Source organism: Molothrus ater, chromosome 10 (assembly GCF_012460135.2).
Source record: "Molothrus ater isolate BHLD 08-10-18 breed brown headed cowbird chromosome 10, BPBGC_Mater_1.1, whole genome shotgun sequence".
NCBI classification, from domain to species: Eukaryota; Metazoa; Chordata; class Aves; order Passeriformes; family Icteridae; genus Molothrus; species Molothrus ater.
In genome coordinates, this window is record NC_050487.2 from 25,278,156 (window position 1) to 25,390,192 (window position 112,037).

The 112,037-nt window shown below is 51.9% G+C and overlaps 3 protein-coding genes across 9 annotated transcripts; all 3 read right to left on the minus strand.

Annotated features, from left to right (window-relative positions):
• Positions 1-905: 905 nt before the first annotated feature.
• MBNL1 (muscleblind like splicing regulator 1) lies at positions 906-61,693 on the minus strand. 7 transcript variants are annotated; one of them, XM_036388463.2, is made up of 11 exons: positions 61,557-61,686; positions 46,283-47,189; positions 23,989-24,159; positions 21,758-21,958; positions 15,978-16,235; positions 15,046-15,099; positions 14,010-14,163; positions 8,739-8,774; positions 7,956-8,050; positions 4,956-5,030; positions 906-4,189 (listed from the first exon to the last, which is right to left on the minus strand). In XM_036388463.2, the coding sequence occupies exons 2-10, from the start codon at positions 46,454-46,456 to the stop codon at positions 4,974-4,976; spliced, it is 1,200 nt and encodes a 399-aa protein (XP_036244356.1). In that variant the 5' UTR covers positions 46,457-47,189; positions 61,557-61,686; the 3' UTR covers positions 906-4,189; positions 4,956-4,973. The 7 variants fall into 7 exon arrangements, with proteins under 7 accessions (XP_036244356.1, XP_036244357.1, XP_036244358.1 ...); XM_036388464.1 differs by lacking the exon at positions 61,557-61,686 and adding an exon at positions 61,324-61,406; XM_036388465.2 differs by lacking the exon at positions 8,739-8,774 and having other exon boundaries at positions 61,557-61,684.
• A 16,050-nt stretch (positions 61,694-77,743) lies between these two features.
• On the minus strand, positions 77,744-81,458 carry SUCNR1 (succinate receptor 1). Its single transcript, XM_036388867.1, has 3 exons — positions 81,371-81,458; positions 80,034-80,104; positions 77,744-78,694 (listed from the first exon to the last, which is right to left on the minus strand). The coding sequence occupies exons 1-3, from the start codon at positions 81,456-81,458 to the stop codon at positions 77,744-77,746; spliced, it is 1,110 nt and encodes a 369-aa protein (XP_036244760.1).
• A 2,497-nt stretch (positions 81,459-83,955) lies between these two features.
• AADAC (arylacetamide deacetylase) lies at positions 83,956-91,672 on the minus strand. The gene is made up of 5 exons (XM_036389064.1): positions 91,535-91,672; positions 86,366-86,588; positions 86,169-86,238; positions 85,666-85,837; positions 83,956-84,564 (listed from the first exon to the last, which is right to left on the minus strand). The coding sequence occupies exons 1-5, from the start codon at positions 91,670-91,672 to the stop codon at positions 83,956-83,958; spliced, it is 1,212 nt and encodes a 403-aa protein (XP_036244957.1).
• Positions 91,673-112,037: the final 20,365 nt, after the last annotated feature.

Here is a 112,037-nt window from a genome sequence, read left to right on the forward strand (position 1 = left end):
CACCGCTTGACACGCTGTGTGCCCTTGGCAGCTAAACGTGGGGATAAATGAAATGCTGGGGCCATCCTGAGCATGGCACAAAGGGATCGCAGGGGACTGGGTGCTCGGCCAGCAGGAATGGGGCGTCCAGGTGTGCTGAGCTGGGAAATGGGGCCAATAACCTGTCTGGGAAAGGCCAGTTCGTGCTGGGGGCTCACAGGAGACACCCGCAATCCCCCTGGAAAACAACTGTCCCGAGATGTTTCCTTCAATCAATTAAAGTTGTGGCGTTGTCATCAAAAATCTTGACTATCAGTGATTTGTGGGAAACCGACGGAGGAACTGCAACGGAGGAACTGCAACCCACGGCAGCAGAGCTCCCTCTAATGTCAGCCGCTGCCCGGCTGCACCGCACTCCCTGCTGCTCCACTCCCCCACCTCCCTTCCCAGCTCCCTTTATTCCCTGCTCCCCCTTTCCCTGCACCTCCAGGTTTCTGCTCCCCACTCCTCGCCCCCCCCAGCTCCCCTGGCTCCCTTCACCCTGAATTCCTGCACCCCCAGCTCCCTGTTCCGCAGCTCCCTGAGGCTCCAGCTCCCTGTGCCCCCTCATTCCCTGTGTCCCGTTCCCTGCAGGGAGGGCCTGGGGGCCCCAGTGTGTCCCTGAATCTCAGAGGTGTCGTCACAGGAGGGTAACGACAGCGGGGGCTGATCCAGAGATCCTGGTGCTTTGCATTTACCCCCAGGATCTAACAGGAATATCCTCAACAGGTGGCATTTTAATACACATCCTGTGGATGGAACATGCTGGTGCGGAGAAGCCCCAGTACCAAATAAAATAAATTGTGGGCAGTCCCACAAGTGCTCAGACATGTTAGAGCCTACATAACACAGTGGAGCCGCTTTAAACCTGGTAGAGGAAAAGATAATTAAGAAAGAGAACTTTTATTAGGGCAATTTCACTTTATTTTTTCCATACAGCAAGGTCAACTATAGCAGTAATAATAAAATAAGCATAAACCCAAATTGCAGCCCAGGACAGAGTACGTAACTGGAGCAACTACAAGCAAAGTAAGTCTGTGGTTATTAAGAGCAAACCCAAGCACGCCCGTCCTTCCAGCAGATGGCCCGGGGGCTGCAGAGCGCAGCTCGTTAATTCATTAATTACTGATTGCTGTCAGCTCCCAGCCTTGGCACGCACAGGATGAGCGGGCTCCTGCAAGGCTTCCGTGCAAAGGGCAGATCGCCCAGGTTGTTCCTCACCTGCTGAAAGAACAGGACCACTACGAGAGAAAACAATCCCCTACCCTACAGCTACGGGCGCTGTTCCGTTTGCCTGTCCATGGCTGAACTCTGTGAATGTCAGTACTTGTTTTGAAGAATCTTTTTTTGTGAACAAGAAACCACTGAAATTGTCAGAAACTGGTTTGAATAGCATATATCTTTAATATATTTTGATACTTTAAACATGCAGTAGATTTTGAATAATGTACGGAATATCTGAGCCATGATTCCCTGGATGGGCTGAAGTACCTGCTTTTTTTTTTCTTTTTTTCCTTTTTTTTTTTTTCCTTTTTTTTTTGTTTCTTAATGATTTTCAGGCAGATTTGACCCAGTGGAGCTTCTGTCAGTCATGAGATCTCGGAAGGATGGCAGATCTTTCCAGCTGAAAAAATCCTGGCAAACTACAAGCTGTCCACATAAAGCAAAGCAACTTTTTGGAAGGGGGATGGAGTGCTAACTCTGTGCCACTTTTGCAAGCAATTTTGTTCAGCCTGTCATTTTATTTAGCCTTAACAAAACTCCTTGTAATTATAGACATTTTTATTCAAAATAAGATCTTACTATTATACAGGTTTCTCTCTTTTTTGACTATATACAGAAGTGCAAAAAGTCAACCTTCGCTCTCGACGTCCCAACTGCAGCATAATCAACCCTCAAGAGTTTGCACACACACACTAGAATTCTTGTTACGTAAACTTTGAGTATTTGGATTATCAACAAAAAGTCCCTTGATCTATTGATTATGCAGCTTATTTATAACAAGGCCTGATATTCAGGGATTTCAAAAAATATTTAAACAATATTTTAACATTTGAAATGGATACAGTAGAAAATAAATTTTTTCTAATATCTAGGAACTAGATTTTTTTTTCTCATAATAACTAATTACAAACAAAATAAATCATCAAAATATTACTCAATTGTCTGCCAGGATTGTTGCCATAGCAACAACTTAACTTCTTACTTAGCAATGATTATATAATTATAAGATATCCATATAAAAGATCTTTGTTCTTTGAATGAAAACTAGACAAGAACTAACAATGACTGACATTCTTACATTGTCGTATTAGATCAGTAAAATAGAAATCATTTAGTTAACAATAATACGAATACTCATAAGACACTACATATAGATTCCAAACTGAGTATGTTATGAAGAAAACTACTTTTTTTTTTTGTATTTTGAAAAAGTCATCAGTAAACTCTAATAAAACAAAATTCTATGAACTGAAATGGTATCAACTGGTAATAGAAAATGAAAACGAGCTAATAAATGTAAGAAATAAAAACTACACTTTTAACAAGAAAAAAATAAGTAAATTCTCTATGGTAAGTCACTACAATAACATGTGAAGTCACCTATACTTTCTTAACACGATTGAAATTACATTGGTATGGGTTTTAACCCGTAATGTAATAATCTAAGGCTTTAATAGATGTACAGTACAATCAGGAAAATCAACACATCATTCTTATCTATAAAGCATCTCTCTCAAGCATAAAAACTCGCAGTAAACTCGGAGTATGGCGAGTTCTAGAACCAAACCCGCGCCTCTCCCTCCCTGCCCACCCGGGGCCTGGCCCCAGGCAGCCCCTGGCTGAACAGAGCAAAAATATCCTTTACTGGCTGCAACATCCAAACCACAAAAAGGAATTCCTTTGGATGAATCCATTCTTAGAACTTGAATGCACATCTATTTGTTTGTTTTTATTTTGTAAAGGCTTTCTAAGGCTATAAGCAGTTAATCTGAACAAAAAAAAATCACATATAAAACTCACCCGAGTATTAACCCACCCAATTTCTACACTAATTAACGTCTCATTTGTCCTATTTTGGTTTGTCATGCATCTGCTGTCAGTGCTTCTGCGTCTTTGTTTAGAGTCGCCGCGGACGCGGGACTTGATGAATTAAAGTGAAACCCATCTCTGCAAAACATTTATAGTCCTTGTGACTCGAGACAGAGGCTATAAATAGAGCAAAAGAAGTTCCTCAAACATTTGTTACTGTGTCTCAGAAATGGCTTTTCCCTTTGCAGATCACCTTATACAGTAACTATGCATAAATATGACATACAACGCCTTGGGAGAGTTTATAGATAATATTGTCCATAAGGGTTATGCACAGCTGGAGCATCTCTCTGGTGCTGCCCACTGGCTGTGAGGAGCAATTGGCCATTTCTGAGACAGCTTTGGTTTGAAACAGAATGGTGCCCTTTGACTGATCAGTACTCATCAAGTCAGTGAAAACGTGGTTCTGAAAATAACACTGCGGAAATAATACTCTGATGGATGTACAGTCTATGGCACTTCATGAGAATCCTTAACAACGTGGTACTTAAAGCCATTGATGTGCTTTAAAATATACACAGTTGTGGTTTTGCTTGGCACATTCATCTCTGTCAGATTCCTCTCTTCTCATTTCTTACAATCTATTACATTAAAAATATTACTCTTAAACAAAAAATTACTGTGCATGCACGCTCTCATCTATAATGGCAATTTTAAATACAAGGTGCACCTTTGTTATTTGTAAACCTTGAAAGAAATAAACTTACTTTAAAAAATTATATCTTGGTCTACAGACGTACCAATACATAATAGATGTCTGCTTAGAGCATCGTCGGCCTTTCCGGGCGGCGTCGGTGGGGAGCAGCCCCAGCAGCGCCCGGGCAGCGCGCGGGAAAGGCGGACGATGCTGCGGGCCTGGACAAGAAATCACCTCAGCACAAATACCAATTCAATGTACAAAGTAGATAGGCAACAGTGTGCAGTGGAGTCCCACGGTCTCGCTTCGTCTCGTTAACATGCAATGTGTGATGTCACTGCTGAGGGGTTCCCAGTGCTGCTGGACAGTATTTACATACACTATGGCTAATGAGCTCGGCCTCTTCCCACCCAAATCCGGCCTCTTCGCCGCCGATACCATCTGGGAAGGGAAGAGCACAAAGTGTTCTCGGCACAGCCGGGACTCAGTCACACACCCCAGCCCCAGCTCCACGCACGGCGCTGTGTCCTTGCAGGGCAGCAGAAGCGCCCCATCCCACTCGAGGCATTCCACCCGCCCCAGCCCGTGCCAGTCACCCTCCCTGCAGCACTCCAGCACTTGAACAATGTTTATGCTCAGCTGAAAGGAGCAGCCGTGATTACAAACCCACTGTGGCCAGTCCTCACCCTCAGAAATAATTCCATTATGGCCAAGGAATTGAATAAAAACACGGCAGAAATGGAGGAGAGAGGAAGGTAACACAAAACAGGAGCCATCCTGGGACAGGATGGCTGCAGGGGGGGAATCTCGCAACAGGAGAATTCAGTGTTTCCAAACCCAGGAAATGCTAGGGTTCCAAATTTTGAGATTTAAAAGCCATTCTTTCTGAAGAGAACCTGATGGAATCATCTTCCCCCCAAGTCTGCCCGCAGCTCAGGTCAGTGCTGAGGCCACCACAGACAGAGCATAAATCCCTTGGAACCCAGATTCTGCTGAGTGGGTATGTACAAACTAACACACAGTGTGGCCACTGGTACCCGTGGGATCTCCCCTCAGAGAGGAATGGCCCCTCAGGGGGGTCAGAGCCCCCACCCCCAAAGCTTACTGGTTTTATGAGAAAGAAGTTAAAAACATTCTGTCCCTTACAGCAACAAATTGCACACATAAGAGTAAGAAAAAATACAGCAACAACACATTGGGAACTTACTGTTTGATGACCAAATGTCTACATCTGTGTAACATACTTGTGGCTAGTCAGATGTTCGGCAGATATTATGGGTATCTACAGGTAAGAAATGTAAACAGTGAGTGACAGGTGCAATGAGCCCACCCAGAGGCACAGCATTTGCTACAGAACATCAGTTTGGGAAAGGGAGGATCAGCTGTGAGTCGGTGGATTTTATATCGTAACTATAAGTTAAAGTCAACTGAAGTGCTACAATAGCAACTTAGAACTGGAAAACACTGGGTTAAGTACTACTGGACAAATATAAATAAGTATTACTGGTTGTTCAGGAAATAGGAGAAGTTAACATCTACAAGTCATGCAGTGCAGTAATTGAAAATAGCCCTTTTTGTTGGCCTACACAAAATCCTGTGCTTTCAGTGTCTCAGATGATGAATTCTACAGTGGCCTCGTTTCAGTGTGATTTTGTGAAGTGTTCACTGCTGTCAGTGTCCTGGGGTTTGAACGCCAAGCCTACGATGCCCTGAGTCTGATGTTCATGGCTGGTGAAGATGCCTGGCTGAGAAGGGCTCTGCCCTTCCTGCAGCAGCCGCGGCACCGCGCGGAGCAGCGGGCAAGCCAAGCCTCCCCAGGCAGGGAAACAACCCCAAAGGGCTCGGCTGCACGAACGGGACCGAGCACGTGGCTCCCCTCACGGGCCCACCTGCTCAGTGTGCTGTGAGCAAGCCAGGATTACACGGAGCCCAGTGCCAGCAGTGCCACTGACAGGTGACACCGCGCCCTGGCCGTGGGTCACGGCGGCACCGCAGCGCCCGGGGGAGCAGACGTGCCCAGGCACAGGGAGCTGTGCTGGGGCCTGGGACACAACGTGGATTTGCACAATCCCAAATGGCTGTGGCACTTGGAAAGACACTTCTTCCTGAGGGGCACCAAGGCTGGCCTGTGGATCTGCCCAGTAAAGAGAACAGGGATTTCTTCTCAGCTAACTCATTGGCAGGTCCTGCTGCTGTTTTTCCACCCGTGTGCCCTCTCCTCCCCTGGCAGCTCACACATCACAGCATTGCCAACTCCACAGAAATGGGCTTGGAGCAGAATGAAGCTTCTCATACCATGTTTTCCTGCTGCTGCAGGACAGGCTGCGGCACCCGACTGGAGCAGCATCAGGGGCAGTGCTGTCGAACAGACCAAGGACCTTCCACACCAGCCCGGGCAGATGAAGGGCCACATCTTTATAAGCCTTTGGCATGCAGGCACACGGCATTGGGTGGCATTAAATACCTTCAGCATTGCTCACAGGGTATATACATATATGGGCATATATGTATATATGGAGGTTTGGCTGCAGAACTGCACTAAGGGGGTTATGAGGCTCTGGGGAGGAAAGGCATGAAATGACCAGATTCTCCAGCAGAAGGTTTTCCCTGTGGTCTCCCTGGGAAGTGCATGGTTACTAACAGAGAGAGGATTTTAAAATAATGACTTTTTCTGTGGCTTGTCTTGTTCTCACAACCCTCAGGACATGCACAGGATACAGAGACACACTGCAAGTAACTGTCTGGTGCAATAACTACAATATTAAGACACTTTGGGCATACAGGTGACACATATGCAGAGGTAGCCCCACCTATGAACTAGCTTTTCAAAACACAAATTCTTAGGCCAAGTTTAAAGCCCTGAGTGAGCTGTTCATTCAGCAAACATTTCTCAAGAACGTGCTAGCTGCTGAGCAGACTAACCTGGGCTGGTTTTGGCATTCTACAATATCCAGGTCCCTTTGGAGGCTCAGGATGTGCATGCCTAGGTGTCACTGCAATGATGCCATTTGGGAATTGTATATTTGAGAGATGAGGAAGCAGACAGGTTAACGAGGGCTGTACAGCTGGGGCAGCACAAAATGGTAGTGCTCAACAGGTAAAGGTGCAAAGGCTCGAAGCCAAAGGCCCTGGGGCTCACTCTGCAGCTCTGGCTGTCCTGAGGAGCCACCTGTCCTGAGCCAGGAGCCGAGTGCATCAGGTGAGCCTGCCTTAACATTGACATTTACCTGCACGGGAGCACACCTGTAAAGTGCTGAGGAGAACCTGGAGCTCCCTTTTCTAAGGGCACACATGTCATCCCACTGAGCTGGAACCAAGACCTGTATTTCAGACCAGGACTGACAGCTTCCTGGCACGGACAACTAACTGCCCAGCAAATCTCAAAAAATAATTAGCTCTTAGAAGAGGAACAGGAGGCTCTTTAAAACGTTTTTATTGTTTCAGCCAGGTGTTGCACAGAAATCTGCTTTTCTGACAGCGTCCTGTGCTCAGGTGCAGCTCCAGCCGCTCCTCTGGCCCAGGGACTCATCTTTAGAGCACTGGTTCTGGCTTTCCTGGCAGGACTTCTAATCACTTACGTGGTAAAGCTTTACTCTCATGTTCCTGAAATACATCCAAACACGGCAATGACTGGGGTGCCTACTGAGAAATAAACTCAGACTCTAATGGGCATTTTCTTATTTGAGCTCTGGTCAAAGCAATGGGCCATTCCAAGGAGAATCATAAGGCTTCAAGGAAGCCTTTTTGTGTGTGGCCCATGCTCACAGGGTTTTGTTTTACGCTTGGAAGAGGAGAGTCAGAACATGTTTGGACTGCTAAACTCAGACTGTGAGAACCTGCAACCCCTCTGCACAAAGACTCCCCTGGCTGTCCCTGAGTTCTGCACTGAAAGGAGCTGTTGGCTCCACAGAAATGGAAATAAATCATGGGTTTGTGTATTATCCCTTGCTCTTTGCATCCCTGAGAACAGAAATAAGCAGCGTGGCCTATAAATGTCAAGACTGACTCAGAAACTCTATTGTCAATTATTTTTAGCATCAGAAATGGAACTGCAGCACCTTTGGAGCACAGCTAAGGGCTGATTAAGCTGTGCTGCAGCTCTCTGAGAGAATGTGTAGGCCAACAAGAGGTCAGATCCAAACCCCCATGCTCATTAAAGCACCGATTTCGAGTTGTCTGTAAGGAACAAAGCTGTAAATTAGCAAACCTGGTTGGCTGTGGCTGTTGCAGCGAAGGGAACACTTGTGGCAGATGTTGTTGCTGCAGACACAGTGGCTGGCGTAGCACCGTGCACCATGGGAACTTTCGGAAGGAAAATCAAATAAGCAAACGTACAGAAGAGTGTAGCAGTATGGGACCAGAGCGACACGTGGGAGGGTCATTGAGCATGGTTTACCACAGCAGAAAGCCCGAGACACCATTGCCAGCGCGTGACATGCAACCACAGTGCAAAGCAGGACAGCATTCCAGGAGGGAGGGGAGGGAGATGGAAGAGAAAAAAAAGGGGAAAATGCTTGTTACCATCAAATCAAGAAAATCGACACAAACAAGCTTAACCATTTCAATATGAAAAACAACAGGAGAGCTTTTTCAATGCCCTTACATTTACAAATTTTTGTCCTTTAGAAATTCAACCCAAATATTAACTGCTAACAGAAATTAATCTTGTAGAAGGACAGAATACAGCTACGTGGTTATGGTAAGATACAGTCTTTAGTTAACATAAGATAGGTTCTAAACACTGGAACTCATAGTCCAGTCAAAATCCACCAAGGAACAATGTGCAATTAAAAACTGCTGTACAAAATTAACATCTACGTGTCCATGTCAATTAAATAAAACAATCACATTTAATTGACAGGTGTTAGTGCAGGAGGCTCGGGGAGATGGACTGGCACGAGGGCTGTACATTAAATCTAGCAGTGGATTTTGAGGGTCTGTGAGCTGCACCACAGGTTTAAGATAATCAAGAAACAAAGCTGGCACCTACCAACACTTGTAGCGGGTGTCATGCACAATATTGAGCCTGCTCATCATGCATTGCAACAGGAAGGTGGATTTGGAAAGGGAAAAGAATTAAAACAACCCATCACACGTGTAATTAGAAATTTCATTGAACAAAGAAGAAAAATTGTTATTACGGGCACAGTGGCATGTAACTGTCAGCACAATCAAACCACACAATAGCACAGTGATCCGTTAGAACGAGGCCTCAGGGACGGGTGGAGCTGTGCTGGGACCCTGCCGGGCCCTGCACGGCCAGGAAAGCCTTCCTCAGCTCTAACTCACAGCTCCTGAAACCTTCCTCCTGCCTTTTGACAAACGCCTTGTCATGGTCCTTTCCCTGCTCTCCTCAGATCACAAGAGATGCTCCAAACTCACCCTGCCTGGTGCCTGCGGTCCCCAGTGCAGGGACCAGGGACCAGGCCCTGCTGTCCTTGTTGGAGCCATCCAGGCAGATGGACAGTGGGACAGAGAGCCTCTCCTCTCCTCTCCTCTCCTCTCCTCTCCTCTCCTCTCCTCTCCTCTCCTCTCCTCTCCTCTCCTCTCCTCTCCTCTCCTCTCCTCTCCTCTCCTCTCCTCTCCTCTCCGAGCAGTGGCTGAATGGTCCCTGTGCCCTGAGCAGCTCCCAGTGACACCTCACAAGCCCTGCTCAGCCTTCTGTTCTACATTGTAGGATGTATTTTAAGCTGCTGGTGCCTAGGGTCACAGCCCCAACTCCCTTCAGGCCACACACCTGCAGAGTTCTGCCCTGCAACCAGAGCCAGAGCAGGAAGGTGTTTTTAGGATCATTCTGGCATCATTTTTAAGTATCACCAAGCTGGCAATTCTCTAAGTTACACAGCAAAATGCCTTCCACCAGACTGATCTCACAATCTTCTATTTCTGCTTCCAAGATTATAAACATATACTGATCTTCCAGAATATCCATTTTAATAAACTATTTACTTTTTAATTTAACAAATAACATTTATTAACACTGTTAATGATGAGTGACACAGCAGAAACAGAAAACACTGAACTCTGGTAATGAGATTGCAGTGGGAATGGAAACATATCCTAGCAGACATCCCAGGGCTGTACTGGGGACAGGAAACGGCTCCAGCCGTGCCCAGCGCTGGAGGGGATGCACAGCCTCAGGAGCATTTAACTGTGCAGGGAAGAATCAGGCCAGTTTAATTACTGCTGGGGCCAAGGTTATCCTCTGTCACTGCTGCATCTGTAAGGCAACAAAGGCAAGGGCATCATCCTGTTCCCTAATTACTCCTGTGTCAAGGAAGAGACTGAGCACATTGGCAAAGAAAGGGTAAAGGAAGGGCGCCTCTCCTGACCTCCCCCGGCACAAATCACAGCTGAAGCCAAGGGAATCACCTGCAAGATTAAAAAATGGAGTAGAATTTGGCTAAAAAGTACAAACAGTGAGCAGAACTGCTTTCTTGGTCCCTCTTGTGGGCATTAATGGGGTTTCAGAGCAGAAGCTCTGAGCTGTGGCTCTGCAGAGGTGCCCCATGCACACGGCTGTGCACCCTGCAATGGTCCCCCTGCACAAGGGTATGTTACACCTGCTACACATTGCTGGGTGTTACAACCACTCGGAAACATCCCTGTAACACTGTTCACTGAAAAGCTCCAAATTTCAGTCTGAATGATCATCATTAACACTATGACCAGTGCACACAGTTTTGAAAGGAATTAAAGCAAATGAACATGAGGCAGAAAGTGGAATGCTTGCTGGGGTGGCATAATTCCCAAATACAGATATTATGCTTTATGACCCTCTTACCAGTAATAAAAATAATTTTTGCTATGATCCTAATATTCAGCTTGACTTCAGAAGCTTTGACTTACTAATGAGAACACATGAATAATGAATGTTCACTTTCAATGTTCCCTGGCTGTTCGGCACAAGGCAGATTTTTAATTTGAGGATGTTCCGACCTAAATGACCACAACTTCATAACCAGATTATTTCTGCAACACAATAAAGCTATTTCTATAAATATTCTAGGTTTACTGTTGTTTTAATTATTTTTTTCTCTTTTCTCCTTTGTATTATCCCCTCAGTCTATTTTTCCTGCCCAATTTACTAACACCTAATTAAAAACAACACTCCAGACAGCACAAGCACTCCTGTGGAGGTGAGCAGTGGGGTGTGACCTTTCCCTCCCCAATATTTTGGGGGAGAGCAGTGGTTTTGCACAGGCCCAGCAGCCCCAGGGAGAAAAGTCCCCTTAGGAAAGCCTCTGGGCACTGAGTCCCAGGCAGGAGCAAGGGAGTCTCTGGTGCTGAAGCTGCAGCAATTGAACAAACACACAATGGGTTAACACAAGGCACAGGGAGCTGCAGCCTTTCCTCACGGGCTCTGGGGTTCAGCTGCCACCCTGCCCCTTGCAGCTGCACCACCCAACTCCTGGGAGCATCCTGCCAACCTGACCCCTTGCTCTGGAGGCCAGTCTGGTCACCTGGGGGCACACCTGGGGCCGAGCAGCTGCACTCACACTCCTGAGGAGAAGGGAGCTGAGGCACAGCATGGTCCCAGGCACTGGGCAGGATGTCACTCAGCTGCCCCAGGAGCACTGCAGCAGCCCCAGGAGCACTGCAGGACATGGAGCAGCTGAAGGTCTGAGGACCTGGAGCTCTGCACATTCACAGAGGAAGGGTCACCCACGTCTGCCAAGGTGTCCCCAGCTGGCAGCCAGGAGCCAGGGACCAAACCCAGGCATGCAGAGCCTCCTGACTCGGCACACTAACTGCCCTTATCTCAACAGCACAAACGTTCCTGGCTCTTTCTTGCCACACCCCTGAACTCCCCTCTCAGCCTGGGGACAGCTTCCAGCAGCCATGGTTTCGGGGACCCCTCAAGAGGGGAGCTGTGCACAGAGGGAGCTTTAGTTGAGAGAGGTGATGTGCATGTCTGAAGAACATTTAATCACTTAAGGGGTGCTGGAGTGCAGTGTCCACTCCCAGGCATGGATGCTCCCTGGATGTGATCACATCCCTGGCACACAGGCAGCCAGAACAATGCCTTACAATTCAGAAGAGGTATCTGAGGTTTCCTGCAGTATCAGTGGGAAAACATGAGGAGTGAAGTGCCCTGCAGAGGGGAGGGTCCTGCCCAGGGCACACCCACCCTGTGTAGGTTCTGCAGGTGTCCCCCCCTCCAGCCCTCCTGCACACTCTGCCTGGAGCAACTAGGAACACTCACACCTTGGGTGTGTGAACCTGAAAAATGTCACTTTAATTCAGATCCCACTGAGCTGCCCTGGCCCTGCTCCGTGGCCGTGGAGCTGGGGGCACCCACGCTCTGTGCTCTCCATGGCTTTGCAGGGACAGATGGAGAAACTCTGTGTCCATGTGACTGAGCCCAAACAGGAACTGATCCCAGCTCATTTGAAGCAGAAAACTAAAAAGGGCAAGGTGCCAAAGTCATTTTTCAAACTTTTTGGAAAGTACTGGACTACTGGAAAGCTCAAATTGCAGCTATCTGAAAAATATAAAGAGAGAATTTATAATAGCTCAGGCTAAAAACTCCCTTACTTTTATTGTGTAACATATACTAAACTCCAGTGGTCAGGAAAGGTCTAATGAAGCTCAAGAACCACTGCCAAGCTCCTGGAGGTTTCAGTGTGGATCTGCTGGAGGAAGAGCTGAGGTAAGGTGTGTCAAGAGCCAGTGGGAAAGACCCCAGTCTATGATGAGGTGCAAATGGGGTCTGGCACACACAAACCACAACCCCAGTTCCTGAGTTCCAGGGGGAAGCACAAAGGCAGCTCCAGCATTTCCAGGAACCATCCAGCCCCTTGCTGCTTTCATGGAAGCTGGAAAATTGCAGTTTACAGACCCCACTAGTCATGCTGTGCCAAAAGAGATCTGTAAATTGTTTAACATTCATAGGAAGGATTCTGAGTCTATCTGGATGGGGCTCTGAGCTCTGAGCAGCCTGGTCTATTGGAAGGTGTCTCCCCATGGCAGGGGTTTGCAATGAGGCGGTCTTTAAGGCCCTTCCCAACCCCAGCCATCCAGTGGTTCCATGAGTCTATGACTGCATATGCATTTTTATATGAATTTTAATATGTGGGCTAGGGATCTGACCTGCAGCTTACCCAACCCATCTTGCTATTGATTCCAGCAAGCTTTGCAACATTTACCAATACATTTCAGTGGCTGCAATGCATTTTTGCATTATTAAAATGCACTAGATCAAGAAACTGATTTTTGTGCCATTTAAAGTACACAAGTGGTTGCATGCCAGATCATGACAGAATAGTAAAGGGCACTGTACTGATCTCCTGGGAACATACTTGCTGAAGATGCTCTGGATAAAATCCTTTAAATTTCTGGGTAGAGACTGATTACCTGTATTTCTTCCCCTTCCCAGTCTGAATTAAGAGGGGCTGTCCTCACAGACTCTATCTCATTTCTGAGTACAGCTCTATCAGCTCTGCACACTCCTGGAATGATGGTGCTGCTTTAGTGTGGGTTCAGGTGTAACAAACTACCTCAGCTGTGTAACCAAGGGCAGAAGCTCCCAGGACATACTGGAGATCATTTCTCATGCAGTGCCATCAGCAGAACCAAAGCACGTATTCCAGCTTTATGTCCCATCACTAGTCCTCCAAAAGTATTTCTGCTTAATCCATAGTAGAGCCATCAACTCTTCACCAATTACACCAGGACTCTTGGCTGAGAACAAGCACTTGGCTTTACTCAGTCCAAGACCAGCCCTGAGACATCAGCGGTGGATGCCCAAGCTGTGACTGCTTGTGTAGGTTTGTGTTTCTCCACCTGTGAGACTGCCTGTGCTGCCTGGGATCACTGCACCCCATTAAAACCTCATTAAAAAACCCCTGCGTGTGTGTGACTCAGAGCCACCGCTGCCAAGGCCAAGGGGTCTTACAGGGAAACAAGCACAACAGCGGATATGGAAGGAAGAGCAGTTAATCCAGGGAAAGAGGAAGGAGAGAGGAGATTTCAAATTCTGATTTGGGTGAGAGAGCATGATGCTGATTTTGTGTTAGACTGGAGAAGTCCCGCCCAGTTTCTGCGAGGAGCAGAGAGAAGGCAGCGTGCCCACAGGCAGCCCCTCCTGTGCCCAGGGGCAGGGGCACTGCCGTGCCCTGCCTGGAGGAGCTGCCCGAGCCTGGCACAGCAGCCTCAGCGCACACCGCGTTTGCACCAGCGACCTACAGCTGCCTCCTAGAGTGCTGCTCCCAGAAATCCCCCTGCCCCGCCCCTGGAAAGGCACCAGTGATGCACTTACCTGGTGGGAGAAAGGCTGTATGCTGCTGTAACTGCATGTTGGCAAGAGCTTGCTGGTATTGGAAGATACCAGTGTTAAAGACTGCGGTGGCACCATTGGTTTTTTCAAGCGCAGGCCTCTTTGGTAAGGGGGGAAGTACAGCTTGAGGAATTCCCTGAATGGTGGATGGGTATAAAAATAAAGTCCAGTAACAAAAAGAAAGAAAAAAGGGGAGAGGGTGGGTGGGGTGTGGAGGAGGATGGGAAAGAAGGAGGGAGGGAGGGAGGGAGGGAGGGAGGGAGGGAGGGAGGGAGGGAGGGAGGGAGGGAGGGAGGGAGGGAGGGAGGGAGGGAGGGAGGGAGGGAGGGAGGGAGGGAGGGAGGAGAAAAGGAGAGAGAAAAAGGAAAAAAGAAAAATCAGTAGAAGGCAAAATAACCAGGCAGCACCATGTTTCTCCATGAGCAAGCAAGCGGCATAGCAGACTGAACTACCAAATAAAAGGCGAGGGAACAGCTTTCCAGGGAGCACTGTTTGCCTACCACGACAGCGGCACAGGGAGCGGCGGGACAGCCGCCGCGGGCACCGGCATCAGTGCCATGCCAGGGAAAGCTTCGGGTGGGCCAGGAGCGAGGCTCTCGGGGAAGCAGCACTGCTAGCTCCATGAGGATCACACATAGAAGCCATGTTAATAGTCACCGTCTGGAGTGGATGGCAGGGCCGTGGTGACACCCCAGTCCCCGGGCCCCAGCGCTGCCCGGGCATGCAGAGCGCGCCGCATGCCGGCCCCGGCCGCCTCCGCGCCACCAAGCCATGCCAACGCCCCTGCGCCGGCACCCGGGAGGGACAGGGACAGGGACAGGGACAGGGGAGGGGACGGGAAGGGGCCGGCGGAACGCGGGGGCGGCAGGGAGGGCACCCAGCCTGGCCCGGCCGCCCGCACGCCCTTTGCCGGGGACGCGGGGAGGGAAACCGGGAGGTTCCATTGCTACACATTAACCCCAAACTCGACTCTACGATACAGCTACATGCCAAGCTAAAAGGTGAAAGGTCATAGTACCAGGTCAAAGGTTGCCTCGAGGGGTCGCTTCAGTGATTTGACAGCCGACTGAGTCTTAATTAGCAGGCAGCGAGCACATGATGGCAATGGCCAGTGGGGTCAAGCGCATTAACATAAACAGCAAGCAGAGGTGCGTCATGGGGGCAGCAGTGCATTTGGGGAGGTGAGAAAAAACAAATAAAAACAAATCACCGGATGCCGTGTACAACGGTAACAAGACTAGGCATGCACGGGCCGACGGGCAGGGCAGCGGGGCGGCAGGGGGGGCCCGCACAGCCGGGCTCACGGCCACGCACAGCCACCGCCTCGCCCCGCCGGCCCTGCCGCCCCCTCTGTGCTCCGCTTCCCACACCCACGGCTCAGCACAGGCGGGACCCCCTGCCACCACAGCCCCCCGGTGCTGCCCTTGCCTCGCCAGCACACCAGCTCCTCACGGGGCCCAGGCCCGGCTGCTACAGCTACGGGCCTGCACTGCGCCCGGGACAGCCACCGCCAGCCCTAGGGGACACGGGACGGGGACAGCAGCAACACGGTCAATCCGCTCCAAACTACGCCTCTACAAACACGGACTTACAGAAACTAAACACGGATTTATCTGGCTGTGCAGCTGGGCAGATCCACATCTGCCCACACACACAGATGTACAGCCAACCAGAGACACAAGGAGCCCACACGTACAGACACGCACACACGTATGCACGCACAGAGGTACACACAGCTACTCCGGACATCAGCAGGCAAAATTAGTCAAACACCTCAATGGTCTGGAACTACTTCACAGCAGATCTGGCACCACATGCTGAGAAAGCTCATTGCACCGGGTAGTGACCGGGGTCCCCAAGCACACGCACCCTCCTCAGCAAGGACAAACACACATCCACCATTGCCTCTCCTCAATGTACGTCTACGTCCACGAGCGCTCCCACACTCACCATGGCAGCTGCAGTCGCTGCTGCTTGGGCAGCTGCAGCTTGGTTAACCTGGTACTGGGCAGCCTTGATCTTGGCTTGCAGGTGTGCAGGAGGGTGAAAATATTTGCACTTTTCCCGGGAGCACCTCCCTTTGATGTAATCCATGCAGACGGTGACGGTGTTGTCGTTGGTGTCGATCATGGCGCTGTCGGCGGGGTGAGCGAACCGGCAGTCGTTCTCTCCCCTGTTGCAGTTCCCACGCTGGTACTCTCGACACACCTGTGACACCAGGAAAAGAAAGACACTTACTTTGGGTGATGGGTGTCACAGGCACGGCTTGGAGCAGAGACAAGCTTTCTGAAAATCTGCCAGAGCACCATGAGGAAGGGGCCTGGCCCAGGCGGTGCACTGCCGTGGGATGGGGGGCTCAGGAACCTGGCAGCAGAGACTGGCTTCCCCAGAGCCACTTCTGCTGTCAAGGAGCATGAAACCCCACCGTGACCAGAGCCAAGCACACAGCAGGTGTCACTCTGGCTCCCACTGAGCTGCCCAGGGGGCTGTTTCTGTCTCCTGAAATGTGCCGTGGCTGCTCTTGGGCACCACCCAAGCACCCCAAGGTGCTCGGCCATGCCCTGCTGTGACCTGGCTGTGCTCCATGTGCTCATTAGGGTGAGTGGATGGTGTGTGGCCACCCCCAGGGAGCCCCACCGGGTGGGCACTCTGTGTCCATGTGCCCCCAGGATCCAGGCACCTGCCAGGAGACAGCAAGCCGAGCCCACGGTGGTGGCACAGCCCCTGTGCTGCCCAGCCATCACCCTGGGGAGGTGAGGAACAGCAGCAGCACAGCCGGAGCAGCCACTGCCAGCAGCCAGATGGAGCTGAGGGCTCAGACACTGCAGCTGCGTGGGTGACAGCCCCTGCAGTGTCCCCGGGGGCTCCAGCCAGCCCCGAGCCCACACAGACACGGACTGTGCCACCAGTGTGACCAACACCAGCCCCCTCTGCACACGTGCCAGCCCTGTGTCTGACACACTGACTGACAGACTGACGCGGGCTCCTGTCACGGTCAGCTCTCCCCAAACTGCCAACAAAACACACTCTGCATCCCAGATTTCCAAAGGCCGCAGGAAACAAAGGGACAAAAGCAACCAGGTCTGCATAAAAATAAAACCCTTTAGCAGATGGAATTTCCTGTTCAAGGTGGGTGCCTGTGAGCTTGGATCATAAGTATTTCCTCAAGGACCTCAGCTCTGATCCCTGCAACAACCCAGATTTGGTGGTGGTTCGGTTTCCCTTCACACCAGTCCTCTGGCTGCTGTTTAACCCTCGTGCCACTGCCTGTGCCACCTGCAAATCCTCCATGGGTATGAACTGACCCCTGCAGGACCAGGACCAGGTCAAAACATTTGTCCTGTGTGAAAACATTTGTCCAGGGCCATTCCTGCAGGACCCTGCTCATAGGCTTTTTTTACATGGTGACAGACTCCAGGTATGCATTGGCACCTGAGCCACCTGAGTCAAGCCCAGCCCCGCCATGGCCCCTGCTCATCCTGTGCCCTCTTGCTCAGGGCCCACAGAACAGATTCTGCAGCACGCCAGAAACAGCTCAGGCAAATTCCTGGGCTGGAAAAGAACCACTGGCCTGCCAGGTAATCCTGCAGCCAGATCCCTTCCCTGGTCCCGTCCCCTGCAGTGACACATGCCAGCCAGCACAACAGCCCTGATCTGATCACCCACAGCTGACCAGCTCCAAGAACTTCTAAGCTGCTTCTTTCTGGCAAAGCATGGCATGTAAGAACCAAGCAAGAAACAGCAGCTTGGCTGTGGTCATTCCTGACTTGGGAACACTTCTAATAGAAAATGATGGCATTCCAACAGAAACAGCTGGTTTTGATAAAGTGTTAGGCAATTCCTTTTTCTCTCTCTCTGTCCTTCTTGCTTCTTTTCTAGTTCACTGAAGAACTGAAGAACCACACTTTGTTTGAGATATTTCCTGCAGGGGAGGAGTGTGAGGAAAGCTATGGAAAAGCCTGAAGCCATGACATTTCCATCCTGAGATGCAGATTCCTTACAGGAGTGGCTGAAAGCACTGGACACCCAACAGCTGCACGCTGTCAGTGTGAAATCCAGATGAAAGCCATCCCACTGCTAGTATCAGTCACTGACCTCACTTCACCAAGACTCACATTAATTCAGGAGACACAGTGCTGCCCGACAGAGCTGTGGTGTCTGCCTGCATCCCTGAGAACCCCAGGTGTGCTTACTGAGAGCTTTCAGCCTGGGAACAGCCTGGGTCTGTGTGCCAGAACGTGTGCTGACTTAATTCCTGCCAGAGTATATCACTCTTGAAAACAAATATTTAAAATTCTAAGCAGAACCAATCATAGTCCAAGATTAGATGCTAACATCATTGTGGTTATTTTTCTCCAGGACAGTTCATTCCAAGGGAGAGTGAGTGAGTGGAGCCTTATAAAGCTCTGATCATGCCATAACAAATGGCAATGCCGCAGCTGCAGCTCCCTGGAAGGGCAGGTAGACACTGCTGGCTCCTCTGGGAGGTAACAGCCAGGTCATGCAGAATCTCCAAAATCCATTCTGTGTTTCTGTAGCCTATAAAGTACATTCAAATATTTTGCTGCTCATAAAATTTACATGCTTGTTTAGTGTTTGGATACTAAATTTGGATACTCCAGATCAGATGACCACTGTACTGGAAAGCATTTGCAAGTTATGTTCTCACCTACATGTTTCACTGCTTAAACTGAATTTGCAGAAGGGAAAAACAGTATTGTGACCCTGAGAGTGCCACTCTAGCATCTCCCTCTCATGCAGAGGAGTTTGGCTCAGCAGTGCACCACTTCTCTGAACAGCAGCATCAAGAGAATGCAGCATCCAGAGGGACAAATCCTGCCTGCTGAGGTCCCAGATGACATCAGCTCCCTGTGCACAGCGGTCACAGCCCGTGGCCAGCACCAGGGCTGCCCTGGAGGGGCACATAAAGGGTGCTCCTGCTTCCCTGGCTGCTTGGGGACAATGGGTACATCCTGCTTATGACCAGGCTGCTTTTGAGGCCTCATGTCCCACACTGACCATCCATGGGCACTGCAGGGCTGGAAGCACAATCAAACACAGCAGCTGATCTTGGCAGCACAACCCAAAGGGTTCCCACCATAGGCATCCTCCTCTCCATACTCATTTCCAAATCCATTATGATTTATTTATGAATTTACCTAATTGCATTTTGGTTTTAATCCACCTCTGGCAGGTGTCCATCTTTAAACAGAGTCCTCAAGGGAAAATCATCCCTGGGTGATTACAACCAGCCACCTCTGTGCCAGCTCAGAGCTCGGCACGGCTGCCTCCCTGCAACCTGAGCATGCTTTGGGGAACGCTTCCCTTGGGGAAAACATCTCTAAAAAGGGAAATGATGTGATCCCACAGGAGGGTGACCTGTGGTGATGTGAGCTCTGAGAATAGTGACAGCAGCAGCGGGAAATGCTGGCTGCCAGATGACCTCCACACTGCTCCCAGCTCGCCCCTTCCGAGCAGCAGCCTGTCAGTCAGGGATGCAGCTAAGGAAAAGGAATTCATTTCCCTTGGAAGGAGAGTTAATCCCTGTTAGTGCAGATGCACAGGCAGAAGGAACAGAGTTACAAATACAGCAGGCTGCATAAAACAGAGATCCTTCTTGCTCCTCCCAGCGTGCTCCCTGAGCTCAGTGAGCAGACCCACTGCCAGAAGGGAGACCAGCAGCCTTGAGCCCTCACCCTGCCGTGTCCAGCACACACCAGGTGACAGCAGAGCAGCCCGGCTGCTCAGCCTCCCCTCTCGCTGCCTTTTAACCCAGCCAGGGCTGCCAAGCACCTGCTCTCAGGCTGTGCCCAGGGGCTGAGCTCTGTGTTCTCAGGCTGTGCTTTCAGGATGTGATCCACACTCTCAGGCTGAGCCCCATGCTCTCAGGCTGAGCTCCACACTCTCAGGCTGTGCTCCACACTCTCAGGCTGAGCTCCACGCTCTCAGGCTGAGCTCCACGCTCTCAGGCTGAGCTCTCAGGCTGTGCTCTCAGGCTGAGCTCCATGCCCTCAGGCGGTGCTCCACACTCTCAGGCTGAGCTCCACGCTCTCAGGCTGAGCCCCATGCTCTCAGGCTGTGCTCCACACTCTCAGGCTGAGCTCCACGCTCTCAGGCTGAGCTCCACGCTCTCAGGCTGAGCTCCACGCTCTCAGGCTGAGCCCCATGCTCTCAGGCTGAGCTCCACGCTCTCAGGCTGAGCTCTATGTTCTCAGGCTGAGCTCCACGCTCTCAGGCTATGCTCCATGCTCTCAGGCTATGCTCCACGCTCTCAGGCTGAGCTCTATGTTCTCAGGCTGAGCTCCACGCTCTCAGGCTATGCTCCACGCTCTCAGGCTGAGCTCCACGCTCTCAGGCTATGCTCCATGCTCTCAGGCTGAGCTCCATGCTCTCAGGCTGAGCTCTATGTTCTCAGGCTGAGCTCCACGCTCTCAGGCTATGCTCCATGCTCTCAGGCTATGCTCCACGCTCTCAGGCTGAGCTCTATGTTCTCAGGCTGAGCTCCACGCTCTCAGGCTATGCTCCACGCTCTCAGGCTGAGCTCCACGCTCTCAGGCTATGCTCCATGCTCTCAGGCTGAGCTCCATGCTCTCAGGCTGAGCTCTATGTTCTCAGGCTATGCTCCATGCTCTCAGGCTATGCTCCACGCTCTCAGGCTATGCTCCACGCTCTCAGGCTATGCTCCATGCTCTCAGGCTGAGCTCCATGCTCTCAGGCTGAGCTCCATGCTCTCAGGCTATGCTCCACGCTCTCAGGCTGAGCTCCACGCTCTCAGGCTGAGCTCTATGTTCTCAGGCTGTGCTCTCAGGCTGAGCTCCACGCTCTCAGGCTGAGCTCCACGCTCTCAGGCTGAGCTCCACGCTCTCAGGCTGTGCTCCACACTCTCAGGCTGAGCTCTATGTTCTCAGGCTGTGCTCCACGCTCTCAGGCTGAGCTCCACGCTCTCAGGCTATGCTCCACGCTCTCAGGCTGTGCTCCATGCTCTCAGGCTATACTCCATGCTCTCAGGTTGTGCTCCACACTCTCAGGCTGAGCTCTATGTTCTCAGGCTGTGCTCTCAGGCTGAGCTCCATGCTCTCAGGCTATGCTCCATGCTCTCAGGCTATGCTCCATGCTCTCAGGCTGAGCTCTCAGGCTGTGCCCCAAGCTCACGGCAGCCTGCAGCCCGTCCCTGGCTCCCCGCCCACGCTGCCAAAGCACCGATAAGGTGCTAAAAACACTGTCAGGCCTTTCAGATAAGAGAGATTCGGAGCGAGGGAGAGCAGCAGCTCAAGAGCACGGACACTTGTCAGGGTTGTAGCAGGGATGATAAGCCAGGTGCGGGAGGCCAGCAGGGGAGCGGGGGCACCGTCTGCCCCAGCCAGAGAGGCCGAGTCATCTGCACCCAGCAGCTGCAGCTCTGCACCTCTCCCTAGTGCTCAGGGGCTGTGCCCCCACCATGCCAACGCCTTCTGGGCACACACTAACGGCTTCGTGGCACCCTTGCTGCTGCCATGATCATTCCTAAATATTCCCATTTCTTTCTGCAAGGGAGGGTCAGAAGCAGAGTGGCAGCCTGAACTTAGGGTACAATCACTCTGTCACTCCTCGTTCTTACCATCACACAGATACCACATTACCAGCCCAAGTGAAACCTGCATTATTTGCTTTCACAAGGAAAGTATTTCCCACCTAGAAGACATAATAAAGGACAGCATTTGTGAGAGGAAGTTCCAGCAGCCAGCTCCTACCTCCAGCCTGTCTGTCCTCATCAGCTTCTGGGCGGCGGCGGCGGCGGCAGCAGGAACCGGCACGCCGGGGTTCCCTGTCACCAGCATCGGGGCCGTGGGCAGGATCTCAGCAGGGACCAGGCCTGGGGACACGGGCCCCAGGTAGGGGTTGAAGGCGGCTGACGCGTTGGTGGCTAAGCTCGGTGCGACAGAAAACATTGGCTGCAAGTGGAGACAGGGAAACAGACACTTAACATTTGGTGCGCAGCAGCTTGCCACGCTGTCACCAAAACAACTCTTCAGCATGCCCTGGCGCTGAACGAGGTGAGTTTCTGCTGCTAACTGGAAAGGAGCATTTGCTGTGTTTGTGGCTCACGGGGAACACCCGTGCAGTCGTTGCAATGAGCAGGAGCACGGGACAGGGATCCCCCCCAGCCTCTGCTGGTCCTGCTGCTCCAGCTTCCCTGCACACTCACAGCACGTGGCAGCTCCTGAGCAAACTCACAGAGGATCCACCCTCCAGCAATGCCACAATGAATGACAGATACTCTGTGGGGTCACAGAGAGTCTGGGGCTACCAGGGGGACATGGCCACACCAATACAATGCTGGCTCTTGGGGAAAAGGCATCTGAGAGCCCTGACAAAGCATCAGCCACACTCGACTTCAGGGACACGCAAAGCTTTTCTGACCCTGGCACAGCTAGAGCTGGCCCAGGAACTCCTGAGGTTTCACAGCCACAATCCTCCCGTTTTACAAACAGGCTGGCCACGCAGATAATCAGACACTCACTGCATCAGGGAGATGCTTTAGTTAGGCTAAAACATTAAACCAGTGGAAGAAACAGCACATGCAAACATGATTTTATTTTGTTTGTTTGCAAGTTTTCAAAAGAGAGTCAAGTGCCCTTGTGGGTATGAAGATAATTGGGTGTAGAGCCCAAATAATGCTGTGAAAACCCAACATAGAACTGCTACACTGCGGCAAGGATTAAATAACTCTCCTACCCCCAAATGCAGTGTAACTGCCAAATAAAATTCAGCCAGGAGTGTTTGTCTTTCACTATGTAAATAAGGCAGTTACTCAAGGCATTTAGGTTCTTTTCCCCAACTAATTTTTAGAGGGAAAAACAACTACAGACTTAACACAACTCTTTCTCTGTTTCATATCAATTTAAGGCAGACAGCAGCGAAGAGCACATGTTCCTGTATATCTGAGGAAATGACTGAATTGTTTGGAAGCAAGAGACATTGGAAATAATGAACAAAACCATGCAGGGATTACTGGAGAAAACAGAATGAGAGTTCTGTAAATGGGTATAATTTCTGTAATGCTTATGATTCTTCATCCATGTGAATGAAAAACAACCTGGCAAATATTACAGGAAATTAAATATTACCCTTAAATACACTATTAATTAACTGCACTTTTCATTACTGGGTTATCAGCTATGTAATAATGAACTTCAAAATACAACCAGTCTGTTAGCGTGTAACTTAAGAGATGTTGGTGTTTGATTTCAGCCCAACACACTCAAACAGACACCTGTGTGCCTGCTGTACAGCAAATAAGACCACCCCATTTATTTTCTACTGAGCTTATTTTCTAGCAATATAAATACCCTGCAGCCTTTTGACCACTGCAGAATAACAGCATGTTACCAGAGCCAGCTGGCATTGCTCTGAGGCTCACAGGGACATTGTGATGTGCTGCACAGTCTAAGTGGGGACACGCCCCTGTCCTACAGCCCCACCAGCACACGGCCAGGGCACAGAGCCACCCCAGCTCTCTGCTGCTGGATGGGCTCACACTGACTGATGCACTAGCCGTGGTCAAGCTGAGCCTAACTCCCCCTAAACTAAAGCTCAATTCCAGCAAGCAATTCTTGGGGACAGTTCCCTTGAGTGAAGGGAAAACACCCAGTGGGCATCCTCTCAAAGCCAGGACTTTCCTAGAGCACATAATATTGCAAAGGAAACAAAAATCTCATGCAGATCACTCGCTTACCAAACTCTGAGAATAAAGATGCAAAAGATAAATTAACCCAAGATTACTGAAATAATTAAAAACATTACTTCAGGCAAGGCAGAATTAATCAACACAAAGACATACAGAGGGGCATTCCAGTGATTTCAGAGGGGCCTTTCAGTGGGTTCCTCCCCCATTCCCGAGCTCTGTGGGATTTCCCTGGCGGGGAAGCCTGTGCTGCCTGCTCTCAGCCCAGCTCCTGAGGAGCCCCTGGGGTGCACGTACCACGGGCTGCAGCGGGGCTCCGGGCATCATGGCATTGGCCAGCTGCATCTGCTGGGCCAGCATGGCCATGTTCTTCTGCTGGATCAGGTTATTGCGGCCATTGATCTCCAGCTGCGTTTTTAAGTGTGGCGGTGGGTGAAGATATTTGCAGTTTTCCCTTGAGCATCGACCCTGAAGAAGAGAATGGACACAGTAGGATTAGAAGCTGCATCTTTGCTCCTTATGCCATGGGCTAAAGCAAACACAAGCAGACACACTTACCAGATACCTGGAAAATGAGACCTTACATGAGCACAATGTAGAAGTCAGAGCAAATTACTGCTAAACGGGTAGCATGGAACTACAACATGTGTCGCTGGAATCAGAGGAGCAGTTAACCAACCTGAAATCCAGATTAAACTCAACGTCCTCATTTCAGTGCTGGGATTTAGGCTGTGCCACAAGTCTCTGGATGAGATCCAAAGCCCGGCAGTACGTGTTGTACACCCCAACCTCTTAATGTACTTCATACACTCAAATGCTTTACGGCCATAAAAAATCATTCCTGTGATCTAATGCAATGTCCTCTGGCTCCCAGGAAACAAGGAGCCTCACTGCTTCCCCACTGAGACCAGCATTTCTATCTACCTGTCTAGGAGATGGTCTTTAAGGAAAGCTATTTACTCAGTTATACCAGAATATACCACAGCCCCAGGTAAATTGTGCTTATGCTTCACTATCACCAGCTACTATCACTTACATCCTCCTTGTTTGCATGTAGCTCTGGAGCTCAGGGCACCTTTAACCTTCAATCTCTTCTAATTTACAGATCTTAGCGAATTTCCCAGAAGAAATGCAGACTTGTCTGTCTGGGAGCAGGGCTTCTTGTCTCACTTTTATTCCATGGACCTTTACAAATGGCCCACAGAGCATCCAGGAGCTGGAAGTCACAGGCTGGAAACCAGTGGCACAGATCTCCCCAGAACATGGGCAGCATTCATCCCCTGCCCCTGCAGCGAGCAGCTCCCAATTATCTGTCACTGGATCCTGCTAACTGCATCAGCAGAGGGCAAGGCAGATCTTCATCTCTCTGAACCTTCTCTGAACTCTCTTCCAACCATTACAGAAGCAGTATCATAAGTGAGTAAATTCAGAGGTGGCAGGGGATGCTGCAGTGTCCTGACGGGCCACACCAGCACAGCGGAGGATTAACCCAAGCAGTCCTGCTGGACTAAAGCTCAGCACAAATGCTCCTCAGCAGAGGCCCTCAAGGCCAGTGGGGTGAGGGGCAGAGGGCCAGCGGGGTCCCTGGGTGTCCCAGCCACGCTCAGGTGCCGGGGGTGCTCTGCCCCAGGCCTGGGCTCAGCAGTGCCAGGCAGTGCCCGCTGAGCCAGCTCAGCCCCTCTGACTGCACCGAGCCTGCAGCAGCTGCCACACAAACTGCTCACTCTTATTGCAAGGTGGCTGCAAGCACACCTTTGCTTTGCTCTCCTTGCAGCACTAAGTCTCTTAATTTCATGCTGCCTCTCCATTTCTTTTTTTGGTGTTTAATAGATAGATTTATTTCCTACTCTGTATAGTTCACTTTCATAGTCAGAAATGAAGGAATGCTACCCACTCCGGATGGGAGCAGGATGTGCCTGACCTTGCTGTGTTCAGCCTCCTGTGACACCCCATCAGGTGCAGCACCGGGCTCAGCACGGTCTGGTGATCAGGACTTGCATTGGGAGCATTTTTCACCTTGCCTTCAGGGGAGCAGGAACTTGTACCCGTCCCCAGGCACCTTCCCACAGGGCAGAAGCATCCCCAGCTACTCACCATGGCTTTACTCCCCACAAAGGACAAGGCACTTTGTGTGAACACTTACAGAATTGTGGAAAACGTGGCAAACTCAGACAAAAGAAAATGACCAATCACGCCTTGGAAAAATCACTCCCAAATTCTACATTCAGAAATTCCAGGGTATTCCTAGAAGACTTGGATCCTCTGACAGTACACCTAGGTTTTTCAGACCTGCACACGGGTGAACAGGAGTGTGCCCATTTCTGTGCAGTCACCAGCAGGCTCTTCCCCACAACACCAGTTTTCTGGGAAGCACAGCACAGCCTGTTTTTAACATCCCACTCTGTATGTTAGGAATACAACTGCAGCTTTTGCTCTGTGACAATAATCTCCTTCCAGAAAACATCCTGGTTGTATATTTAGTAATAGAAAAGCTTTCTTGGGATCCCCTTCTGACACTGCAAGCTCCACTACTAGCTGAGTCTGTGATTCTGCAATTTGAAGTGGCTATTCATGGTCAGACCTACAACCCTCTATCATTTAACAGGCCACCTCCTAGACACAAAATAAAAATCTTGTGGCCAGCAGCGACTCCAGTGAGCGCTGCACATCCCACCTGCCCTGCATGAACACACACCACCCCCTCACCATGGAACAGTTATTAATGCCTGACAGAATTTTCAGTCGCTGAAACACGTGTGGATGTTCTGAGAGTGCTGTAGCACCCACTGCTGCTGCTGGAGCTCCCTCAGCCAGGGGCTGTGCCTGGGGCTGCCTCCCCCAGGCTGGGGATGCCAAAGCTGCAGAACCAGCAGCCACAGCTCAGCAGTGCAGCTGGAGCACAGGGAATGCTTCTGACCCAAAACAAACACACAAACACCTCCCTCTGACAGGGAGCACAAATCCCTGCGACCCGGCGCGTTTGAACCCGAGCAGGAGGATGGCTGCTACATACCATCAACTATTGCCTGAAAATGGTAAAACTATTTATCCTGATGCCCATGGGTTTTACAGGAAAACAATTAACTCCATCTAAGCTATGGTTTCCTTTTTAAAAATAAACTGCTTGCAGGAGCTTTGTGTGGAGGCTGCCCGCCACATTCAGAGAAACCTTTTTAATATCTGTATTTTAATATTCAGGACCTGCGTGGCTGCCCTGGAGCAGCCTGCAGCCCCGTGAGTCGGTGACTGACCCCTCTGAGGCCAGTCAGAGGCAGGGCTGCAATCACTGAGCCTCCACACAAGGCTGATGCACAGCCTGTTTGCAGACTAGCCCAACACCTGCTGGCGGGGTCACTGCCCCCAGGGGAACCAGGGGTGCCTCTGCCCAGAGCTGATCCCACACGGTACCCAGAGCTGGGGCACTGCCCGCCCTCTGGAGCCTGCAGCTCCCCCGGCCCACAGCCCAACAGCCTGCCATGGGGGGCTGTGGGTCTGGACACTCCCGAGCAACTCTCGGAGCGAGCAGAACGCCAGCTGGGGCAAACACACATCTGGGGCAAGGAGGGGAGGGCATCACCCCTGCGAAGCCCCCTCAGCTCCCCCAGGGCTGCTGCTGGGGCACAGGAATACTGATGGCAGCAGACACTTTTTAAAGTGAATCCTTTCATGTGAAAACACACCAAAGTGACCACTTAATGACGTCTTTGTGTGTGATTCTTGTACGTAAAAGCCTCAACCCCTCTAATGGATCATTTGGCTAGCACAGCTAATAGCACTCCTACGGGAGCTGTCCTACTGCCATGAAATACAACAGGATTTAAAAAAAGAAAGGAAAAAGCAAACAGAGCAAGCAGGCTGCCAGCACACCAAACAGAAGGAGAGACACCAGCTCAGCAGCAAAACCCTCCCTGCTGCTCCTGCTGTCTGTGGGTCCCTCCTCCTTGAACCTCCAGCGCTGCCAAATCCTTTTAGAGCAATCTCTGCTAATCCATATGATGCTCACTCGGGCGCACAGTGACCCACAGTTTAGGAGGAGAAAGAACACGGCTTTATGTCCGGATCAAGTACAACACACGGCAGATTTAATCTGTTTACCAGTGCAGATTCCCGTGGTGCCCAGCTGCAGGTGGCCACAACAGTGGGATGCTGAGCAGGTACTGGGATTGCTGTGATCCAAGTCCTGCTCACAGCTGCAATCCCCTGACAGTCACTCGACAGGCACAGAGCACTAACAGAACCTTCACCAGAAATGTGCCCTGAACACACAAAGCAAATAAGCAGCAGCAGAGGGGTGAGGCCCCATCACTGTGCCAACCCCCCTGCACAGAGCTCGGGACTGAGCCCGTCACGGGCACCCGCGGCACAGGGACCCCAGCTGGGCACCCTGACAGCTGGAAATCACTGCTGCACTCACTGCTGGATTTTCTGACACTGGAAATCACCGTTGGAATCGAATCCTGAAATGCCAGCACATCCACATGTTTGGGGTTTTTATTGACAGAGTTTATATAAGAATTATACCTTTCCTGATTTTCTTGTTATCCTTTTAGTTGTATTTTTCCCTTATTTTTAGCAAGGACAGTACATTGACATGCTGTTTTCAATACAATTTAAACATTATTAGAATACATTTGTCAGACAAATATATTATTGACTGAAAAATAATTAATTCCCCAACATTAGTGGGGAAAGTAATTATTAAAGTATTATTTTATTCAAGTGAAGTTAAACAATAAATTCTGACTAAAATTTGGGAAGTTTATTAAACTTCATTTCAAAATAGGATTTGAGTTTACAACTGAGCACAGGTGAAACAAAGCACTCTGAGAGGAAAAGCTCTAAAAGTGAAATTTCACAGCATCATAGAGTCACAGACTTGTTAGGGTTGAAAGTGACCCTAAAGATCACCCAGTTCCAATCCTCCTGCCATGGCAGGGACACCTCCCACTGTCCCAGGTGCTCCCAGCCCTGTCCAGCCTGGCCTTGGGCACTGCCAGGGATCCAGGGGCAGCCCCAGCTGCTCTGGGCACCTGTGCCAGGGTCACACCACTCACCACCCTCACAGGGAAGAATTTCTGCTGAAAGAAGAAATTTGCCTGGACCTATCCTTATAGATAAATAAAACATTTTTCTGAAACCAAGGTCAGCCTCAAATGGGAACTGTTCTGGGGATCAATGTCAAAGCCTGGAGATAAGATTTCAGTTTAATCCCCTGAGCTCTGCTCCGAGATGCCACTTTTCTGAGAATGTGGAAAGCAGAGAGCGAGCCCTGCCCAGGTGGGCAGCAGTGGCACAGGTACCTGTGCACAGGCACAGAGCGGGTCCGTGGCACGGGGGAGCAGTGGCTGCTGGCACCTGGAACAGCCAACAGCTGCTGTCCCAGCATGAGGAACTTCCCCCCAGAGCGTACAAAGGATCCAAGTTTGAATGAGCAGCATGAGAAATGATCTTGACTCCCTTTCAGCAGTGCCACACCAAAACCTCCGCGGAGCCGCGCGCTCTGCTGGCTCTGTGAGGGCTGCTGGCACCTGAGAAAACACACCCAGCATGTTCCACTGCTGGGAAACCCAGGGGCTGCAGGGCATCCCGTGAAATCCCTGAACGCAGCATGGATTCCTGATTTTCAGGAACACAATCAGCTCCAGGTCCCTGACTGACACATGCAAGAGACATTTTACAACACAATAAACTGCCTAAGATGGAATCATACTGCTTGATGACATCCAAACCTTTCTACTCAATTACCACGCACCTCCAGGACCGCCAAAAGAACCCAGAGTGGCTCTGGAGGCGGTGGGGAGAGCTGTCAGGACTGGGACAGAGCTCCTTGGGCATTACAGAGCCCTCAGCCTGTCAGAGCAGCAGGGACCCTTGTGTGGGTGCCATACCCACTGACAGGCTGCCTTTGGCAGCTGACACCAAATTCTGCCTCTGGCCACCAAAAATTTGACACTCTGGCTTTTCTGTATAGTTTGCTTACATGATAAACAATTTAAGGCCATTCAGCCTACTCAGCAATAAAACCAAAGAGAGGCCAATATAGCACACTTGGCACCCAGGACAGGCTGCTGGAGGAGGCAGGGTGCACGTCACCCTCGCGGCTCTGGAGTTCCAGAGCAGTTTAGTCTGATGGCACTGCACCACTAAACACCAAGCGTGGAGATCAATTTCCACAGGGGGCTGAGGGACCACTAAAGTCCATCAGAGCAGGTAAAAGGTGGATATTGAACCCCTTAGAGCAGCATGGGGGGGCCCGCAGGTTTGACAGTGAAGGTTCGTGGCTGTCACCAGCACAGTGCCACTGACTGGAGGTGTGTGGGGAACTGGCCAGTGCTGCCCTGCCTTGCAAACCCAAAGAACAAGAGAAGTTCACACAGGAATGGAAGGAAAACCACTCAGAGCTTCCAGTAACAGGACACATCAGGCCAGTGGACGCCTCTTCCAGCCAGAATCCCACTGTGACTGAAAGGACAAACCCACAAATGCACTTGAGTAAGGCAGAAAGGAGTGCCACTGTCCAACAAGAATTGTAGGAACTAAACAAAGTTGAAGAATTTCTCTTTTGGAAAAAAAAAAAACCCAACCAAAACAAAACCAGGGAATCTTTAACAACTTCTAAGAAAAAATTCCACCTGTTTTCCACAAGAGGGAACTTTTGACAAGACATTGATTTCCTACAAAAACACCCTTTAAAATCAGTCAGTGCAGCTTGCCAGGACCAGCGGCAGAAAGGAGACCCTTAATCAGCAATTCAGGAGGAATTAATGAACCCAGCCACATTCACCTATGAGGGCAACACACGAGCCTCATGCCCAAAGGCACCCACAGAGCAGCAAGAGCCCCAGCACCGTGGTGCCCACCCCAGGGCACTGCCACATCCCCCTGAGACAATTCCCCCCTCAAAGGGCACTGCTGTGTGCCCCTGCCAGGGACCACCCCCTCCCACCCCAAGGCACCCTCCTATCCCACACCTTTCCTCCTCCCTTCTGTTGGCTAGCAATTAAGTACCCCTGGTCACTTTGAATTTTATTTTTTTTAATAGCTCATACTGTCTGGTTTGAAGTAAAAATCAAAGAACAATCATTAAAAGATAAAGATTAGGCTGACAGAAAACTAGCCTTGCATCTTTCCCTAAATGTGCAAGACAGACTGAACACAGCTCTTCTCCCTTTACTCTCCACCATATCATATTTATCACATAAGTAGACTTGTTAGCCTTGGCCTTTGTTTCTGCACGTGTCACCACCATAAAACCCATGGAGCCTAATGGGCACATTGCCCTGGAATTTGGCAATTGACAGAACTCAGCACGTGCAAAGCAAAACAATCAAAATTAGTACTTGTTGTGGTTTAATTCTACGTATGAGAAGCTATTTGACATGCTGTGACATTTATGTGACATCAGTTTTCACACCCAATCTCTGCCAGGCACTATTCATTTCCTATGAGCTCTGTCCCTATTTGCTTCCAGATGAAGTTTCCCTCCCCACCTGTTGCAATTCCTTGTAATTAATTGCACCTGGGCACAAGCACCACCCAAGCCAGCAGCAGCTCCAGCAGGACCCGGCCACGTTGCTGGGGGCTGCACTGGGCTGTCCCCTGCTCTGTGGCACAGCAGCAGTGCCTGGCAGCCAGCAGCCCCTCTCAGGACATGGACACCTCCCAGGTCCCATGGCACCATCCCACCCTCCCAGCACCAAGGGAAGCACCTCAAGCTGCTCTAAACGCTCAGCAAGTCTGAATAAGCCCTCGGTGGCAGCGCAAGGCCAAGCCCTGAGTCAGCTCTGCATGGCCACCCCTAACACACAAAAATAGCTTGTTTATTGCTCCTGAGGTATTATTTTTACACCAGGAGTACTGGGTGGCCACGGCTGCTGGCTGCTGCTGGTCCCAGCGGAGGCACGTGGTGGGGCCAGGTGCACGAGCCCTGCAGGGTGCTGGACTGGGGACATCCCCAGCCCGCCGGACCCCCTGCCTCGGGGCAGAGGGGCTGGGACAGGCCCATGAGAGACACCTCCAGCCACTGCCCCCCTGCCAGCCATGCCCAGCACGCAGGGAGAGTCACCCTCCGCCTCCCCACGGCATCGGCCAATGCCTCCAGGAGCTCCAGAGGGAAAACCCTCTCCTGAGCTGCTCCTGGGATTTCCCAAGTCCGAAGGAAAGCCCTGCTAAATCAAAGTGTGCCTGTGGTTTCCAACAGGCAGGAACAATTCCTCTGTACACAGGAACACGCCCATCAGGCAGGGATAGCTCAGCACTGCAATGCCGCCCTGGCTGCACCCGTGCCAGGTGGGCTCACCCTGTGAACCAAAGGGCAGCTCTCCCTCCACAGATCCAACAGTCCACAGTGCATTCCTGCAGCATCCAGGTGATGTTCTCCTGGGGTTCACAGCTCCCTATAAATCCTGGCTTTAGTGGAAATAAGTCCAACAGAGTGAAAGTGAACATCCCTGAGGGCCACAAATAACAAATTAAGAGGCAAGTGGGAACAGGACAGAGCAGAGTGGGACAGCGGCAGAGGAAGCTGCTGGCAAGTAAATATTGCCCAACACGACAGCAGGATTGGGGAAAAACTGACAGAGTGGAATAACAGGAAGCTTAGTCACTTCTGGACAAAAAAAGCAAGCATGTGAGTAGGGTGGAGGGGAGCGGAACACCGGGATGGATGGGAGGGCCCAGAGGGGAGCGGCGCGCCAGGGGCAGGGCAGGCACGGGATACCCTGCCCTGGGCACTGCCCTGGCCAGAGGAGGCTGTCCTGGGTGCCCCACTGCACCAAACCCTGCACACACACAGCAGGGTCCTGCAGGGCAGCCATGGACACACTGCCCTGGCCAGAGGAGGCTGTCCTGGGTGCCCCACTGCACCAAACCCTGCACACACACAGCAGGGTCCTGCAGGGCAGCCATGGACACACTGCCCTGGCCAGGGGAGGCTGTCCTGGGTGCCCCACTGCACCAAACCCTGCACACACACAGCAGGGTCCTGCAGGGCAGCCATGGACACACTGCCCTGGCCAGGGGAGGCTGTCCTGGGTGCCCCACTGCACCAAACCCTGCACACACACAGCAGGGTCCTGCAGGGCAGCCATGGACACACTGCCCTGGCCAGGAGAGGCTGTCCTGGGTGCCCCACTGCACCAAACCCTGCACACACACAGCAGGGTCCTGCAGGGCAGCCATGGACACACTGCCCTGGCCAGGGGAGGCTGTCCTGGGTGCCCCACTGCACCAAACCCTGCACACACACAGCAGGGTCCTGCACAGGCTCTCCCAGGGGAACTGTGACCCCTTAACCCACATACCCAGCTCCTCCTCAGCACGGAGAGCACCCCAACTCAGCATGGAGAACACTGGCTTGGGGTGGACAAGAAAACACCAGCAACAGCCCCCGGAGAACACTGTGCTGGTGATGGAATTACCATGGGTCTGGTGGCTCTCAGGCCAGCTGGTATTCAATCATAGAGGCACTTTGCAGAAGCCTCAGGAGTGGGGAGGAAAGCTGAAAGGAAGATCAGATTTCCCTGATGGCAACGAAAGTACCCATTACTGTTGAAATATGGTCTGCCCATCACTGATGAGGGGGTAACAGCACTGGGTAAAGGGACTAGAAAAATACAAACCCAAGATTTTACTACATCATCCAGAGAGGCAAGAGAAAAGACAAATTTGAAGTAATTAGAAGCTAGATAAAGAAAGCCACCAAACCATGGCCAACTGATGAGAAGCTTGAGTAACAGTTTTTTACTGCTTAGGCAAATGAGGAAAGAAAAAGATATAAATAACAAAGGGTACAGCAGAAGAGAAATAAAAAAAAAAACTTAAACTAAGTTTATAGTTCAAAAATTCATACAGGGAAAACTCAATCTAAGTAATTCAGACTTTAGGGGCAAAAAAAAATGATACCAAAAATGTTGATGTATTCAACATCAGAAGGCAAACAGAGAGTTACAAGTCTTTAAGAAAGAACAAAATTGAAGCAAGCAAGTGTAGGAAAGGGAAAGTGTCGTGGGTAAACAAAGGCTGACACATCAGGTTTGTTTTACCTTGCAAGTGTGCATGAGGCCCAGTAAAAGCTTCCTAACCAAATAAACACCCCTGCAGTCCCTGCAGGAACCACCGGGAGCGAGGGTAGGGCTGGAGGCCCCGCTGCAGCAGCACTGGGACCTCACATGCAGCACCACCTCCACTGTGCCTCTGGGACACACTTACCACATTTCTTTCAAAAAAACAAACCAAGCCTGGCCCTGAAGCACTTAACAGCTCCATGGAAAAGCAAGAAGGAGCCGAGGACATTGGCCCGGCCGGGGCAGGAAGCTCCGTGTCCCGTGGAAGGCAGCAGAGCAGTGGCACAGAGCAGCGGTTGCTGAATCTCTCCCTGGGCTCAGCCATCCCCACGATAACCAGGCAGCGCCGGGTCCAGCCTCCCTGCCCTCGGGTCAGTGTCCAGCCCCGCCCCCGACATGCCCACAGCATGATCCAATAATCATTAACGCTGCACATGGAAGCACCGACCAAAACTGGAAGTTTCAGCCCACACCAAGGCTGAATCCCCTGCTCAGCTCTGTGCTGCGCTGCTCAGGAGGGGAAGGCAGGACAGAGGGCTCAACAGGCCCTGTATCAGTCACAGGTTTTTTTCTCATACAGCTCAGGAATAATTTTCTGCACTAAGTGCTTTCCAGGCCTCTTAACATTGATATTGCAGATCAATGTTTCACAAAGACAAAGCTGTCTGATGGATGTGTGCACTCATTTAAGCATCTCTAACAGGCAGTGCTGCTGTAACTACACACTCTGCACCCCTGCTACCTTCTACCCCAGAGGTTTGGTCTTGCTCACTTTCCACATGAAACAAAATGACAGCAAAATGACAGAACAAAGACCTACTGTAAGGCAGTGTGCAAATAAAGATAGTATCTATCTGCTGTGTCCGCACCAGTGCAGTGCAAATACAATTACAGCTACCAGGAAACATTGCTTGCTCTCAGGAGCTCTCCAGCCTCTCTCTGTTAAAGCCTCTGCACAGGCTTTACTTCTAAAAATGCAACTCCTTGCTAGAACAAATACTCACACAAAGCAGGAGCAGGTGAAAGCCTCTGTGTGCTCAGAAATGCAGGGTGAATATTTGATGCAAAAGTCTTGAAAAGCTCAACTCTGTCAGGCACACAGCGAGGAGAAAAACGCTCAGGAAAGCTTATGAAATAGGTGACAATGACACCAGAGGAGCAGAAAGCTGTTTTTCAGTGTCTGTAAGGCCTCGCAGAGCTCGTGGGCATGGAGGAACACGGAGGTGCAGATCCACCTGCCCTTGCCGCGCTGTGAACAGAGCAGGTCAGTGCACACGGACTCGTGGCAAACACAGGTGGCAGGATTTATTTTTCTGAAGTTAAATAACCACAAAACACGCCGAGCACTGCTCTGCAGTCAGAATTCCCTTGGATAGTTTATTTTCACCTGCCATGTCCTGTCCCAAAGCAGAGCTGTGCAGTGCTCTGCTCCTCCCGAGGGCAGCTCAGCTCCCAGGCCCATCCCAGGAGGAAGACACAAAACCCCAGCCCAATGGCACACAGGAAAGAGGAGTAGTATTGTTTTACAGATGCAGACTTTCTGTAGGAAGCAGCATTCTCAGGAAGAATTTCTTTACAGAAAGGGTGGTCAGGCCTTGGCAGGGGCTGCCAGGGAGGAGATGGAGCCCCCAGCCCTGGAGGTGTCCAAGCAATGACTGCATGTGGCACTCAGTGCTCTGGGCTGGGTGACAAGGTGGGGATCGGGCACAGCTTGGACTCAATGATCTTGGAGGTGGTTTCCCCCTAAATGATTCTGTGGTTTCTGCTCCTGGCAGAGTGATGCTGTTGTAGGACATTTCAGCGGTGTCACTACCTTGGTGCACACGCTGAGCTGCAGGAAATGCCACCTCTGCAGATACTGTGAGTGTGTGTGACCTGAAGACTCAAACACTCTCACTTCAAGTGTTCAGCCACATAGCTGGTGGGAAATGAAAAACTTTCCATGTGTGGGAGCCAACTGAGCTGATGAAACAAACAGGAACATTCAGAGGGAGGACTGGCGTATCATGATCTCATTGCAGAAGCACTTTTTCCCCAAGTTCAGCATGTGTGAGGCAGAATCAAAGCTCCAGAGATGAGAGCATCAGCCTCGGGGCTGGGTTGCAGGGCTGCCTTACAGGTGCTCGCTCTTCAAAAACCTAAATTCTCTTTTAATATATTTCACTTAGATCTATGAGAGGAAACAACTTGTTTGTGAGTATTAAAAGGAAATAAAACATATATTGATTTCCTCTCTTTTCCATGACTTCTTTTTATTCTGAGACCTGACTCACTCTAAAAGTAGTAAAACAGCAAAGTAGTGAAATAGAAAATGAGAACTTTCTACCCCACAACCTCCCTACAAAGACACAAGCTGACGGTGACAGCTTTGCTCACCATTGTGCCCAAGAGCTCAGAGCCCAGCGCTCCAGGGAGCTGGAGATGTGCTGCTCCCAACAGCTGATCCTGCTCTTCCCTGGCACCACTGCCTCTGGGAATCCCTGCCTCTGCAGCACCCCCAGCACCACTGGGAATCCCTGCCTCTGCAGCTGCCAGGGCTCAGACAGCTTCTACACAACATTAAGGAGCAGAAGCTGAACCAAGTAATTTGTCAGGTGATCAAAACAGAACTTGAGCAGTCACTCAGAAACACTTAATTATTTGTCATTTAAACAGAACAGAGAAGAAAGAATGGAACAACTACAGATGGTGCCGGACAACTGACCCATGGCTGTACTCCAGACAACGATAAAATCCAGCAATGCTTTCCAAATTTTAAATATTAAATACGAGTGTATTTTTAGCAACTACGATTTTAAGTTTTTTTAAGCATAAAATAGCTTCTTAATTCACAAAAGGTCTTTGCAGTTTCTGAATGCTCCTTTTTGCGTAAAGTCAACACACAAAACACACAGCCTGAAAAAACCTGGAGGAGTCATATACACACAGACATAGCTTATATATAACATACAATGAGCTCACACACATACACAAACAGTCTACAGTGTGTGTGTGTAGCCCAAAGCAGAACAGCTGACAAGTATAACAAATAACTTCAACCTTCCGTTGTTGCTACTATGTCAATGTCTAACTCCTTAGGTATCTAAAATTACCGGAAACATCTAAACCATAAATATGAGACAAATGCTGTGTAGAAATATTTTACATTGTTACAAACATTAGCAGTGTCTTCAGCCAATGGACTAAACATGGACAGGAGATCTCACTTCCCTTCTGATTTTCAGTGCTGGACTTAATGAAGCCCAATGCTAAAGGATTCCAACAAGGCAAAACAGAGGTGTGCTTTCCTCCACAGTTAAAAATAAAATCCATCGGCAAGTGTTGTTTTTCTCTTCAGATATATTTAATCACACCAGTAACCACATTTGGAACTAGGTGCAAAAGACCTGTTGCAAAAAGCTGGCAGAACCTGGGAACAAACACATTTTGTCAAGGAATCTTGGAGCCTGCCTGCACGCTACATCCTCCGATATCTCCTGATCTCCCTGGCCTGCGCTTTGCTCTTGCCTCCCCATCCCCTCCCATCTGCTCACTCAGCTCAGAGCTCTCTCTCCTGTGTTATCTGCCAGGTGCTATAACAGCATCTGACCTCTTCAGCCTTTTGTCTCTCTTCTGTCCCTCCCTTTAATTTCTTTCTCTCTTCTGCCTGTCTTCTCTTCTACTTAGAGACTTAATCACCTTTACCACTGTCATAAAAAAATCCCATTTCCTCCTGTTCAGTGCAGCCACGGAGAAAAACCCAAGCCCTGTCCTGACTGCAGTGAGCTCACTCTGTGCTGCATGCCTGTTTTGCCAGCTGCAGCTGCACACACCATCACTTCTGCAGCAAATGCCAGCCTAGGGAGGTGCTCCCTGGACTCATCCACCCCACCACACCCCTCCAGTATCACCTGGAAATTTAAATCAGAAATGATTTTTTTTTTTACTATGCAACAATTCCTTGTGTTCCACTGTCAACAAGAGCTTTGCATTTTAAAGTACTTTACTTGGAATTAAAGCTGCCATATCCGTCCATCGGTCCATCCCTTGCATGCCTAGCCCAAGGGAAGGACCTCACTCTGCTCCACAGACAGGAGGTGCAGCCAGCAATCAGCCAACAACAGGAGTAAATAACAACCAGCAGATACAAAGTACTAACTCCTCTGTTTCCTCTAAGGAGGGCTTAGTGAGTGGGAACTCTTTAACCCTTCAGTTTGCCCAGGCAGGGGCTCTCCCAGCTCACCTGCATTTTTATTTAGTTACAGCCACTGCAGACATCCAGGCTGTCTCCTGACTCAGCTCGCTGCAGGGAAAATTTTACCAGGGCACCAGACAAGCAACGGTATGTCAATGCAGATGATTTTCTGAAAAAATCATCCACCCTACAGCCAGAAAGCAACCAGGGTTGCAGGCACAATTTCCCATCTAGAGCAGGCTGTACACACTGACTGCACTGCACGAAAGGGGCAGGGACAGCAGCCCCAGCAGCCCGTGCAGCTGCACCCAGCCTGTCTCTGATGTGCTCCGAGCTGCTGCCTGCTGGATTCTGCACAAACACACTGCCAAGTGCACTCTTCCTTTCCACTCAGTATTTGCTCCACCAATGTCAGTTTACAGCGAGCCCCAAAGACCCAGAAAACATTTCATTCTGCCTATTCTTTTCAAAAGACTTCTGTTAAATGTGCACTCTTGTTCCTGTATAACAGAACCGAGTAAGAAAAACTGTGCTGTTCCTGGCATTCCTGTGGTGGCTACTGCACACCTAAAAACCTGCCAGGCTCCTGGGGGGAGTGAGAACCTCTCCCTGAGACAGACAAAGCTGGAAAGATGCTCTCAAATTAACAAAACACAACCTCCTCCTCACCCAGTATCAAATACCAGCAATGAACCTGTACAGGATTTTAGACTGAATCCCAGTCTAAAGAGAAAGATAAAGAGCAAGCAGAAAACAGTGAGTTTTACTCCTGCAAAGTGGTAGTTAGCTACTACACCTGCAGCTACCCTGGCTTTGCTGCCTGCTCCCAGACTGCAGGGCTTTCCAGCATGTCCACACACAAATGACCCTGTCCCAGGGACACCACAGACCCCTCGGGCCTGAGCCAACTCCTGCCCATGACCTGCCCCAACCAAAAACTGCCCTGTTCCATCCCAGATTCAATGGAATGTTTGTTCCTCCTGGTCCCACAGGTATGTGCCCTCAACAGAGGCGGCCTCGCAGCCACCCACCCTCCACATCCTCACAGCTCCCTGTCTATGTCAGCTGTCTCCTGGTCCAGTAGGCACACGTGGGACAATTTCCATACTTTGCAATTCCTCTCTTTCAAATTTAAATCTCAATCTCACAACCATTTATGTCTCTATGTAAGCCTGGACTTAACCCATGCAAATTCAGTGAAATGGCACCAACATAAAGTAAGCAGCTTTTCTCCCTCCCAGAACTGCTCCTCTTTTCAAACAGCACTCTCTCTTTTTGCTAACTCTCTGTACTATTTTGCCAAGTTAGGAATGGTCCAGAGAAATCTGGAGCTGAAGAGAGTCTTTCCAGGAACTTGACGGGACTTGAAGTGCTCTGAGATGAAGCTGGATCCAGACCTGCTCCCCCAGCCGGCCCCTTCCCCCTCCCGCTGCTGTCAGCAAACTTGGGAGGCATCATCAGCATTCTCCCATCAGAGCCCACCATCCCCTTCTGAAAACACACAGACCTTCTTGGGATCTCCAGGGCTGAGAGCTGAGAAGTCTATCCAGTGAGCGGAGCATAACGAAAAGGCAATCTGAGGAAGCAGCTTGCTAGTGCCAGGGAGAAGCCCTCCAGAAGCACTACAGTGGATTTCTTCTTCTTCTTTAAAAATCCACTTCATCAGATCTATTTTCCTTTATTTGATCAAATATTGCAGTTGCTTTCAACTACCTCAATGTGTGTTCTGCATCAGTTAAATCCTGAGATGTTTCCTAATGAAGAGGATAAGTCATAAGTATTTCAATAAATTCACCCATGAACCCGAAGGTTTTCTTACTAGCATAATCCTGTGTTTCAGGACTTGACAATTCAGTGTTGACTTAAATCTTATTTCAACAGCAGTAATCCTCCTAGTGGCCCTGTGAAACGGGGGACAAGACAGCCCTCTGGATGAGGATAAAAGCAGCTCTTGTGATTTCCTGGGGGCTGTCAGGAGTGCTGCTGAGCAGCCCTGGTGCAGGAGCAGCTGAGCGCAGCCGCCCAGCACAGAGCACTGGGACAGCCCCATTCCGGCCAAGCCCAAACCCCAAACGCTGCTGCTCCCTCTGTGGCATGTCTGGAGGCAGGGCTGCGGCCTCGCCCTGGCTGTGGCTGCTCACCTGCAGAAGAGGCTCCTTCCCAGGCATGGACACACGGACACGGGAGCAGCTCCTGGCAGGAAGCGCAGACTCCTAAGCAGCACCCGGGGCAGTAGTTCCTAAATAACATCCAGCTGGGCTAACAAGGCTCTGCAGTCCCAACAAAGAAACACCAGCATTTCTCCAAAGTCAAAAAACAGATGTGATCATTCAGTATTGAATGTAATTTGTTGCTTCCAACAAATTTCAGTGAGCCTTGGCAACAAGGCATCTGTATTTGGAAAAACAGACACTTGGGGTCATCCTGGGAAGGAGACAGGCCTCACAGGCTGCTCCTGATCGCTCAGTTAAGACTTGGGACAAATGTCTGAATGGTCGTGACATGAGGTTTTCTTATTTTTTGCCTCTTTACATCTTCCCTGCAAACCAGTTCAGAATTTTACTGATTTTGACTATGCCCAGCAGAGTTCCTGACTGTAACAGGAGCCCACGCTGGTTTCTATTATGCACAGCCTTTAAGAAATGACAGTGCAAATGCTGCAGTGCAATGTTTTAATTTCTACTTAATTTCTTTCTGCCGAGGCAGAGCTGAAACTGTAAAATGAGCTGCGAAGGCTGTAGTTAGTTGTAACTCCTCTGTCCAAAGGCCTGATAAGATTTCAAAACACCATCTATCTTCCCACAGAGGAACACACGTGCTTTCAATTGTTTGGTTTGCTAATGGACTATTTGCCACTCCACCTAACAATTGCCCCATTTTCTCCATGTGTTTGCCACTTTTCCCTTTGCTTCCTCTTCTGGAGCTCAGCCTGCTGGCAGACGCACAGGCTGGAGAGGAGAAAAATGGCAAATCAGACCTTAGGAATTTGAACATTGTTTATGTTTTCATTTTTTGCCAAGGGTTACTGCTTTACGAGCTTCCTTGAAATCAGCCATGAGTCCATCTGCCTCCCAGACCTGAGCCTCACCTCCTCCCTGCACCCCAGGTCCTGCCACCGCCCGTGCCCCAGGGATGCCAGACACCACACAGGTAAAACTACCCGAGAATCACCTGCTCAAGTGTTCTGGGTTTCTTCTTTTGCCTTCATCGAAGAAGAATCAGACCCATGATCTGCCATTCTCAACATGATTAGTGCAATAGGCTTATGGGATTTTCTTCTCTTTGTATTAAATGAAATAGAGTTCTTACTGTACACCCTTAGGTAAGTGACACAAGGGAGAACAACAAGTCAAAAAAATCAGTATTTTTAAGCACTGACAAAGTAGAAAGACTTTAGTAGAGAGACTTGAACAACTAACAATTACATCTCTGAGGTAGAAGAAATAAGATGCTTGTGATTTTCAGCAATAATAATAATAATAATAATAATTATGATAATGCTACATTTATGTGTTTTTAAGCCTTCTTGGAAAAAGTGGCAGCCACTTTTACAGAATTCAGGTGTTCTATTTTAAAAAAATAAACACTTCTACATCAGAAGATAAAATACTATCATAGCAAGTGCTGGTGGGTCTCAGACACAAGGCACCAGAACTTCAACCTCAGACATTGTCACTAAGTGACTTACACTTCTGGTTTCCAGCTTTTTCTTAGAATTAAAAAAAAAAACCCAAAAAAACAGAGAAATGTGGAAGTTTAAGACTTTCCAGCTGTTGAAGAAAGAGTAGAAAAAGCTTTTACACTTCATTGGGACACCCAGCTTGAACATGAAGGAGCCGCCTTAGCGGGAGCATAGCTTAGGAGACCAAAAGCCAATTTGGAAGCACAGCACCAGTGGTGCACGTTATCTTCAAAGCCATGGGCTGGGACCTGTGCTCACCACAGCCCCCGAAGCCACGTGAGGTTCAGATCACTCTGAAGCAGCAGGTTTGGGAACACAGCAGCCCCCACCCCGAGAGACCTGGTATGGGGCTGGGCCAAGCTCAGCGGGGCAGTGCCAGAGGCAGCACCGGGAGCAGCTCTGGGACACCACTGGGATAGCACCAGGTCAGCACGGGGACAGCACTGGGACAGCACGAGGACATTGCTGGGACAGCACTGGGATAGCACTGGGACAGCACTGGGACAGCACTGGGACAGCACGAGGACATTGCTGGGATAGCACGGGGGCAGCACCAGGATAGGACTGGGATAGGACTGGGATAGCACGGGGACAGCACCACAGGTAGCACTGGGGACAGCACTGGGGACAGCACTGGGGACAGCACTGGGGACAGCACTGGGGACAGCACCAGAGGCAGCACGGGGACACCCGAGCCCCCTGCCCCTCCTGCTGTCTGACACTTTCCCCAGCACAGGGCTGGCAGTGGCCACGTGGTGGCCTGGCCACAGTGACGGTGGCCTCGGCGCATCTGCAGCTCCCACAGAATTTGCATTTGACATCCATCCCCCCATTGTTCAGACATCTTTATCTCAGCTTTCAGGAAACGCGGATGACTCATCTATCGGAACATCTGACGAAGCTAACGTAATTTCAAAAACGAGTTCTACTTCGGCTTATTTTTCCAAGAAAAAGAAAGAAGAAAATATGTTTCAAAATTATGGTAAAAATCAAATTTCTGTTGCAAACCAGTTTCCTGATTTAGGAACTCGAGCTTATTTTTGCTGTAGACAGTCTAACAGGCTTTTAGGCATCCAAATTTAGGAAAAAAATCCTACGGCATTTAAACAAGGCAGAGCCAGAGCTGGAGCTGACTCAGCCGCTCCAGCGCATAATTTGAATACACTACATAATCATTCTTGGTTTAAAATTATCCTCCTAATATCTGAGAGCCAGATTATCCCACACACGTTCATCTTGATTCACGCGCTCCCCTAGGCCAGCCCCGCAGGTTCCATTAGCGCTAATTAGGCAGCAGGATGATAACATCTCGCCGGGGCTGTCCCAGCCCTGACCTCCTGCAGCACCTCAGAGGTCACAGCCACGGGCCTGGCTGCCTTTGGCTCCCCACGCTCCCAATCACCACGGGCCAGCGGCTGCTGGTTCTGCTCAGGTAAGGAGGAGCTGCCAGGTGCACCCACGGGACGTGTTTGCAACCAGAGACGGTGCCCAGAGCCCAGTGCCACTGCTCCCACACAGCACAGCAGGGCACCTCGCGAGGCAACACTGCTCTCCTTGCGCTAGCCCTGCACAGAGTTTGTGCCTTCATTTCACAGGAGGGGGAAATAGTAATTTGAAAAAAAAGCGCTTTACCCAAGCTGCAAGTTTCACTTCTGGCATCTATTTTTGCCTCCTCCCGGCAGGGCAGGGCCACGGAGCCTGGCTGCGGCGGCTGCGCTGTCCCTGCGCCCACAGAGGACACCTGGGCCAGGGCCAGAGCCGAAGGGCACTGCACTGCACAGGGTCCCTCCGAGGATCTGCTCCGCCTGCTTCTGTTCCAGGAATAGCCCAGCACACAGGCCAGCTCCAGCTCGGAGCAGTCCTGCCCAGGGCTGCAGCTCTGCAGCACTCACACCTGCCTGACGTCAGCTCACACAGCAGTCACTCCTAAGGCACACCAAGCCTCGGAGCGACACAGCACAGCCTCGCACAGCGGGCTGGGCTGGCAGGGACCTCAAAGGTCACCTCACTTCAACTCTGCCAACATGCAGGAGTTTGTAGAGAAAAATTCACTGACTAAGTATCTGTCTTATGTTCAAGAGATAATGCAAGAATAGCTGTATAATTAATACTAATACTATATACATTAATAAGAAATCAAATATTTTAACATTAAGGTCAATTTTTCAGCGTGCTGCTATTTTAGTAAAGAACAAGGACATTACATCCATATTGAATTACTGAAAAATTAAAAATTACTTCTGAATGTCCTAACCAAAAATCTTTTTTAATCTGCACTAAAGTATTGACTGACCTTATAAGGTCCAGACAGAGCTGGTGCAGCATCTCCCTAAATTGCTTCTGCAGAACATCTAAAGTTTGGGATATTGCAGACAAGGTAACTCAATGACTAGAGCTGGTTGAAATTGGCGCACACCAAAACTGACACAGAGCTGAAACAAAACCAAAACTGAGCAATGGCTTCAGCAATGGGGATTGGACTGGGAATTCCCCAAAGGGGGATATTCCATTTGCAGTTTCCCCAAGGTATTCCCGTGCATGGTCCAGCTGCTTAACCCACCACCCTGCCCAGGGCTGGGAGCCGCTGGCAGCCGCAGGCGCCGGGCCCACGCCGGGCCACCACGGGATCCTGCCCTGCATCCCCGGGAGCCTCTCCAGCACACAGCAGCTCAGCCACTGGCAAACCTTTCAGCATGAGCACAAGTAAACAGCTCTGGTCAGCAGTGTATTTTTAAACAGCAGATTCTTTCCCAGCTCCCGGCTCGGCCCCTGCGCTGACTCCACAGGGCAGCAGCACACTCCTTTCCGAGGAGCCGCAGCAACGCTGTAACGTTACCCACGGTTATCACCCACGGACCTTGCAGTGCTTGGCAAAGGTCAGCCTCAGCTCCTGCATTAAAAAGGGAAGCGAAGAGCCCTGCTGACGGCAGCAGAAGGGCCAGCCATGCTGCCGGGGCTGGGGAAAGCAGGCCAGGCCAGGCTCCATCCCCTTACACAGACACCAGCTCACGCTGCTGCCTGGCTCCAGCACCAGCAGCACCGCCGTCCAGCGCTGAGATTTTAAGGCACTTCCAGCGACCGCTGACATCATGTCCGGGTCACTCTAGTGGCTGCTTTCCAGCCTTTTGGCAGATCCTCGCCATGAGCAGCAAGGCCAGCGGGGTCAGGCCGCGGTGGCCAGACACACGTTGCTGGGAAACCAAGCCGGGGACACTGCGGGTGCTGCTGCACCAGCAAACCCACGGTGGCAGTCACAGCCCCTCGCTCAGGAACGGCTGAGAGGCTCCGGGGCCAGGCCTGTGCTCCGGCAGCACCGCCATGCCCACGGTGACACCACGCAGCCACTGACGGCCGCGCCGACACGCGCTGGCACCGCGGGGCTGGGACTCCCCACTGGCAGCCCTGGCTCTGCTCCTACCTCCAGCACGTGCTTAATGCATAAAAACATCTTATTTCCACATTTTAAAATTAATACCCTGCACTCATTGTAATTGCTGTATTTAAAAATAAATTGAACAACAGAGGAACAAACCCTTTCAGTATCTGCAAGTTAAGCCATGGCTGGTAGTGATGGAGCATTTATTTCAGGCCGGAGAGCACTGTAGAGCTCTACCCTGTCCCCTGAGCAGAGACAAGACACACGGGGAAGCTCGGCACGCTGAGGATCTACAGAGACCTGCTGCAAGCCACTTCCTGCCCCGCTCGCTGCGCCGGGCCTGGCTGAGCCACGAGCTGCTCGAGCTGCCCAGCCCAGCTCCCTCCCAGCACAGCCCTGCCAGCAGCCAGCCCCTCCTGGGGTCGGGCCCAGGGAGAGAAAATCACACCGGAGAAAAAACTGACAGACAAATTTCTGCTTCCCGAGTTTTGATTCTTTCATGACTCCGCTAGATTAATTCTGTACTGTTTGTGGTATTTTATATGTTAGGTTACTCAAATCATGAAAAACCAAGGGAAGGAGCTGGGACCTGCACATTTAACACCTATCACTGACACAGCAGCTACAGTGAAACAACAGCCCTGTATTTACAGCACCTAGATGGGATGTGCCTCCTGGAAACCCTCTCTGCTCCTGCCATGCTTACACGTCTAGAGGCACCTTGCCTTATGCTAAGTGCTGTCCTTCCCTTAAGCAAGTGCACTCGGGAAAAAGATGGGATAACCACACCAGTGCCAACCACAGAAAGGCAAGCAGGGTGCTCACAGACACCCAAATAACCCAGGGAGGAAAACACTCTTCTAAGGTTCACCATCAGCTGTCCAGGGACACCAACAACCCGCTGGTAGTTACGAGATGGAAACAAATCCTCATATTGCTTACGTGGTTTGTGCTATTAAAAACAAAGAATCCTCACAGTGACTTTGCTGTTTCTACGTGAAGTGCCCTTTATTCCAGCTACAGGCAGGGAATAATTTGGAGGCGAAGAATGAGCCCCTGTAGCCATACTGAGGATTTGAGCCCGCCAGATGTATTTTCCCTTCGTTCCCTATATCCTTCCCCTTCCCCTGAGAAAAGCAGCAACACAAATCGACAAGCATCAATAAAATAAAAGCAGCAAAACACCCCACTGCTGGCAGCCAGCACTTGCTCCTGTTCGGCTGCAGGATTTCTCTGGCTACAACTGCTTCTTTCATTAACCATTTATCCTTGAAAATAATATAATATTTACTCACTTTCAATGAGTCAAAGCAGGCGATTACGCGTCCGTTTTCAACTTGGCAGCTTTTCGATGGGTGTGCAAATTTACATTCCGTGTCTGGTCGCGAGCAAGTCCCCCTTTGGAACTCCCTACACACTTCCAGCGTTAGCCATTTTGTGTCCCGGATCGGTGTGACGCTAACAGCCATCTTTAGATTTTACAGGTAGTTAAAATTTCCAATAAAAATGGGCAAAGGGGTAGCTGAACTGATAAACTGGAAATTACGAAAGTGCCACCTCCAGAGCACTTTTTTCCCCCGCTCCCTATTTTAAAACAAGTGCGTGTAAAACCGGGTGGCTGCAATCCCGAGGAAGAGCTGTGTCACCAGAGTTGGGAGCGTGGCACCGTTAGCGGGGCTGGGGAGGCCGGGCCGGCAGCGGGAGCGGCTGCGGGAGGGAGCGTGGCCGGGACTAGCCCCGCGCAGCGCTCAGCATCCCGTCCTGAGTGCGGCCGCCGCAAGCATGGGCACGTGGCGGGCTCTGGCAGCGGCTCCCGAGCTGCTCCCGGGGACGGCGGCGGGCAGGTGCCTCCAGGCAGCGGGCTCGCAGCGGGCTCTGCGGTGCAATCGGGATCGATTAGTTTGGCATAGACAGATGCAGCAGTTTAGAGCAACGACCGACACCGGGTTTAGGCTGGGCTTTTTCTCCTCCTCTCCTTGGCTTTCGGGCAGCAGAGATCTGACCTTCGCGGCACACTTTAGTGCACAGTGCAGCGGCGGCGGGGGAGCGGCGCCGGACCCTCCTCCCGGCGGGCGCGGGGCTGGCAGCGGCGGAGCGCTGTCGTCGCAGTCTAGCTGGCAGCAAGCAAGGCAAAAGCAGCGGCTGCTCTAGAAGCGGTCCCAAGCAGCAGCGACGTCAGGAAAGGCACTTCTTAGTACCAACCTGTGGAGAGAAGAGACACGTTACGAGCGGGCGGCGCGGGCGCCCCGCGAGCCGCCGCCCCGCGCAGGGCACTCACGGCTGCGGGCGGCGGGGCCGCGTCCCCGCGCGGGGCCGGGCGGCAGCACCGCCGCGGGCCAATCGCGGCGAGCGTTGCAGCGACACTCCGGGCAGGGAGCCAATGGCGGGGGCCGTCTTATGAAAGGTCGCGCCTGTCAGACGCCGGCCGCGCCGCGCTGCCCCGAGCGCGCCCGCCGGGGGCCGCGCGTGCGGCCCGGCGGTACCGGCGAGCGGAGCCGGCCGGGAACGGCACCGGGAACGGCACCGGCAGCGCCCGCCGGCCCTCCGAGCGCCTCGGGCCCGGCGCCGCCTGACCGCCCGCCGCGGCTCCCCGGAGCGCGGAACGCTGCGGCCGAACGGGACCGGCACCGCCCCGTCGGCCCGCCCGGCGTGAGCGCGGACCGAGACACGCTGACCCCGGAGCGGCTCGGCCCCGGCGGCGCCCGCCCGCCCGCTCGGACACGGCCCGCGGCCCCGGGGGACAGCGGCCCTGGCCGCCGGGAGCAGCGCTGTAGCCGCACCGCGCCGCGGGAGCGCCTCCGGCCGCCGCCGCAAAGCCGCCCGGTAGCAGGGCAAACATCACCGGGATGCCCCGCGGGCTGCAAGGGTTTCCCTGCACGCCGCCGCTCACATGCCCAGCTCTGCCACAGAAGCCTGGTGCCACCTGCAAATGCCAATCCACTGTAATGAACTACAGCTCCTGTCCCACCTGAGGATCGCAGTGCTCAGAGGACGGAGCAGAGCGGGGACCCTGGTGGCACTGCCTGGGACACACTAACAGCACCAGCCACGGGGATTCTGCCAGCACTGCAGCCCCAGCAGCATCCTCCGCCTGTGCTGAGGGGAAGGCTAGCCCCATCCCCGTCTTCCTAAAGATGCTGCTTCATCATTTTCCCATTTCCCACTGCCCTCCACTGCAGGTCACACACAGCCCCCAGAATCACACCCTGGGAAGCGATGCTGTCAGCGTGCATGCAAACCAACAGATGAGAAAAAGCTACAGTCTTCTTCTAGGGACATAGTGATCAGAACAACCAACTCCAGGGGAAGGAAAACACACCTAACAGAGCTAATGAGATTACAACAGGCACCATGTGTTCTTTGCCAGGACACTTGAAATCATGCCACGTTTTTAATCCCTGCTAGCAAGAGACAAACAACGACATAATTACTTGCAAGCACAGGTTAACAACTAAGTGTCTTTGTGGTAAACACAGATATTCATTTGCTTCAACTGCCTGAAACTGTGAAGTTTGGGGTCGTCCTGCACCACCAGTCACTACTCCTCAGTGCTCAGGATATTGAATTCATAGGTCTTGAAAACTTGTTCTGTAACAAATGTCCAGGCAAACCAGTTTGGTTCTTGCACTTGTGCCACACTTCCCAGCCATGACAGATTAGCACCAAGAGATCTGCAAGCAGAGAATGTGCTGCTGGGGCGGTGTGCCAGCAGATCCAGCAGATCCACCTGGCCTCCCTGCAGCCTCGTGCAGGAATACCAGCACATCAGAGTGCTTCTGGAAGCCTAAACACAACCCCCAGCCTTCAGTCAAGGTGCCCTGCAACCTGTCCTCCACAGCCAAGAGCTGGATCTGTGTCCTCCCACCATCACTCCTGCACTGCACAAAATGACTTGTGTTATTTTGTTAGGAACATCTGTTCCCTGTGAGACCCTCAGGACAGGGTGCTGCCAATGCCAGCAAGAAGGGCTGTACCACAAAGCTGTGGAACAGCTCTAAGCAGGGTTTTCTCCTGTTCATCAGCTTGGTAACCAATCCATACCAAGCATTGATTTTTCCAAACACCAAGAAGAGTTAGAGCAGCAAATTGATGCATTTTATATGCTAAAGCCAATGCAAGTTAAAGGCCACGTTTTCCAAACAAGATATTTCACTCTCATTACAGAAGTAGTCATCCCTAACAAGAAAGGAAAGTGAGCATGAAGGCAGCACCCAAAATGAAAACAGATGAAAATTAGCTTTTGTGCTCTCATGTACTGACAGGAGAAATATCCCTGGTAAGGCTCCCCAAACTGTGTTTAACTCCCAGGTTTGTAATAAGTTTTCTGTTAGGATTTGGACAATCACCCACCACTCAGAGAGAATTCCTGCTCCTGCTGAGGTCAGTGACACACTTGTGACTGCACTAATTCCACCCTTCCTTCTTCAGGCTGCCACCCACAAAAAGAAAAGCATTACTCCAAGGAGCTGGTGCCTCGAAGGTAAATCTTCAGAACACAAAGAAATACTAGATTTATATATTGTATGAACAGTTGCTTGAAGAAAAAGTGTTTTGTCATAGTTTGTTGTCTACCTGAAAACAGCCAGAAATGTCAGCTTTAAAAATAGCTTTGAGCAGAAATAAAGCATGACGTCAGACCAGAGGTTTATCTTCCATATCCACTAAATAAAGGAAGATGTTAGCATAGAATTAGCTTTTTTTATCTGCATAAACTATTTTCCCATCACTTGGAAATTCTCTTGTGATACTCACTCAGTCACTAAGGAGTCCCCAGCAAGCTCCACATGCTAGGAGATACACTGTCTGCAAAACCCAGCTGATACATGTGCTGTCTCCTTGGGGCTGTCCCTGATAAGATGGGAATGACTGTAACAAATCCAGAGGGACAACCATAGGGACAGGACTGGAAAAGGATTGAACTTCTTATTTTTCATTCAATTAAAACTGATTTAGGGGTCGATGGTTTCTGGACCCCACCTAGCAGAGCAGTCACTACTAAAGACTCTTGTGATCCACAGGTGGGTTTTAAATTTCACCTTTTGAAATCTGGAAGCATTTGCCACTTGTCTTGGGAATATTGCAACATTGGTTTGGCCAAGGCAGAACCTTGCCTTGACTGAATATCGAGCTACAAGGATTGAAAGCAAATTAAAAAGTGATTCTCAGAAGAGACAGAAGAGAGAATAACACTGAGGAGTCATTCCTTAGGAGGGTAACAGAGATGACTTAGTTGTCTCCTGAGCTGGGTCAATGAAAATGATTAAGAAACAGCCTCACAAATCAATGGAAAGGTTACCTGGAAATGTCCAAGAAAGTGAATCTGACACAGAAGAGACTCCTGTTACTTCCCCTTATTGCTATTAAGACATGTGCAGACAGATTAACAATGCATTTTCCCCTCTCATTACAGCCTTTGACACAAAAATAAGGTAACTCCCTGCACTGAGAATCGCTCCCAAAGAGGCGTTGTTTTCACTGCTCCTGTAACTGGGGTTGCTGGACATCCCTGTTTATCTCAATTCACACGTGTCTCTCAAAGAAAGATGTAAAAAGCTGGGGAGGCAAGAAGCCCAGCACTAAAGGAGAAGATGGCAGGGAAGAATGCTATTTTTATGCTTAGAGAAAGTGGAAGCTGAAAACACCAGTCTCAATGACATGAGAACTGTCAGCAAGAACAGATAATTACACAACGTGAATTCATCCTCATGACAATGACTCTAATGAGATAGGAAATGGAAAAAAATCAATATTCTATTTACACTGACAGGGCAGTCTCAAAGCTTGAAATTGCCAAATGGCTGTATTTTAAATCAAGGAACACAAAATTACTGACTCCTTACAGTATTTTCAAAACACCTCTGCCAAACTCCAAGTTTACCAATAACATATCTCAATATAAAATTTGGAAGAGATACAGCAATTACTCCATGGCACAATTGAGGGATATAATTATAGCACTGTCACAAAATTAAGCTGAAACAATGAGCTAATTAACATCTTGTCACATAACAGTATAGGACTGGATAAAGGAAAATATTCTTTAGTAGACTGCAGCTGAAGATTGTCTCACACTCTGGGCTGCACCCGCTGCTCCCATAGGACAGCACAGAAGTGGAAGCTGCTTCCCGTTACAAATGTGTACTTTTGTGTATTTCAGGAAAACACGGGAGTGCAGAGGCAGGAGCAGAGAGCAGCCAGCCCTAGAGCAGGACTGCCAGGGCACTGTAGCCTGGGCTGGGTTTCCCAGCTCCCCAGCCCAGCAGCCTGGGACTGGGCGCCTGGTAAAACTGCAAGCACATGTTGGCTTTGAGCTACTAAGTGCCACACCAGATTAGTAAAAAAACTGCCAACACTGCTTCTGTGACGCAGATATTTTGCATGACATACATAGTTTTAGTACTACTACTACTGCTAGTAGTAGTGTTTTAAAGGTTTTTTTCTGTACTGTTTTAGCTCTGACAGACTTTCCTGGTGCAACCTCCCACTGACTTCAGTGGCTCCTCCAGCACATCCCCATCAGACATGGTTTTATCTTGAGTCTATTTCACAGTTTCTGAAACTGTTTTAGCAGTACCACCTAACTGTGACATTCCATCTGAATTTAACACACCCAAGTGTACTCGGTTCATGAAAACTTGATAAATAATGAACAAAGAGGCAACATGTTGTACACTACGTGGCCCAGCCACATGCAGAAGTCAGGTATTGCCCCAAGATTTCCATCCCTAATCAAAATGTGAGCCAATTGCCACCAGCAGGGCACGGGCACTGACATACAAATCCCACAGCCCAATCCTCTCTTACTTCAGATTACAGTAATGCTATTTTCAAGTCAGAAAGCTACACTGCAAATTCCATAAACCCTCTTACCTTTAAGGAGCAGACAGTTACGGATTAACTGCTCTTGCTGTAATTTTAAAAATATTAAAGTCAAGAAACCTGTCTGCTGATTTTTTTAAATAACCTGGGCTATATATCAACCCCTGTTACAAAATCTGAGACTTCAGGGACACACGGGATTCGCAGTTTGACAGCGTTAGCTGGATGTGTATTTATTTATGAGCAAGAACAGGCACAGGCCAGGCCCTGTCTCTGCACGAGGATGGGGCACACAAGCTGTTATTCTGTTCTTGCAACTTTAAGTCAGGGACACAAAATGGGCAAGGACTACTCTGCCTTTAATCCACTTTTCATCAATTTATGTATTACAAAGCATTTACATATCCATCCCCACCCACCACTGAAGTCACAAATACCGCTTCTGGTAATAAAAACATATTTGCACTGTAATTCCCTTGCCATAACATTCACATAATGTATTTTAGAAATGGGAAGTTCTGTATTATCCTGGCACAGGGGGATTCCTACCATAAAAGAAGTGACATTGCCCAAGCAAGCCTAAAAAGAAGTTGTTTATCTTTAAAAATAACAGTAATCTAGTGATTTAAGTTAAAATTCCAAGAAGTAACAAACTGAATTGAAAAAAACAAACCCTGCTTTATTAAAGTCAGATTCATTTTCTTGTTCTAATACTAATTTTAAACATGTTTCTGTACAAAGGCTTTTGAGAGGCCATAATAAATCAACTACGCACCCTTCCCAAAAATACAAGCTATTTATTAATCCGACTCTTGCACATTTTGTTTGATTAACTGCAAGTGTACACAGGCCAAGCAAGGCAGGAGAGCAGCAGGATGACCACGGCAGCGGGGTCAGCGCAGGAGCAGCCCCCCAGCCCTGGCGCCTCCCCAGGCAGCCCAGCGTGGATGAACAGAGCACAGCTCCTGTAAAACCCTCGCTGCTCTGCACCCTGCAGGTGTGACTCAGGCTCACTAGGAACACAAAATTACCGACTGGAATTTTGCTCACGCCTGTCTCGGTGGCAGCGGCTGTGGGGTGTTGTCCTCAAGAACAGCCACATGGCAAACCCCAGGATGAGTCCCACAGCCCGGATTCAGAGCCAGGAGGCACCTGCAGCAGCAGCAGCAAAGAGGCAGAAACCGTCCCATAGGGACAGGTGACTTCCAGCTGCACGTGCATGTATGAATTTATATAAACCATATATATTTATATATGGATGATTAGCATCATCCACAAGAAGAATCCCTACAGGAAAAAAAGAAAGCCACATCCATGACTCAGCAAGGGAAGGAGCCGCTTCCCTCTGACACCAAATTCAGCCGATGCTGATGGTTTCAGCAGAAGTGACCCGGAGAAGCTCTCACTGGTGAGAGGTGCAGCAGACACCAACCCCGGCTTCCCACGGGTCTGATGCCTGAACATCTCCAGCACAGCAAGGGGAAACAGCAGCACCTCAGTGCTGCTCAGGTCCCACTTCCCTTGCTCGTGCAGCTGCCATGTGGCCCTGCTGCAAAGGGTGGCTTTTCCTTCCCCAGAGACAGCTGGGTAAAGCAGTGGGCAAAAGGATTCCTGAGGGACCACTGCAGACAGCACCTGACGGATCAGGACATACACATGGTCACTACTAACATTAATAATTTATTAATAGTACCACTTCCTCCAGACAATAAGCTCCTCCCCTTGGCCTCACTAACTCATCCCTGGCTGGGCCACTCCTCCTACCTTTGCCCACATCAAAAACTCCAGATTTCAAAGTTCTTGCCCGCTCACATGACAACCACTTTGTTAGGACAATAATTTTGAGTCAGGTGTCTGGATGCAGCTACCACATCCCTGCACACATCAAATTAACCAGCGAGATTAAATCTGAACCTAATTACCAGGAATAGAACAGGCCATTCGTGTCACATGGTCCATGCTGACGCGTGGTCCTGCTCCTGGTGACAATGCCAGCAGCTCTCCTGGCCCTGAGGACACATGGAGCACAGTGGGGCACGATTCCATGGGGGATGCCTTGTTGCTCTCTGCTCTCTGCCTAACAGGCACGCTCCCAGGCAGGCCCATCATGAGATTGCTTCATCTTGCATCTGCCTTGAGGGCAACCGAAAAGGGATGTGAGTCCAGCTCATGAGGAACTCATTACACTGAGCTCTGCTTGCAGCAGCCCTTAGAACTGGTCACTTCAGCTCAGCCATGGCGAGCTATGGCAATGCAGGGACAATCACAAACCAAAATTACCTGGGAATGAGGGACAGCAGAGCAGTTCAGGTTGGACTGAAGGACTGCTGCCCGAGTGGCAAACCAGCGCCCTGGCTCTGCAGCATGGCCAAGCAGTGCCAGGCACGGCACCCCTGAGGAAGGACCAGGAGTCCCACACCTCTGAAACCACGCCAGCATCACCGAGGGGCAGCACTGCCACACTGGGAACACCTGGAGCAGGGAGGCACTGCCAGCTCAGTGCGACACTGCCCGACTCGGCCACCAACAGGAACCACGGCAAGGACAGTCCTGAAAACACTCCAGCATCTGCTGTGAGACAGGAGACACAGCCGACTGCATTTGCATTCACAGCTGTCTGTTTCTCAGGGAATCTCAGATCCAAAATAGAGCACTTTGCTTTGATTCATTCTGGCCTTACATTTAATTTATGTTTATATTCACATCCTTCCAGGATGAGACAAACTTGTACAACTTCTCAGAAAATACAATGAATCTATGTAATTTATTTAATTAGTTACATAAGAATCTAAACCACAGAGAATGGGATTTTTAATTCTCTCTGCCCTGTCACCACCTGAGGTATCAGAGATGACTGTTATACACTAAATATAAAATGATTTTTCCATACACAGCAAAACTAAACAAGTTTAGGAGACGCTTTCCTTGACTTAATAGAGATCCTTACATATACAATGCTCAGCAGCACAGACACACTTACTGATGTGACCAGTTTTGGATCATGACCAATCTCACGCAAACTAAACAAATACATACGTCTTTGGATATCAAGCAAAAGCTCTAAATTAGTCACTGGTATTAAAAAGAAGTAATAAAAACTGCATGACTTTTATTTTAGGAAATAAGTGGAAAATATCTGTGAGACAAGTTTTTAATCAGTATTTGCTTTAGTATATTGTTACGCTGGTTCATTTTGAATTATGACATGTACCCAGCTAACAACAACCATGAGAAACAGGCCTCTAAGAGCCCCTGTTCAGAACAGCCTCTCTGCACACAAGCCCAGCCAGCAGAGCTCCCACCACACAGGGGACAAGTCACAAAGGGGCTCCTGAGCCCAGGGCTGGTCCCTGCGCAGCACAGCAGGGCCATTGACACTGTCCCTTAGGGCTTCTCACACCCTGGAATACTCTGGAATGCTCTATCCTCTGCTTACCTTCTCCCCAATGTGTCCCTTTTCCATTGACACAGCAAGCTATCCAAGTTAAACCCAATGAAGGCGTTTTGGAAAAACCTCAAAAGATCACTGTTTTCCTTGTATTGTCCTTCCTACCTCTAAAAGCCATTTTAAAACACCAAGAATGAAAGTTTAAATTTCTACTCTTACACAAAAAACAAAAACGGGGATATTGGAAAACAGAAACAAGGATATTTGGAAAACAGCTTCTGAAATAACTTAAGAAAACCTAGCTTTTATAAAAATGGTGATTAAAGGCAGAAGTTGTAGAATGCTTAGAAGTTGTAGAAAACAAACCAAATCCAAAGCAATAATTTTGTCAGTCATGCAGAAAAATTAGTGAAAGAAGTTCAAATGCTTATATTTCTGTTCCACCATTAGCTGTACTTAATTATAAGAATTGAACAGAGCTGTGTCTACTTTTCACAACAAAAATCCCATTATTAAAGATTTATTTATTGAATATATTTGCGCATAAATACAGGAGCTCAATAAAACGCTGATAAGCAGCAAACAAGGTATCTGCCCAGGGACTTCCTTCCCAAGCAGCCTGCAAAGCTCCAGCAGCACAGCAAGTGCCCACACTCCCAAAACAACATTTTAAACTGCTACACATCAAAAAGCTGAAAAATACATAATTACATTATCAGGATCACGGACTCACCACCTTTGATTTTTCACTGCTTGAAAGAAGGCTCAAAGTCCACAGAAGTTGTGCCTACGTTTGGAGCATGGAAGGATTCATGACCCAGGTAAAGAGTACCAGGCTTCACTGAAAACCAGAGGCGGGCACATGAAGTCAAGAACGCTGCCCAGGCACTAATAAACTCTTCCACACACTAAAATCAACATTTTTGTTCGGATTTTATTCCAAGCTTTGGAGAGCCACAGAAGAAAAAAGGGAGAGTTTATTTCTGCCCAGCAAGCCCTGCCGTGTTTATCGGGAGCTTCCTTCCGCGGGAGCCAGAGGCACAGGCAGCGCTGAAACACCGGCGAGCGCGGCCCTGGGGAGCAGCGAGGAAGAGGAAGGGCGGGTGGCCCTGGCAGCACCCGACAACTCCTTTATATGGCCAATCCAGGCCCGCTGCTGTGCCTTCAGCTTGGCACCCTGCTCGGAAAGCCTGACCCAGCCCGGCCGCTCCTCCAAGGCTCCGCAGCTCGGCTAAGAGCAGAGCCAAGGGACACGGCAAACGCGGCGCGCTCCCACGGCAGCGCACTCACATCGAAAGGCAAAGCTCACCTCCTCGAGCGCCGGGCACCGTCACTGCAGTGCAGACAGCGCCGCTGCAGCGCCACGGCTCCAGCGGCCTCGGCAGCACATCCCGGGGGCTCCGGCCGCCCGTCCCGGCCGGCCCGGGCAGCGCGGCTCTCGCAGCGCGCTCACGGCGGCGCCCAGGGCCCCGCGGGGCTGAGCCGGGCACCTCCGACTGCTCTCCCTTTTTTAGAAGGCAAAAATTCCAATTAACTCCTCTGGAAGCAGGATTGGGCCGGGAGCCCAAAAATGCTCTGGGTTCCCAAGTCCTTACTCACTGCTCGCAGTTGCCTGGCTGGCCCGGGACACAGCCACGCAGCAGGAATGCGCGGAGCTGCTGCGGGAGGGTTTGGGAGCCCGGGCCCAGCCTGCTCTGCAGCCTGTGCCCAGCCCCGCCAGGGCTGTACGTGCTGCAGCAAATACCAGCCATGTACGGTACAAACGCTGCCCTCGGCCTGCCGGGCCACCCGGAGCGGGAATGCAGATGCCATCAGCCGCCTCCTGTGCAGGCTCTGCAGGCAGACCCGAACCCACAGCCGCCCCAGGCGGGACACGCTATTTATAATGCTTTCAACATTTCACTTTTCTCTGCAAATAATACCTGCTCCAAGTTCAAGTCCAAGGCATATTTTGCCTTGCCAGATGATCTGAGGCCGTCTCATGACTTATTACATTGTTATCGCTGCTAAGCTGAGCAAACAGGGCTGCTAAGTCTATTAATCTTCTGAAACACGAAGTCTGAAACTGCAGAAACAAAACATCTCACTACAAGATACATAAAATGTGCTATAGAGAGATAAGGGGGGAATTCAGTGCACGCTCTGTTAAGTTTTTTCAGTGCCACTGCAAGCAAGACTGACGCACTTTTGCAAGAGCCGACTCTGGATGTAACACCAACAAGTTACATAAGGGAAAAGAAATTCCTTTTACAAGAGCAGCCTGCCCCAGGGCGGACAGCGAGGTACACTTCCCACAGGAAAACCTGGGCACTCAGCAGGCGCTGGGACTGCCACCTGTACATTCTCAAGAAGGACTGATAAAAGGAGCCCAGCCCAGCCAGGCTAGCCACGGCGGGCTGTGCAGGAGCTCTGAAACACGCCCAGTCCTTTGGCGTTTACAGCAACCTATCTAGTACTTACTGCTTTTTATTCTGCAGAAATCCACTCCATTCAGCTATTCATATACACCTTGCATATTTATGTACCAAAATATTTTTCTGAGAAAACAAGTATTTGGCCTATTTGCCCAAAGCAAAGGGAGCACACAGGAGTCATACATTTTATCACAGTGCTCAGATCAGAGCAGCTCCAGGAGGTAGTGAGGCTTTGGAAGGACAGACAGACCCAAGCCGAGCTGGCCCATTCCCCAGGCTGGGCTAATGCTGGTCGTGCACTTGCCTTATGGGAATTATAATCTGGCTACACAAAACTCAGGCCCAGCTGCATTTTCCTCGGGCCTGGCTGCTTCAGTTTCCCTGTACAACCTGTACATTCAAACCAAAATGAACTTAAGCTGCAGGATTTTGCACCCTCTTGACAGAAGTGCTGTCAGCTTACACACCGCTGCTGCTCTTACTAATTTGTACCAACAGCAATTTTACCTCCAAAATTTCAAGCTTAATCAAGATGAATTGTGAGAACTTGAATCAGATTTTACTAAAGACAGATTATACCTATTGCAAGCTTTTTTTTTTCTTCCCAGCTACTTGGAACAAAGATATTTTGGATAAAAATATTCTTCTATAACAATTACATGCACATAATCTGAAACATGGACTGTTTCACAGGGTAGAAGTTGACAAAGTGGACATTAAAAAAATTAATTGACCCCTTAGGAAAAGCAATTCTTCTGATAGATAGTGGGACTTCACCCTGAGGTCAGCACACATCAAACCCAGCCCCCAAACTGCCAGTGGACATAGGAAACCTCGTATCTGTCAGCCTGCCCAGCTCAGGGTGCTGCTGTCGCTCTCCTGCTGCTGCCTCTGAAACTACTGAACAGACTTCAGAGCATCTTCAGAACAGCAGAACCTACTGCTGGTCTTGAATGCACAGAGCAGGGCAAACCAACATTTGTCTCTGGCCTTTTACTCCGAGCAAGGTACTGACTAAGGACACTGCCCCTGCACAGACTGCTGAAGGGAGAGTGGGCTCCAGCATCCCCACAGGAGCCACACAAAGCCTCCACCTCACAACTCGGTACGTTACCTGTACTTGCTCATCTTAGGATGTACTGAAGTTTCACCACAACTACAACACGGTTTTAATAGTCCCTTCTCTTTCCTTGTTAATTGCTGGGAACTCTCTTTGACACTAATGGAATTGCAATTGCACATATTCACAGCAGAGCAGGCTCCAAATGTCACTGAGGACAGCACTCGAACATATTTACATGTTTATTCTTTTGGCAAATAGCTATGGGGTAGGAGGAAAGAAACATTGTTTACTTTGCTGCATAACTTGAGAAACTAAGTTTACAGTATATAATTGTTAAAAAAAATTAAATTTAAAAATAATAATCATAGGCAACTGCTCTAATCCTTAAAGCACACAAACAGTGGAGACCACAAGTCATGCAAGGGAAGGGAGAGCCCCTGTGTAGGGCTGAGCACAGCAGGACACAGTGAAGTGAAGGAATTCCCAGGGAAGCAATTGAACTCTGCCAGATCCTCCCTCTCCCTTCCCTCCGGACAGGAGTAGTAGCAGGAATTTGCTGATAAACTCATAGTTGCAAAAATCACCCTTGGCATGAACATAAATCATAAGGAATGGGAACAGAACTGTTCCTGCAGTTTTACCTTAAGGAGCTGGCCTTAGCTAACATGCTGTTTACAGCATTCCCATCGAAAATATGCCTTAGGAAAACACACATTGAGCCTTTGAAAGTAACGGAGTTACCACAAGGCCTTTTACAGCCCAACACGCATGACTTCCTCAGTGTCAGAAAATGATGTCTGCAGATTATCCACCAGCTCCTGAGCAGGAATCATCCACTATTTAGGAATCAAGAGGTGCTGAGGCTCATGCCCCTAATTACAGGCATCCCTTTGTCACTACCACCTCCCCACTGACACTGAAGCAGCAGAATAAAACAAGTACTCAAAGGACATAAAAACAGGGAGGGAAGCCTATGATTTAATCTGCACTGACCATCAGATCTTCACCTACACCACATGTGTAAGAACCTTCCTGTGGCCACGGAAACCCCTCTGGACAGTGAGGTGAAACCATGTGGCTTTTACAGCCTGTCTGCTCTGGGCAGCCAAAGCGTGGCCCAGCAGGGCAGCAGCCTCCCACGGCCAGGGCGGGCTCCAGTGTTTGCTGGCACCCATCTCCACCTCCTGGACATCACCCTTAGACTGCAGGATTCCAGCAGCGGCAGCTCGAGGACAGGGAAGTCAGAGCAGCACCTGCTGCAGGGATGGAGCAGGACACGGCTGGCACATCGCACCAAGGCCACGGAATGGGGCATTCACCTGCCCTGCACAGAGCCCTCAGAGGACAGACTGCAGGAGTGCATTTCAGACCCTCCTACCCGGGGGAACCAGGCTGGAGGCAGCTGTGGGATACACCCCAGCTGGCTACTGCCCATGCCTGCTTTCAGCCCAGAGCAGAGAGACACCCAACACCTCTGGTTCCTGCAGTGGCACATCCCAGCCTTCCACATGCAGCAGTCCTGTCACCATTGCAGGGAGCACGGGGTTACCAAGCCTTTCATTTCTTCCTCTTTTATCTACTTTAAATTATCATAATACTGCTGTATGCCAGTGGGCCTGCCCGGGGTCAGTGTCACATGCAGCCAGCCCGAGGGAAGCCTGCAACCTCTCCTCAGCTCTCACCCCAAATTTCCCCTGCAGCAACAAGTGCCATCGGTTAATTATTCATTATGCAAATCATTTCCTTGTCACTTTGGAATATGTCGTCGTTTCATTAGAACCCCTTCTCCACCCCTTCTCCGTAGTGCCAAAAAAAAATACAACCCAGTTAAGTTATTCACCATTACTATTCATTACTTCCATCCCTCTTTCCCGTTACATCCCTTCCCTGAACCTACTCTCTTGCACTTCATTATCTCTGTCACCCCTGTCCTGATTCTCCCGTTCTCTGGGGCATATATTCCCCACCTCAAAAAAATCACCAAAAGAAATTATTTCTTTCTAAAACAAACAACCACATCTTTTTCCAAGACAACCATTTTACACAAACATCCCTGCATTTACCTCTTCCACTATGCCAGCGTCTTAACAAACTGACTTGCTTGCACCTGCAAACCAAAGTTCGGAAATCAAGAACTTTCTCCAAAAATGAAACAAAAAGCTCTCTTTCCCTCACGCTACCGCGGCGGCTGCCGGGGCCAGGCCGTGCGGGGAGTGCGCACGGGGCGCTGCCGCCCGCCCCGCCGTGTGCTGCTCCCGCCCCGCCGGGCTCCCCGCCGGCCTCGGACACCGCACCGCGGTACCGGCGCCGCCGGCACCCACCGCCCGCCGGGCAGCCCCGACGCACGGCCGAGGCCCGGCCCGGCGCTGCGGAGCCGCCGCTCGCCCCGCGGCCGGGCGGCTCCGGGCTCCGAGCTCCGGGCGGGGACCCGCGTGGGGAGCCCCGCGCCGGGCGCTGCCGCAGGGACGCGCGGGCAGCGGGGCCGCGCCCCGGCCCCTGGCGGAGGACGGTCGCTGTCCCCGGCCCGCCGAGCGCAGCGACGCTGCCCCGCTCCCCGCGGAGCCCGGCGAGCCCCCCTTCCCGCGGAGCCGCCCCGCAGGGCCGCCGCCCGCCTCCCCCCGCCGCGGGGCCCGGCCTCGCCGCCGCACTCACCCGGGCCTGCCGGCGGGGCCCTGCCGGCGCGGCCCGCCCGGCTCAGCGGCTCATGCTGACGGTGCCGCCGGCGCGGCGGGCGGAGGCAGCGGCGGCCCGGGCTCCCCGCGCCAGCCCCGGGCCCGCTTCCGCCGCCGCCCCCGCCCCGCCCGGAAGCGCCACCCGGCCCCGGCCCCGCCGGCAGCCCCAGGCCCGCGGGGCGCCCGGCCCGGCCCCGGCCCGGCCGCGCTCACCTAATCCCGGTGCGGCCTCCGCGCTCCGGGCGCCGCGGGAGCGAGGGGAAGGCGCGGAGCGGGGCGGCGGCGCGGCGGGCTGCCCTCCCCCGGGGCCGCCCTCCCTCATCCTCCCCGCGGCGGAGCGGCCGGCGCCTCATGAGTCACCGAGCCCGGGCCCGCACACGTGCCCGGCCCCGCCGCCTCCGGCCGGGGGAGGCACGGCAGGGGCGGCCTGGGGGCGGGCGGCGCTGCCCGGGCCCGGCCGTGTCCGCAGAGCGCCCGGCGCGATGGCTCCGCACCCCCCCAAGGCCGTTCCTGAGGACACGATCCTCTAAGGATCTGCTTCCCAAGGCAGGCAGAAGCACCCTGCTCTCCTCCCGGCTCCCGCTCTTCCTTCATCTCGGCGAGAGCAGCCGTTGCAGAGCGGCGGTTCCGCCGGCTGCTGCGGGGGCTGGCAGGGCTCGCCCGGCACCCACCATCAGCAGCTCAGCGCTCCCGGCCCTCCGCAGCAGCGGCAGCAGCCCACCGCCGAGCCAACAGGTCCGCTCTGCCCCGGCACAGGGCACGTGTCGGTGCTGCCGTGTGGGTGACACCGACTGCAGAGTGCAGAAAAGGACACGCAGTCGTCTAGATTAGCCAGAGGGGTATCGGTGTGCCCCCTGCCAGGACACGCACACAGGGCCATGTGCGAAGGGCTCGTCAAACCCCGGAGGTGCTAACCACAGTTTAGGAAAGACAAACAAACTGAAAGGAGACCCGGAAAGAGACAGAGACAAGGAAAGAGACAAGGAAAGAGACAAAGAGTTTCTCTCCAGTGTCATATAGTGTTAAACATCTTTTAACACAGACACATGAGCAGAGGGTTATGTTTTGTGAGATGAAGTAATGACAAATAATTCCTTTCTTTACTTTGAGAGACAGATTTGGTTACCTGGTCTCAAGATCTAACTCCAGCTGCTTCCTTCATCAGGCTTTTTGTTCTATTTGACAGCCTGGAGGAGATAGAATTAACTTTGCTTTTCTTGTGCTCTAATCACCCCTGCAAGGAGCAGGCAGCACTTTGGAAACAGAATGGGTTCAGTGAGCATCCCTCCTCAGAGCTGCCCAGCCTGGGGAGCATCCAGGTGTGCCACATGCCCGAGGGCACTGGCTGGGAGAGCTTTCTGATACCTGCTGGTTAGCTCTGATGGCTTTTTGCTAGAAACAGGAGACTGAAAGGACAAAGAAGCATTCCATTTTCTCTCAGAAAAATGTCGTGTTCTTACACTTGTGTTTCAATGAAGTTTAATCCAGAGCAGAACAAAATCCATGACAACTGGTATGCCACGGTATTTGATATTTACCCGCCTCACTGTGGGGCAGTGCAGGTGTCCCTGGCTGCACAGCCCGATGGGCCCTGGGAGTGAACATTGTACTGGGCCATTTGTGCTCTTCCTGTTCCTGTTCAAGCACAAAGAGCTCCCTGGGCCGTTTCCTCCCTGAGAACCGACATCACCGCGCTGGGCGTTTTCAAAGCACTCGTTCTGGTCACAAAGTTTCTGTACAAACTCCTCCCTGCCCAAATTCTTCTTAAATAATGGCTTGGGACAGTGTCTTGGTGCTGGGAGACTGGAGCAGTGTGCTGGGCACAGTGAAGGCATTTCTCACTGTATCCTGAAAAGTGAATGCATTCCATTCACATCGGTCTGTGCAGGTTACAGGGGATCAAACCCTAGAGCATGGATGTCAGGCACAAGCTCTGTCATAACAAAATGTACAGGCAGGGCAGGGTAAAGAGAAAACCGAGAGGAAATTTCAGATCCAGGGGTCTCCCAGGTCATCATCCAATACCAACAAAAATCACCACCTGTGATTACAACAGACTAATTGTCTTACAGCAAAGATAAAGAAATATGTCATTGCACACTCAGCATTGTGTGCCTCTCAGCCCAGAAGACAAATCAGTACTCGAGGATGAAGAGAAACACTGTGTGCTAAGAAAGTTTTTTGAGGGATACTTTGTGGTTTAGAGTCCCTTTTTGCTAACACAAGGGGAGCAAGAAAGAGGAGCTCTCCCGGCTGAGTCAGTGCAGCCCTGGTGCTGTTGAGGTGCGAGGCTGGCCTGTGAAATTGGTGCCAAGGTGCCTGCCCTTCCCTCTGAGCCTGGCAGGCAGCAGGGCCAGTGGTCACTCGGACGTGCACTGGGACCAGTGTGTCCCAGAGCCTGACACGAGGGTGCCTGTGGCATCCTCCTCACAGCTGCACCTCGAGCAGAATAGAAACACTTCCTCACTGCAGGGTTCCCACCTGTCAGGAGCACGGGGGGCTCCGTACCTGGCCTCACACACAGACAGAAACCACCTGAGCTCCAAGTGTGTCCTGTGTCTTCATTTTATCTCACCAAATAGCTGCCATACAGCAGTCACTAAATCAACCTACACTCTGATCTTCCTTCCCTCCTTGAGCCTTTATTAAAGGCAGACACAGAGTTGCTTCAAACCTGGACTGAACACGACTGCAACCCTGGAGAAGCCGTTTGCTTCCTGATGCCCTTATTTGTGCAACACTGGTGAAGCTCAAGTTCCCCAAAAAGGTCTGACACAAGCTCCAGTGCTGCTGCCACAGAAGGCCCTGCTGCCTCCCTGCTCTTCCGGAGCCCGCTCCCGCCGCTGTGCACAGAGCACGCTTCCCGCCAGGCCAGAGCACATTTGTTTCTGTTTTAATGAGCTCATCTGCATTTCTGTAAAGATAACACACAAATTTCTGACTTGGCCCTTAACACTGTTTTGTCCTTTTGTTTTAAAGCCTCCTGCAACTACTGTGTGATAGTATTTTTGTTGAGAGCAGTAAGATACTAATAATCTCTCCTAGTCTACAAGCATACAAATGAGAAAAATCCACAGTGCAATTCCTAGCAAATAATTGTGATACACATTATAGCTTTTGCACTAATTGTGATACACATTATAGCTTTTGCACTTTCTGCAGAGGCAATTTCTTTCCTTCCATGCAGCTCATGCTGGAGCCCCTCCAGCAGCACCTGTTTGCCTCCCCAGCCCATGGGAGCAGTGTGGGTGCTCAGCCCCGTGGCTGCTGTGTGCAGTCCAACATGGTGTTTGGTCACAGAAAACTGGCGGGAGGTTCAGCAGCAGCAGCGGATTTCACAGTAGGAAGCTGAGGGTCGCTCTCAGAGGATTAATGTCATTTCAGTCTCCCATGTGCTTAACCAACAGCCCCCCAGAGTGCCAGAGCAGGGCTGAGGAGCTCCAGGGATGGACACCCACACCCATGTGGAGGGCCAGCACTCGGCCCCGCTGGGAAATGCACCCAAAGTGCATGGAGCACAGCCATGGCGGGGTGCCTCACCAGCCCTGTGTCCGCTCTACTGCCAGAACACAACAGATCTTAAACCAGCTGGGAAATGCACCCAAAGTGCATGGAGCACAGCCATGGCGGGGTGCCTCACCAGCCCTGTGTCCACTCTATCCCCAGAACACAACAGATCTTAAACCAGCTGGGAAATGCACCCAAAGTGGAGCACAGCCATGGCGGGGTGCCTCACCAGCCCTGTGTCCCCTCTACTGCCAGAACACAACAGATCTTAAACCAGCTGGGAAATGCACCCAAAGTGCTTGGAGCACAGCCATGGCGGGGTGCCTCACCAGCCCTGTGGCCGCTCTATCCCCAGAACACAACAGATCTTAAACCAGCTGGGAAATGCACCCAAAGTGCATGGAGCACAGCCATGGCAGGGTGCCTCACCAGCCCTGTGGCCGCTCTATCCCCAGAACACAACAGATCTTAAACCAGCTCACAGGGCTCCTGTAAGCATGTGAGAACCTCTCTCAACTTTTCCAGCACAGTAAGCACCACAGGTGTTGAATGGATAAAACCGTAGTAAAAGCAGGAGAAAGAGAGGACGCACATGCTAGCGCCATGGCAGTGGCTCCCGCGCCGTGCTTGCTCCACGTGTCCCTGGGAGCAGGCTGGTGCTCACTCAGGGTGCAGCTCCTCCACTCCTCCACACACAGGGGTCCCAGTGGACCCCCAGCACACACCACGGAGGGCCTATGGTGGGTCTGACTGCAACTTTTAATGCTCTTCAGAACCACAGAGTTTTGTTACTCATGCCTTGCATAAAAACATCTTGCATTTAGTGTTCATTTCTCTAATAAATTATTCAAAGCTTCACTAACTCAAGATAGTGAGGCGCGTATGCGAAAGCAGCACAGTGAAAGCCGACAACGGACCCGTCCGGCTTTGTGAACAACTCACCGTCCGTCCCCGCTGGCCGCAGTGTCTGCTGCGCTGGGCGGGCTGGCGAGCCCCGCGCCGGGGCAGCGGCTCGGTGCCACCGGGGCTGCTGCTGGGTGCTGCTCCGGGCACAGCAGCGCTGCTGGCACAGCCACCGCCCCCGGGCTGCGGGGCCAATGACAGCCAGCAGCTCTCTGCGGTGAGAGCCTGGCCTGGGGAAGCGGTGACAGGCCGGAGAATGACACTTACCAAACCTAGGGGGCCGAGGAGTGAAGTGAGCCCTTCCTGCAGCGCTAACCACGGCCACGGGCTGGGCTTTGCACATGTATTTTCTTAAGGAAGCAAAAGTCACTTTCTGCTAGCAGAAAAGGCCACGGCAGAGGAAGTGCTTTGCATGGCGCTGCAGCCCAGCTCGCTGACGGGAGCTCACGCCCGTCGGGGACACGGACACGCGGTCGCAGTCTCCCTGTGCCCCATTAATCTGCCCGCTGGCAGCTGCTGGGGGAAGCGGGCTCGGGCCGCTGACACGGGCCATGGCCCGCGCTCCCTGGAAATGGGGCAATGCCTGGGGCGGTGCCCAGGGCTCCTTCCTGCTGCAAGCCGCAGATAACGGCTGCCCGGCCTCGCCAGCCAGGGGTTTGCAGAGCCATTTTTGCTCTTTCTGCGGGGGTTACCACCAGCTCCAGGCTTCCGAAGGCAGCTGCCTTCCACCCAAAGCTCTGCTGCACTCAGGGCCAGCTAGAAATGTCCCTTGCTCAGAGCAGGGGGAAAATGCCATGGTGCCCCACCTTCACTGGCCATGCCAGCTTTGGGACACCGTGCAGTGGCTCCTGCCCAGCAGTGTCCATGGTGGGCAAGGGGCGTGTGGCAGTGCTGCAGGGGAAGGGCCGTGTGGCTCCGCTCGGCTGTGCCAGCTGTGCCAGCTGTACCGTGCACCCAGAGCTGGGGGCTTGTACCCACAGCCCCCGTGCCAGCAGCGGAGCCGCCTCTCCGGACCCGGGCCCTGCAGCGCCCGAGCTCGGGGCGAGCTGCAGGTGCAGCTGGAGGTGCAGCACGTGGCTGAGCAGCCTGGAAGCGCTGCTGAGGGACCCTGCAGCCAGCACGGCCATGCGCAGGATTTCCTGTCATTTCTTTCTGCTCCTCCACCGGTGTCCCCCTCTGCTCCTGCCCTGCAGAGTGCTGCTGGGTTCACCATCCCACCCTATAGATATTGCAGGAGTTGAGGGAACAGCTCTCCATGAGTCCCTGAGCCTGGCTCATGGCATGTACCAGCCAGCCACAGCCTGGCACAGCCCCAGCTTGGCCACAGCACTGGCAGCAGAGTGGGGGGAGCAGGTCTCTGTGTCTGCACAGCTTCCCCACTGAGGCTGCCCCAAGAACTGCCTTGTGACAAAGACAGGTCCTGAGTCCTGATTTCAATCACTAATAAATAATAAAATCAATTACAATGACAAATACAATAGTCACCCGAGAAACATCCATTCCCATTACAGAATTTTCTGTGTTTTGTCAGGGATAGGGATGCTCTGCATTAGGGGTCTCTTCCCATCCTGAAGCCTTTTCCAAGCAGAGCGCAGGCACCTTGGTCCCTTCTCTGGGATTCCCAGAGATTCCGTAGCTTGGTCAGAGTAAACCCCCCAATAAGGGTGAAAGGTACCCAGAAATTTCACCCAGAGAGAGGCAACAGATAAAATTTCCCATGGGTGTTAGCTGTCTGTGCAGAAACCCAACATCCTCAAGGCCTCCATCAGAAAAGAGGCCTCCATGGAGAGGGGCCCATGTCTAATCTGAAATTCTTGGCTGAAATGACAGATTTTCTCCTTTCTCCTGATACAGCTGTGGCACTGCCAGGCACGGTGAGCTAGCAAACAGCCCCATTTAATCTGACGTGATTCCCCGGGCTACAAACAGAGAGCAGAGCCCACCCGCCTTCCCTGTGGTGTCAGACATGCAGCAGGGGGAGTCTTCATGCTCTGCTGAGTGAGTAAAACTGCTCACTGAATACTCACCACAGACACACTTGTTGGCATTGGTTCTGAATTGAGCTAAAATGTGTCATCAGCCCCAGACTGTGCAGGGTGAGCAGTGCTGGTGGCACAGATGACAGAACTGCCCAGCTTTTTTCTTTTTTTTTTTGTTATTATTCTTGAGGAGTCCAAAGCCTGAAGTTTTTCTTAGGCTGCAATTATTAAAATAATGAATTCCTTCAGAAAGGCAGCAAGGCCAGCCCATGTCATGGTGCTGCTGAAGGGGTTTATGTTCCCAGCATTTCAGGAGCTTTAATTCTTTCTCATTAAAGCTGATGGTGTCTGACCAATCACCCCACTCTGTCCTTCTTATTATTTTTCCAAATTTTGGTCACATCTTTGTTTTGAAAAATAATGACTGTTAAAGTTTTCAGGGCAGGAGCATTTTGTTTTGTTAGCAAAGAATAAGTCTCTGGTTAATCTGTAAAAGATTATCTGAATCAGAGGAAGTGTGGGAAACATATGGACAATCTCATCTCTCCCTCATTAGGAGATAAAGTGTCCATGCTCCTCATTTCCATCCTAGCATTGGAGATAACAGCTTTGCCTTCCTGCTGGATATCGTGTCAAACAGATCCAGATTGGAAACAAAGGTCTCTCCCCTGATACGGGAACGAGGAGCAGGATCCGCATGTTTTTATATTAAACCCCAGTGTGAAATAATAATAAACTGACCCTTTTGTACCTTCTTGTGTTGTTTAGGCACCTTTTGTATTTTCTGTGAGGAATTGTGTCACCAAGGCAGACCTGCCATGGGGACACCGGCCTGGCTGGCACTGAGCAGGAGTGGGAGCATCTCAACATCCCTGAGCTCCATCCCAGGAAGGATTGCTTGAGTCCAACCATAAAGGAGGAGGAGGTTGGCTCAAAAAATAAAACATGTAAGTCCCAAAAGTGAAATTCATATGGAAATGCAAAATGCACCAGGTGAAACAACAGACTCTTATTTACTTTGGCATTTTTTCCCTTTCAAAAGGTAGATCCCAAACAAGTGATGCTACTAAAGACATTCTATTCTTTACCTTTTTTTTGTCTTTTCGTTTTTTACTAAATGCATCCAGGTATAAAATAAAAGATAGATTTAAGAAGTTTTCAGATTGTCAGGCCTAGGACTTTATTTAATTTTCTTTTTCAATCCTACTTGTTATCATCCCAGTGCCTGGCATAGATCCATGGAACTTCCCCCCTTCCCTGCCTTTCACAGCCTCCCTGGCTTCCAGAGCAATGGCACATTCCTGCCCGCAGCGGTGCAGCCAAATCAAATATTAGCTCCTGGGAACGTTCCTGATTTCTCTCATGTCCCCTGGGCGAGGCTCTGGGCTGGCCGCAGTGCGGTGCCCGCGATGCTGTGGCACATTCAGGGCGCTGCCCGCAGCACTGCCAGCCCAGAGCGGGGTGCAGTGGGGGCTGCACCTCCTGCACGCCTCCTGCCACCTCAGCACACAGGTGGCATCTCCAAACGCCCTGTACAACCAGCATTCGGGCACTTGGATCCCATCTCCAAACCCACCATCGCAGATCGGAGCTGCCCAGCTCTGGGGGGCACTGCCTGTCCCCTAAATGACAGAGCTCACAGCCACATTTAGAAACAAAGAAATTCTTCAGGGAAAAACCACAGCCAGCTACCTACTAGCTGCTCTCAATATTTAACCCAAAGCACAGCTACTGCTGGGCAGGAAACGCTGCTCTGGTGAAAGCTGTGGAGTTTTACCAAAGCATCCCTTTTGCCTCCAGAGGATTTGTGCATCTGTGACCCAAAACAGCTACGTTTAAAAGTTTTCTGCTGTCAAACTGCCAAGGGGCACAAGTAGAAGAACAAGGTGAGTCTGCCTTCACACAAAACACAGTAATTCCAGACATGGAGATGTTTCCAAAGGACAGCAATAATGCACAGCCTTTCAAACAGCCCCACACTGTATAACCCAGCCATGCTCCAGCATGGGCACAGACCAGCAGGCAGTGGCAGGGAGCAACAGTCCCCTCCTGCCAAGGAAGGACATGAAAATTACATTTCAAAGTCTGGCTTCAATTCTACGTGGCCATGGAGGGTTATTGCTACTTGGCCTATGCCCACACTGAAATATTACAGTATAAGGAGCGAGACAGATGTGACTACGTGACCCCCACGTTTTTAGCCAGATGACAAGGATGCTGTATTCTCCCACGTTTTAGCGAGCCCTGGCCCCAGCAGCGGCCAGCTCCAGCCTGGCACCGCTTGCCAGCACCCTGTGGGTACTTGCACGGCGGTGTCAGGGTCACAGCCCTTCACCGGCTCCGGCAAAGCCGAATCCGCGCCGCTGCCCTCCAAGAACGCCGGGCTCGGGCGCCAGGAGGGAGGCGCCGTTCCTGCCCTGCCCGGGGCCCGGCCAGGGGCGGTGCGGGGCCGAGCCCCGCCGGAGGGGCACGGTGGGCAGCGGGAGCACGGCACGGAGGCAAAGCAAAGCGCGGCCGGCGGCTCTGCGGCACCTGGCAGGAGGGCGCGGTGTCGCCAGGCTGCCCGCAGACGGCCGGGGCCGGGAACGCCCTGCCCAGGAGCGCCGCGGGGCCGGGGCCGGGCACCCAGCGTGTGCCCGCCGCGGCTTCCCACAGCGAGGGGCGCTCCCGCGGTGCCGGGGCACCGGAGCTCCGCTCCGAGGCTCAGCGCGAACGCTCGGACCCAGCCGGTCCCGGCGAGCGGGCTCCGGGCTGGGAGCGGCCGCAGGACCCGCCCTGCCCCGTTCGGGGCGCAGCCTGGCCGGAGCCGGGCCGCGCATCGCTGCCCTGGCCCCGGGCACCCGGGGATGTGCTCAGAGCCCGGAGCTGCCCGCCGGGACAGGACGGACCGCAGCCTCCCAGCGCGACAGCCGCTCGGCTTGGCTCGGGGCATGCTGGCCACAAAGAGGATGCTCAGGTGCGTGGGACAGCCCAGACCCTCCATGTCCCTGCCTGGGTGAAGGCCCTGCCTTTTTGACACATTTTCATGAGATCCCTAAAGGTTTCCTCCAGCCTTGCAAACACTCCAATCAATCTGTCTTTCTGTCTCTTCAGGAAACCACAGTCCCCAATTTCTCGAGAAGACTGTGCTAATTCACACGGGTCTAGTTGAGACCTACTTTCAGACACATCCTCTGCTATGAGACACCCTCCAAACAAGCATTTTATTGCACGTTTTCCCAGCCTGAGGAATTAACCAATACAGATAAAGTATTTTGGGGAGGGCACTGGGTTCACAGCACACGAGAGGCCACATTACTTCACTGGAACAGCTTCTCTGGCTGGCAGCCCTCACCTGGATGCACCAGCCCCATCCTGTCAGGCCCAAAGCAAAATAATCCGAATGAAAATATAGGAAGATGACAAGAGTGTTGTTTCTGTCTTGTTCTCATCAAGGCCGAGTCAAAGAAGACAATTTCAGGGTTTTCTTCTGTAATCATACGTTGCTCAAGAACTGCCAACAGGATGATGGGCCCCCAGTTAACCAGAGCACGGTGACAAGCACAGACCCAGAGAGAACAGACTGAACACACCACACACTTGTCTCTGACACAAACCAGGAACTTCCATGATCTGCTTTTCTATGACACAACTGTTCACAGAGCACCCATCCCCTTTGTCAGTGTCCAGGCTCCTGGCCCTATTCCAGTGGGACACAGCCCTTCCACAGCCTGCCATGCCACGGACAGAAAACCTGAGCAGTGCCCAGTACAGACCAATTGGTGCAGTGGGCATGCTGGGATGCAGGGTGACAGCCCCTGGGCCAGGGTTAATGATCAGCTCATTCTGTAAACACCAGCTGGTTTCTCTAACTCGGTACTTGGAGTTGTATTATTTCTAATTAAGTAGTGACTATAGCTACGTGTCATAAAAATCAGATTGCAAGTAATTAATCATTACATCATATTTTAATTGCTTTTTTTTTACTGAAAAAGGCATCCTTTGTCTCTTGTGCTTTTGAAAAGTATATAAAGAAAAAGATGAAAGATACTATTACAGCAGGAGAGGAAAATAAATAAGTGTCACATCCAGACAGTGAGTGCATTCAACAGATTTACAGTCTGCATGTTACAGGCATGAACCACAAACTTGCTTTAAAATAAGATGTAAGGAGCCCAAGGAATCAAAATCAAGTCTATCATGCTCAGAAATACTTTTGGAGAAACTTACATTCAATGCTATCAGTACAACAGGCTGAATCACTGTAATGAGAGGCAGCAGCTTTAAGAAAAACTGATTTCTCTGATATAATTCAATATAGGAATAATGTAGCTAAGAGGAACCATTTAACTCTGTTTATTTTTATCTTTTTCTGTGTAAAGCAATACTAGGTACTACATAGACTGGTCCGAAAAGCATTTTAGGAGGCAAGCAGGCTTATTCTTCCTCTCACAGGCAGCAGGTCTCGAAAAGCTGCTTTCATAAATATGGCAAAAGTCACACCAAACCCCTTGGAAGTTTGTATGTCACAGCAAGCAGAGGAACTGTTAATGAGAACAGGATAATTGTAACTAAACATTAATTCCTCTGTATTTATTTTGGTACAAGGTCAATTCTGATGTTATTTCTTCCCTTGCCAAGTTACACCAAACACTGCCCAAAGGTGTTGCAGGCAGGAGAAAACAAAGACTGAATTAATCTCTGATGGGAACAGGAAAAGTCATTTCAGGATCCTTTGAGGTTACTACTGAAATCCTTCTAGGAAATAACAGAAATCAAAGCAGAGGAGAGAGCATCTGCTCATCAGCTCCAGCTCCAGGCACGGATGAGGATGAAGGAGGTGCAGGTCCTGAGGGAAGGCAGGGGTGGGGCTGGGACAGGCACGTGGGGTCACAGCCTCCTCCTGAGACACAACCAAACCCTGCATCCAAAGGGCCTTTCTGAAACCAAGCCATCAAAAGCATCCTGTGACACTTCCCTCAATGAAGCAAAATGAGCAGCATGAAGCAGCACCATTTTGTAATGACTGCCCTGAAATGCACAACAGCTAATTAAAAGGAAATAAGAAAAAACACCCTGAAAGACAAATGGGCACTGAAAGTAATTTGCTCCCAGGGATCAGGGAAAGCTTATTTCTCTGTGACAGAACTATAGACACAAACCTCAGCGAAGCCAGCATTTCCTAGGGCAGTCAATAGCTAAAACATTCCCTGCAAAAATATTGGGTTGAAATACACAGAAACTAGAATATCCCCATACACCATAAAGAAAAATAAACATTAGGGTGATGAAGTACTTCCTCTCCTGTCAAAAATGTATTGCTAGATATAAAATCATGGCAATTGAACCTCATACATGAGGTTTTTAAATCCAGGCCTCTGTAGAAATGTGCTCTAACAGGATGATGTTTGTTTTCCCTGGCTGCTGCTCACCCTGGAGAGCCCCCAGCCATTGTGCTCCTGCAGGAGGAGGATTTCCGCTAGTAAACCTGCCAGGGGAGCACAACCAGGCATCCCAGGGGCTGCATTTCTTTAGGAGAATGGAAAACCCCTCGAGTGCCAGGAGCTGTTCAATGACAAAGGAGATGTGAGCAGCCCAAGGTCCACCAGGTGAAGTCATGTTTGCTTTGAGCTTTTCCATAGGCTGATCAGGGGAAAGGAGATGTGGGGACTGTCTAAAGAACAAAAGAGAAAGTCCCAGTTGCTTTTAAAGCTACCATTCCAAGGATGGAGGGAGCCCCTTGGAGCACTCACAGAGCCCCAGCCGTGTGCCAGGCCAGCTGAAGACAGAAGTGCTGTGTGTCCCTGCTCTGTGTCCCTGCTGTGTGTCCCTGCTCTGTGTCCCTGCTGTGTGTCCCTGCTGTGTGTCCCTGCTCTGTGTGTCCCTGCTCTGTGTGTCCCTGCTGTGTGTGTCCCTGCTCTGTGTCCCTGCTCTGTGTGTCCCTGCTGTGTGTCCCTGCTCTGTGTGTCCCTGCTCTGTGTGTCCCTGCTGTGTGTCCCTGCTCTGTGTGTCCCTGCTCTGTGTGTCCCTGCTCTGTGTCCCTGCTCTGTGTCCCTGCTCTGTGTGTCCCTGCTCTGTGTCCCTGCTGTGTGTCCCTGCTCTGTGTGTCCCTGCTGTGTGTCCCTGCTCTGTGTGTCCCTGCTCTGTGTGTCCCTGCTCTGTGTGTCCCTGCTGTGTGTCCCTGCTCTGTGTGTCCCTGCTCTGTGTGTCCCTGCTCTGTGTCCCTGCTCTGTGTGTCCCTGCTCTGTGTGTCCCTGCTGTGTGTCCCTGCTGTGTGTCCCTGCTCTGTGTGTCCCTGCTCTGTGTGTCCCTGCTCTGTGTGTCCCTGCTCTGTGTCCCTGCTCTGTGTCCCTGCTCTGTGTGTCCCTGCTCTGTGTCCCTGCTCTGTGTGTCCCTGCTGTGTGTCCCTGCTGTGTGTCCCTGCTCTGTGTGTCCCTGCTCTGTGTGTCCCTGCTGTGTGTCCCTGCTCTGTGTGTCCCTGCTCTGTGTGTCCCTGCTCTGTGTGTCCCTGCTCTGTGTGTCCCTGCTGTGTGTCCCTGCTCTGTGTGTCCCTGCTCTGTGTGTCCCTGCTGTGTGTCCCTGCTCTGTGTGTCCCTGCTCTGTGTGTCCCTGCTGTGTGTCCCTGCTCTGTGTGTCCCTGCTCTGTGTGTCCCTGCTCTGTGTGTCCCTGCTCTGTGTGTCCCTGCTCTGTGTCCCTGCTCTGTGTGTCCCTGCTCTGTGTCCCTGCTGTGTGTCCCTGCTCTGTGTGTCCCTGCTCTGTGTGTCCCTGCTCTGTGTGTCCCTGCAGAGCCTGGGGCAGCTCCAGGCAGGTGCCTGGGCTTACAGCTGCCCCTTGTACCTCCATTTACAGGGACATTTCCCAGTGGTTTCCCTTGTAACCCAGCTCAAAGGATTGGTGTTTTTGCACGTTGCCTCTCAGTTACCACACCTGCAGAAGCCTCCCTTCACCGCTCCTGCCCCAGCACAGAGCAGTTCCCCTCACATTGCTGCACGTTTCCCATAAACCAAACTGGGTCCCTTTCCTTCTCTACAGGAGCTCCTGATCCCATCTGACTGTCCCAGCACAGCCCCACACCACAGTGCACATACAAGCTCTCTCTCCAGCAGATCACACAACCAGGCTTCCCCAAGAAGTGCCACATTCTGCAGTAATTTTTTCTGTTGTAACTTTAGTTATAAAAGACTTTTGAGAACTGTCACCTCATTCTTACCTGTTCAGCTTGCTCCTTCCTTGTGGCACCCACCAGCACAGCACACAGACAGCACAGGATCCTTCTGCAGGCAGGGAAGCAGCACCACAGCTCCTATTTAACCCTTTGGGCCCCACATCCTGTCTGATGAGCTCCTGGGGCTGGTGGGACCCATTGCCTCCTCTGGCTCATCAGCACTGCCCGCTGCTCTGGCCCTCACCTGGGCAGAGGACACTCCCCGGCCTGTGCCCAGCCCTGCATCACCTGGCTGGGTGGGCTAACAGCTCCCTGTTCCCCCCAGGGTGCTTGGAGAGCTGGGCTGTGCCAGGCTCAGCCCCCACCCTTCCCATCAGAAAGAAGGAATTGGGCCAGCAGCAAGTGGGCTGTGTCTGCCCCTGAACAGCATTCACCAAACAGGGCAGGCCTCTGGGAAGGAAAAAGAATTCCTAAGACCAGGCCTTGGAGCAGCCAAAAGCACAGGATTTATTTCAAAAAGCAGCAGGCAAACTGCTGGATTGCTTTATTTATCAAATAACCTCATTGCTTCATCTGGACGGTTGTGAGCCCTTCCATCCTGTGACTCTTATGTGGCTGTGTCAGGAAGTGAGGCAAGAGTGCACGAATGAACAAAGCAGCACTTAAATGTTCCACTTCACTTATGTGGGTCAAAATCTCGATAAGACACAGAAAACTGAAAGGAAAATGAGTCTTGCAGGCACCTTGCTGTGGCATCAGATCCCTGCAGTGCTCTGCCCCAGGTGTTGGTGTGCTCGGCTCAGACCCTGATGCTGCTGGTCCAAAATCTGCTTGAACAAACAGGTGAAGCTCCAGGTGTTTCCATGAGCGTGCCTGCACACCTGGGTGCTGCCCAGAGACCTCGGGGGCTGCTGAGCTGCCCTCACCTCACCACCAAAGGACAGACTGCCCAGAGGGTGAAGCTCCTCCTGGCTCCAGGAAGACTATTTTTAGCTCATGTATTTTTAGAAAGTAAAAACCAAATTGAAACCAAGCAGAAGTCAGCTGAATTAGTATCTTCATTACTGTCAACATGAGCAGTTAAACTCTGAATTGCCAGTGTGGCAGTGACATGGTCAGGACCCCTCTGCTGGTGCCAGCTCCTTGCAGGTGTCCAGGGCAGCCAGGCAGCCACCCCTCCCACAGCACTGCTCTGAATCCACAGCCCCTGTGTGGGCAGCCTTGCTCTTCTGGAGACATGCTCTTATAAATCATTATTAAAACACTGCAGAGCAGCAGCTGCTGTGGCACGGAGCACTGCAGAGAGCTGGGGCAAGGAGCAGAGGCAGCTGACCACAGAGCTGCACTGCCTGCAGCGGAGGGCAAAAGGTGATGGGAACAAGGGCAAACCCAGGAAATTCCCTCTAAATGTCAGGAACAGCGCGGTAGGACATTTCACACATTCCGAGCTGCAGAGGACCTGAGGTTTGGTAGGGTTTGGAATGAACAAGAAATAGATCCATGTGTTTTTCTCGTGGGTGTGGAGCTGGTTGTGAATGCCCCCCAAGGACAGGCTCCTGCAGCTCACACCTAAAGGGGAGACTGAAGCCAGCCCAGTGTCCTGGCCTGTGTGTGCCTGGGAAAGTGGCTCAGGGCTGCAGGGAGAGCCAGGGGCAGCCCCAGCCCCTCGCCCTGCCCTCACCCTCTTCCCAGGAACAGTTATTTTTAGGTCACTTACCGCCACTAAAACATACTTGGACTGTTTTCAGGCTGACTCACAGCTGAATTCCTGTTCTGGAGGCATTTTCAGTCCACACCCAAAATTAGGAAAGACAAAACAAAATGAAACCAAAAAAGCCCTGTCTGAATCAGAACCAAAGCCCATGCCCAGCTGTGCTGATGCCAGTGCCTGCAGCCCAATGTGGCTCTGCCTGGGGGAACCTGCACCCACCTTGGTCCTGCTTAGCCCAGCTCAGGTGAACCAGGTAGTGCTTTGGAGCTTTATTAATTGAAATTTCTCCATGTACCACTCAGGAGCAGAGGAATTAGGCAGAGAGGAACATGCATGTGAAGCTTGAACATAGGGGTTTATATTCTCTTTTTTATCACAATTTTAATTGCAAAACCAGCAGCATCACAGTTAATTGTGTAAAGATCAGAAGTTTCACTCATTAGTTTAGGTAAGTGGAAGTCATGGAGACTTTAGAGATTGCCACTAAATCAAAGGTACAAACCAGGGCTGTCCCAGAAGGGGGAAGGAGCAGAGCCCAGTAGGTTTTTGAGTGCCTCTGAGGTGCTGGGGCTCTGTGTGGAGCAGGGATCAGGCAGGGACCGGCTCCTCATTAGCTCCTGGTTCATTAGTGCAACTGCTAATAAAGTTTGAACTCTGAGGTCTGAATTCTGCTTCAGGCTATAGATTCCACAGGCACTTATAGACAGCTATAATGAGGATAGGTAGCTGCACGCCCTGGTAAGTGGCTGTGTGAGTGCCCATGTGAGTGTGCCTGGCTGTCCTGGTGACCTATGAGGGCACGTTTTGTCCCAGCCCAGGCCCACGTTATGGCTCACAAAGCAGCTGTCTGAGAGCAGTGTGCTTTCCCTCAGAGAGCTGGCTTGATGGCCTTTTGATGACAGTATCAATGGGCTGTGGGTACCCCACTGCTGTCCTGCTGGGACGGGGCAGAGCATCCCTCCTGGCGTGCTGCAGGCAGCTCAGCAGAAATCTCCTGTACAATGAGGTGACAGGTGCATTTAGAGGAACACAATCAGCTCATACCTATTCTATTGCATAAATAAAGTTATCTAAAACAATGGCACATTGCTGAATGCTCTCTCTCAGAGACTTTCCTCCCAGACCTCTCCCACCACAAGGGGACTGCTCACTCATTCACTTCCCAGTGGTTGTCAGCCTGCCCAGGAGCTGTCTTGTTTTGGCCATCAGCATCTCTCTGAAGTGGTCACCCATCAGGAAATAAAAAACGGGATTGATGGCACTATTTAGAAAGGCAAAGGGTCTGGTGATGATGTAAATGGTGCTGATGACTCCCTTTGTGCACTCAGAGACGTTCAGGGCCGGAATTCGGGAGGCGATCCGGACGTTGCGCATGACGTGGTAGGGAGTAAAGAGCAGGGAGAAGATCACCACGGTGAGGATCACCAGGGTCAGGGGCTTCTCCAGGGTCAGGGCAGAGTGGATCTGCTCGCTCCTGTTCTGGAGAAAACGAACCATCTTCACATAGAAGCAGCACATGGTCAGCAGGGGAATGAGGAAGCCAAAGACGGTCAGGACCATGCTGTAGACGAGGTTTGTCACGGGGTCTCCAGAGCTCGCATAGTCAAGACACTTGTAGTTATTGTCAGGTGTTATAGGCTCCAGGAAATGCAGCAGAGGCAGCAGCTCCAGGATCACCCCGATCCATACAGCAATGGACACCATAACAGCTGTGCTCCTCTTCTGCAGGATGTGGTCCCTGAAGGGGTGTTTCATCAGCATGTACCGGTCAACGCTGATAACCATGAGGAAGAGGATGCTGCTGTACAGGTTGGCGTGCAGCAGGAATCTGTTGCTGTGGCACAGGATGCTCTCCTTTGCCCACTGATCTTTGGAGTAGCTGTTCACCAGATTTGGCAGAGTGCACAGAAATAGCAAATCTGATATGGATAAATTGAACAGGTAGATGTTGCCGCTTTTCCATTTTTTCAGGCAGAAAACATAGCCAAACACCACGATGGTGTTTCCAATGGCACCTATAATGAACTCAAGGCTGTACATGGTGGAGAGATAATACTTTTCCAGTACTCTGTTTGTCAGAAAATAGTCACTGGTCTCATTCACAGCCTGGAAAATCAAAAGAAACAAAATAAACACCAAACCCAAGTAAAAGATCATAGCACAGTTATTGTTATATCATTGCTGTAATCAGTGAATGCAGCCTGCAATTTCCTTCCAGCCCACAGGATAAGTAGATATGTGACCTCAAACGTCTCTCACACACAGGACTGGTACTTGCAGACACTGATCACAGTTACAGAAGGAGATGAAAACTCTCCTGAGCAAAGACCTGTGTGAGGAACTCAAGTGGGAGCATCACCTGAATGAAGGCATCAGTCACAGCGTTCCAGCTTGGCCAAAGCCAGGGCAGTGCCAGGGGCCAGGAAAGTGAAACCAGCCCGTGGGTGCCCTGTCAGAGCCTCGTGGAGTCATCTGCCCCTGTTACCCAACACCAGTCCCGTGGGTCCTGCCTTGTCACTGCAGCAGAGGTTTGCTGACAGGGCTGCTGAGGGACGAAGGCAGCAGCACTGCTCAGAACTGGCTGGGGAGCCAGGAGAGATGTGTTTGGTAAATTAACCCAGCCCTTAATCGAGCACTTTGTGAGCTGGGCTGGAAACTGGGTACCAGAACTGCATGGAGGATGGAGCACATCTCCTGTGCATTCTGCCAAAGCTTCCTTCAAAGCTGCACCACACATGAACTTGCTTTCTTTCTAAAGGCTGGTTAAAAAAAAATGCTTTCATCTTCAGGGAAGGAAATAGAGCAGGATCTCAAGTGTTTACTCCTCTCCCTCCTCAGCAAAGCCACCTGTCCCTGCCACAGGACACATACAGCTTTTAGTGAGAGCCTTGGATAAAGTGTCAGCAAACAACTGGAAAGCAGGGAAAACCAAATGCCAGAAACTGGGACATAGATCAAAACTGAACCCAAGCTAAGGTTAAGCATTTCCAAAGGTGTTTTGGTGTCAAGAACTTGTTCACAGGTCTCTGTCCTCAAAGCAGAGATCAGCTGTGTTTCATTTCGAAGGGAGATCATGAGGCAGAGCAAAAGCTCCATAAAGCCATTTCCATCAAGTCTCAACACTTGCTTCTGTGCCCCCCAGGAGACAGAAATGCTACAGAGAGCCCTTGCTCTGCTCAGACCTCACCTGCTGCTCCTGCTGAGCCCTGTCTGCTCGGTTCTTGAGGAGAAACTCAACACCTTAGTGAGGTTCTAAGTCTAGAAAGCACATCACAGACATCAGCAATTTAAATAGCAACAATAATTGAAAGTGCGGTATAGACAGATGCATTAATTTAGCAAGTTGTTAGGAAAGGATGATGGATCAGTTTTAAGGTAAGAAGGAAGAGCAGCCAGAGCCCACTCAGGAATGTGGACCGGCAGAGTGCCCGTGGTGGAGCCTTACCATGGCCGGGGCCGGTGCTGCCTCGCCGCGGGTCCGGCCGAGCTGAGCGAGCCGGGGCAGCCCCGCCGCCTCTCATTCAATCATTAACGAGGCAGGGCAAGGCGGGATCTGTGGGGCTGAGCTGCGAGGGCACTTCCCCTTCACAGGAGCCCGCGGGGAGCCAGCGGGGCCGCCCGAGGACCGGGCACCCCCTGCTCCCGTGCCATGCCTGGGACCGCCAGGGGCTGCCGGAGGGCAGAGCCGGGGGAAGCGGAGCTCCAGCTCCTCACACAGCAGCACATCCCCGCTCCACTGCTCCCTGCTTTACTGCCAGCGCTATATAAATTATTGGCAAAGACAAAAATACAATGATGCTGCTAATGCAGAGTGACCACACCCCACAGCGACTGATTCCACCCCCTGGGCGAATAGTTCCACCCCTCTGCCACGGGCAGGGACACTTCCACTGGAGCAGGCTGCTTCAAGGCCCATTCAACCTGGCCTTGAGCATCCTCAGGTATGGGGCAGCCACAGCTTCTCCACCTTTCCCTCCCCTTTATTGTGATGTACTTCACAGTTAGCGAACATTAACCCTATTAATACATATAAAAGGCTATTGTAGCTTTTCTCTGCGGACAAGGCCAAATAATCAGCTCATATTTAGCCATTACAGAAGGTGATTTGAAATTTCCCCCATGGCTAATAACCAACACTGGCTTCTCATTTACCAGCTTTTAAATATCTTGTTCATTCAGGCAACTGCTGTAGCACTGAGGGATAAAATAGGGCTGAAGAAATGGAGCATTTCTTCCTTCCTGCTGCAGTAACTCCTCAGAAAACTGGTGAGGGAGCAAGAAATGTTCATTTCATAGGTTTAGATTGGTCCCTGCTTTACAGCTCAGTGACCATTGCCTCAGCTGGTTGTACTCCTAAGCAGTTTTCTATCCCCTGGTTATTTTGAGGCTGTCCCAGTCGCACATGCTGGCAGTCCATTGCCTTTCAGCAGCCCTGTCCATAAGGAGCACCTGAGCTGGGCTCTCACAGCAGGCTCTATGTGCTGGCACTGCAGGCCTGCAGCTCCCAGTGCTCCTGGCAGGGCAGGCTGGGGTCCTGCTGGCCTCTGCTGGGGCTGAGCACCCCAGGAGCAATCAACCAACACTGCCAGAAATACCAGAAACACAAGAGCACTGTCCAGTTCTGGGGTTTGGGGCTTTGGTGGTGGTTTGTTGGGGAATTTTTGGGTTTTTTAACCGGTGTAGTACTGCAACAAAAAGTTAAGGATTCTTAAGAAAAGGGTGATGGGGAAGCCCAGATTGGTGGGGATATTTTGAGGATGCTTCATTTCCTCCTTGACTCACCTGCAGGCATGAACCCCCTCTGTTCATACAGCTCCCACTGCACCCTGTGGTAGGAGAGTCTGTGGTCAGTCTCCCTGTACTTGGGCATCCTTGGAGGTTTGATCTCTGCACCCAGAGCTGGCTCCAAACAGGGTTGTGAACCCACCATGGCGAGGCTGAGCTTTGTCCTTGACTGTCAACCACCAAACCCCATCCTTCCTTCAAGGGGAGGCTTTTGGAGATGTACCAAAGCCTTCCCTTGTGGTGGTTTGTCTTGTTTTTGGTGTGGATAAATGGGTTGCTTACTGCAGCTCCAGCCTCTCCTGCCAGCAACATCAATAGTGCAGCTTTCACTGTCTCATTTTGTGCCTCTCCAGGCATTTCCAGTCCCAAAAGTCTATTTTAGGAACCTAAACAAAAACATACAGCCCAATCAATCATGAGTCCATAGGTGCTGGTGCTTAAAAGCCATTTACTTCTGGTTCCAAGAGCACCCTATAAAAACACAGTAGGTTGGCAATTTTTGACTGGCATTGTTTCTTAGAACATAAATTTTTCTCCTGCCTTACAGGCAGGCATTGAGTGTCCCTGATGCCACGATGGAGGAAGCACAGTATTATTGGTGGCAGTGTGGACAGGGGGGATGGCCCAGGTTTGCTCCAGCTGAGCTGGCTCAGGCTCCTCCAGCAGCCCTGAGGGGAGGCAAAGCCAACTGAGGCCAACACTTCAGCCCAGTGCTGCCCTAACAGCAACATCCCAGTGCTGTGGGGCAGGAGAGCCACCAAAGCCACTCTGGCCCACAGCAGGGCTGAGGGACGTGATGTGGGCACGTCCCCTCCAAACCCAAACCACAGCCATCCTCCGTGAGCACTCTCTTCAGCAAGGTTATCTTCCTGGAAACCCCAGCTGGGCTCATTCCACTGGCATTTACAACCCAGAAGTGCCCATCCCATGGAACATTCTGTGGATGTGACCCTAAAACTGTACAGAAAATCAAACCAAAGGTGTTAATGAGCAAAACCCCGAAGCCCAACTTCCTCAAGAACACTAAGAGGCTGTTAATTAATCCCAAATGTGGGAGCAATAAAAGTGCAGTGGAGCTGTCTGTGGCAGCAGAGGAGCCCAGGCCGCGGTGAGTGCTGGGCTGTGCTGGCAGCGCTGCAGGGAGACCCCAGGAATAACTCCCAAACCCCTGGGACTGGGCACACCAGTGCAGACGTGCCTCCAGAGGGTGTGCAAAGGGGCAAGGACAGACCTACCCAAGCACTGCTGCTTCCCTCCTGCACAGCCCAGCCCAGCAGCTCCCCAGCCCCAGCAGGAGCGAGGGCAGAGCTGGAACTGGGGCTGTCTGCAGCTGCAGCACAGCTGCCTCTGCTCCCGATGGATGGGACACCCGAGGGACAGGACACTGCTCTGGAATCAAAAACGAGTTTAATGTTTATGTTCATCTGAATAAAGATGGAAAGCAGCAATCATCCCTTACACATGCCATCTGAACAGGCCGCACGCAGTCAGGAAAATAAGCCAGAATTATTGAAGATTCAGTATCTTTTATGCAAAAGAAAAGCAGGATACATGAAGTACCTGCCCAGTGGCTGATTTACTTAAACCAACAGTCAACCCTTGTATTCATGCTTCAGTCAAAAGTTTTAGGGTTTATATTTAACACACAAAACAATTACACAGAGGTTATTTGTTCCACACAGCCAGCTGAACTATGTTTCTTTTCCAAGCCTATAAAATCTCTAAGCTAATTGTACTTTTAAGAAATCATATGTGAAATCTGATAAAAAATTTCAAGGACAGTTAGAACACCTGGTGCAAAACTTAACAGATAAGTAGAGCACAGACCATGCAGCAGTGTTATCCTAAGTCTGGGACCTTCACAGCTTCCTTTTTCCAGTGAATATCCAGTGCTGGTTTGATTCTCTAATTCCTGCTAGTGCAAGGATTAAAGAATGGAAGTAGGAGTAAGATATGTGCTTTAAAAAAAAAAAAAAGGCAACACAACAAAAACCCCAAATAAACAAACCCCCCAAAAGAAACAAACAAGCAAAGCCCAAAACACTTGCACAATTTTTAGCCATCCCACTGGGTTTCCAAGCACTTCCCAAGCCGTGCAGGGCAGGAGCAGCAGCCCCAGCCCAGCCTGCGACGGGCAGGTCCCTGCAGCTGCCCCGAGCCTCCTGCAGCTCCCGGGGCTTCCCTTCAGGCCAGCAGCCCTGGCAGCAGCGGGGCCCTGCTGCCACATCCCACGGAGCCAAAGGGGACAGGAAGAAACAGCCCTGAGCACGTCCCGTGTGCCCACAGCCACCTGGCCCTCGGGCACACACCCTGCACTGAAGATGCGATAGGAAGAAAGAAGCAGCAACAGAGACAAGACACCAGAGCCCGGAGGCTGCAGGGCCAGAGGAGGAACCCGGGGCAGTCCTGGCGGTCTGGGGGCTTGAGGTTCGGATGGTAGCACTGGAGGAACGTGTGGGTTGGGATCAGACTGATTTCCTGCCACACAAGGTGGGAAACGCTCCAGCCCCAGCACCGGCGGTCACGGCCAAAATCCAGCCCAGCTCCAGTCACTCCTGGGCACGCGAGGGCCTGACTTGGGCTCACAGGTTCTCCTTCAGCCAGTCCACGCAGGTGTTGAAGAGCCGCTGGCCCACGGCCAGCTCCAGCGGCCAGGCCAGGAAGGTCATGGCGCCGTGGAAGGCGTCCTTGGCGTGGTGGTGCGTGACGGGCACGCCGGCGGCGCGCAGCCGGGCCGCGTACATGGCGCCGTCGTCCCGCAGCACGTCGTGCTCGCAGGTCAGCACGAAGGCCGGGGGCAGGCGGCGCAGCCGGGCCTCGGATGCCAGCAGCGGGCACGCACGCGGGTCCAGCAGCCCCGGGAAGCGCCGCGCCGGCCCCGCGGCGCCCAGGGCCGGGCCCCGGTAGGTGTGAGCCCCCCGCATGGCGGCGGGCAGCCAGCGGCTCCAGTCGACCAGCGGCAGCAGGGGCCCGGCCTCGGGCGGCACGTGGCGGTTGGAGGCCATGGCCGCCCGCAGAGCGGGGTCGGCGCTCAGGTACTCGCTCCAGAACCGCACCATCAGCGCGCGCGACAGCAGCGGCTTGTGCGCGTTGTCGCGGTACGACGGCAGGTCCAGGTCCAGCGCCTGCAGGGCTGGGTAGATCAGAACTTGAGCTCTGAGCTTGGTTTTGACTTCAGGGTCCTCCGACAGCTGCAAAAAAAACCAGAACCCGTTGCAAAGAATCAGTAAAGGTGTCGATTCTCCCACGCTGACAGATCATCTGAGGTGGAGAATGAAAACACGCACTTTGCAACGTGAGCAAAATAAGATTATCAATAAAACCAGGATAAAGAAAGTCTGAATCTATAGGCAGGCTATCTAAAACAGCACACTGTAATAAAAATTCTCAAACATCAAATGTAATCTCTTTTTATTTCTTATATTGAAGGATAATGATTTTTGGGAAATACTCTTTCTGAAATTTTGATGCTTTCTGAGGTATTGACAGAAGATTTTTCTATAGCTACTGAAAATTTCTATTCTTACATCACGAAACTTTCAGGTTTCTTATCGTTTCAGGGTCTCCTTATCGTTTCAAACAATTTAGAGCATGCTCATCTATTTGGTTTTTAACCCTGAGATGTTGCAACTCAAGCAATCACAATTCTGTGCATTTTAGAGATGTAACAAATAAAATGTGACGAATTGAACATTGACATTTCTTATATGTCAACCTTTTCCCCTCTTCACTAATAAATTTTCCATTTTCTCCCTCATTTTATGCCTTCAGCATCCGCAGCAAATTCACCACCATTCCCAGGGTTTCGTTACAGCCCAAACAGCTTCTCGAGAGAGCAACAACATCGTGCTGACTATTTAATAAAGCTGAAGGAGAAGTGCAAAAGGCACCAGACTGTATGCTCAGACACCACAAAATTTAGTGAGGGTTTTTTTGTTTGCTTGTTTTCCCTGCTATTTGCATCTTTATGAGTCACATAGTTAAAATTCCCTTTGCAAACATCATACCTAAACCAGACAACACGAGCTTAAGGTTAGAGTGATGTAAGGCCCGACTGGAGGGCAGAGAGCCTTTTTTAGGGGACAGATGTCTGGATATCATAAAGCTCCTGTGATGGCACTGGGTGGCTCAGGCACAGCTGCCTGCCTGGTCCCCAGAGCCCTGTGACAACCCTGCAGGCTGTGACATCCTGACAGACCACGAGAGCAGTGTGTGCTGCGAGCTGAGCTTTCCTTAGTGGTTGTGAGACTACACAAACACTGATTTTGAGCTGCAAACCGTTTGTGTTGTACCTGTTGTGCCACAGCTGCAGCCAGGTTGCCCCCGGCGCTGTCCCCGGCCACGCAGACCCGCGCAGGGTCCACCCCGTACTGGGACAGGACCTTGCTCTGCAGGAAGAACTTGGTCACCAGGTACACGTCTTCAAACTGGGCAGGGAAACGGTGTGGAGGGGCCAACCTGTAGCTGGGGGAGGCAGGAGAAGTGTGTTAGTACCTGCTGTTAATAAAGAGAAGGGCTTGCTCGCATCTCCCTGTTGGGGAATGTTTGTTTCCATGCCCAGAGAAGTGGGAACTCTCTGTCCCAGGGCACCCACTTTATTACCCACCCATCTCCATAAAGCCAAAGTAGCCACCAACCACAATTCTCTGTCACCCTGGCAGCCTCTGCTCACAAATGTGTATAAGTCAGCAGGAAAGCATGCAATCAAATACAGAAACATTGAAAAATCAGGTTAATTGAAACAGATTCATTTACTCCAAGCCCTCATCCCATCTGGACAGAGAAGAGCTCTTACTTGACTGACACCACGACAGCATTCAGCTCGTTTGAAATCCGCCGTGACATGAGATCGTAGCCATGCATGCCTGGAATGGAAGCCCAGTGTGTGTGAGAATGGGCACACACACACACACGCCCCACAAAGCAAGAGGCAGCTCCTGGCAGGGCTGTGAGATCTGTGGCACAGACCCAGCAGCGATGTGCAGGGCTCACCTGCGTCTCCCAGGCACCAGCCGCCGCCGTGGAAGAAGAGCACGGCCCTCCTGAGCCCTCCAGGTGGCCTCTTGGGCAGGTACAGGCGCACGGGGACCCCTCTGAGCTCTGTGTCTGTCACAGTGACGTTCTCGTCGGACGTGGGAGCCACCAGCTCCACAGTCGTGATCAGTCTCAGGCCCTCCATGTAGTTCATCAGCCCCAGCAGCTCAGCCGCCTCCGACTGCAGCACAAGACAGGGGAAGCTGTTTCCAGGCAGCCTATTCACTCTCAGGCTGAATTCCCCTGCAGCCCTTTGATGCTCTGTGCAGGTGTGTGAAGCTGCTGTGGCAGTCACACAAACAGGCCAGAGCAGAGTGCCTCCACCTGAGCCTGGCAGTGCCAGGAGCGCTCCTGGCACGTGCCCACACTGCCACCAGCTGCCCAGCAAGGCCAGAGCCCAGCCACAGCCAGGGCTGCTGCTCCGTGCCACACTCAGACTCCTGCTTGGTGTTCATGTGGGTCACCTCTGCAGCCCAGGGTCCAGCCCAGTGAGCCACCAGCACCAGCACGGGCATTGTCCCACAGAGAGTCCCCCTGGCCTGCTGCTGGCACCAGCGTGGCATGGGCACAGCCCAGGGAGCACACTGCAGAGCCACCCACAGCCCCTTCACTGCTGCTGGCACCAGCATGGCATGGGCACAGCCCAGGGAGCACAGTGCAGAGCCACCCACAGCCCCTGCACTGCTGCCAGCACCAGTGGGCACAGACAGCCCAGGGAGCACAGTGCAGAGCCACCCACAGACCCAGCACCAGCATGGCATGGGCACAGCCCAGGGAGCACAGTGCAGAGCCACCCACAGCCACCCACAGCCCCTGCACTGCTGCTGGCACCAGCATGGCATGGGGACAGCCATAGGAGCACAGTGCAGAGCCACCCACAGACACAGCACTGCTGCTGGCACCAGTGGGCACAGACAGCCCAGGGAGCACAGTGCAGAGCCACCCACAGCCACCCACAGACCCAGCACTGCTGCCAGCACCAGCACCTGGGCACCTCCACCAGCACCCCAGCAATGGGACGTGCCCCTCTTCCCACCCTAGCCTCACCACACCACAACTGAAGGAATAAGAAATAAAGCCAAGCTCTTACATGTTCTCTGAAAGTGAAAACAGATGAAATTTAGAGCAGGTTTGATTTTTAAAAGGAAGAAAATAGCCAAGCCTGGTGCAGAACCTGTTTGGAGTTTGGTGTCCCAGAGAAGCTTTATTGTCCCCAGGAAGAATGTGGAACCCCCACACTGACAGGTTATCTGCTGATAGGTGTAACCTCTGGCCTTTCCACTGTGATAGTGGAAGCCATACAGTCTGACCCTGCCTGGTGTATTTTTTTTCCTTCAAATTGTATTTAAATCGACTGTTTCATCACCATCTACATATAACCAGGTTTTGAGCAACTTGGTCTAGTGGAAGGTGCCTCTGACCTTGGCAGGAGGGTGGAATGAGATGAAATTTAAGATCTTTTCCAACCCAAACCAGTCTGGGATTCTGGGATTCCATGCTATAACCTTCTTTTTCAGGAGCTGGAATAGCACAGAGCTCAGCCCTTGACAGGGATTGTCAGCACATTTTTGAGTCACCTCTCTCCGAAGGCTTGGAGCGGGTGATGCCGGGGGAGCCCTGCCAATCCCAGAGTGCTGGAATTGGGAGGGAGATGAGTGGGCAGGCCCTGGCACACGGCAGAGGGAAGCACAGGTCCTTGCCATCAGCTCCATGAAAACAAACAAACACACATGCCCGTGCCAGAATTGCCCTTTTAGCCACCACATTGACACAGTTTACATAAACATGTCTCAGTTGTTGCTTTTCCCCCAAGGATTAACATCTTGAAAAAACAAATATCTCAGTCAAAGTGAGTCCTGCTGTGACTCCAACGAGCTTGTGAAAGCCCCGTGGTGGGAGGAATTCCCTGAGCCCCAGCACTGAGGGTTTCCAGAGCTCTCAGAGCTGTTTTCCACAAGTGGACAATTTACATTGTGGAAAACCACTGGGCTGCTGCCTGGGTTTCCAGGCCATTATCAATGAAAGGAAATGGTGCCCTCATCTGAAAATCCTCATTGTCCCAGTGTGAGATTATTGGGCCTTATGGAGCAACAGGAAAGCCTGCCACTCTGGGGCTGGGATCCCTGTGCTTTGGAAAGCATTTTCCTTGTGCACAAGCACTTTCCTTGTGCTTTGGAAAGCATTTCCCCAGTCCCCACAGCAAGGACAGACCCAAACCCTGTGCAGGGGAAGGGAGCCTGGCTGTGCCCTGGCAGGGGCAGTGCCACAGGGCTCCAGAGGGGCAGTGCTTGGGATGAGGGAGCAGTGCTTGGGATGCTCCCCATCACCCCGGCAGGGCAGCTCGTGAGCAGGGCCCAGTCTGGCTCTCTGCTTCCACAGAGCTGGGCTGAGGAGGGGGCAGCTCTGGGGGGATGTCACACAACGGCAGCAAAAACATCCTGCTGTGTTTTGTACCTTCTCCAGGCATTTACAGGGCACTTCCTGAAATACCTGAGGGATTTTGGGGCTCAAACACCACAGCAAGTGGCAGGTGCGCTCTCAGAGGCTGTTCCCCAGCTTGTCAGCACACGGACACAGGACATGAACATCAACAGGCCAGGGAGAGTTCCCAGCCTCCCTGCTGCAAAGAGGGGGCACTGAGGGCCTCTGAGCTCACCCAGCAGGGCTGGGGGCTCCCCAGGAGCCCCCACAACAGGGCATGGAGATGTGCCCAGCTGTGGGCTCGTGGCACACCCTTTTGGGAGCCCAGAGAGAATTCTACTGCCCAGGAACGCTCGAGGGTGGCACTTTGGCCCCTTTGTTCAAACCAACATCAGGGAGTCAGAGAGACTGCACCAGGGCCCCCTCTGAAACACAGCCCTGCCCCAGGTGAGCTCGAGTCACTGCCCAGTAACTGCAGGGCCATTCAGGATACATTTGGGACAATTTAGGGCCACCTGACTCTGATTTGCACCAGTGCAGCTCCAGGGGGGCTGTGGCTGTGCCCTTCCCTTGGGATTATGGTTTCACAGGAGATGAGAGCCCGGTTACAAAACGCCTGCCCAGAGCCCCGCTGAGCCCAGGCAGGCAGGACAGCAGCAGCAGACACAGCCCCACCTTCCAGGGAGATCACACCACTCCTGTGCCAGTGTCCTGCTGAGGGACAGCGTGACCTGGCGATGGGCTGCCCGTGCCCGCCCGCCCTGCAGGCTCCCTCCAGCAGGGGATTTGGCAGGGGAAGCAGCAAGGCAGCGCACCAACACCGCTGACCACAGCTCCTTCCCTTCTCACCACTCATCTTCCACCGCCTCAGCCCCCGAAATCAAAACAGGAGTCCCTGACACACACCAAAAAACTCCTCATGCTCCCTCTTCCTGCAGACTGGACAGCCCTGAAAAGCACGCCCTGCCAGCAGGGGCTGTCTCACACAGAGATGTTGTTTTGTGTGGTTTTCAGGCCTTTTTGCCAGTGGATTTCCATGAAGCCACAGAAATCAATAGAATGTGAGAGCTGCTGTAGTGTTCCCTCCCCGGACAGCCAGCGCTGGAGGGGGAGCTGGGCACAGGAGCCAGGGGTGATTCAGGCAGCAGGGCTGGAGCTGCACAGCCCTGCAAAGCGAGACAAGCCTGTCTGTGCTTGTTGATCCAGTCACATCCCACGTCCCATTCGTTACTCTGAGCGGCCCTTTCTCAAGGCTGCAAGACCAAACCTTTCCTACATTTCTTTCTATCACAGTCAGTTCAGAGCTCCATTCAGCGACTCTGCCCTCGGGTCCGTGCAGCACCGTCCCCGTGTGACACACGCAGCACACACAGAATACATACACACACACACACAGAGCGCACACACACACACAGAGCACACACACAGAGCACACACACACAGAGCACACACACACACACCATGCACACACACACACAGAGCACACACACACAGAGCACACACACACACACACACAGAGCACACACACACACACACAGAGCACACACACACACACACACACAGAGCACACACACACACACAGAATACATACACACACACACAGAGCACACACAGACACAGAGCACACACACACACACACAGAGCACACACACACAGAGCACACACACACAGAGCACACACACACACACACAGAGCACACATACACACACAGAGCACACACACACAGAGCACACACAGAGCACACACACACAGCACACACACACAGAGTACACACACACACCATGCACACACACACACACAGAGCACACACACAGAGCACACACACACACACAGAGCACACACACACACACACAGAGCACACACACACACACACCATGCACACACACACACACAGAGCACACACACACACACAGAGCACACACACACACACACAGAGCACACAGAGCACACACACACACACACAGAGCACACACACACACACCATGCACACACACACAGAGCGCACACACACACACACACAGCACACACACACACACACAGAGCACACAGAGCACACACACACACACACAGAGCACACACACACACACCATGCACACACACACAGAGCGCACACACACACACACACAGAGCACACACACACACACACAGAGCACACACAGCACACACACACACCATGCACACACACACACACACACACAGCACACACACACACACAGCACACACACACACACAGAGCACACACACACACACAGAGCACACACAGAGCACACACACACAGCACACACACACACCATGCACACACGCACAGAGCACACACACACGCACAGAGCACACACACACACACAGAGCACACACACACAGAGCACACACACACACACACACACACACAGAGCACACACACACAGAGCGCACACACACACACACACCATGCACACACACACAGAGAGCACACACACACACACACACAGAGCACACACACACAGAGCGCACACACACACACACACACCATGCACACACACACACACACAGAGCACACACACACCATGCACACACACACACACACACACACCATGCACACACACACAGAGCACACACAGCACACACACAGAGCACACACACACCATGCACACACACACACACACACACACCCACACCGTGCCGTGTCCCCGAGCCCACAGAACCCCCCTGCCCTGCCCCACGGCTCACCAGGTGCCCCAGGGCCCTGAGGGCAGCCGAGGCGAGCATCACGGTGCCGGGCTGGGCCAGCTCCTGCGGCAGCGGGCTGTAGATGTAGTAGCCGAGGAGGGCGGTGAGGAGGCACAGGCACAGCAGCCGGGCCCCCATCCTCGCAGGATCCTCTCTGGCGCTGCCGGAGCGGCTCTCCCCCTCTCACCGCCTCCCGGCGAGCCAGCGCAGGGCAAAGTTAATCGCGTGTTTTGCTTGGGTCCCGGCCAGGAGGTGATTTCTTGTCGTATCACCCGGGGCAGAGGTTACTCCACTGTGCAGCTTCCAAAACAACAGGTTTCACCAGCAGGGCATGCAGCCGCCGGGAGCAGCCGAGCCGGCCAGTCCTGCTCCGAGCCCCGCATTGAATCTCGCACTGAACCCCGCACCGAGCCCCGCATTGAGCCCCGCACCAAACCCCGCACCGAACCCCGAACTGAGGCCCGCTCCGAACCTCCACTGCCCGCCCCTCTCCGAACCCCACATTGAACCCCGCACCGAGCCCCGCATTGAACCCCGCACCGAGCCCCGCATTGAGCCCCGCACCAAACCCCGCTCCGAACCCCGAACTGAGCCCCGCTCCGAACCCCGCATTGAACCCCGCACCGAGCCCCGTCACCTGCCCCAGTGCCCCGAGACAGGCAGCGGAGGGAGCCGCTCCGCAGCCGCTCGGGAGCCGCTCGGGAGCCGCTCGGGAGCCGCTCGGGAGCCGCTCGGGAGCCGCTCGGGAGCCGCTCGGGAGCCGCTCGGGAGCCGCGGTGGCCGCGCGGTGACGCCCGGGTGCAGGCAGCCCTGTCGGGTGTCCCGGGGCACCGAGCTGCCGCTCTGCGAGGCAGGAACTCGAGCAGAGCCTGGGACACAGCGGTTTTACCTTTTCAGATTGAAATGTAGGTGATTTCTTTGGCTAAAGTTCCACCAGCAGCAAATCAGCGCAGCCTCGTGCTCTCTGGCTGAGCAGCCTGTGGGGTGCAGCAGCCTTTGGAGGAGCAGAGCAGGAACGTCACAGAAAGCTGAGAGCTGAACCATGTGCCACCTGCCCAAACACAGATGAAGATTGGCCCTTAGTCAGACTTTCAGACATTTAAGTTCTGCCACCTCCAAACTATTCAAATACTTTAAAAATCCATCCGGGCTCTCTCTCCTCAGTCCTTCTGCAGCAAATAGCCAGTGAAAGCCCAATGTTCTTCACCCCACTCCCACAAAACCAAGAGAGAACACAGCTCCATGGCCACTCCACCTGCCCTGCAGTGCCAGGGCAGGGCACAGGTGAGCCCACTCTGGCACAGGTGAGGGTGGCCTGGCCCTGGGTCCCAGCACTGACATGTGTACACGCAGGGCTGGGCACAGAGCAGCAAACCCATCTCCTCTTTTGCACAGCTCAGGTCCTTTGTCAGAGGCTGGGAGGTAAAACATAGGTAAAGAAGCCAGATCTCAGGTGGCATGGGAAGATAAGGCACAGCTGATGATGGGGCATGCAGGACAAAGCCCTCTCCTGCCCTGTCCCTCCCAGGAGAACAGGAGTTCCCACGACAGCTCTGGCACAGGCAAACAGCACAGAGGAAGAGGAGGCCAGACTGGAACCACCAAAACTGGTGTTTCATTTTGTTGCACTTAAGGAAGGTTTCCCACTCTCCTTCCATGCTGGTCTCCAGGTGGAACGTGGCTGTGCAGTGACAGCCAGGGCACTGCTCCTGCCCCGAGGTCACCCTTGGCTTAGGGCAGGAGCTCACAGTGCTTAACCTTGAAAGACCAACGTCTCATCTCATGCCAGAGCCACTCCCCTGCCCTCCAGTGAACCTCCCCAGCAACCTCCCTGAACCCACAGCACTCCCAGATAGAGGAAATCATAAACTGATTTACCCAAAGGAACCGTACAGCATCAGCTGCAATATGGAAATGCTCCAATGCCAATTCTGTTAGAGCCCTTTCAGTCAAAGGGACCAGTTGGGACAGCACAAGACCTCTGTCAGACAGGATGAGGAGCATGTGAATGTTAAAATCCAGATCCATCCCACGCAGTGCTTACCCTTCATGCCTCAGCCCAACACCAGCCTGCACTGCCAACGCTCTCCAGAGCCCACACCAGCACTGCTGGCTTGCTGTGCACCACCTGCTCCCCACCACTCACAGCTTTCTAAAGCAAACAAACATTCGCTTTAGTCCTTTCCCTCCTTATTTATTTCATTCAGTAAGGTTGGATGGAGCTTGGAGCACCGGGTCTAGTAGAGGCTGTCCCTGCCCACGGCATGTGGGTGGAATGGGACAAGTTTGAGCCACTCTCCCAACCCAAACCATTCTGAAGTTATACAAAGATGAAACATCACATTGCTGCTTTTCCTGCACACAGTGTACCAAGAGCCATGCAGCATGCCCTGCTTCCCACCCTCTGCATTCCCATGCAGTCCAGGCTGCTGATGTGTCAGAAAAAAATGAGTGCAAGGTTAAGCAGGCTAAAGCCAGGGCTAAAACTGCAATGGGAAGAGCAGCAGGCAGCGTGTGCCCCTGCTCAGAGCCAGCATTCCCTGCATCCCTGTGCTCCACGACATGGACAATCAGAGCCAGGTTTGCCTGGATGTGCTCAGCTGTGCAGAGAGGGCATGGGCTCAGTCGGGCTCTGACCTGCCACCTCAGTAAGTCAGCCCAGCAAAAAATAAGTGTTGCAACATCAGACTGAGCTTTCAAACTGTGGTTTGGAAAGGAGATTTGTGTAAGTTTATAACCTTACACCTTGTTTGTAACAGCAATCCAGGCTTACAGCCTTACATCTGTTTGTAGAGCAGTCCCTCCTCACCCCTTCCACCCCACTGCATCTCCACTGCCTGCACCCTCACAGCACACAAGCCCTTGCTTTGTCTGTCAGTCACAGAATCACCCAGGCTGGAAAATCCCCCCAAGACCATTGAGTGCAGCCATGCCCTCAGCACTGCCCAGGCCACCACCAGCCCATGTCCCCAAGTGCCACATCCACACGGCCCCTCCAGGGCTGGGGACTCTGCCACAGCCACCTGCAGCCTGTGGACATCATTTCCCACTGTGCAGCCTGAGCCTGCCCTGGGGTGCAGGTGCCAGCACGGCCTCGTGTGCAGGCACGTCACTGCTGTGGCCCTGGCTGAGCCCAGGGCTGCTCCTGGCTCCCCGGGCTGCCAGGGTGGCCCTGCTGCCTCACAGACCCCCTGTGACCGTGGTGACAGCAGTGGTGTGGTGCACCCACGCTGAGGAGGGCCACATCTCCTCTGGGCTGGGGAGTGACAGCTGCCCAGAGTGGCACCGAGGGCTGGCAGGGCCCTGGGTACCCCTGGGTGATGGGGCAGCAGAGCCCCACTCCTGCTGGGGACAGAGGGGTCAGATGGGGCAGCAGAGCCCCACTCCTGCTGGGGACAGCAGAGCCCCACTCCTGCTGGGGACAGAGGGGTCATATGGGGCAGCAGAGCCCCACTCCTGCTGGGGACAGCAGAGCCCCACTCCTGCTGGGGACAGAGGGGTCAGATGGGGCAGCAGAGCCCCACTCCTGCTGGGGACAGCAGAGCCCCACTCCTGCTGGGGACAGAGGGGTCATATGGGGCAGCACAGCCCCACTCCTGCTGGGGACAGAGGGGTCAGATGGGGCAGCACAGCCCCACTCCTGCTGGGGACAGCACAGCCCCCCACTCCTGCTGGGGACAGAGGGGTCAGATGGGGACAGCCAGCCCTGGTGGCCATCAGAGGGATGGAGACAGGGGTGTTGAAAGGGTCTGGGGAAACGACACCACAGCCCCGGGACCCCGGCAGGACCTCCAGCAGGAGGGGCACACGTGTGCCCGCACAGGTGAAGGGGAGGCAGAAAGGCTGCAGGTGTGGGCACTAGAGCTGCCCACCGCAGTGCTGGGCTCCCATGCTGTCAGGAAGCTTTTCGGAGAGGAAGGGAGAAGCCACGGGGCGGCAGTGCAGCCCTGCAGACCGTCTGCCTTGCAGCAGCAGCAGCAGCAGCAGCAGCAGCGCCGGCCCGGGCGCTCCTTCCCCGGCGGGGCAGGCACGGGCGCCTGCAGGCTCCAGGAGGGGAAAGGAGCATGCTCAGCACCCGAGCCACGGGATGCGGCCTCGTCTGCCTGCAGACAATTAAGCTGCAACCTTGTAGTAAAAAGCGAAAATTATTTACTCTGCCCTTTAATGCCTCTGATGGACACCCACTGACTGGTCAGTACAGTCAGAGCAGCACGGGGCTGAAAACACCCCTTGAGTCTGGGGTATTCAACCCCAGGCAGCTTTTGGGTTGATATTCAGAAGCCAGTGCTAGATTTCATACCACTTCACTAAGCTCCAGTTATTTGTGCTTGCTTTCTTCTTTATTGGTATCTGTACTTTTAATGCTACTCACATTTCAGGACTGAAAACTGGCCTCTTTCTGTGAAATGAAGGGATGGCATTCTCAAGAAATTTTGTACAAGAGAATTTGGACACTGCTTTTTCATCTGTTGCTTATTACCAAATTGCAAGTTGTGTAAATGGAAACAAATGTCTTATTTGACAATGCATTCATACCCTGAACTGAAAAAAGCAATTCTCTGAAACTTTAGCAAGCAGAAGTATGGCACATGCAGTATTCCTGAACACAAGACACAGCAGCAGCTCCAGAAACACACTGTGCTCATGAAGGCATTAAAGCAGCCAATAAAACACCTTCCAACTCTGTCTAAAAAGAACATTATTATCAGGATAAGACAACAGGGGTTCTCAAGTAAGTCAGTGTTTTGCTTTGATGCTTTTAGACTGAAATCTTGCTTTTAAACATGCAGCTTTTTACTGTTCGGCAGGAAGGCAGCAGCACTTTTGCTTTCCACTCTTTCTGTTCCAAGCGAAGCAGCAGCTCAGAGCTGCTCCCTGGGAGCGCAGAGATCCTGCTCGGAACCAGCACACAGCCCTCGGTGAGCACACCCAGAGCCAGGATCCACACACCCTCAACCGCCTCCCTGAGCTTCTCCTCACATTAAAGGTTGTGGTTCAAAGTAATTTAGGGAACCTGAACATACAACGAGGATTTCATGTAGCTCACACCTCCCACTGCCAGCTTCTCAATGTCCATCTAGTTCCAGTTCTCATACAGTTTCCCATTTTTACAAAAACAAGCACAGTTCCTGAGCTCTGGATCCAGCAGCAGCTCGCTGGAGTTGGATTTGCCATCCTGGGGGAACAGAGGAGGCAGAGAGGAACCTGAGGGACAGTCAGAAGGAATCTTACACACAGTTAAAGCGGTAAATTTTAAAAATTAGATGATAAAATTGAAGCCCAAGGCAGTCACTTGGGAAGGGGAATGACCACCTGAAAGACCACGAATAGGAAAGAGACCACTTGGGAAACGTTTGTTTACTCAAACACGTCTCTGGCTTTGAGAATGCACAGATGTGCACCAGCAGGAGCACATGTTGGAGGCTGAATTCTGAAATCAGCGTCACTTTGGAACTGCAGGGCCACCAGGCATGCCAAGGATGGGGAACAGGGGGACATTATCCAAACCAGAGGTTCCCAGCTTCTCCAGCTGAGCTGCCATGGCACTGGGGGATTAAGCTCTGAATTGGAACTGCAATAGCAAATGAGAAAAAAGCACGATGAAGCCCAGGGTTGGATTACTTTTGCTGTTTATGTCACCAAATGAACACGTTGGGGTGTTTCTGAAGGGTGTATATGAGGTTATCCAGAGTCCCACCTGCTCTGGGTGCAGTTCTACCCCACAGTCCCTGGGCTCGGGGCAGTCACTGCAGGTTTGTGCCTGAGAGCAAAGGCTGCAGGCTGAGGGAAGGCAGCTCCTCACTCACACGGCTCCCAGGGGCCAGGAGGGCTGTCCCGGCTGGGAGACACCCCGGGATGGGATGGGGGATGTGGGACTGACCAGACACAGCCTGTGCTGCCAGGCACAGCCCAGCCCCGCTCCTGCCCTGCTGGGCTGGCCCTGCTCGCACTCCACCTGCCCCCACTGCTTCCTCCAAAACCGGGGGAAAGGGAAAGCAGGGATGGGGATTCCCATGTGCTGGGGACACTCTGGTATTGCTGCTGAGCAGATAAAGCCACAGGACCAGCAGAAAGTACCCATTTACACTGGATCTGACATAAAATAAACCAAATAGGCAGCAGTACTGGGATTCTACTGACCAGGAGATAACCACATGGCTTGTGCTGAATGAGTTCAGTGTCCTGGGGAAAGTGTGGGCTCCTGGGACACAGCGTGCCCCCCAGGTGCAGTTCATGTTTTCTCCTCCACAGATCTCTCTTCTGCTGTTTGTTTCTCCCAAAGCTGCCCCAGGCCCACCTCCCTGCAGGGCCCTGCCAAAGGCTCTCCCTTGCATAAGCAGGGGCTGCTGCACAAAACAAAGCCACAATTTCTGCCCAGACCTCATTTCTACAAAGCTTTTTCTTTCATTTTGTAAGCAGAAAAATCTTGACTTTCTTAATTTGTTCCTTTTGTGAATAGAAGAGGGAAAGGAAACAAGCAGGAGTAATTCTCACCAGTTGCTGGAAACACCAACACAAAAGACCCCAAGGATGTTTCTTTATGCAAGAGGAGGTTTGGCCAAAGTGCCACAGACACTGGGCTGTGCATTTGTGAGAGAAAGGTTAAGCTAAAACCCTTGTGCCACCAGGTACCATCCCCTGGGGCCCTCCCTGCAGCAGGGCCAACTGCTCCTACTCCCACTGGAAACTGGGGGCTCAGCAGGGGGAGTTCCACAGCTCAGATGGGTCTAAATCACCTCAGTGACCTTTGGGAGACCCCAATGCTCTGGAGGAGCCCAGGGCCATGCCACGTGTGCCAGCAGAAAGCCCATTCTGGGGAGCCCCCAGGCAGGGCATTGCCCTTGGGCAGGGATGGAAATGCTCTGGGGCTGTTTCCCTGCCTGTGGGGCTGTGTCCTGCTGGCTGCTGCTGCCCTGCAGTGAGAATTGCACTCTCAAGCACCAGAACTGGAGCAGCAGCCACCTGTCCAGTGCACCTCACATGTGCAGAGCAGTCAGAACCAGAAACCTGCAGGTTTCATCTTGTTTCCACACAGATCAGACTGAAAGGCTAGCTCTCAGTAACTGCCTTTTTAAAGGCAGCCCCACACTCACATTCTAGTTTTCATTCTCTCAATGTGTAACAAAACCAGTCATTTGGCTAAAATCAAACACAAACCTGAAAACTCGAACCCCCAGTATTCTCACTTGGGGACACATTTTCTCCCCCTGCTCCTGTTTCTCACACCCATCCTGAGCCAGTGTTCTCCAGCCTCTGTGGCCAGGCTGGAGCTGAGGAGCGCTGGGAATCCCAGGGAGATCAGGCCAGAGAGTTTGGGCTGAGCTGCAATGCCCAGAGAAGGCTGGAGCTCCAGCCAGCCGGTGCCACTCACCCACAGGACGGGCACGCCAGGGCACATGGAGTGGGACTGAACGCTCCTCAGAGGAGCTGAACGTCCGTGGTCACGCCAGGCACCACCAGAGCGTTTTCTGAAATCGGCCTGCAGAGCATTTGGGGTCGTGGGGCACCCCTGGCTGCTCAGAGCTGAGCAGCAGAAACGCTCCTGGAGCAATCTCACTGTGCAAGGCCCAGGAACGAGGGCTCAAGCCAGCGCCACGTACAGTGCCTCCATCTCCCAATCCACCCAAGCTGTACGAAACTAGAAGAAAACACTGCAGAAAGTACTTGGTTGATGTTAAAATTGAAACTGTTTAAAACCAAAGCAGAAAATCCACGACTGCAGTAGATGCACTGTGAGGGGGAAACCCCTCTGTGCAAGCAGAGTCCTGTCCATAAACTCTCCCTAGCAGGAAGGGGTGAGCAATATCTGTGCTCATGCAGGGTTTGTGCTCCACTCAGGGAGTTCCTAGAATGGACACACAGGGCTTGGCCTCACAACAGTTCTGGGAAGTGTTGCAATGTCAAATACTTCTAATAAGCATCAAGGACATGAATTTGCAACAACTGATTGTTAGCATTTACTAACTGAATGCTCATTACAGAGGCTTTTATTAAGCTTAAAGCACCTGCAGAGCCCAGTGGGTTGCAGTGCTGCTGCAGGGTCCTGCTCAGGCTCCAGGAAAAGACCCCAAATTCTCAAGTTGCAGCTGATATTTCTGCCTGACAGGAGGCTGTGGCTAGGTGGGGTCAGCAACAAGAGACAGGACAGGGGGAAATGGCCTCGAGCTGCACTGAGAGGCTCAGGCTGGACACCAGGGAGGATTTCTGCACTGAATGGGCTGTGAGCATTGGCAGGGGCTGCCCAGGGAGGTGGCCAAGGAAACACTGGAAGTGGCACTCAGTGCTCTGGGCTGGTGACAGGGTGGGCACTGCTCAAAGGCTGCGCTTGATGATCTTGGGGGGTTCTTTTCCAGCCTCAGAGGTTCTGTGGTCCTGAAGCAGCTGCAGTGGGTTTGCAGTGAAGAACCCACGCCCCTGAGGTTCATCCCTGCTGCTGCTCAGGTTTCCCCATTTTGCAGAGCAAGGCCCAGGGCTCCCACTGGGTGATTTGAAGTGGAAACCATCTACAATTATAACTCACTAGAACCTTTAAAAACCCATTTCTGTCTTTAATAATAATAGTGCAAGCTAAGCAAATAGCTCTCAAACCACTTCTCCAAATATTAAATCAGCTCCAAGACCACGTTTTGCCTGTGGGAAGGTGAAGCAGGGATGGGAATTGACTCATGGCTTTGCACAGTCCAGGGGACAGAGGCAAACCTGGCTGCTGGTCCTGCAGCTCCCGGGCAAGTCTCCCTTTGTGGCCCCATCACTGACAAAAGCACTTTGGAAAGTGCATCCCATCATTTTCTCATGTGTAAAACCATTAAAATGCTGCAAGAGAATCCATAGCCTTTGCCAATAACCAACAGAGCCGAGGAAAACAAGGAAAACAATTAGAATATTAACAGGACTGAGATTTCTGCTGGGATTTTACCAAGGACTGGCCAAAAGGGTTGACCAAAATTCATAGAAACAGCCTCAGGGTGTGAAGGGTGTCAGACTAAACACCCACAGCCCCTGCTTTTAAACAATCCCAGCAATCAGAGTTTCTTGCCCCAGCCCCTGACAGCCTGGTGGCCTTGGCACCCGTCCTGTGCATTTAACTGAGTGCAGTTCTCCCCAGGCTGCTGCAGGTGCTGCACGCCCACCCAGGCAGCCAGCAGGACAATTTTACAACAAAAGGATTTTTAAAATTATAAAATGCATTACAGAAGATTTAGCTTCTACAAAACAGAAAAATCAACTTTGGGAAGAGGTTGACTTCAAGCCACAAAGAGGCAAATATAAAATTATCAATGTCTGTATTTGAGTGGAAACTCTGAGTTCCTGAGACATTTATTCCTGCTGTAATCCTGCTCCAAGCAGGAGCTTTCACTGTCAGCCCTGCTGTAATCCTGCCACCACCAGGAGCGTTTATGGTTTTTCCGTGGGCTGCATTCTTTCTGGCGAGAACAAGCTCTGGCTCTCGCTGCCAGAGCCAGCTCATCCCGAGGCGCTCCCGGGCTGACACCCCAGGAGCAGCCTGGCTGCTCAGCCCCGGGGAAAAGGGGCAGAGTTCCAGAACTCCCCAGGCAGAGCAGCCTCCAGCGCCCAGGAGGGCCCGGCCCCGCAGGGACCCAGCCCAGCTGCAGCACAGAGGGACAATGGTCCCAGCTGGACCCACAGCGCCAGCCCTGCGTGTCTGAGCGCCCCCCACACCTCAGCAAGGTCAGCACTTCCCTTTGGCAGAGCCTCGGGAATGGCAGCTGGATCCCACCCAGCTGTGCAAGCCAAGGAAATCGCTATCTCTGGGAAGGAGCCCACGAGCCAGACGTGTCATCCAGTTACCCAGGCTCTCTGGCTTGTCTTGGTCTTGAAACAAAATTATTTCAAAAACTGCACCTGGAAATGTAGCACAGCCTCCTAATGACACAGATGACCAATTTAAACACAATCTGCTGCTGCAGGTGGAAAAGGCTCCCTCCTTCCATCCAGTCCCAGCAGCTCAGGAAGGAAAATCTTCCTGGTATTCTGGGCTTTCCTCCAGAGCACAAGGAGAGGGCAGTGGGACATGGACAGAGCCCCAGGAGATGCCATGCAAAGGGCACCTGATGCCCACTGGCACTCCCAGAATGCTGCATTTGTGGCAGTGACCCCAGGAAGGAACTGCAGCTAAAAACACCCAGGAAACTACAAATTAAAACCAGGATAGCATTTGATATCCAAGGAAGCAGAGAGGAGGAAGCACCAATGAGTCAAACTGCTCAGTGCAATGGCTTAACAACTGTGAAAGTTGTTACATCCAGCATTCCTCGACTCCCTGCTGGCTGCTGTTTCCATGCAGTGCTTTGGTTTTAACACAAAATTGCAGCTCATAATACTGGTGAGTAAAATAGCCAAGAACAGTGTGTCCATCCAGAAGGAGAGAGAAATCTCCACATGCCCTGTCCAGCCAGGCCAGGAGGGAGAGGAGGCAATGATGAAGGCAAAGCTCTCTGTGCCTGTGTGCAGCCCCGGAGCTGCAGCTGCAGGGGAGGCCTGGGGTGCAAACCCCTCCCAGCCCTGCCCCATCCAGGGGCTGCTCTGGCGCTCGCAGCCTCGGAAGGAACTCTGCACGTCAGGAGCCCTGCACACCCTGCTCGGGGAAGGTGCTCATGCTCAGTTTTATGCTCAGTTTTATGTTCTCCCACCACGGGTCCCTCCTACACTCCTGCTGCTGAAAGCACATTTCGCTGAGGTGACTGCTCCTCTCATAGCCGTGCAGATAAATTGCATTGTCTTCTTAATACAAGGAATAAAATGGTAGAAACTGTCACACACACACACTGCTGTGCTGGCTTTGGCTGGGGCTTAAACCACAACAGTTGCTTATCTCAGAATCAGGGTAAACAAATCACACTGGCTCAATGCTGCACTGCAGGAAAGGTTCTGGCCCCAGATTTGTTCTGCACCGCTTACTACAGACATGTGCCACTAATATCAGTTCTTCTCATGCTGCAAAAAATCATCTGCCCATGTGACATGAGGGGTTTGTCCCTGAGCGTTTCTGCCCACCATAATTTCAGTGCCATTCCCACACCCTGGTTGCCATTTCAGGCTCCCCTGGGACCCCAGGCCAGGGGGGTTAAGCCCTTGTGCAAATCTGTGGGAACTCCTACAAGAAACCTGCATCCTCCCAGCCAGGAAAACCAGAGCAGCAGAGCTGAGACGAGGGTGCAGAGCCCTGCAGGGCTCCTCCAGCTGAGCAGGGCTGGTGGCATTTGCCAGATATGTTTAGTTTCATTTATCCCCTCAAATATAGCCAGACACATTCAGCCTCTCAAGCCAGCAAGCACTCACATAAACATCTGAGCTGGGGAAAAAATAATGGAGTGCTGGCAGCAAGGGAGCCAAATGTGTTTGTCAGAGGCACTTGGATTTGCAAACCCAGCCCTCTGCAGCCAATTCGGTCTTTGGAAATCAGTGGGAGTTTACCCATGTCATCACTGGATCAGAATTTGGCCCCTCACCCCTGCTTACCACGACCCAGAGATGAAATCCAGCTCATGCACAACCAACCAGGTATTTTCTCCATGTAGTCACAAGGGAAAACTCGCCAGCAGGAGCAGAGTGAGCCCCGTGGCACCCTGGGCTTGGTTTATACTCGAGCCAGCTTTGCCAGGGAAAGGGAGAAGCCAGCAGGAGACCATGCCCAGGAGAAAGCCAGGCTGAGCAGAGGCTCAGCACAGGGAAAGTGTCAGAGGCTTCAACAGCAAAGAAAACCCGAGCTCCTTGTTTGTACACAACTCTCCCAAGCATCTGCACTTCAGAGATTTCAGCTACGTGGCCTCTCTGGCAGATGTTTCTCATTCTTCTGAGACCAGAGGTGGATGGAGGGAGCAGAGTGCAGCTCCTGGGTCAGAGCAGCCCTTTGGAGCCTGCCTGGGCTCAGCCTGGACCGGCAGCATCCCCAGTGCTCCTCCCAGCTGGCCCAGAGGGGTTGTGGCAGCGCCTGGAGAGCAGCCCCAGGGGTGCTCCTGGTCAGGCACTGCTGGGACGTGCCAGCACCCAGCCCCAGGGCACGCACGGGCACGGCCTGGCAGGGGGACCCCGTCACCCCAGGGCTGTCGGAGCCAGCAGCACGAGCCCTCCTTGGGGTCTGCAGCAGCTGCCCCACCTTGTCCCTGCTCCCCCTGCGGGAATTGCAGCTCCCAGAGGGAATCTCAGACACTTGGTGCTGCTGTGGGACTGACACAAGCACTAAATGGAATAAAATCCAATTTCACTCACACATCGTGCCACCCCATCACCAGTGGGGCACAGGAGCTCCCAGTTTTGCCCAACACACACAATGTTAAATCTCAGCACTGTAACATCCTTCTGGGGCAGTCACTTTGGACCTCACATTGTCAGCAAAAGCAGAACAAAGCCAAAGGCTTTCTGCTAAACACAAGGAGATAAAGCAAACCAGAGGCCAAGAGCATGTGAATTTACAGCTAACTACTCCCAGGCAGCAACTCTGGTCTTGGCTAATTTCAACATCAGAAAATGTTTTTCCAGGAAGGACTCAGAAATGAGCTGAGTCTTTTAGAAAGGGACAGAAGCCAAGCTGTCCTTTTTCATTCTTATACTGAAAAAGGAATTCTGAAAGTCCTTTTCTAGAAAAGGAAAGACTACATTTCATTCAAATGCTGGGAAAGCAGTCATTTTGCCCAGGTGAGCTTTGGGCTCTCCCATCTGTGGCCGCCGCCTGGGACAGCCCTTCCTCAGCTGCCCTGGGGACACAGCCCCTGCTTGCAGAGGGGAAGGGGGCTCTGAGGCTGCTGCCCCCAGGCGCTGCCAGCTCTGCCCTGGGCTGCTCCTCAGGGAGTGCCAGGCACAGGGGGCACAGGAGGAGCGCCAGGGAGCAGCTCCAGAGCCACCCACCCACGCCCCCTCCAGCAGAGAACCAGGGCTGATGCTGCGCTATGAAACACAGCAAGAATGTGCATCGTGTTTGCAAACGCAGAAAATCTTCTGAGATTAGGTCCAACATTTACTGCAAATAAATCCAGTGTTTAGAGCTGTTTTCCAAGTGCTTTGCACATAAACAAGGCTTTATTAACATGCTGGCAGAGGTTTAAAAGCTGTTTAATTGCACAAGTCCCCGCTGGCAGGGACAATTCAGGGACAAACCTCTGGACTTGGACCCAGAGCAGCCTCTGGCCATGGGGCTGGGGCTCAGCCACTGCACCAGCCCAGGCTCCAGCACCTTGCAGGGCTGAGCTTCCCTGGGAAATCATTTCTGCACAAACACTGACAGCTGCCTCAGCCCTGAGACACCATTGAGGAAAGAGCCATTTTCTCTTCAACTCAAAAAATGCTGGAAACAGGAAATTGAGGTAAATGTCGTAGAAATAAGAACAACATTGCTGGGGCTTGTGAACAGAGCTGCTGAATGTGTGGCTCAAGAACTGCTGAAAAAATTAAGGACACATTCCTTTCAGCTTGATTCAACAATTTTCTTTATGTAAAAAATGCAGCATTAAGCTGACTGTTGTGGAAAATTTACCAGTTTTTTGCAGAGACATTCCAGCTTTAAACAGAAAGCTCTCAGCCTGCATTCACAGCTTGCTGTAGTTTTACCCAACACCAGCATTAAAGTCTTTCTTGATCTATTTCCTGTTGTGAGATCCAACCATTCCAAACCAGAGCCATTGCCATGTCCCGATCAAAGCAAAGGTTTTCTGTACAGCAGTGATGTATTGTACCTCCAGCAGCAATGCCTTGCACCCACAGCCTCTCCAAAATCAGTGGTTTTTCCTAGTGCAGCAACAGAAGTCAGTCATGCTTTTGGGCTTGACCTGTCTTCAATTAAAGACTCAGGAAGACAGTCAAAGTTTGAGATTCCTAATGCAGCACATTTAATTTCCAGATGTAAGCCAAGGAACAAACAGAAAAGAACATTTATTTTAGTGGCTGTCGAGTTGCTTCCAAGGGCTCTCTATCCCACATCCCTCACAGGATAAATAAAACCCGATCCCGCTGGGCTGAACGCAAGGGATCCCAAACCCCAGGGCCTGGCTCCTCCCGCAGGATCCCTGGCCTGCCCAGGTGTCCCGGGGGACCCTGCAGCATCTCCTGCCCTGGAAAGGCCAGGGGAGGGGCACAGTGCCCCCCAGCCTGGCACAGGGGCTGCCCAGCACTCTGCCCCTTCCCCGAGCCCCCAGATGATGGAATTGGCATTAAGGGTTGTGCCAACAGCAACAGGGAGGCAAAAACCAGAGCGAGCTGTAGGGTGAAGAAACGGAGGCTTGCTGTACTTTGATAGGTACAAAAGCATCAAATGGATTTCCTGACTCCAGCACTGCAGCTGGATATTCCATAGGAGGCCTTCTGGAACAAAACAGTGCTCTGGAAGGGTTTGCAGCATTCATCCCTGGAGAGCTTCCTGCAGTCAGTAATGGAAAGGACATTTGATCCAACCGACAGCTCCGACACAAACCAACCACAGAGGAGCCTGAAACCCACTCCAAACCAAACGGAGCACGAGAGCAGCCCCCAGGGAACCAGACAGGAAATGCTCTGCCCCCACCTGCCCCTCCTTGCTTTACACTGCAGTGACAGAGAGCTCTTGTTCCATCCAGCACTGCTGAGGGGTGCCCAGCCCCACCAGGGACGGGCCAGCAGGGCTGGGCAGGGCTGGCACCTCCTCCCAGAGAGCACCCACACCTGGAGCCAGGGCTGGCACCTCCTCCCAGAGAGCACCCACACCTGGGCTGGGCAGGGCTGGCACCTCCTCCCAGAGAGCACCCACACCTGGGCTGGGCAGGGCTGGGCAGGGCTGGCACCTCCTCCCAGAGAGCACCCACACCTGGAGCCAGGGCTGGCACCTCCTCCCAGAGAGCACCCACACCTGGAGCCAGGGCTGGCACCTCCTCCTAGAGAGCACCCACACCTGGGCTGGGCAGGGCTGGCACCTCCTCCCAGAGAGCACCCACACCTGGAGCCAGGGCTGGCACCTCCTCCCAGAGAGCACCCACACCTGGAGCCAGGGCTGGCACCTCCTCCCAGAGAGCACCCACACCTGGGCTGGGCAGGGCAGAGCTGACAGCCCAGGGCCAGGCAAGGCCCTGCTCCACACCTGGCACTGCAGTGGCACCAAAAGGCATTCCATAGGCAAATAAATGCTCTCACAAATAGACATCTATAAACTTCTTTGGTGTGTCAGATTGGGCCCTGCTTTCCTGGAATTGGAGTGGAATTCACTGATAAAAACAAGTTTGTTTGAGCCTCTGGGCCCAGGGGAGCTGGATCTGTGCCACTACCAACACATCCGTAGCTCAGAGCTACCACAACAAGATAAAGCTCAAAACGCTCTAGAGATCCCCTTAGTGATATAATTAATTCAGAATTGCCCCTTTCCTGCAACCAGTGAGGCAGTAGCCCAGGCCCCTAGCCAGCACCTTCACTGGGTTCACTGGGATTCCAGTCATTGGTGGCCATTCCAGTCCAGCAGTGCTGCTCCCTCTCACCCCTAACACTGCCCAGGTCACTCTGCTCGAGGAGGGAGGCACCTGTCACACTGAACTTCTTCATGTGCTCCGGCAGGCTCCAGACATTTTCAGCATTGCACTTACAAACACCCATTTTAAACACACCGAGTCACATTTCTCTGTGTGACAGTTCAGAAACCTCTCTGCACGGGCATGAGGTCAAACACAGCCTGGAGAACCAGCGTGCAGAGCACAGAGAAACACAATGCACAGCCTTACTCAATGCTGGAGCAGAATTGGCCGACACAGATTCAGAAACCTCATCTGCAGACGTTTGTGAAGCGGCTTTTTGACCAGATCTTGATTTTGCCTGTGGTGATCCACTTTAAACCACAACACAAATAAACTTATTAAGTCTAATAAGTGACACCACAGCTCCAGCATGGTTTAATGTTGAACCACCCCACATCCACAGCTCAAAGCAGAGCAGCTCATGAGCATTTAATTTGCCATAGGACACAGCCACTTCCAGAGCTTTGGAAAGCCAACAGCCACACAGCAGTCCCTGTGAGCCATTCAAGAAGCCATAGGAAAATATTGTTAAGACTAAAGTAGCAGAAGAGACAGTGGGAGATCATTGTCCAGCTATGACCTCATTGTTTCAATTAGGAGAATTACAATTTTTAAAGGATTTTAAATTAGGTACTCTCAACTACTTGAAAGTGGTGGAGAACTACTCTGCTGAGCATACAAATGGAGAAAAAGGAGAAAGTGACAAGTTTGAGCTCTTCACTTTTCAATCCCTATCACACTTTCACATGCCTTCTCCACCCAAACAATTCCTCACATGCTATTCCAGAGAAAAACTATTCCATCACTTAGAACCAAGGGTTTTAAAATGGCCCAGCAAGTGAGCATCCCCTCTGCCTTCATCAGCTTATCATTTCTCCACCAGCCCAGCACTGCTCGTTTAGCACACACAGCCCCAGAGCCCACACATTTACTGGAGCCTGCTAGTGCAAGTGAAACTCACCCAGGAGAGTGCAGTCCAGTTCTGGGACACCCATCACGGGGTTCAGTAAACCACATTCCCTGGGTAAAAACCACTCTTCCTCCCTGTGCTGCCAACATGAAGACCCCAGGGTAGCCTTGAGGCTTCCTCACCTGCAGGACAGGCACCTTTGCTTCCCTTCTCCCCAGAGTTCAGCACAGAAGAGCTCTCATTTCCTAGTCTTGACCTTGACAGGCTCATGCACTAATTCCTACATCCATGAGGCTTCTCACACCCTGCTACTGCTGGTTTCCAGTCACAAGCCTCCAGCCAGGCACTCAGGCACAGCAGAGAGCCCCTGCCCCAGCCAAACAGGCTCTGCCCCTGTGCCTGCCCTAAATCCTGCCAGGGGCAGAGCCTGGCAGGAGGCACCTGTGCCTCGCCCTCCTGGCACCTGAGGACAATGCAGCTCCCTCCTGATCAGACTGCTGGCAAACTGGTGGGCGGGGAGGGCTGCAGCTGACACCTGGGCTCTGCTTTGAAACTCTTTATTTAATTGTCACTGGGAAATAAAACAGAATTCAGAAACACGCTCTGACCCGTAACTTGGGAATAAACAGCCATGCCTCATCTCCCTTACCCAGAGTTTTCTGTTGGCTTCTTTGGGTGAGGGCAGGGGTTGGTTGGGTTTTTGGGGGGATTTCTGATTGTTTTTTCAGCAATTTAAAAGCTGAGTTAAAGACCAGTGTTCAGGGTTATCTTCAGCAGATGACAAATTGTTATTTCAGAACAAGCAAAACTTGTGCAGCAAAGATCAGCTTTTGGTTTCCTTTCAGTTCAGGTTCTTGTTAATGAACTGCAGAACATTTTCCTTTAATTACTGCATCAGACCTATAGGTTATGGGGGCTATGGATTTGTAGGCTTGCTGCCTTATCCTGTGGATGTAAATCCATGATGTACAGTGGCCATCAAGAACCAGGAACATGCCTGATTAATCACCCTCACAAAACAACTGCAGAGAGCAAGACAGAGACCTCCAAAATCCGGTTCAGTGCTGGTTTTGCAATTCAAACCATGAAAAACCTTTCCAGCTAATGTAAAAGATGAGTGTTGAAAACATCCAGCCTGCACCTGCAGAAGTGCTTTAGCAGGAGGGCCTGGAGTGGATCTGCAGGTGCCTGTCTCTGCCTGACAGGAGATTAAAGATCTCCTCGAGAGCACAGGAGCCCCTGTGGGAGCAGATCAAACATGGAATAACCCCGGCTGAGGACCTGCTCCAGTAATGAGGAGAGCAGATCTTCCTCGGGCACACCGAGTGTTAAACAGGCTTTTCTCTAAACTGGAGTGACAGACAGCCCCTCCCTTGCTGCCCACCTCCAGCACTGCCCACGGCAAGAGAGAGGTGTCACAGCTTCCCAGACAAGAAAACGCAGAAAACCCTTCTCCACTCACCAGGCGCTGGGTGAGAGGCAGCCCCAGGAGCTGCTGCTGAGGCTGCCCACCCGGGGATGAATTACAGAGCCCCAGCTCATCTCTGCTGCATGCAGGTCAAAAGCAGCAGCCACGGGGGTCCCTGGCCCTTCACACCTGGTGTGGACATCAAGGACAGCCCATCCCTCCCAGAGAGGATGGATTGTCTCCAGCCCGGGGGCTGAGGGAGCACAGGGGGACAGGAGGAATCTGGAGCACAGGGGGACAGAAGGAATTGGGAGCACAGGGGGACACAGGAGGGACAGAAGGAATCTGGAGCACAGGGGGACAGGAGGAATCTGGAGCACAGGGGGACAGAAGGAATCGGGAGCACAGGGGGACAGAAGGAATTGGGAGCACAGGGGGAACAGAAGGAATTGGGAGCACAGGGGGAACAGAAGGAATCTGCTGACAGAAGGGATCTGCTGGGGACAGGAGGGGACAGGAGGGGACAGGAGGGGACAGGAAGGCAGCCATGGCCCAGGCCCCTTTCCAGCTTGCATTCCTCTGAGGTGCTGCTTGGCTTCCTGGAGGGCAGCAGTGGTGCCCTGAGCTCAGCAGCACCCTGCCCACGCAGACAGCACCACTGTCCCAAAGCAATGTCAGCACAAACACCCCAGCAGCTCCAAGCACTGACCCTGCTGCCAGAGCCCCTGGCTGCTTTGCTGGGAGCTTGTCCAGCTCATTACAGTGGAGCTAGAATGTCTGACTGTGGCCTTGAGCCCCAGGAGAGCTGTACCTAAGAGTGTTGTTGTGAAAATCCCCACACGGCCCTCGGAGGGTCCCGTCATCCTTCCCAAGGCATCCAGCCACCCACCAGGCATTGGGAGAATTGGGCCAGCAAGAAGCTGTGAAAGAAAAGAACAACATGAAAACGCTTTGCACAGGGCCTTTGAGGAGAATTGGCACAATGTGGAGAGAGAGAGAGAGAGCACGAAGAGGGGAACTGCAGGAACAGAAGCACCTGCAGTGCTGGCCTGGGAAACAGCAGGGACAGTATCACAAGGGAGCAGTGGGATGAGGGAGGGACCAGCCCACGTCTGCAATGGAAGAACACATTTGAAACCAAACATCATCAAACAAAACCCAGATACATAATTCAGGTACCTAATTAAGACTAGAATTGCATAAAAAACCCGTTTGCTGACACTGATGCATGAAACACATCAGGGTGGTGTTCTCCAAAGCTGCCTCTTTAATTGAATTTCTATTGACCTGCCCGCTGTCCCTGCCCATAGTGCCCTGCCCACAGTGCCCCAGGAGCACACAAACCCCACAGATGAGCTGTGGAGCAGCTCTGCCTTCCCTCCTGGCTTGGGCAAAGCCAGGTTATTCCACAGACAGGTATGTTAGGAACTGAACTGCTTAAAAATGAGCTAAAATTGTGAAATTCCATTTTTGATAGGTACAATTTGCTATGCAGATCCAGTTCACAAACACCTCCTTCACTCAGCTTTCCCCTTCCCAGCACTCCTGAGCTCACACTCAGTCACACTTTCTTGCCAAAATATAGTTTCACTTCCCAAAAAGCTCCCTTCATTCTCCCTTGTAATGAATTCCAGCTAAACCAATGTCTCAAAGTCAGACACGGGCCAGAAATGCCAGCAAAGCAGCGAGCTCAGCTGGGGTTTGTACAGACATTGTGCTCCCCGTAAGGCTGCCCTGGGAGATCCCAGCCACATCATAATAAAATATTCCACATGTTCCTCAGCCACCTTCCGGAGGGAGAGCTTTGTATCTCTTGTAATTTAATGCTCTGCCTCTCAGCAGTGAGAGCTGCAGCTTAATGACAACAGACAGCACATCCTGAGATGAAAGCCCTGTTCTTAAAATATTGACAAGGTCCACGTACATTTAAAACATTTGTTTTTATTTTAATGCAGATTTTCAGATATGTGATTTTGGAAAATGCTCTCAGAAGTGACTTCAGTTCCTTGTCTACAATGTTTACAAATTAAGAAGACTGGTACAAATAATTTTAAAATGTCTTTTACCTTGTGTTTAAACTCAGAGAAGCACAGCATTGGAATGTGTTGCTCCAGAAGCTTTGACCTCAGTCTTCCAGAAGAAAAAAATTGATGAACTGAAAGAGAGCAATTGATGCTTTGCTTTTCAGACAGTAATTAAGATGGAGAAAAGGCACCTAACAACAGCTTTCTCACCCTCCCTAGCACCCAGGGGAACAGAATTCTGTGTGAGCTGTGAAGATTTTCCCTGTTTTTAGGGTAGCACCTAAAGATGCCACCTCAGGATTCAGTGCAGGGCTCAGCTGAGGCATTGTCCCTTTTTCTGACCCCCAGTGCCAGTGACACAATGAGTGGGGCAGTGCTTCTCAGCCCCAGCTCCCGTGCTGGATCAAGGTGGGACCATCCAGCCCCGAGATAACAAAGACCCGCCAGCGAATCCCACCAGTAAAGCTCTGACTGGCTTACACAGAACACCCCGGTCCTGCCAGCCCTCCTGAACTCACAGCTCACATTTGATTTTGAACTCACCTGAACAATATCAGAACCTTTAAAAAGGTATTTGAATCTTTATCTCGTCTTTAAAGCTTTGTATTGCCTTTACATCTCCAGTTGGACTCCTAGAAGGAGGTTTGCCCTAGAATGACACATTCTGAGCAGA

Coding starts and splice junctions, on each gene's coding strand:
- SUCNR1 (XM_036388867.1), bottom strand. CDS start 81,458: ATGCCCAAGTACAGGGAGACTGACCACAGACTCTCCTACCACAGGGTG. Junction 80,105..81,370: donor GAGGGGGTTCATGCCTGCAG/GTGAGTCAAGGA, acceptor TGATTGAATGAG/AGGCGGCGGGGCTGCCCCGG. Junction 78,695..80,033: donor CAGCACCGGCCCCGGCCATG/GTAAGGCTCCAC, acceptor TTGATTTTCCAG/GCTGTGAATGAGACCAGTGA.
- AADAC (XM_036389064.1), bottom strand. CDS start 91,672: ATGGGGGCCCGGCTGCTGTGCCTGTGCCTCCTCACCGCCCTCCTCGGC. Junction 85,838..86,168: donor GCTGTCGTGGTGTCAGTCAA/GTAAGAGCTCTT, acceptor TGCCTCCCCCAG/CTACAGGTTGGCCCCTCCAC. Junction 84,565..85,665: donor CTGCAGCTGTGGCACAACAG/GTACAACACAAA, acceptor TTTTTTTTGCAG/CTGTCGGAGGACCCTGAAGT.
- MBNL1 (XM_036388463.2), bottom strand. CDS start 46,456: ATGGCTGTTAGCGTCACACCGATCCGGGACACAAAATGGCTAACGCTG. Junction 16,236..21,757: donor TGAGGACAGACAGGCTGGAG/GTAGGAGCTGGC, acceptor CTGGTGTCACAG/GTGTGTCGAGAGTACCAGCG. Junction 14,164..15,045: donor TCGAGGCAACCTTTGACCTG/GTACTATGACCT, acceptor TCCACCATTCAG/GGAATTCCTCAAGCTGTACT.